This window comes from Zootoca vivipara, chromosome 9 (assembly GCF_965207765.1).
Source record: "Zootoca vivipara chromosome 9, rZooViv2.hap1.1, whole genome shotgun sequence".
Taxonomy (NCBI): Eukaryota; Metazoa; Chordata; class Lepidosauria; order Squamata; family Lacertidae; genus Zootoca; species Zootoca vivipara.
The window spans coordinates 50,855,279-50,997,999 of NC_142592.1; the positions used below are offsets into that span (position 1 = coordinate 50,855,279).

The window sequence follows — 142,721 nt, forward strand, 5'->3', positions numbered from 1 at the left end:
TCTGAGCGGACATGATGCATATGATCAGGTGCACTGCTTTTATTTTAAAACGAGAGACATTCCTTTCTTCCAGAATGCCGCTGCTTTCCCCCCCTCATCGCGTTGCTTCTGCAGGGATTTACACTGTGGCCTTTTCCCAAGCTCTGGCCACCTGTATCTGCTGCACATCTCAGCCTTTTGCCCGCGCTGTATCTTTAAGAGGCGGAGTCTCCACCCCGCAACTCTGCCTTTGCGGAAGTCCCTGGAACTGGAACGTTGTGTATCGTTTTGGTTCTATCCGCTCCCCCGCGAGGCAAAGCCGGTCAAAGAGCACGTGGAAGTTCTACGGAAGGAGTCTTCAGTCCGCCGGCTGTGGGTCCAGCTCAGATTGACAGTTGCGATTTGATGCTGAGTATTTCCACCTCCTCTTTCTGCTCTTTACACCAGCGAGGAGCAGCGGATAAATGAGCGGCTTCCCGCGGAAGAAGACCAAGCGTACAAAAAAGGAAGGCTAACTCGCGATGAGTGAAATCCAGACGAACCCGTTGCAACGCGGGTCTTCGTTGGTCACGCCCCGGTAGTGGATCTAGTGACCTCTGCATCTCCAGATCTCGTTAACTCTGCATGAAAGTCGGGCTGATGGATTCCAGGATCGCTGATGGGAGAAGGGCCGTGGGACGATGATGCCGCCACTCCCGCTCATGCCTGGGATTAAATGATGTAAAAGCAGATTCAGGTGCTGAAATGCTTAGAGAGTAGGCGGGAGTCTCCCTTTGTTTTGCTATGAAGCAACCGCCTCTGTTCCAAGATTGCCGATTGCCTGTTTGTAAACTTCTCGTTCTGCAGTCTATTCTCAAATGCAGTGCCCCCTCCCCGCATCTCCCTCCTGCTCCTTGATGTCTCCAGGACTATGACTACTTGGCACTGCTATTCCGCTGTCCGGATTTTCCTTTCTAATGTCAGAATCCTCACTGTGAGAAGCTGCCTGTGTACAGGAAGGACATGGGGTAGGAGGCCTCCTCTCCAGCTCTTCACTGGCGATGCTCCAAGCTGCTTTCCATGCAAAGCCTTGGTAAAGATCTCTCTGGTGTGCTGGGGAGCTACGGGATTACCTTGGGGTGCAAGGTGCGAAGGGGCACCCAATGGAGGAGCCCAAATAAAAGGAGATGTCTGTCTCAACAAAGGGGGCCTTTCTCCAGCTGGCTTCCTCCAGCGTTTAGGACTAGCCTTTTCCCTCGCTATCCGAGCCTGCGTCCTCCTGCTGAAGTTCGGGCCTTTGATTTGGCTCTACCCCTTGAGCTACATCTCCCCAGGTTTTGCATCACTCTGGCTCCGCCTTCTGCTCAAGGCAACAGAGTCTTCGGGCCCCACCTACATCAAACTGGGGCAGTGGGCGAGCACAAGGAGGGACCTCTTCTCCGAAGAGTTCTGCGCCAAGTTCTCCAAGCTCCACATCAAGGTGGTCCCTCACCCTTGGGGCTACACCCAACGTTCTTTGGAGAAATATCTGGGGGAAGGCTGGGAAAAGGTCTTCACCTTTGACAGCCAGGAACCCGTTGGGTCTGGCTGCATCGCCCAGGTGTACAAAGCTTATGTGGACATCTCCGCTCTTGGCCAGCCGGTGCTGAAGGAACTCTCCAAGGGCACTGGGGTGGAGTCTGCTCTGGAAGCCTGGCAGGTGTCTGGTCTTAAGGGAGTCTTCAGGTGGCTTTGGAAGAGGAAGGATGGAAGCATTTCTGAAGGAGGTAGTGTCCACCAGTTGCTTCCCAATGATGGCTTTGATGGACACGTTAAGCAGAATTCTGTTTCTGGATACCTGGACACAGCTTTATCCTGTCCCAAGAGGGACCACCTTGTTCCAGTAGCCATTAAAGTAAGACCACAATTCTGTGCCTCCTTAGCTCGGAGTTAGTCCTATTGAACTTAGTATGACTGGCTTCTAACTTAGATATTATAGAACAGGCATCCCTAAACTGCGGCCCACCAGATGTTTTGGCCTACAACTCCCATGATCCCTAGGTAACAGGACCAGTGGTCAGAGATGATGGGAATTGAAGTCCAAAACATCTGGAGGGCTGAAGTTTGGGGGTGCCTGTTATAGAATCATAGGGCTGGAAGGGACCCTGAGAATCATCTTAGTTCAACCCCCTGGATTAATCTGTTCCAGACGGGTCCGCGGAGTACTCAACCTGAAGCGTATGTAACCCGAGGTATGAGTGTAATTGGTTCTGGAAGTTCGTACTTAACCTGAAGCGTACTTAACCTGAAGCGAACTTTCCCATTGAAAGTAATGGAAAGTGGATTCCAGGCGGGTCCACGGAGTACTTAAACTGAAAATACTCAAACCGAGGCGTACTTAAACCGAGGTATGACTGTACTAAAATCTTTTAATATTCTTGGAAGAAAAAGGTCAAAAATGGTGGTGGTGGTGATGATTAGGAAGAGGCTGACAAGATGGATATACCTCAAGGACTGCCTCTCCCCATATGTACTGACCCAGACACTGCAATCATAACCCAAGGCCCTTCTTTGTGTGCCCCCCTCCACGAGAGGTCTGGAGGATGGCGACATTAAAACAGGCCTCTTCTGCAGTGGCTCCCCGTTTGTGGACTGCTCTCCCCAGGGAGGCTAGCCTAGTCCCTTTATTATATATCTTTATTCTTGGAAGAAAAAGGTCAAAAATGGTGGTGGTGGTGATGATTAGGAAGAGGCTGACAAGATGGATATACCTCAAGGACTGCCTCTCCCCATATGTACTGACCCAGACACTGCAATCATAACCCAAGGCCCTTCTTTGTGTGCCCCCCTCCACGAGAGGTCTGGAGGATGGCGACATTAAAACAGGCCTCTTCTGCAGTGGCTCCCCGTTTGTGGACTGCTCTCCCCAGGGAGGCTAGCCTAGTCCCTTTATTATATATCTTTAGGCGCCAGGCAAAAACATTCATCTTCTCCTAAGCCTTTGGTTTATTCAATTTATGGCCTTTTAAACTGGGGGTGGGTGGTGGTGGGTGTTATTGTTTTTGTTTGTTAATCTAATCTAATCTAATCTAATATGCTCCCTAAGTCCGACCATTGGTCAGTATTGTCAACATTGACTTGCAGTAACCCTCCAGGATTTAAGGGAGGAATCTCTCAGACCTACCTGGAGATGGCAGAGATCGAACATGGGACCTTCTGTGTTCTACTGAGCTTTGGCCTTTCCCAAGCATCATCTGGTTTCCCCACTGGTGGCAGCCAATGGCAGTTTATAAATGTGAGGTGCATGATCCACTAGCAGGTTGCTCTTGTGAATCTTCTGTTCAGTTCAGTCTGGTCATCTTATCCCTATAAAACAGGGGTGTGGAACTTGGGGTCCTCCAGAGGTCGTTGCACTCCAACTCCCATCAGCCCTAGCCAGCACGGCCAATAGTTAGGGATGATGGGAGCTGTAGTCTAGCAATACCTGGAGGGCCACAGATTACCCATCCCAACTGGTCTGTCGACAGTGCATGTAATAAGGAATTATCTAGCTACCTTTTGTCATTTGCATAGGTGCTGCACCCCGGATTAGCTGACCAGGTCCAAATGGACCTTTTTCTGATGAAGACTGGCAGTCGACTCCTTGAGCTTCTCCCAGGGGTCAAGTGGCTCAGCCTGACGGAGGTTGTGGAGGAGTTTGAGAAACTGATGATTCAACAGGTGGGAGGAACTTTGGTTTGGGGTCTGCTTGATCAGTGGAAGCTGGTTCATGGGGCTCTGCACCTTAATGTCTGCCTACCCTCAGCCATCTCCCACTTGCCTGACTTCCTACTGGCCCTGCCTTGTTAGCTTCCTCCTCCTCCATCCCTGTGTTGTCCTTGTACGGCTCACCAGGGAAGAGGATGGGCACAAAACTTGAAACAGTTGGCTTTGCCTGGGCCCTCACTCCCTGTCTTCAGCCCCAATGGGCACCACTGCTCTTGATTCTCTGCAGTTTGTCTCTTTAGATTGACTTGCGCTATGAAGCAAGGAACCTGGAACGCTTCCGCCTTAACTTCCAAGGTGTGGATTATGTGAAGTTCCCAGTTCCTCTTCGCCCTTTCGTGACGAGAAACATCCTCGTGGAAACATATGAGGTGAGAATGTGGAATGTGCAGGGCAGGGAGTGCTGGCTTACCTTTTGTCCAGACAGATGGCATGAGAGCAGGAGGTTTCTTTGGCCTAGCAAGCAGACCCCTTTGTGAGCAGCTGGGCTGCTTAATAAAGTTGACACCCTCAAAGCAGTTTGGGTGTAAAAAAAGGGGGAAACGTGCACAGAGCAGTGTCACTTCGGCTGATCATCACTCTTGACAAAAGTCAGGGGCTGAGAATTTGCAGCCTCAAAAATTCAAGAATGGCAGTAGGAGGAGAAAGCTTGATCACGTCAGGTGGGCAGCACCAGAGAATACCCATCCCCTTTGATCTCCTCCCCCCTTAAAAAGTACCCCCATTGTCCTCCAAAAGTCTTATTAATGTGTCCCTGACAAGCTCAAAGGGCTTTCCTGATTTAGGTTCTTTCTGCTTCAGGAGAGCACGCCCATAGCCCAGTACCTGCAGACGGAGGCCACAAAGGAGCTGCGCTGGAAAATAGCTCAGATGGGTATGGACATGATTCTAAAGATGGTAAGAGGCCTCCTTTGGTTGTTTGGTTTGCAATTTAGGCTTGGCTTGCCTCTGCAGTCAGCCTGCAAGGCAAAGAATCTGTTGTATGAATTTTCAGGTTTTTGATCAGAAAGCCCCTCAGTTACACGATTGGAATCGACTCTCCAAGGGCCTGATTGTACTTGGTCTGAATGACACCACCCAGTCACAAGAGAGGGGCTTTTTTGTCAACCCTGAAGGTGGTGGAAGTAAAAAGAAAAATAAACAAAATCTTTAGTGGGAAAAGCCTAAGGGGTAAGGGAACCCCAAAACAGTTCAATGAGTGGCCAAGGAATGCTGCTGGCATGTTGTGAGGCGAGTAGACCTAGAAAACTGGGTGGGAGAAATGGAATGGAGGATTGTAGAGGAGTGAATAGCTGAACTGCAAACAGAAGCATTTCACGCAGCAACATTTTAATGCAGCTCCTGCTTGCCCAGTTCAATACACTGTCTCCCCTGTCTGGTAGTGGGTATCTCCCAGCCCTGCTACTTCCTGGCAGCCTTGATATGGTAATCCCAGAGATTAAAGCCAGGAGGTTCCATGTGCAGAGCAAAATATCCTACTACTCACCAAGAGCCCGTCCTCTTAATAAATTAGTTCGTCGATTTGAGAAGCTCTCAGGTTGCCATTTTCTCAACCAAGTTGTGATTTTTCAACCCTTCAGGTGTTTGTTGATAACTTTGTCCATGCTGACCTGCACCCTGGGAATATCCTGGTTCAGGGCGCAGAGGGCTTCCGTGATCACCCCAAGGACCGGACCACCATTGTGGACCTATTGGACACACTCATTCTGGAAGTGCAGCCTTCTCGCCCCCCACTTCGACTGGTGCTTCTGGATGCAGGAATCATAGCAGAGCTGCAGGGTCCAGATCTCAAGAACTTCCTGGCGGTCTTCACTGCTGTGGTATTAGGGCAGGTATTAGCTCTTTTCAACCATTTCTCATAGCAGCTGGTATTGGAGATCCTGTTCAGCTTTGGGCTGGACATGGCAGCTTCTAGGGCTGGATTCAGCTCCTCTGTTTCGCTAGCAGAAGCTGGAGCAGGGGCTCTTGCTGATGCAGTGGGACTTCCTCCACCCCGCAATTCACTCTTGAGGGTTTGGAGATCTCACAAAACAGCATGATTGGGGAGAAGGAAAATGCTTCCATTGGGCAAGCAGAAATGCTTGCGCTGATTGAACGATCTTCTTAGTGCTATGTTGAATTCCACCCAGAGTATGTTTTTCTTATTTATTTATGCCATAAAATTGATAAACCGCTTGATTGTAAAACAAAACAAAACATCTTGTCTAATGGTAGCCTGACAAAATAACTTCCTTTGCAATAACATTCAAGCTCAGCCCTATTTTAACTAGACTAGAAGCTCTGTCTCTGTAAATTTTGCTCAAGGAGGAAGATTACCTGAGTCTTGCAGGCTGAATAGGCTTCCCAATTTATTCCGCAGGGGGAGAGAGTAGCAGAGTTAATCCTTCATCACTCCAGAGCTAACCGGTGCAAGGATGTGGAGAGATTCAAAGCTGACATGGCAGAACTGGTGACAAAGGCCAGGGACAGCACTGTAGCTTTGGGAAAGGTCAGTAGCCGGCATCAAAGCTTGGTCTTCTCCAGGCATCAACAACCTTCAGCCCTCCAGATGTTTTGGACTACAATTCCCATCTTCCCCGACCACTGGTCCTGTTAGCTAGGGATCATGGGAGTTGTAGGCCAAAACATCTGGAGGGCCACAGTTTGGGGGTGCCTGAGCCTTCTCTCTCTCGAGTTGCTGCGCCATAATTCAAAGTAGAAAATGCTTTACTGTATTCTACAGATTGTTCAAGTCTACCGTAAGCGATAATCGCACCTCTAGGTATACAATTTCTGATATGCATTTATATATGTACAGCTTTTATTTTATTATGCATGCAACAAATTCCAAAAATTAAAACAGTGAAAAACAATTACTGTTTCTTCTCTTGTTATACCAACACTATACAGTGGTGCCTCACTTAACGAATGCCCTGCTTAACGAAATTTCCGCTTAACGAAAGGTTTTTTCTAGCGGAGGTTGCCCCGCTAGACAAATTCGTTTTACGAAAAATCCGTCTAGCGAATCGCGGTTTCCCATAGGAATGCATTGAAATTCAATTAATGCGTTCCTATGGGCAAAAAAAAAATTCAAAAAAAATTCAATGCATTCATATGGGATTCGCTAGATGAATTTTTCGTTATAAGAAAAGACCCGTGGAACGAATTAAATTCGACTAGCGAGGCACCACTGTATATAATTCTAAATATTCCAATATGAGTATACAGTGCAAATATATGAATACATAAATTAATAAATGCAATATATCTAGATTTTTATATCTTTGTATCACAGACAACAAGATGTAATAGTGAGAGCCTGCTGGATCAGGCCAATGGACTATCTATTGCAGTTACAGTGTCTGGATGAATGAAATGAATGACATTTTAAACCCCTTTGCATTCTAGTTCCAAGTAGCGAGCCTGCTGTCCAGTGTTTTCAAGTTACTGATGACGCATCAGGTGAGATCATCTCTGTGTTAGGTTTATTCTTTGGGGAACTTACTGGAACAGAAAAAACTTGAAAGATTGCATATTCTAATGCTAGTCCAAAATTCAAAAGCGCCAAAAAGCCTTTAAAATGAGTCAGCGTTGTGCTCAGAAGCTGCTATGTTGTGCATTGAAACCCAGAAGTGTAAGTTAAATTGAATTTCCTTGCTCCTCTTCCCCATCCACACACACACTGGAAATTCTACATAGCCAGCTGGATTGAACAGAATGTATAAGGATACTAGGTTTAAATGTTAGAAGAACTGTACTTAGCAGTGAACATATGAGAATAATCAATGAAAATAACAGGGGGAAAATATTTGCATTGTTAGGGATCTCAATATGTGGTCACATATACTGTAATCTCTTTCTTGCCTGATCCCCTTTCTTGCCTGATCCAATGATCCACTTTTACCTTATTGATGTCTTTTGTGCTTCCAGGTAAAGCTGGAGAGCAACTTTGCCTCTGTGATCTTTGCCATTATGGTTTTGGAAGGCCTTGGACGCTCACTGGACCCTGAACTCGATATCCTCAAGGCAGCTAAACCTTTTCTAATTAAAGCTCCAAGTCCCCTCCTGGCACAGTGATGGGCTAGGGTGGTTTTTTGGGGCCCTTTCATTGAAGAACTGCTCATTTGCCACCCGTTAGGTAGCTTTCAACCTCTATGTTTAAAACCGAAAGACTTGGCTGTTCAGTTTATCCATATTGAGACCAGAAGTGTTCAGGGGCTGAAATAGCTCCACTTGGATTGTGATAATTGATATCTATTCCCATTACGGCAAGCGTGGGAAAACTGTACCCCTCCAGGTATTGGTGGATTACAACTGCCTTTATCTCTGAACATTGGTTGTGCTGGCCTGGGGCTAATGGGAGTTGGGGGTTACAGCAAGGTCTGGAGGGCCACAGATGGTTTTAGGGAATGCGGTTCTCCTGTAGTTCAAAAGAAATTATGGCTCTGCGTGGGTTGGGCTCCCTATCAAGTCACCTCTAGATAGGTGAGTCTACCAGAGACTGTTCCCATCTCCCCAATATTGCAAGCTTTCAGGACATCATGCCTTGCTCCATTGCCAAAAATTGGAAATGTAAAGGCAGCTTATACATCAAACTGTATTTTCAGAATGAAAAGCAAACACTATTCATTTAATATTGGTATGTTGCATGATATGAATCTTGCCTATCTTCTGTTAAATTTGTCTTAAGATGTGTTTGAAACATGACGTGTTTGAAATTCCATCTTGGTTCTCTTTGCTCTTATGCTGCTAAGCAGCCGCTGCTTCTGTCTACATGGGGAATTTAAAAATACTTGTTTTTACAAATGGATTGACTTGGTTCTAACTGTCACCTTTGATGCTGGGGAAATGGGGTTTATGAATAAACAGTTTTGAATGGGAAGCGGCCCTTTGTGTGGTTCAGCATTGCTTAGACGAAGAGGAGGGCAGCCCCTCACACTGCCTTTCCATGACATACTGCTTGTGGCACGGCACACACAATGGACTTACGGTACCAATGAGCCACAGAGAAAGACGCCTGAACATTGCTGTGGAACTTGAGCTTGTTGAACCATGTTGATATGATGGTATGATACCCACTGACAGTTCTGTAGTAGAAACTGTTCTGTGTCTGCTCCAGCTGGTCTGCAGGGCTGGCCTTAGAGGCTGGTGTCCTTGGGCAGCTGCTGAGACCTCAAAGCCCTGGGAGGGCCTGACACTGATCTGTCAAAACAAGGCAGCCATCCTTTCTTTCCTAGATGGTGGTAGCACTGGGCACCCCATGCAGTTAGCACTCCTGGCCCTGTGCCGTTGTCTGGATGAGGAGGAGCTGCTATTGCAACAGGTGGCAGCATGGCTAGTGGGCACTATGGGGCATTTTGCCCAAGATGCTACTCCTCAAATCCTGGAGCCAGCTCTGCTGGTCTCTGCTTACTTTTGACACTGAGAAGCTCCAGACTTCAATTAGAATCACAGAGTCATAGAATTGTAGTGTTGGACCCTGTGGGTCATCTAGTTCAATCTTCAGTGCAGGAATCTGAATGGAAGCACCCTTGACAAATGCTTTAAAAAAAAACCTCCTAGGAAGGAGAGTCCACAGCCTCCTGGGGGAGTCCATTCTATTGTTGAGCAGCTCTTATTGTCAGAAAGTTTTTCTGTATGTTTAGTCGGAATCTCCTGTCTTGTAACTTGAATCCACTGGTTCGAGTCCTACCCTCCAGAGCAAGAGAAAACAAGCTTTTTCCATCCTCCATGTGACAGCCCTTTAGATATTTGAAGATGGCTATCATATCTTCTCTCAGACTCCTTTTTCCCCCAGGCTAAACATACCCAGCTCCCTCAACCATTCGTCATAAGGCTTGGTTTCCTCTGCACACGTTCCAGCTTGTGCAGCATTGGGAATAGTGCTAAGCGTAAGGTGGTCGGGGTGGTTTTATCTAATTTTGCATCACACCATGCCCACATGTCAGTCATTTAGTGACTGGTACCCACAACTCTCCCCAAATTTGACATCTGCCCGCTGGTCCAAAAAGGGTGGCGATCCCTGGTGTGGGGACTAGCTGATCCTCTTTCCAGGAACAGCCTGAAGCACGATGCAGACCCCCTGTGAACCAGTTAGATCACAAGTGGATGGGACACTAAAAAATTGTGTCCTGCAAGCATTTATGGTTCAAAATACTACCCTCCCATTCTCAGATAAGCCATTGTCTGAAGATGGCCTCAGTGGGGCCATTTCTATGGCAGCCCACATCACATGGCCTTGCGCATACGAACATTATTAACAGCAGCTTTGTTCCAGAAGTGGGCTTTTTCAGACGGTGATGTTTTTATGGCAACAGTGAGGCACGCAGCATCAGGAGACTCTGCTCTCTGAGATACTGTTGGAGGTCTTTGTGTTTCTGCTCCTCTTTCTCCACCTGCTGGGACGTCCGGTCCTGATTTCGGAGCTTTTGTGATTTGGCAGCCGCCTTCTCTTTCCTCTGTGTGTCCCGCTCCTGAGCTGCAGCCTCCAAGCTGTTTTGCATGGATTTCATTCTGTTCCTGAGCAGCTCCTGCAGAAAAGGACACAAAAAAGGGACTTGAAGCTCTTTCCCCCACTTACAGCGTATTTGTAGTCGAAATACATACACTGTGCAAATAAAGCAGTTCTGAAGATACTTTTGCTTGACCTAATTTATCTGAGTGCAGAGTCAGGTTTTCCTTGGCTCAGAAGGTGGATTTTCTGGATGCACAGGTAAACCCGCCCTGCTCGTCATCTCGCTCTTATGTGATTAGAATATTTTGAGAAACTGGAGAAGAGCCAAAGAGAACATCCCTCACCAGTCTTTTTTTCTCGTGGTCATCAATTCTTTCCTGGTGTTCTGCCAGCTGCTTTTCCCTCTGCTTGCGCTGTGCCTTTAAGAACTCCAGCCTTTGTTCCTCTTTGTTCTTTAGATCTTCCTGGAAACGGGATTCCCCTCTCCCTGTCTCTGCTCTTGCAGCCTGCAGCTGCTGCTTCCCGAGCCACTTGGTCCAGCTCCCAATGTTCTCCTGCTGCTTTTGAGAGCCTTGCAAGGTTCGCTGGAGTGACCTCTGCCTATTTTGAAGAAGTTCCAGAGAAAGTAAAGTGCCATTTAGTCTGTCATGCTCAGCCTGTTACATAAAACAGAGGATCTGCCTAAAGCAGTAGCGGGCCTACATTTTTGGGGCTCTGAAGCTTGGACTGTTACGGGGTGGGGGGCTTTGTGACCAGCAATGAGGTCTGGGTAACCCACTGTTATCTTCTTCAATAGGGCTGTTCCACAACAGATCACCACATTTTAAAAACAACTTTACTCCTACATCTCAGATTTTGCTTAAAATTGCTGTACTGCGGTACTTCAACACCTTTACATCATCTGTGCTACCGACTCTCAAACTTTGGGATTGCTGAAATATATACAGCAAAAAATGAATCAATTTGAGCTGTGACTCAAATTGGGTCTACTAGGCCCCAAAAGTTTAAGCAACGTGGACTGAAGTAGCTTCTGGAGCTCCTCTAGGATGGAAGAGGTTCCCTTAATCCCTTCCTTTCATTACCTCTTGTTGTCAAGCAGCAGTTCTCTTCTAAGGTGCTCCTCCTCCCGCCTCTGCTCCTCCTTAAGCTGTCTCTGCTCCATCTTCTTCCGTTTGAACTCCATCCTGGCTGTGTTGACGACCATCTCTCTCGGACCATCTTGTGTCACCGCTTTTGTCACTATTCTCTGAAAAGGAATAAGGGATTCCTTCATAATGGGATGGGTTTCTCTGGAGTGGACTAATCTCTTATTGGCTTTTCTTCCAAACTAACACCAAAATGCTTAGAAAGGCCAGGGCACCAAAAGGATCTCCGTCCATCCCCCCTTGGGATCATAAGGGTGAGACAGAGGGATGTCCTCACCTGTATGGGAGGTGCACTGTAGCTTCTTCTGATGGGCAAGACCGATTTGACAACAGAATGGTCTTCCTTCAGTGACTGGTCCACCCAGTTAAAGATTGCCTGGAGCTGGGAAGTATCTGCAGCGTACGTCTTCCGAGAAGGACTCCTTTGGCATGGCTGGGTAAAAAGTGGCATTCTGTTGAGCTGGGAAAGGACTACCGTATGAAAAAAAAAGTCCACGTCAGAGTGAGGACTTAAAGTCATTAAAAATAACGGCACAGATATATGAAGACTTTGATCTGATGAGACACATTCAAGAAAATGCTTGAATCTACAGAAACCTGAAAATGACTAGTCAACCACTGTGGGAAACAAGACACTAGGCAAGACGAGCCTTTGATTGGTCCAGGAGGTCTCTTCTAATTGTCAGCAGGAAGAAGCTGAATGAGCACTTGCTGGTTTGTGTATCAAGGAGCAGCCCAGGGGGTTGGCAGACAGGAAAGGGGAGGGAGCATGTGATGTGCCAACGATACATCTGATTATGCCAATCTGCCGGCTGATACACTTAAATTTCAATACCTATTGGAAAGTCACTGGGAGACCCGGATTGCCTTCATCACAGCTGCCTACCTCTTCGTCTTTGCTGTTCATGCTGAGTTATGCATTTGTCTGTGTTGACAGCTACATCAACCACAGTGCCAGGACCTTCCTGTGAAGCTTCTGGTGCTCCCTCTCTTGAATGGTCCTGTAAAATCAATAAGCAATAAAAAGCTATAGGGCACACAAGAGAGTAATCGAAACACTAACTGACTTTGTGTGGTTGGGCTAGGAAAGCTTACTATACTGAGCTGAGTTTCTACTGCATCACCACATAGGTACATGGCACATAATAAAGGCGACATTGACCTGGAAATTTGCCTGTGATCTGACTATGATAGTGAGTCCTTGGTCTTTTCAACGTTTAGCAATATTGTGTGACCGTACTCTGGAGTGGGGTGGGGGATATCCTTACCCAAGATAAAGGGACCAAAAGATTATAATACTTTTCCAGCCATCACAAACCTTGTTTGGTTTTGTAAACTTGCTTTCCATCTCTTCCTGGGATTCTAAATCTGCAACGTTGTCTGCTTCCTTCAGCTTCTTGCTCTGTTCCTTCTCATTACTTCCTGAAATAGGAAGCCTACCCTTTGAAAGCTGCTCTTCTATCTTCCTGCTCAGTTCTTCCTTTGTCAGTTTGGTCCCGGGGATGAAGGCATCATCTCGTTGCACTGTGCAAATGGGAGATCTAAAGGACTCCCAAGCCTGGAAGCAGCAATGGCAAAGCGGGTGGCGGGCAGAGCTGCAGCCAGCACAAACACAGCGGTCCTTTGGAGTTTCTTGCCAGTGCATCTCACCTAAATAACTCTGCTGGCAAGGCCCTGAAGCTCTGTATCCAGGTGGCACAACATAGGGATAATCTGGATTCTGCTCCACTAACATCTGCCTGGCTGCAAGTGGCATCTGAAGCTCAAGGACGATGCGTTCACTTAAAGAACGAGGGATCTTCAGAGCAACATCTGCAGACACGTTCCTAGTCTGCCCATTCCAGAAATTCACCAGCACTTTGCTGTTTTTAAAGGCTGTAAACAAATATATATGAAACCATATTTTGGAAGCAAGCACAATGTATGCCACTCTGCAGTTGTATTCCCCCAAACCACACCTACCTGCTCCACCCTTGATGTCATATGTGACATCAGGTGTTAGGAGGTAAAGGTATGGCTGCCATCACTTTGAAGTCCGTTTGTAAGTAGAGTCGTACCTTGGTTGTCGAACGGAATCTGTTCTGGAAGTCCGTTCGACTTCTGAAAACATTCAAAAACCAAGGCGTGGCTTCCGATCAGAAGCCGCATAAGCTGCGTCGGATGTTCGGGTTCCAAAGAACGTTTGCAAACCAGAACACTCACTTCTGGGTTTGCGGTGTTCAGGAGCTGAAACGGACGAGTACCAAGGTGTTAGACAACCAAAGTACGGCTGTAGTCGGTACTGAAACTGCTTGTACGTGGACTTGAGCCCCTTTCAAGAGTTGTCACCTGATGTCATAATGATGTCAGGTGATTGACAAGTGGATACTCCCGCCCACCTGTCAAAGCTGGCCCTTGGGGGATTGCAGGTGAAGTGAGCTGGACCACTGGCCGCATCCAGTTCCCTTCCCCTGCTCTAGGACCTGACAACAGTCACCTGCCTTCCATGGAGTCCTGTTTGAGTTGATCAAATTTCCCTTTGCAAGTCTCTTGGAGCAATTCCGGAATCCCCAAATGCAAGTTGATCAGGTCTAAATAAGCTGTTTCTTGTATAAACAAATCACTTGGGGCAGGTGCCACATCCTTTTTCAGCATGGATAAAAGGCACGCAGTGCACACTATGGAAAGGGGTTGCATAACAACATAGGAAGCTGCCTTATATCGATTCAGACCATTGGTTCATCTGGCTCAGTATTGCCTATACTGATTGGCTGTGGCTATACAGGATTTCAGGCAGAGTCTCTCCCAGCCCTACCTGGAGATGCTGGGGAATGAACCTGGGAACTTCTGCATGCACAGGAGATGCTCTGCCACTGAGCTATGGCCCTTCCTCAAATATCCCTTATGGTAGCAGAGAAAGAACACAGCAGAAACTGGCAGCCACAAACACAACACTGTGGAAATATAGTCTGGGTTGAAACCTAAGGTAATGCCATCGTATCTGATGGGATAGCAGTAATGTCTAGCTGAGTACTGACTTTACTGCTGCTGTGTTTTGTCATTCATAAAAGAAAGGAAAGGAAAGGGCACAAAACGAGCAGCACCTGAATGAGAAGACGCAGCCTCCGCAACCTGAAGAATCACACCTGGACCGTATCGTTCACCTTTCTTGTCCCACGGAGCCAGGACTGCATCTCCTGGAGCTAAGGGCTGCCACCTGGCATCCTCATAATGGATGACATCGTAGAGGGGCGTTTCTTGCATCCGACACAGGATCTTGCCTTTCCGGGACTGCCGAGATCTTTGGAACTCAATCAGAACGTGTCCTCTGGAGCCCTGCGAGATTAAGCCAGCAATGTTGCCACATATTCATTCATTTATTAAATTTCTATACTGCCCTTCATCCAAGGATTACTATATATATATACATAAAACACATAATTTAGTAACACACAGTTTAAAAGGCCATAGATTGCTTAATTAGCCAAAGGCCTGGTTGAAGAAGGAACGTTTTTACTTGGCACCTAAAGGTGTATAAGGAAGGTGTCAGCCAGGCCTGCCTGGGGGGAACATTCTACAAATGGGGAGCCATCACAAAAAAGGCCTTTTCTTGTGTTGCCAGCCTCTGGCCCTCTCGTGGAGGAGGCACAGAAATAAGGATCTCATAAGATGGCATAGATAAAGAAATAGTTAAACTTCCCCTCCTCGTGGTCTTGAGGGCAACCAGGCATGGTACTGGTAAGCACCATCACAAAAAACTCGCTGCTTGTAATCTTACTTTATCTTTTGAATCCCATTCAATTCCCCTCCCCTACCCCCAACAGAAAATGCAAGGGTATCACTTCACTTCTATATATAGTAGGCCAGTGGTTCCCAACAGGTGGTCCGTGGACCCCCAGGGGTCCGCAAGCAATGCCAGAGGGGTCCGCAAGATGCTATTAGAATAAAAAATATATTAAATATATTTCGTATGATAACATATTTTTTGTTTTGGCCGCTTCCTGCATGAGCAGAGTCTAGCGCAAAACTAGAATTAGATAGAGGCAGTAGTTCTGCTGTATGCCGTTAGGTGGCGCTTTACAAACACTACTGTTTTGCAAAGAGGCAGCGCGCGCATTCTACTAACGCTCACCTCCCCAAGATGCTTTGCGCGCGTCGACTTCATTTGTCTGCTACTGCGCAGGTACCCTGTCTTCTCCATTCCCCTCCCTCCTCCCTGGCGCGCACTGCCTCTTTGCAAAACAGTAGTGTTTGTAAACAAAGTGTTGTTTTTTGCGGAAGCTACAGTTCGCGTAGTTAAAAATGGACCGTTGGTTAAAAAGTGGTTCATCTCATTAAGAACTGAAAATTAAAACTAACTGTATACTGATGGAGTATTCTGTTGTAACTGTAAAAAACGTATAAATATAAAATAAAAAAATTCCTTCAGTAGCACCTTAAAGACCAACAGTTGGTCTTTAAGGTGCTACTGAAGGAATTTTTTTATTTTATAAAATATAAAAAGACTCTTAATTTGGCTCTCACTTTTTAATTTTAGGATTAGGAATTAATGGGGGTCCTTGTCACAATAGCGGCTCGATGAGGGGTCCTCGAGAAAATTTTGTTGGGAACCCCTGTAGTAGGCAACATTTAAACATGACATCTAGAGCAGGGGTCAGCAAACTTTTCCACCCGTGGGCCAGTCCACTGTCCCTCAGACCATGTGGTGGGCTGGTCTATATTTTTTTGGGGGGAAATGAATGAATTCCTATGCCCCACAAATAACCCAGAGATGCATTTTAAATAAAAGCACACATTCTACTCATGTAAAAACACCAGGTAGGCCCCACAAATAACCTAGAGATGCATTTTTAATTAAAGGACACATTCTACTCATATAAAAACATGCTGATTCCATGGGCCAGATTGAGAAAGTGATTGGGCCGCATCCGGCCCCTGGTCCTTAGGTTGCCTACCCCTGATCTAGAGAATAAGGTTAGAAGGGAGTGAGCAAAGCTATCTGCTAAGACCCAGTTTGAGAAGCACTACTTTAGTTAAATGAGCTCACCTTAACCTCTTGGACAATGTGACCCAGATAGTAAAACCCATCTGTCTCCCTTCTGGCGAGGACTTGGACCCCCCTCTGCAAATTGTAAACCTCTGGAGACCAGTCAACGAAATCCTCCTTTACTAAGCTCCAAGCATCCGAAGGAAATCTGCGGGTATAGAAAACTAACATGTGCCGGGACAAGATTGACGAAGGGTTCTGCAGAACCCAAAAGGTTACTCATTATTTTGTGACATTTTGGTTGCCTTTATAAAAAGGTACGTACTGCCCAACTATGGATTTTGAACTTTTACTTGTGGACCAGCATTGGCACCTTTACTTTTTACATATAACTTTGCTTTTAGACGATTAGGATCACTCAGACTTATGTAAATCAAGGCTGAAGAAACACAGACGCCAATACGGATTCAGTTGCCATTCTAAGGACTTATTAACCTAAAAGATCCACGGTCCTTAAACTTACTGTGCTGTAGCATGATGGCCCATCAGGAGAGAGGAACAGGGCTGCTTGCAGATACAATCAGAGCGGCAAATGCTTTCACTGCAGCCAGGAATAGCCTAGAAAATTGTGGAAATACAGAATCACAAAGTAGTAAGGGATCTGAAAGATCCATTACAATTACTTGCGTCGTTAGGACTTCATGCCATCCTTTCCAACAATTTGATTCTCTCGATTGGCACATGCATGTCCATCATTTGACCGTTAAAATATCAAGCGATGACTTGCATGTCTAAAGGAGTCATCATTGATCTAAAGCCACAAAAAGAATTGTAGTATTACTACTGAGTGCACTTTTTTTCTAATAGAGTCTAGCTCACACATTTGGCTAACTGAAGACTGACACATCAAGCGATGAAAAATCAAGTGGTGTCCAGGCATGTATGAATGAGCCCTTAGAGTCAACGTTGCTTTATCCAATTTTCATTTACCTCATCGGAGCTGAGGCTGACTGCTTGAAAGGAACCACCAGATGCCTTGGCCACTTCCTCCATTATTTCTTGTGCCCCGTGTTCATTTTCCCCTTTGCTTCCTACCAAGTATACTATGTGCACTGGGTGCGCTTGCTCTGCCTCCTTAAGGTGACTACTGATTTCCTCCACAGAATGCTCAGGTAGCCAACTGGTGAACAGGTACACTGCTTGGCAAAAGGGGTCTTCCAGCGCTGCTGCCACAGCCATCACAGCACTGGCCCCACTGCTGCTCTGAAGGCCTCTGATCCAGGCAGCTGCTTCAGTGACACTGCGGAGGGAACATTCTACCAAACTTTTCTGCCATTTTAACACCTGGAGGGGAAAATGAAAGGGTGAAAACAAAGGCTGAAGTACAATTAAGAAGATTGCACATTTCCGGGAGTCCACCCACCCACATTTCCAGGAGTCCATATGTGGTGTACTGATTATTGTTGTTCTGATTCAGAGTGCCAATTGCTCACAAAGCTGCTTGTGGAAAGTACCCCTAGAACAGGTATGCAGAACCTGAGGCCCTCCATAGGTTGTTGGGCTCCCATGGGAATGCTGGCCAGGGTTGATGGCAGTTTGGCGTTCAACATCCTTGGGAAGAGTCACAGATACCTATGCTATATTGGCATGGTTTTTCTATACCACTCAATTGATAATTTCCCCATTACCTGCTGGCTGGTACAGCTGACAATGCCAAACATGGAATCTGTTGGTTTGTGGGCCAGCGAAAAAAGAGTCTTTATGAGGAGTTCTTTCAAGATACATAGGCCGGCGGTCTCAGTTTCTGAGGTGCAAAGCACAAAGGCCACATTCTGCTCATGGATGTCAGCCAACAAGGGTAATCTAGTACAGCAATGGGACATTCTGGACATTTCTGAATGACAAACAACAACAGCATCAGCATCATTATTACTATGTTTACTACTTTACACACTTCAAAATGTGATAAGCCAGCCTAGTTGTGTTTGGGGCACCCCAGCAGACCCTTAATTCTTCTAACTGGGGTATATAACAGTAATAATTATGGTAATAATCACTTCTGGCAGCACTATTGAGGGAGAGGGAGATCTCTGAATCAGTGTGTGAATGCAACTAAGTTTTACTCCGAGTAGAGCCATTGAAATTGATGGGGTGAAGTCAGCCATGGCTAGTGATTTTAGTGAGTTGATTACACTGAGCAGAACTAGCATTGGGTTCGGATTCGGGGGCTCCTAGGGAATGAGAACACAATGCCGAAGTTGGCTATTATTGCTTATGATATTAGACATCGTGTGCCAAAGTTTACTGGCTCAGGGACATATAAACTTTAGTTCGTTTTCAGTGTTTTGAACTTTCATGCAATAAATAACCAGGAACTAGTAAAGCAACCTCAGCGAATTACTGAGGCTGCAATTCTAAGCGTTTCGGGGAATGTCCCTCGTGGAAGCTGCAAGACCTCAATGGGACACTGACTTTTATTTCTCCTCCCGCATAGGATACATCCCCCCCCCGCCCCGCACTTCGTCTTGTTCTCTCCCGCATCTCACCTGATCCCCCCTTCTTCTCCTGTAGGATACTGAAGTCTCAGCGCGTTGCCAGGCAACCAGATGCCACAGACGGAACCATCTTCAACACCTGAACAGGGGGGATGAGAAAGAAGCCCTTCTTTTCATTTACGAAGCCCTCAAATAATATGAAAGGCCTTACATTTCCTAACAGGGGCATGTCTGTTGCGTCTCGGATGTGAGAACCAAGCCCACCGCTGTGGGCCACGAATCACTTACACACCCCTCCCAAAGCGAAAAGCTTTGGTACTTTCCAGGCTGGTCCATTCTACGGAAGGGGGGAAGCGTCGCTTGGAAGGTGTAGGGCGCTCTGGAAGGACAACTCGCGCTTCTCTTCAGCTTTTCAAAATATATATCCACAGAAAAAGAAGCGGGAAATGTATGTTGACCTTCTCTAGCGGGGATATTTTAACGGTGATTCCTTTTGCTTCCCCCCCTCCGTGACTAGAATTGGAACGCGCCAAACAGAGCCGGAGTTACGGCAGCCAATCAGAGCACGGTTTATTGGGAGCCGAGGCCTACCCGGTAGCGGAGAGTGACATTGTGGCGGGTTGAAGGGCTCCGCCTGCGGCAGCCAGGATGGCGGGGTCTCTGTGGCGGATGGGCGGCGGGTTGCGATTGGCCGCCCGGGTCCTTCGTGCCCAAAGCGGTTCTGGCGCGACTACGGGAGTCCGGCGGTAAGCGCGCGGGGGGGGGGCGCACCTCGCGTGCCAGGAGGCGGGGCGAATTATGCAAAGCAATGGAACGGAGGGATGGAATGTTTGAGGACCCTCCCTTCTGGAGCTACATGACACAACAACCCCGCATGGTAGGCTGGCTGCAACATATGGTCTCCCCAGTAATACGTGCAGCCTACAGCCCGGTTCTAAACAAACATTACATAGAGTAGAGGTATTCCTGGGGGCTGCACGCCAGAGGTGGTCTGGGCCCGATCTATAGGTGCGACTCGTACTATAGGTTATGCTACCCTCGTGCAAAAGTCGGAGGTTTCTGCAGAGGCGCGAGAATCACCGCATCTCGCCATCCTGGTCTTGAATGGGGTAACTGTGCCTCTGAAGGACCAGGTGTGCAGCCTGGGAGTCATTTGGACTCACAGCTGTCCATGGAGGCAGCAATTTAATTCTGTGTCCAGGGCGGCTGTCTACCAGCTGCATCTGGTACGCAGGCTGAGACCCTACCTGCCCGTGGACTGTCTCGCCAGAGTGGTGCATGCTCTGCTTATCTCCTGCTTGGATTACTACAAGGGTCCCCAGACTACGGCCCGGGGGCCACATACGGCCCCTGAGGGTCTTTTATGTGGCCCCCAGTGACCCCCACTGCCGCCGCCCGCTGTTACTGGCGCGACTTCCGACCCGGAAAAGCGACTTAAATAGCTTGTGCGCACGCGCAAGCGTCATTTCCAGTGTACTTCCGGGTCGGAGGAGGCTTCTGCACATGCGCACAAGCTATTTCCGGCGCTTTCCAGGTCAGGAGTGTGCCAGAAATAGCGTTTGCACATGGGCGCACACAGCCACGTGCTCCCGCGCCGCAGTGCGCGCTCCCCCACCCTCCGGCCCACCATGCAATCGGTGCGGTGGGCATCCGGCCCCAAGCCGGGTAAGTTTGGGGACCCCTGGATTACTACAATGCGCTCTACGTGGGGCTACCTTTGAAGGTGACCTGGAAACTGCAATTAATCCAGAATGCGGCAGCTAGACTGGTGACTGGGAGTGGCCGCCGGGACCACTTAACATCGGTTCTGAGAGATCTACATTGGCTCCCAGTACGTTTCCGAGCACAATTCAAAATGTTGGTGTTGACCTTTAAAGCCCTAAACGGCCTTGGTCCTGTATATTTGAAGGAGCGTCTCCACCCCCATCATTCAGCCCCAACACTGAGATCCAGCGGCGAGGGCCTTCTGGCGGTTCCCTCATTGCGAGAAGTGAGGTTACAGGGAACCAGACAGAGGGCCTTCTCTGTAGTGGCACCCGCCTTGTGGAACACACTTCCAACAGATGTCAAGGAAATAAGCAGCTATCCTATTTTTAAAAGACATCTGAAGGCAGCCCCGTTTAGGGAAGTTTTTAATATTTAATGCTATATTGTTTTAATATTCGATTGGGAGCTGCCCAGAGTGGCTGGGGAGACTCAGTCAGATGGGCGGGATACAAATATATTATTATTATTATTCTCTTTCCAGGCATGCAAGGGGCATTATGGCAGCTCAAGTGCGCATTCCAACCAGGCAAAAGCACGCAAGCAGCTTGTGCCCTGGAGAGAGTTCTGGGGGACAAATAGAGTGGCTTGAAAGGCCATATTTGGCACCCCAATACCATATTCTGCACAATTTCTGCCCTTCTGTGGCCCTGATTGTTGATGACACTTGCTTACTTCTACGTACCTGTGTTTGTCCTGCAGCGCAAGTGGAGAGGTGCGTGTCTTCAAGTACCGCCACTATGTAGAGCCTTTGCCAGCCCAGCGGATAAAGGGGGAAGTGCTCAGTGCGTTCATGTGGTTCTGGATCCTGTGGCACTTCTGGCATGATCCTGATGTTGTGCTGGTGAGAGCTTGAATGGGCTGGGAAAGACTATAAAGCAGTAGCATCAGGGTTATCATCTCTACTGAGGTGAAGTATTGAATGTGATTGAAAAATAATGTCTCTTGTTACCTAGCTGTGTGCATGAGAGATTTGAAATTACTGTACAGAAAAGGCCTGCTGCTGAGAAGATCATAAAGGAGCTTTCAGTCTTTCTCTGGGGAAGATTTTTCATAGATGGGGTGTCAACTCCAAGAAGACTCATTCCGTAATAGCCACCCTCTTTGCTTCCCTTGGGGACACACAGAGCAGGGTATCTGAAGAGCATCTTGGTATACAGTGGTACCTCTACTTACGAATTTAATGCATTCCGAACACACATTTGTAAGTCAAAAAAAAAATGTAAGTCGAATCCCAGAGGAATGCATTGGGAGAAAAAATTCGTGAGTAGAAGCAACCCTATCTAAAATTCGTAAGTAGAAAAAATCCTATCTAAACCGTATCCAAGATGGCGGACGGAGCTCCATTCGTAAGTAGAGATACCACTGTATATGGGAGGTGATATTTCAGGTGATCTGGCTTCAAACCATTACAGGCCCTAAAGATTAAGATTGGCATTTTAAATTGGGTTTGGAAACTGACTGGAAGCCACTACATTTGATGTAGCATAGGTGTAATATGATTGAAAGACCAAGTCCCAGGTAACGATACTGTGACCCTTTTTTTTGAACATCTGGTTTCAAAACCATTTTTAAAGGCTGCTGCTGAAGAGAAGTTACATAAAAGCCTTTAGGTATATACCTAAAGTACTCCTGGCTTAAAGCTTTACTCATTAGCTTAGACTGTTGTAGTTATATCTGTCTCTGCATAGAAGCTAGAGAGTTTGGCGGACTTTGTCCCAAAACATGTTTCTGTATCCTTGGTGGTGTAGTGTTCAATCTTTTCCTTTCCCCATCCCAAACAGGGTCACTTTCCTTATCCAGATGCTTCTCAGTGGACAGATGAAGAGCTGGGAATCCCTCCTGATGATGAAGAATAACTTGAATACTTTGTTCTAAGCACGTTTAGGTATGATGGCACTTCTACATGACATTCTACATGACTATTACTCCTTAGGCTAAACAAATGAAGTGGCTCTGGAATACTGTCACTTACCCCCTTCATACCCATTCCCAGTTATAAGCATGTTTGAGGTACATGTCACTACACTTTCCCACTTTTATCTCCATTTCCCCCAGGAACTCACAATTTGCTTTTCTCCAGATCCAAAATGTTATGTAAACTGATGGTGCTGTCTTAGATTAACAACTCAATTTTCACTTAAGGTAGAAATTGACTGGCAATTAATGAAGCTACGTATGTGAAGGTCGTAGAGCAGACATCGGGTTATGTACAATACAGCTGTTCTGCTACTGCAGACGTGCATTTGCACAACAGAATATTCCACTCATCTCTCCAGCCCCCTGCACACTCTCAAAGCCCATCTCAGGAGCAGATTTTGAGGTGTGCAGGGAAGTCCTACTGTATGAACAGAACTCTGCATGTGCAGCACTGAATACCACTCCCCTCCCCAACAAATGCAGTTGAAATATTACCTCTCCCATTTTCTATATTGAAAAATCAGCACGAAACTTCAGTGTGGCAAGATGTGCTTGCCTTGTTCATGGCCTATTTTTCTTGTTTCTAGTTATTAAGATTTGTGCACTTGAAAGCAAATCACCCCAACTAACCATCTGTCCTTACCGCTTGCAGGCTCCTGGGAGATCTACAAATGGCTTCATTTTACAGAGACTTTAATTCATGTTGTAAATAAAATTAACTAACCAGATCACAGCTGTTTGAGGAAGTGGTGATGTTTTCAAACTGGGGTGGGGGGTGTTTACAACGTATTGTATCTTAAAACTCATGTGCATTTGGTACTAGAACTTCCAATTGTGTAAAAGTCCTGACTTCCATATATACCTTCTAGCTAATAACAGTCAGAACCATAGCTGTCAATGTTTCCCTTTTCTCGCGAGGAATCCTATTCGAAATAAGGGAATTTTCCTTAAAAAAGGGGGAAAGTTGACAGCTACGGTCAGAACTAAGGGTCTGCTGTGGCTTAGTGTGACTACATGTTCTCTTTCAGAAACTCTTATTTAGGAGATGCCAGGGATTGGTTCTACCACTGGGCCATGGTTCTTCCCATGTAGAGCGAAGCCATTTTGTTACACGTGAGGTGTTTGCATCTTGCTTCTCACCTGCACTCTTCAGCTGCAGCTGAGCTATATACAATTGAGAGCAGTACTGGTTCCTGCATGTTAAGGATACAGACAAGTTCAAACATGTTTAGAGCTGAGCAACAATATGGGGTATGGAAAACAATTCCTGTGAAGAAAGACAGAAGAAACTGGGTTCAGGTAGCTTGGAGAAGAGATTCACTGTGTTCCGGCACCTAGTAAAAACTCATTTGTGCTCAGCTTTTGCTGACCATTGCATACAAATTTGCTGTTAACAGCTATCCCAAATTAATTTTTGTCCTATAGTAAACACTGCTGAATTTACTTGAATGTATTTTCAGTTACTTCTGTAGTAAGACAATTATGCGATGATTTTATGAAAGGTGCTATAGAATACTTAAAATAAGACAGGTCGGTAGAATATAATTGCCCTCTTCAGACTTCAGATTTTAAAGAAGTGCTGAGACATGTTCTCCGCCACCACAAATGGCAGAACTAGGCTGAAGTTACAGGAGGATAAATCTCAGTTGGATATCTGAATTATCCTCTTGATGGTAACAGCAATTTGATAATGGAAGCAGGGACCTAGAGGGGTGATGGACCTGCCCTCAATTGAAGGTCTTCAAAGCAGAGGTTGGACAGCCATCTGTTGGAGATGCTCTAGCTCTGAGTTTCCTGGAGTGTAAACAAAGTGAGGGGAACCTTTGGCTCTCCAGATGTTGAAGTCAAAACTACCATAATCCCTGGCCATTGGCACTGATAGAAGCTGTAGTTCACCAACACCTGGAGGGGAAAAGCTTCTCCACTCCTGGAGTAAGGGGTTGGACTAGGTGGCTTACAAGGACCCATCCAATTCTGATTTCAGCTGTGAATTCGCCCCCTTTATTAACACTCTTACACAGACTCCATGCAGTCAATCTTTATTATAGCAGTATTCACATCAAATACATAGAACTTTTTAACTTTTTATATAATACAGAGTTCTTTAAATAACTTTACACAAATAGTTCTTCAATCTCTGTTTTCAGCTATCAAACTTTAGTTTATGTCTCCATGCTTTCTAAACCAAACTGGACAATATTTCCCACTGTACAAATTTACATGAGAGAAAAAAAGCTCCAAAATACAAATGAAGGGAGTTTAGGCTAAGGGGTTAAACATGGGAGGAAAACAACCAAAATTAATCTGTGTGAGCATTTACAGTGAATAACCGGGGAGAAGGAAAAATAATTGGAGTCAGGGAGGAAAAGCTGCAGTGATCCATGAGACAGAAAGCTGAAAATAAACATTTTCCTATGAGTTTAGAAATACAGGCCGTTAAACATTTAGTTACTCCATTGTCATTTTTAAAAAGTAAGCTATGGATATCAATTGTCTTCTGAAGAAAGAACAGACTTTAAAAATTGCAGACTTGTGGAGGCTCAAAACATCTTGTGGCAAATACAGCTTCAAGGAATGCTGGGTTGGGATATGAATTTCACTGCACTAATTAAAAACACTATACACATTTCTCCTTTCTAGAGTAACTGTTTTAACATTATTTTGTGTGTGTGTCATCTGACTTGCGCAATCACTTCCACTGGGTCTAACTGTACAGTGCTTAGGGTTGGCAAGTTCTACTCGAAAGACTCTGCCCATCGCTATAAAGGTGGGGAGCACACAATGACAGCAAGTTTATACCAGTGGCAACTCCCCCCGCCCCACAATGCATCAACAGTTTCATCTGTCTTTACACCAGGTATGATTGCAGGGGATAACCAGAATCCTGGTTGCTATAGCAGAGAAAGATGGGCATAGGGGCCATTAAAAGCAACAATCTTACGAACTGCCTATTCCCTTGCAACAGCCAAACCCTTGAAGTTGTTTGTGGGTAGGCACCTGTTAGTTCGTAGTGTTACAATGAAACAACAGATTGGAATGCTATTGTTGAAGGAATGGAGAGAATGATAAACTACAGTGCATTTTCCCAGTCTCATTGGAAAGTAGTAGTGTGGTCTAGGAGAAAAAGGACAGCACATGTAACCAAATGTGGTTATAAAATCTTCTAAAGGAAATGGGAGCAATGAAAGAAAAAGCCCATGTGTATTTCAGAGAGAACAGAAAGCAAGGATGTTGACTACTGTTTTCAGCTGCTTGGAAACAACTGTTTTGCCCTTCACTGGTCCCTAGTAGCCAGGAGAGGTGCTGGTTACATAAACTTCCGACTCAGGCTAGAAGGGCTATTGCAGTCCAGTGGATGGGCAAGCAATGCTCAGCTTTCAATTGGCACTCCGTTCTTTGATCACAATATACTCCCATGACCTTCTCCCTACTCAAAATGCAGGGCGCCATGAGCTAGGAGCAAAATAAGTATTGGCCAACATCAGTCACATGGCAAGGGAATTATTTTGTGAGAATGAAATGGGTAAAACTGCTGTCAAGTCAATTCTAACAGAATTCTAACAAACTGGAGGTCTACATTATGAAAAAGAAAGCTGGGGCAAGGGTGAGCTTCTGTCTGGTCATTGTGTAAACTGAACATGGGAACCTGCCCAAGCTTTGGGGGTTGGGGCTAAATCTACGGGATACATGCAAGCTGGTCACTGCCCAATTTTAGTCACAGGAAGGAGTGAGAAAGGAGGAGAATCTGGAAGGAACGAGGTGTGTTTCTTTGAACCTTTCACAGCTTTGAATTTCAAAGTACATTTATTGCACTTAGGTTTTTTATTTTTAAAAATCATTTTAATCAAAAGTTATTCAAACTCGGCCGTATACTCTCAACCTAAACAACAATTCCCACATTTCCCCTCCCCGCATTGGTCCATTTTATCATCCTATTTCAATATGTGCCTAAATGAATGCTTGCCCCCACCAACCTCCAACCCTCCCCACTCCCCACTCCCCTGCCCACAAGCCTGTAGGTCCTAACATGCCTGTTGGAATCTCCCAAACAGCATAAAACCAGTGGAAGGGTATTAACTAGGCAGAGCGCAAATGAAGCACAATACCTTAGATGTCAAAAACAAACACCCCCCCCCCGACAATCCATAATGGCACAGTCTTCTGCTCTGCATTTCCCTAGCTCAGAAAGGGGAAGGTAGAGTAATTCTATTTAATTACGGCTCCAAGGTAATTGCAGAAAGAGTACATACCAGAGGCTGAATGGAACAGATGGATATTGCTCTGGCAATTGCAAAATAAATGCCTAGAAAATTTCAGAATGCTCTCAAACCCACTACAGCTGCCAAAAACGGGGTCTGAAATAAAACAACTAAAGCAGCAACCATGTACACGCCTACCTGTGAGTAAACAGAGTGGGACTCACTTCCATGTAATTATGCATATGATAGTGTTGCATGAGACTTATATTTTTTTGGAGGGGTGGAATGGGCCACAGCTCAGTGGTGCAGTACATGCTAGGCAGGCAGGAAGCCCAGGGTTCAATTGCAGAATCCCTTGCTGCAGGTTTTGGAGAAATCTTGGCTGCCAGTCAGACTTGACTATTCTTGCTAAAACAGACAAAACGTTCTGACTCACTGTAAAGCAGCTTTGTGTGTTATCATTATTATCTATGTGCTCTTTTAAGAAAGGGACCTATCTCAGGGCTATGTGGGCTTTTGCGTTTCTATCCTAATTCATACACTTAATGCCGCTTCTACATAAATCCTAATAGCGGGCCAAGAACCTAAAGGGTAGGAAAGAAACTGGAGAGGCCAGTTCAAAATCCAACCCATAATTTTTTCCTAGGCAGGTGGATGGAGAACAGCATCACTACGGAAGATACAACTTCAGTACTTTTAGTCTATTGACTGCTTCTCTGTTATTTATCCATGATCTTTCAACTTAAATCCCACAAAAAACTGGTTGGGGTTTATAGACAGGTTACCTATAACAATAGGAAGCCTGAAGAAGATCGGACACCTCTCAATCAGAGAAAAGGGTCTTGGCAATCCTGGGTTGTAATCCTGTTTATGGTTACAAGCATAACCACCCCCTCCTTTTCCAGTAATATTAGCAATCAAACAGGTCCCCCCCCCCCTAGTTACAGTGAAGTCTCAAAAAAGGTACTCTTCTCCACCTTCATGCTACAATTCCTTTTATAAAATGGCTGGCTCTCAGAAGAGGCAATGATGTCTCCATTTCCCCCCTCCTTTACAAATGCCATTGGTTCTTTTTCTATAATTAGTTTAAGGTGTGTTTTTCCAATTCATCAACATATGAGGGTTTTGGGGAGAGAAAAACTTGCTCTTGGAAACACAAGATACGTGTTCTATCTACGGGCACAATCGACTTGGAACATCTCCAGAAAAAGCTCAGCTAAGATAAATTGACATTTATGCTGCAGGTCTACTAGCGCCATTTGTTTCAGTGGTCAGGAGATCCTGTTCCATAGATGGGTTTCCTCCAGTTCCACCCACATTTGAAAATGGAAGAAATGCAAAGCTGCTGACCTAGTTAGATAAAGCACCTACGCAGGTATCTCTAGAATTTCTCAAAAGTCACAAAAGGCACAGATCATTTGGCAAATTGCAAAGGAAATATTTTAGAGAGTATACATTTCCAGTTTAAGTGTGAGGGATCCATTATAAAGCAAAACCTCACTTACGTGTGCTTACTACCTTCCCTCTCAGGTGCGAGCACAGACAGGCTTATACTCCGGGGTCAAAGCAAATCTTAAAAGGTTAAGCAATATATTTTTTTGCAAGTTGCCTCTCTTCCAGATTAAGATTGCAGATGAAGCCAAACGTAGAGACACCAAGCGACCTGCTTTATTGGACGAGTATGTACGGTACCAAACATGCTTATGTAAAACCACATTGGCAAAGGTCCGACCAACCCTAAAAACAAAACAAAACACAAAAACACAAACCCCATAAGCATTCCCATCTGCCCTCCCTTTTGGAAGTGTAGGTCCTGGGGGTTTTCAGCTAGCTTACGTTGCCTTGAGTAAAGGGCTGGCCCGTGACATTTTGCTGCCTAAGGTAGAGGGCAGGATGGCACCTTCTCCCCATTCTACATACAGAGGCTGGCTGGACTGGGAAGTGAATCTTATCTTCTGACACAGGTGGCAGGGTAATATCCTCCACCAAATTGGAGGCAGGCTAGTTTGGAGTGAGGGACACAACTTTGCAGCATATGCAGCTCTGCCCTCCGACAAAGGGGAATGGCTAGGGGGTTCAGGAATGACGTGGCCTGCCCCTGCTGCCTCGCGCATTAGGAGTGGCCTGCCTAATGGCAGAGCTGACCTTGCGTAGTGGGTGGGACAATGAAATCTCTGAGCATTACAGAACAAGCTACAGTTGGGGTGGCTCCGTGTACCTTGACTGAAGACACTCTGGTGCACTCCCTCTCCACTGCTAGCAGTGAATTACACCCGAGATTATTGTAACTGAATACAGTTCTAGACTACCCACGTAGTTAGGCCTACCAAAGAAAGAAGAATGGAAGCCATGGAATAAGTGACTCTGGTGCAATTTCGTATCTCAAAGCTAACCTAGCCAAAGTTGGTTCAGAGTGAATCCAGAACATAGTCCCGCAAGGCTCAACGGGGTCATTCCCTTCGGGCAACATCCAATGGACGGTAAGTTAATTAGCTACAGTACTATGAACTGTCTGTGCTACACATGCTGCACTCGCGGTCCAAAAAGTGATTCAGTATAACACACCTGCAAACACATACCCCCTACCAGAACTCTTTCACTAAGCCTTCTGCTACAACCCCCCCCAAAAAAACCAAACCAGAAGCACCTGCTCCCACACAGAAGATCAAAATGTAACGCTCTTTCACAGTGGAAATTGCCGTGTAAGAATGCCCTTCACAAAGAGTAGCAGAAACTTACAGCAGGTATGATCAGGGTGTAGGTTACGGTGGATCTCAAACTAGGTTTGGGTCAACTGCTGCCCATTACTGTCTCCCAGCATCGAAAAAAACCCCCAAACCTGGCGGCGAAGCAACAAACAGCACTGCAAACAACTTTTGCATAAATATCCCCAGTGCCAATGCAAGGATGGTGCCAATGCACGTGCCATGCCAGTACAAAGATGGCATCAAGTCTCGTGTGCATTGTCGCCTTCGTCGCTGAGGAATTTAGCAGTTAGACCATGGGACAACAGTGTCTTAGAAAAAACAAATCCGCTGTTGGAGCCCACCTGCCTATCTTTTCAGGAGAGCTCAAGGCGGATTCTTCATTTTCAAATTTAAGGGCAATTTCAAGCAAGTGAGAGCACAGAATTAAAGTGACCTGTACTATGTTTTATCAGGTTATGGCGACTCAGGGACGACAGCAGGAAGGAGAAAAAGGAAGCTTCAGCATAAATGTCCTACTGAAGCAGCAGCCAAATGACCTGCAGTATGTTCAGATGCAAGTGGAGAAAAGTCAAAGCGTATGTAGCTCATTCTAAAGTGCTTTGTGGGAACAAGACCCTTTTCCTACCGCTTTATCTATATATTTTTATTATTAAAAAAACATCCTTACTGCACATGAATGAATAACAAAGTTGTAATACAATCAAGCCGGGATACACACACATTCAACATTCTATAAGCCCAAAGAGAAGTGTGCATTTTCAACTAGTATTTCCAATGAGCTAAGCAGGTAAGAATAGAACTCAGCAGAATTTGGTCTCCCGTACATGATTCAAAATTTGGCAGAGAAGCAGGGCTGGCCTTAGTACTAGCAGACCTTAGAAGGGCAGCATATTTGGAGAGCAGCAAAGGGGCTGTTGCTTCCCCATGTTGCTTCAGGGCACTTCTTATTGCTGTTCAGGAACAATTAAATATGGGATAGGCCTTGTTTGCACGTCACCTTAAAGCATAGTTTAAACAAAACAATGATTTTAAGTTAAAGAGCAATATCCTGGAATACAGCAGCTCACAAGATCCCCACAGGCTCTTGCTGTTCCTTCCTTCAGTGCCCTTGGCTTACCATCATGGTCTGTTAGACATGATGTCAAGGAGATAAAGATGTCGAGGAGATTAAAAAAACAGCACAACTTTTAGAAGACATCTGAAGGCAGCCCTCTAACAGGAAGTTTTTAATGTTTGATATTTTATTGTATTTTTATAATTTGCTGGAATACGCCCATATGGCTGGGCAGGGTATAAATAATGAAATTGTTGTTGTTGTTAGGAGAAAGACTATGAGCACTGGTTCACAAGTAATGACAAGACACCCTCTGGTATGTTTCTTCCCCAGGGTGCTGAAAAAGGCAGGGGAGGAGAGGAGCATGGTCTTTTGAGCATAAGGGAAGGGCCATACCTCAGTGGCAGAGCGCCTACTTTGCAGTCAAGTCTTGGTTAGGAACATTCCACATCTGAAATCCTGGAGAGCCCTTGCCAGTCAGTGCATCAAAAATACTGAGCAGAGGGACCAACAGTCTGGCTCGATTTGAGGCAGACTTGGTATACAAGTATGGTTTAATGTGATGTGCAAAATGGGCCAATGGCTGCAAACCTCAGGAGGAAGAGGAAAGGGTGGGCCGCCTGTGAAGTGCAATGGATTGGCCAGCAGTCAACATTCGAGCTGTAATTTTTTTTGGGGGGGGGCAAAGGGAAGAGGCACCAGAGTGACTGTCTGCTCTGAAGAGAAATAGGGACATGAAAGATGTCACATGCTCAACAAGTATCAGGCTAGGCAGGAGGGGCAACAGAACTACAAGACTGTGGAGAACAAGTGGAAATGCCAGAGGATTCTAAGGTTTCACCTAGCTAGCGCGGGAATATCCCCACATCCTAAACAGCAGCAACAGACCTCTAAAAGCCCAAACAACCGGATGCTTAGGCATTTTCTAAATCTGGTCTAGGACGCTTGCACATCAGAAAGTTAAGCACTACAACCTGCATGTGGAAAACCCACATTCTCTCTCTTGCAACTACCAAACATCTCTAAATGGCCTGTTCTTCCATGGTGATGCTTGCCAGCACTCAAGCCCCGAGAAACAAAAATGAGGTTTACTAATGTAGGAAAATTCTACAGCCAAAAAGTATGGGAAGCAGATGGTGCCTTCACTCCCCACCAATTAGGATGTGGGTGGACTAAATGGTCCCTGGCAGAAATTTGCACCGATTCGTGTTGGATTTATGGGTGTGATTCCTTATTCACTGCCCCATTACCCCAATGCGATTTGGAATGTACAGGTCTCAAAGAGCTACTGCTTGGTTTTTATTTGTCTTGCATGGTTTTAAGATGATGATAGGAGACGTCTTGCTATTTTCTTCTTTTAATGCCAGTAGTAGCATACTCCAAAAGTCTCTGTGCATTGTAGTGTGCACACACATGAGCAATTGCAAGGGTCTCCAAATGTTCATCTCTGTAACAGACCTCTTGCCACTCCAGGTTCAGCGGTTGGGTGGTGGCAGTAGTGATAAGAAGAGGCAAGGTAAGTATGGAAGAATGGTCCATATTCAGAAAGTTTGAGAAACACTGCTCTCAAACCAAATCTGCACACCGACACACACAAAAACAGCTAAGAAAAGCACAGCAAACCAGAATTGTGTTTTTCTGGTTCAGAGTTATTGTGGGTCGGGCACACTCTTTGTACATCCACACAAACTGCATTATTCTCATTATCCTGCCCACATCCACTGGAATTCTCTCTAGCACAACCAGCCGCAGAAGTAAAAAGGAACTGCCCAAGAACTTCCATAACTTCAGTAGCACTTGTGCAGAGAAGGCATGAAATATGACCCAGTGACTTCTAACCACTTGCTATTGCTACCTTGATTATGTCCCATATTTCAATTGTTCCTTGGTCTAATTTCTGTTAAGCGCCCTGGTGCTCAACAATAACAATCCAATGAAATGACACTTGTGGTTTAGAAGAACAAGGACCACAACAGGGTATGCTTGCTTTCCATGAACATACCTTATTTCCTAGAAAGACAGTTCCCTTTCTCTTAGCTTTCCTAAAAACAGAGCTATTTATCAATCACTACTTAAACTCTCTCATCAGATGACCAGCTTCCGCTAGAAATGTTTAGTAAAGGAGAGGTTGTCTCCAGCCTCCTATTTTCTGGAACTGGGCAAAAATGCACTAAATGTCAAGGCTTCGGTGGACATTGAGCTTCTTTCTAGTGGCATCTAAGTTGGCTCTTTAACAAAAAGAAAAGAAATGAAATGAAATGAAAATAAATCTACTGTATGTTATATTAATCAACACAACAAAGAATTCTGCTGACAGCATTCTGATTCCAACTAGGGGTAACTTTCATCCCCTCCCCCCCTTTTCTGGATAAAAATAAGAATTAGGACCCATTTTGCAAATGAGGATTAAGAGTAAGACAAAGAGAGAAAGCAAAATACAATCGCCACCATTTTTAAGCCACAAGACATAGAGCAAGAAAAGAAGTGACATAGAAAAAGTTGGGGATAGGCAAATAGTGAGCGAAGATGTCAATGTTGATCCAGCAAGTACCATTTCTTAACAAAACCTTCCCAGCAGACTGCCATTTAAGACAACTTACTGCATATTAAAACACACACACTTGCTGAGTTTGCAGATTCAACATGTTTTAAAGTTCTTTTTCAAAAAGTACCAAAGCACAATTTTTGGAATGTGTAATTCTTTCAGGGAGGGGTTGCAGATGGGTTTTCCTTTTTAAAACATAATCAGTTCAACCTGAGAGCTCCCGTTTATGAAACATTAGGTACCTGACGTTATCTTGCACCTTTTAAAATAGGTACATTTGTTTTTCATAGTCTGCATTAGACTTTTTGGACACCCCCCCCAAAAAGGCAACACACAAACATACAGAGTGAAATGATATCAGCAAAAAATGAAAAGAAGCTACATGTTTCAACACTTCGATGCAATTTTGTAAAAACGTTTGTTGCTGGACAGATGAGCGAGAGAAAGAAAGCCCCCCAACCCTTTCTGAAAGTGTACAAAAAGGAAAGATAGGGGAAAGGGTGGCTCTGAACAGGAGATAAAAGCAATTCTGGAAAGAGAAGGTGCAGCATCCCCTTTTCCTTCAAATTAATCCTTTCTCAGACTCCCCCTTCCACGTATCTGCCAATCTGGCCATGTTCCTGTTGTTGCGGTTTTTTTACCTGAAAGAGCAGGTGCTCCTTCAGCTGAAAAGGATATACTGCATTTATCCCATTGATTGGTAAGCACACCAGGAAAAAAAAGACCACACATAACCCTAGGAAAAAAATAAATCAGACCCGAGGATGATTGTTTTGATTAGCTGTGTCTCGTCAGATGTTCAGCCTTTGATAACTCGTTGTTAGAGGGAGAAAGCCGACCAGCAGACCATCCCAAGCCAATGATGCAGTAGGAGTTCCAATCTCATCATGCCAGAGCACCAGAAAGTCAAAGCACGAGCCCTCCTCTCTCCTGGGAATGATGCCAATGGAACAGGCAGCCACAGCCAAATGCACATGGCGTTTAGACTGGAGGTGAACATACAGGCAGCATAGATTCTGGTTCCTAACAAGGGATTTTCCCTTCCCACCCAAAGTTGGATTGGTAATTCCATTCTGCTCTCCTCTAAGTGTACAGATCTCTTTCCTCTAAATTTCTTTTCTTTTCCTGTTTTTTTTTTTTTTTTGAGGGGCAGAAGAGAGTCTGGATGTTATAAAAAGAAACTGTAGGAACACAAGACTATTTTTTTTATAAAAAAAATGAGAGAGTGGATTTGCTGCCAATGTTGCCGTGGCTACTTGAACGCTGCAAATTCGCCTGTAGAGGGAGGACAAGAGCTGAGTTTAAAAAGTTGGGTTTCATTCATCAGCAAGACAGAAATGTTATCCAGCATAAATTTGACACTATATACAGGATGCAGCAGGTGTTAGGAGAAATGTAATTGTTAATAATTAAATGTACAGAAGGATATCATTGGCAGAGACAGAAGACAAAGTTACTTTCCCCAAATCTCTTAACTATGGGTTTCCAAAAAGCAAACTTGGCCCATATGGCAGGGTAGTAAGAGCCTGCATACTCTCATGAAGAATGTGCAAATGCAAAGTTTTATCATCGTTCAAATTTCTAAGATTATTCTCAACATGTTTTAGCTTACACTGATGTGGTAGCCACACAATGGCAGCTGCTCTCTTGGGGTCAAAAAAGCAAGGGTTTATTGGCATGTCTCTCTGCTCTCCAAACCCCCATACTCATTTTGGAATATATAAAAAAAAATAAAAATTGTCCAGTAGCATCTTAGAGACCAACTAAGTTTGTTCTTGGTATAAGCTTTAGTGTGCATGCACACTTCTTCGTGTGCACACAGACGAAAGCTTATACCAAGAACAAACTTAGCTGGTCTCTATGATGCTAATGGACAATTATATATATATATATATATATATATATATATATATATATATATATATATAGACTGTGTCAGACCAACACGGCTACCTAACTGATTTAGGAGACAGGGAATGGATGGAGCTTCCATTTCCTGTCACATGGTGGAGTTAAAAGAGTTTATCTGAAGAAGCTACACTCTGGAAAACTTTAAAAGGTAGACTTTCTAGTAGCTCTACTTCAGAGCAGCAGGCTAACCAAATACCATACTATTAGCATGTATGTGCACCCTATTAACCCTACCCAAATGAGAAATTTTGAGCTCTGGTTTCAAAAGCAGGTATGCCTGGGTTCTACTTTCTCCAGCTTATTACCGGTACATAGGTCTCTGGTCTCTTATCTTAGCAAGGCCCTGGGTGAACTAACAGCTTCACCATTTGTTGCAGTAGAAAAAGCAAAACCTTGTGCTTTGGGGCTAATTTTAAGAACATTCATGTTCTTTCACCCATTCCAAACTACAGCCTTTGGTTACCACCTTCGGTCCATTTAACACTGACTGCTGGCTAGTCTGTAAATAAGAAATTGCACCCCCACCGATCCTCTAGTCTTCCTGATTCAGCTTATCATTCAGAGTGTTAATTGGTGCCACGGGATTGTGAAGATAAAAATGTGTTAATTTGGAAATGCAGGGCTCCAGTAGACATTCCATCTAGCCATAGACTAAGAAAAGCATTTGCTCAGTCTTCCTCACCCCCAAGCTATGCAAAGCATAAAGAGGGGAAAAAATCCTAAGGCCATTTTAAGACTTGTTAGAATTCAGAGTCATCTTGGTCTCAGGTTCAAAACTTTTGAAAGTTTAAATTTAAGGTAGTGGTGGTGGTAGATAATCAGGACAGTAGTATCCTGAAATTCTGTGAGCTAGCTGAAAAACAAATGCTTAGAATTATTTAGTTCTCTGATTCTCTCAAGAGAGAACCTCCACGGAGCCACTATGCAGAAGCAACATAACCTAGTAAGGTGCCCGTCAAAACTTTCTGCCCTGTCCTGGATGCAAAACCAGCAAGTGCTCACAAGGCAGCTTGCTGGAGTATAAAGGCAGCCACTGCTGGGCAATGATCAAGGGCAAGGGAACCTGATACCCACAAACCAGGAAATGTCACAAAGAGGAGACCTGCAAGCTGCCGCCTTCATGTCGTGCAGGCGTGTGACCGATGATGGACTATCAGACACAAGCCTTGGCTTCAACAGTTCACACTGGACACTGCAGGTCGCTTCAGATAAGTCATGGGCAATCATAGTGCTGAGGCAGCAGCCCCCACACCTCTGCTGCCAAGTCACATACTTCTGCTACCTACAGCCATTTCAGGAAATTTAAATGGTGACCACTCAACTCCGTCAGCTGCGTACTGGCTTGTAGGGGAATTTCCCTACTTCCATAGGTCTGACAACAAAGTATAGCAAGAACACTCATGAAAACTTCTTCTAATCACCCGCAACTTGTCTGAGACACCAACCATGCTGAGCAGTTTACAATTGATCAGGAATCACAAAGCAAGCAAGATCATTGTCGCCTAAACAGAAAAAAAGCTTGACACATAGATACTGATGAAGGTTATTACTGAAATACTTGTCACCCGAGGTGAATGTAGCACGAAGCAGGTTTATCTGTTTAAGGTAGGTACTCCCAATGTGGAAAAAAGGAAGGTTGGGAATGTAAAAAGTCCTTGACTTCAGGGTCCTTGACTTCCACATTACCTTACTGGAGATCTAATCGGACAAATTCTATACACAAGCATAAAACGTTTTCTCCACATAAAGGAGAACTGAGTAGAAACATCGACTCGTGTAAAGCTGAGCATTAGCAGCAAGCCACTGACTTTGTAAGAGAGCTGGTGGCGAAATTTTCTTTTCCCACCTTTAAACAACTTTTAAAGTTTACTACTCTGCTTTTACGAGGCCATTTCCTCCTATTATGAGCACCACTGCTTTAAAGCATGGCCACACAGACAAAAAGCAATATTCACTTTTTTAAAAAATGTCCCTTCTAACCTGTTAAAAGTTGAGCAATGCTTATTAACATGCCTGAAGCAGACCGGCGCAAAGGCATGGGTCCAGCAATGATTTTAAACAGCTGCAAAGGGGTGTTAAGCAAGAGCTGTGCCAGAACAGAGGCAGTAAGAAAGGACAAAAACAAACAAAGCCAAGAATAAAATGAAACAAAAACACAAAGAGACTTTCAATTCCAAGTAAGCAACAATTTTCAACAAGCAGTAAGTCCTACCAAAGCCTTTTATGTTCTGTTCACCTTTGCTCACTGAAACGAGGGTGGGTGCAGTTGGCCTTTTAAATCCAAGTTCATACTTGCCTTACTTTTGCCCACTGTCAGCAACGCTGCTGACTTGAGAAGCTAACATGGTTGCTACCACATGACACTGACTGAAGGGACAAAACAGGCAGCTTAAAACGCAAACATAAACCTCTACCAGCTACCTGTGCAGCAGAGATGGCAAAAGAAAATAAGGAAATTTGACCTACAATCCAAACATAAATGGAGATGCGTGTGTGTGTGTGTGTGTGTGTGTGTGAGAGAGAGAGAGAGAGAGAGAGAGAGAGAGAGAGAGAGAGAGAGAGCGCTAGCTAGCTAGCTTTCAACGACCTTTTCCCTTTTCTACTGAGCAGCTTTTCATGGTTGGCAATTGCCAGGCCATCCATCGCCAGCAACAGATGCCCTGCTGGGAATATATACATGATTGAGTTTAAAAGGTAAGTTCTTTTTCAGTCAGTATACCTTCCCCCAAAACAAAGCAAACCAGCTCACTGGAAGGTGAAACATATACACACATGAAGGGAGGCGGGGGGCACACTAAACACGCAGGCACATGCTTTCAACTTTTCAGATTACAGAAAACCCACCGTATCCCCCTGCCTGGATGGGTGTTTTTGGAGAAGCGCAAGCATACAGACTAAAATCCTCTGTCTGGAAACCAGCCCGGTTCAAGGAGGGCTCAGATGCACTGCGGTGAATTTTTGGCAACGACCGGGCCAGGAGCTCAATAGAGGCGAGGATCTGAAAACAAAGAGAGAAAAGAGAGAGTAGGTGTTGCAGAGTGAAGACAACAGAGCAGTTCCAAACTGGAACAAATTAATTCTCAACGAATTATGATTCTGTCAATTCTGAGAAGGGCTGTCGCTGTGTAGTAGAATGCCTGTTTTGCATGCAGGTTCCATCCCTTGTGTCTCCAGGTGGGGCTGAGAAATAATTCTGTCTGGAACCACAGAGAGCTGCTGCCAGGGTTGGCAAGAGTGGGTTAGATGAAACAATGGTCTGACTTAGTATGAGATTGCTTCCTACGTACCTATGCAAGGTTCACTGAGAAACCTAGTAAAACAGAGAAGAAACTGCCCTTCAGGACTTAAAGCTGCCCCTCCTACGAAGATGGCAGTGCCACTGCTTGCTTTGGCACTCTCTGTTTAAGAGGCAATGCTGGAATTAAAGGCTTTAGAAATGTCTTGCTGCTTTAAGCACTACTAGAAAGCAAAACAGGAACACTGCCATTTAAGCACTGAAATGATGGTGCTGAAGTAAATTCTTAAGAGCACTGATGCTGCAATTGCTCATCATGTTTTGTACCAGCCCCTGTCCAATCTTCTCAGAAAGGTTGACAGCATGGTAGATGGGCAGTGCTCTCTATTGGGATTATACAATCTCCCTGTTTACTGGTCTTCGGCCAGCAGGTTGTGATCCACCTGAGTCATGTCCAGATTTCATGCGAGTTGTACCAGTTTAACACCATTAGCCCCACCATTTTGTTTTCCTTTGGAAAGGGATCGGGGAGAGGGGGGGGGGAGAAGTGCAGACACAATAGGTTAAAAAGGTAAAAGTTGGTCCCACAATGTAGATTAGGGTTAATGGTGAGTCTCAGATTGAAAAGGGGCTTTAGACTCTCGTCCTAGCGAACTGCTGGACTAAACGGACCCAGTGGGCCTTTATGCTGAAGCTCTACTGATTTCTTGTCATCGGAAGAGTTGGGCATCATTCAGTATTGATGATATGCACAATAGGGACTTCCCCAAACTGTTGTGTGTATTGATAAAATCATCTGAAGCTGCCTTGTGGAATGAAAAATCAAAACCAACAAAGGCGGTGGTGGTGAAGTGTTTTGCAGCAGGAAAACGGAACTTGCAGCTATTTCACAGACTATGTTGAAAAGACCCATGGTGCTAATACTTCCATGGAGACAGTCACATAGACAAAGAGAGGCAGAAACCAGTGCGTCTCTAGCAACAATTCTATTATTCCACATGCAGAGCAGGCTATTATTATGCGATTCCCAAGCCAGGTACATGCCAAAGGGCAAGTCATTCATTTTTTGCTCTAAAAGAAGATGCATTTCTGATAAAAAAAACTCATTTAGACTCCCTTAGAGCCAGTCTAAATGCAATATGAATTCTCTCCTCCCCATTTTATAGGAAAGGTAAAGGTAAAGCTATCACGATGAGGGCTGAGCACGATTTGAGCGTGGATGAAGAAGGACCTTTAATAAAGCAATGTAGTGCTGCCTTTTAAAAATTACTCTTTGCAGCTGGAAAACATGTCACTTGCTGCAGCAGTACCGGTGGGTTTTCCATTTATTTTGGCAGCGGGAGCTCTCTGCTTCGCCTGCCACTACAATGACCCTGAATGATGCTTGCAACCTTAGCATCACCCAGTGCCATTGCACTGCTAACATCTTCCAAGCTGTTCAGGACAGAGATGGGGCGACCAGAGCAAAGAAGGCCTCCTTCCACTGTCACCCCTAAGAATTTTTGGAAGCAATTACCCTGTGAGGAAGAACGACAGGACTGTCTGCTATGGGGGTTTTGGCACTGGGACCCATGCCTGCTGCAGAAGGAATGACAAGAAGCCAGCAGACTCCAGTTATGCCTACAAGGCCTCACACTGTGAGGTCAACAACTTCTGGCTGCATTGCAGACACTTCTGGGAAGGCCAGGTCACCAGACCTCAGGGCCCTGCCAAGGCCTGTCTTTGAATGGTGAACAACCTACTTCCATGCAGCTGGTTATTATAGCTATTGTAACACTAAGTTTGCTTGTTTTCCTCTTTCCTTCCCATCCCCTTTTTCCTTTTGTGTTGTGCCTTGTAAGCCCAAGGGCAGGGACTCTGCTGTCTTTATTGATGTGAAAGCTGGTCCCAGAGTGAGGAATAAATATTTTAAATAAATAAGGCTTCTGTAGAACAGCCAGCTCTTCATTTTTACAGTGAGAAGAGAAAAGCAGCAGCACTGTAGCCACAGGAAACATCCCATCCTGGGCCATGAAACTACCCAAACAATTTCATCCTCCACCCCCCAAAAGCATAAGAATTGGCCTTGTGCCCTCGGATGCCGTGAATTGCACTGGGGAGGTCATTTTGGCATAGTCCTTTCAGCTGGTGCTTGCTGACCCTAGCAAGGCAATTTGTCCAATTTGAATGTAGTCAAATATTAGGAATATTTCTTACCTGTGGGAAGAGGGGTCGTTCATCCCTTTTCTTTTTCAAGCATTCTGCCATTAGCCTCTTCATTGCTTTGGGACAGTTACTTCGCACTTTGCTGAGATCTGGAGAGAGGTATCCTCGCCCCACCATAAAAATGATCTTTGTTTGCAGCAGGGAGGAAAAGAAGAGTGGGAATGAGAAGGTTCCAGCAAACAGCTACTTTCTACATTAAACTGGGCAAGGGGGAAGCGTTAATGTATAATAATAATAATAATAATAATAATAATAATAACCCTGAACTCCAGGCTTGCACAGAACTTGTGATCTTTCAGTCCATGCTATATTTCAAAGGTTTTCTAAACCCAAATTTAAAATTCCTTTCACGCTGGAGGGTAACAGTAATTTCACAATAAGATGTGCAACATACTCATCAATGGTAGCTTGGTACCCAGTTATAGTCTGACTGGAATGAATTAATATGAATACATACACTCAGATATGCATACATATCTGTAATGTGGCATCAATATTGAATAAATTATGCTGCCTGCTAGACAACCCAAAAGTAGACACTAAATTGACCTATCTCCTGCCCCCTTTCAGGTAAAGTGAAGGTTAAGTACTAGACTTGTCACTAAATATCTAAGATAGTGCAACTCAATTTTAATATTCATTCTGTACAAGCTGTCTGCCAGCCCACTGGATATTGTCAAAATGCAAGAAATAGCCAGTCACCCTGTTCTGCAGGGATAACCAGGACCCAAAGATCTACTTTAGGTATGTCCATGTGGTTGAGCACAGCCAGTGGGATTTCTTAATCTTACTTAAAGAGAAGACTATGTGCCACAACACAAGATGAGTCTCAAAGCCCTCTGTTCCAAAAACCATGGAGGTTGTTAGTTAAAAAAAAACCAAGCCCAAAGACCCTCAGCCCTAAGTTATTTGTGTTATTCTTTGAATCTTGACCATAACGTTGCTCACTTGCCGGAAGTTCAGTGTAAAGTGATACACAATTGTGCAGAACAAGATCTCATAGAATCATAGAGACCACAAGGGACATCCAGTCCAACCCCCTGCCAAGCAGGAAACACCATCAAAGCATTCCTCTCATCAGAGAGGGCAAAAATATCCCAAATATTGAAGTACTTAAGGATGTGGTATGGATCAAAGAAAAACAAATCAGGTACTTGGCATTTCATCCTCTGGGTTTCTTACCAGAACACTTCACTCATTTTACCTGATGCCAAAGTTGTATTTTTTCTTGCAGTCATCTCGCACCTTATCTCTGAGGAATTCAGGTCAATATACATTGTGTGTGTGTGTGTGTGTGTGTGTGTGTGTGTGTGTGTGTGTGATCCCATTGAATCCCCAAAAACCTGGGAGGTTGGCTATGCTGACAATGTATGACTTGTCCAAGCTGACATGGCCCATGTCTCTCTGGTCAAAGCCCAATACTATCAAATGCAAAACACTGACTCTTAAGTGAGGGCCTAGTGGAAGACAGCACAAGTCTATGTCCTCAACACTTCCTGCATTTTTCTACTTCCTGATATATGACCTTTTAAAATTATCTACTTAAAGCAGGAAAAAAGACGCTTATGACAAAAGCCATTTTAACCGCTCATCAATTATTTCAGACAATGACACATGATGGGAATGTGAAAGCACCAACAAAATTCAAGCTTCCCCAAAGCCGTGAATGCCTTACCTGGTCCCTGTTGTTGATGTTAGAATATGGTAACTGCCCAGTCATCAGCTCATAAAGAACAATCCCAAATGCATACACATCTGACTGAAAGCTATATGGGTTTTTATCTTGCATCCTAATTACCTCTGGAGCCTGTGATGTAGAAGAGAAGAAAACTGCTTTATTCTGTTGCATTGAAAAGCTATTTTCTTATGTCTTACGTCACCAACCCGGGAGACTCCATTTCTTGAAAGGGAGACATAAAAGCCTTTAATGGATGTGAGACGTCTATAATTCTCACATATTTAGCCTACTCATTTGGCACTCATTAATACAAATTAATCCATCATTTCCCCAGGTACGCAGGTAATAAACTGCTTTAAGGAGAGTTATTATCACTTTTCAGTGATTGTAACAGGGAAATCTACCGGGCTAACATTTTGTATGAACACAGAGTTGATTGTAAAATAGAGCCTCCTATTGGATAAAGTACGGCAAGGCATCTGTGTGCTGGGATTTAACCTCCAGAAAGAGGAGAAAGGAGAACTCCCTTGCAATACCATACAAAAAACAGAAGGTTCCATGTGCAGCGGAGAGCAGTCCTCTATTACGGTGCCTTATAAATGTTGCTATCCCTATCCTAGAGACACAATGAAATCTACAACAGGAGATGGCGTCAACTATTGGGTGGATCAAAAAATAGTTCACAGAATACCCCCCTTTATTTACCATCCATAGAATTGATCCAGACAACTGTTCAAACTGATGGGACCCGCTCCATCGTGATTTCACTGTTGCTAGACCAAAGTCACCTATTTTTACCGTGAGGTCTTCATGAAGAAATATATCTGAACAGAGGATGTAAAGGAAAAAGGGGAGAAAGAGGCAATCCTAATTTCCCATCAGAGCACATATTGTGGCCATTCAACTACTACAAAAGCCCAGATCATCAGCCTGCATTATTATCTAATCGCTACCAATAGATTCTAAGCTGAAATTTGAACAGTGCTCCTGTTATCTAATACTGTAGTAAGCACAATAAACAAACTAAGGAAGAGGGTTGACTATATGGGGGTCCTGAAAATCTGAAAAGGCTAGTGGGAGTTTCCGGCATGTCAAATGTTGGTTTGAGAGGAAGCCAGCACAGTGCTTCCATGGTGTCACATAATAAAATACATCACTTGTGTGCATGATACATCTTCAATCAAGACTTGATTTGTTTTTGGCTTGATGTCATCATGCAACAAAGAAAATATCACCCTGATTTAGCAAAGGAGAACCATGTGCACATTGCCTGCTGGACTAGTAATTAAAAGGATAAACTAAAATATGAATCAGAATGCAGATATGGATTTATTCACACTTCACATTTTCAGTAAGATACGAATTTGGATGTACGTCCTCACTTCTGCTCTACTGCTACTAGTTAGGCATGAACCCTTCAAAAAGCCTTGAGTGGGACAACTACCTTGCCCACAGATCATCTGCTGATCTCACCTAACCATGCTTCTTCCTCTCATGTTTTCAGAACAGATACTCACTTTAGGGATGTGGGAAGGGGAGGAAGAACAATAAAGGCCAGGTCTCTTAGGAAAAGGATACTATTACTCTTGAGGTCTCTGTGGATGATTGACTTGGCATGCAAGTAACTGGAAAGCAAGAAAATATTAGATAGAAAGTTGACCTTATATTTCTGCTTATCAAGAGCCTGCTGAATGATCTCAAAGATGACACAAACATATGGCAAAAGTTGTATAGTGTCTAAGCCATTTGTTTATTTACTGCATCTGTCTCCCATTCTTCCTTCAAGGAGCCAGCTTGCTATGTCAGCTTGCACCTATCAGCACCTGCAACACCCCAGCTTTTTAAGACAACTGAGTAGCAAACCTACATACACTTGCCATCCACAAATCTGCAGCTATTTCTGCCCACTCCCCTTTGGGAAGAAAAGTCTGGAGCTTACTTTGCCAGGGCCCAAACACCTCCAAATCTCTCTAACACACTGGTTCCCCAGGGGGTCCGTGGCCCCATCCCTTGTGTGTCCCCCCAACTAAATATTTGTTATTTTTGCATGATATTAATCTGTTTTCAGTAGACCTAAAATCCTTTGCTTATTAGGGAGTACCCCACAATTTGTTCAAAAAATTGCTTTGCCGAGGTAACTATCATAGAGTTATCAAAATTTTCAGAAGTAGGGGGCCTGCGGCTTGGCTTTTGAAAAAAGAATTAATTAGCTAATTGGGAACCACTGCTCTAATATATTGTAAATTTCATTTTAATAGTGGATTTTCAGTCCAATCTGTTTTTGGGTGCCAATCCTGGCTGAAAAGCAGGTAAAAATACAAAAACAAATTACTTGGCAGTAACAGGTAGGTAGCCGTGTTGGTCTTAGTCAAAACAAAATAAAAAAATTCCTTCAGTAGCACCTTAAAGACCAACTAAGTTTTTATTTTGGTATGAGCTTTCGTGTGCATGCACACTTCATCAGATACCAGTTGCATGGAAATTAATGCAATTCAAAGCAAGTAGACAAGCTTAGGATTGGGCGGCCAGAACATACCAGCTATAAGACAGCTTCATATTTATTAGCCTAAGTGACATTTATGGTTCCATCATATTCCACCCCTCTAGTATCATGAGGCACTGCTGCCAATTTCTCCACACCCACTTGAAATGTTTTAGGAGAAAAGGGAAGATGAGAAATCATTCTCCTTTATATCAGAACATTGTAGAGCAACACAAATCACACACTCATTGTTCCTGTTACTGGGAAGACTGTTAAAACATGCTGGTATTACATGAATGCCAATCTGCAGTAAGGCTTGACTTGGGGAAGAGGGCATATCACAGCAGGCCATATGCATGCTGGAGGAAGCCTGAAGGCAATGCAGCTCAGTTACTTGTTTCTATGCAGATATGCCAGGAAGCAGCAATAGAAAAAAATGTGAGCTTCCATCTAAGCCCTTCCAGCTTAGCCCTTCTGTGTTATCAGGGATGGGAATTAAAATGTTAAACCTATTCATTTCCCCCCTCTTGCAGAAAAGCAGTGCTTTGGGTATAAACTCCCTTAGCACCATACGTTAAGAACAAATACAGTTATATTTAAAATGTCTTGGTAAAGAGCTTCTCTCCTGTGATAGCCACCCAAATATAGCTACTGATCGGTCTTTACAGCTGTTAGTGTTTTATGACAAGAAGCCAGATGGCTTGGTTGGTGTCAGCCACTGTAAAACATCACGCTCTAATGTTAGGTGGAGGAAAAATGTAGGAGATTTTATTCTAGCTGTCTTCAGTAAAAAGTAAAAATGATCAAAATCTTTAAATAATGTGCTAAGTTTGAACAAAAGACTAGTAAGGAAAAAATTGCTTGCCAGAGGGGAAAAAAGCCCACTTAGAAATAGTATTGGAGTTGTATAAAACACTTCAAAGTGAGACCTCAATTTTAAGCAAACACTCGACATAATATTGGAGAGATTTTAAACACTACCAAACAATAATCACTGTCAAGTCATATTAAAAAGAAGGGACTTCATGTCAATTTCCAAGTGTCTATGCCACCAGACAAAGTATCTGGAAGAATTTACGAGAATGCCTCCCCACTGATTCTATGATGCTGCCAAATTAACCTCATGTGTTAGGGATGGGGAACCTGCAACTCTCCAGATGCTGATAGTTACAACTCCCATCATCACTGACCACTGGCCATTCTGGCTGAGGCTGATGGGAGCTGTAGTCCAACAATGTCTGGAGGGCCACAGGTTGTCTATCCCTGCCACACGCACTGGCAAGCTCAGTGTGTGGAGAACTCTCTTTTCCCTCCCTCCCTCCTAATGAGTATACTTACTCCATTCCTTGTGCTGTCTGCCGTGCAATATCTATCAGCTTGATCATCTCAAATTTGGTCTCAATGATGTGTAGATGGTGGTAAAGACTGGAGCCTTCACACCACTGCGTAACTATAGCCAACTGCGGCTTTGTTGAATAACCCATGAAAAGCAATATATTCACGTGTCTTGTTTTCCTGTGGAAAGAAAGGAGTGCTTAAAATCACCGAAAACACTTTTGATGGGTTGGAAGGCTCTAACAATGAATGCCCTGATATATGATGAATCCTGTTGGATTGACCAAAGTCCATCTAGTGAAGATTCCATATGGACATCGTGGCTGAAATTGTCGAATCCCCTTTAAAGCCATCTAAAGCTAGTGACCACTGCCACATTCTGTAGCAACTATTTCATTAAATGCATTATATATTCTGTAAGCCACCCAGAGTGGCTGGGGAAACCCAACCAGATGGGCAGGGTATAAATGATAAAATTGTTGTAGCTGCTGTTTCGCATCATGGGTTGCATTCAACGGTGGTTAAGCCTTAGTGCCCTGCAGATGTTGTTACACTCCAACTCCCATCTGCCCTCAGCTGTACAGCCAAATGACCAAGGATGATGGCCATCCTCTTTAGAGGACCTCAGCTTACCTATCCCTGCCACTACGCACTCAGGTTGGGGTACGCAACTATCACCTACCCACCTACCGCAGCCCTCTGCCCAATATCCTGTTCTGATATGGAAGGTATTCTAAACCTTGAGAACAGGTTTTCAGGGAGCAAGGGAGATGCTCCCCCTCCCCCGACTTGGGCAAGCAGAAGTGCTTTCCGCAAAGGCAAAGGCAAAACTGGATACAACCCCGTATGAAATAATTGCTGTCTGTACAGATTCTCCTGCCAATCAATTTAATTGAATGGCCTGAAGTCTGAAAGATGGAGTAAAACTTCTATCTACTGTGACAGACACTTTGAAGAATTAGCACAGATTGTGCCTAGAAGACACTGGGAACCTGCAATGTTACAGGGCATTCTTGCCACATGACAGGAATGCTTCAGCTCGGAGTTTCAGTTAGCCACAACCTCTTCTGGGACCCACCGTGTCACCTTTTCTCTCCCTGCCCTGGGATTTGCTGCTGTTCTTTTCTACTGACACCTAGCATTCTTTGGGCTCCCAAGCAGACTCAGTGCTCATCCGGCTATTCTTTATTTATTTTTTTGGGGGGGAGTGCCCCTATAGATTTTTTTAAAAAATGATTTTTGTACTCGGGCTTCTCCCAAGCATGTCAATACCTCCCTCTTGTTTCATTTTGGGTATGTAGTTCTTGGCATTCAGCACATGAATTTACTATGATAGGGAGCAATGGGGGCAAGGTCAGCAAGCAGAGCAGAGCCAGGAAAACAAGGATCCATGAAGACTGAGAAGGAAGTGCAGGAAATATTTGCTTTCTCTCTCATGGTAACATGGATCGACAATACAGAAGCATCCAATATTCCCTCACTGTATGGGCATGAAGACATGTTTATAATGGATAACACAGGACCAGAAAATATCAGGAAAACACAAACTGCCTTTCAGCAGAAGGACTGGGAGGAGCACAGTGTTCTGAACAAATGGCTCAAGCTCACTGGCTTCTCAAGGGAAGTCAAGCCATCAAACTGCAACTAACACAACCTTACCTGAGCACTCCTACTTCATTTTTAAAGGCTTGTAACTGCTGAGGGGTGGGGGCTGTAACATTCAACATTTTCACTGCAACATCACCTGAAAAAGCAATTTTAAAGAATATCAGCTGTATAATATGCACTGCTCAATTTTTCTTTTTAAAAAGCAAAACTCTGATATTGATATGTGGTGTTCTAGGTGCAAAATGTGGCTTTTCTTCCTTTTGATTACTATTGTCACGCCGTTTCACAAACTGCTTTTGGATGCCTGAGCCCTCCTTTTCGAAAGGGATCTGCTATGCAGCGTAGAACACTGCTGTTCAAAAAAACCCCACAGGACTAAAGCTCCCCTGGGTGCATAGAATCGGCTGCACAGGATTTGGACCCCAACTACTGCATTTTCTTTCAAAAGACATTCTTCTCACTCTAGCACACAAACTTGGGAGAGCTTTTACAGAGACGACGAAGAGTAGGAGACCTCAAAGTCTTTAACAAAACTGAGATTGGCTTAATCTGCTAAGGTTTTGGTGTCACACGCTTTAAAATAGAAAACAAATCAACTCAAAAAATGATTTGGTGCAGGAATTACATACCATGCCACTTTCCCTTATAGACTGTTCCAAATGACCCAGACCCTATCCTTTGTCCAACTGTGATCTGGCCATCTGGTATTTCCCAATCATCACTTGAGTCTCGCCGACCAAGAGTTTTCTGCAAGAAAAGCAACCTTAGTAATACATCCATATGTTTTCCTAACGCAGAAAGCCTTACAACTACTGTCAGGGGGACTCCCTACAGGGAGCCTCCCCCCATCATCCTGACCAGCACTTTGCCCAGCGACAGCGCTAGCAGCGGGATGGAGGAGGGAAGGCTCAACGAGGCATCAGAGCCCTGGCAATGCTCTGGGGAACAGACGGTGGAGGAAGGGCTCAGCGAGGCATCAGAGCCCCTGCACCACTCTGGCCAACAAGTGGAGGAGGGACGGCTCAGGGAGGCGTCGGAGCCCAGGCATGGCTCCAGCCGGCAAAGGGAAGAAGGGGCACCGCTCCTTCTGGCGCCCAAATTGAAGCGTGCACCCAAACGTAAGGCTAAGGGGCGGCGTTTCGGGGGTGCCCAGGTTATTATGCTGGCCCTGAAGCAGACGGGGGCCATTGCTGGATTCTGAGAGTGACTAGGAGGTCATGCTTTCTGCTATCTGTGCACTGTAAATAGTATGCACAATAAAACCCATAAAGACACAATGGACTGGAGCGTCTTTACTCGGGAGTAGCTGCAACAACTCCCTGACAACAACACTGGTGTTTCGTATTTTGTTTTTGCTAACCATAAGTAGTTATAACCCATAGTTTGCAGCCATAATGCATAATGCTACACTAAGTTTACCTCTGCAAATGAAGGGGGTGGGTGGAATTGGCATATAGGAGGAGGGGGAGGAATAAGTGCCCAAGGGTTTGGGGCACTCCTGATTTTCTAACCACAGCTAGAAGTTTGGGCAGCACAACATCTACACTGAATCTCTAACGTGGTAAAGCCTGGTTGCCAATTCAATAAACCAACTTTGGACTTACCATTCTGCTCCGGTCTTCTGAAGAGGAGGAAGACTTCCTCTCTCGCTGAGGCCCCGGGGATTTCTGCAACGCTTTCACGCTGGTGAGGGACCCAGGTAAGGAGGCAGGTGGCGTGGCAGACAAACCCGTGGTTGAGCCTGTATTTGAGATTAAAAGTCAAAAGTACTTCTGGATTTCTAAAGACATAAACATTCCTTGCTAGACTTGTTTCACACAACAGTTAAGTGCAGAAATTGCAGTTAAGATGCAATATTTCCAAACATAAAAGGCATTTAAAAGTAAGAGGTAAGACTTACAAAACAAGTGCACTTAACACACATTTTCAGGTTGCAGTCCTAGCACACTGAATTCAGTTTTAAAAAATCTGCTGATTTCTGTGGGATTGTGCCTTTAATTCACAAAAGAGGAAAGATCAAGCTTGTTCAACAGCAATCACTGCAAACTGCCCAATTGCAATTAGTTGCTTAATTATTGGACCAGCTCACAAATTACATTAAGCCATAGTTTAAAACAGACTTTGGTGCACTATGAGTGAGCAACATGCTGCTCTATGCTCACAAGTTCCCCCAGAGCACCTCCCTGCTCCTGCCACTCCAAAGATGAAACAATCCAGAGTCCGACCAGCTATATTGTCTGAACGCTGATTTGTGACTGGTTTTCTGCAAACAAACAAACCACAAGTCGTAAGTGAAGAACAAGCCTCAATTACAGCTTGTGGTTTGTCTGGAGGAGACAAAGCATGAACCTGGGTTTTGACACTTGGACAAGCCAGACTCTAGCTTATTTGGTCCATGGAGCAGAATCAGGAGTGGGAAAGGAGCGCCAGGGGAACTTTTGAGCAATGTGGACCTGCGTGTTGCTCATTCACATTACACTATGAATTTAAACTAATGTGACAGGGCATCTAAAATGAGTGCAAAAGGAGTTAAAGGGTGTAAAGATTTCAGGCCCACGTTAATCAAAGAACCTGAAGCACATTTTAGATTTTTCTGGGCTGCACCCATCCTTTCTTTAAGCAGGCAAGATGTGAAGTGAAACCGTTTTTGTGAACTCAGTTTGCCTCTTTTTAAGAGAAACTTCAGACTATTTTATATTTTGTTTAATTCTGCTGGCTTTCCTGACTTGCTACCACTAACCCTGTAACAGCCTTCCCCAAACTGGTGCCCTCCAGGTGTTTTCGGCTGTGCTGATGAAAGTTGTGATCCCAAGCACTTGGAGGACACTAGATTAGCAAAGGCTGCCCTAGGAGAATCTGAATACAGTTGGGCATGAAACCAACTTCCCCCACCCCACATGCTACATAGCAAACAGCTCTTGAAGCTGAAGGGATATTCATGTAAAGAGAAGAACACAAGAGCCACAAACAGGCCCAAATCTACGCAGCTTTACGATGCCACCTAAAAGGGAACTAATTCAAGCGGCTGAAGCATATCTTATAACTGGGGAAAAGATGTTACTGGCCTGGGCACAAAAGCAAAGAAGCCACACACAGCTGGATTTTGTGCTGAAGGCTCTATGAGGCTTCAGGGATTCTGAGTCCTACAATAACAGTGTGTGTGGGGGGGGGTGTGTGTCATGGTTTGTTCTGCTGCTGGGCTTGTGAAGGAGCTATCACAAAAGTAGTATCCAAGCAGAATATGCATTCTGCTCTACTATCTCATTTACCTTAAGCAGCACCTCACCCTAAAAGCATTAAATAGGAGTATTATTTACAGAGCACTACTTGTTGGCACTACAAAAAGAAAAATGCAGTTTGGATATTGGAATATCAGAAGCTCAGATTTGGAGGAGTAAAATCCACGACAGTAATATTTAAGTTTACAACTGTTTTCTTTTCCCAAAAGAACAATTCTGAATGCAATCTTATGCCTATTTGCTTTAGAAGTAGGTCTCACTGTGTTCAAAGGGGCTTTACTCCTCACAAGTGCATTTACGACTGCTGCCTTAGCAGACTAAAGGCTTCTCATATTTCCTGCATCCTGTAATGGGTTGGGGGACCTTACAGCTTTGCCCCTAGACACACAATTTTTCTCAGTGAGGGCTCTCATTGTGCTGATGGTTTCAGCTATAACAATGGTTTCAGCTATATGGTCTTCTATCCAATTTACTCTCTCCCGCCTTCTGTGACGCTTCCTTACAGATGTTCCACTGCTGGCTCAGAGTGAATAATGAAGCCCAGATTTCTGCATTGAGGCCCTTAATTCCTCTCCTCTGCAGCATCTTTTGGTTTGTCCTCCCAGTCTACATGTAACAGTGGTTACTTCTGCCTTTTCTGCATTTGTAGTATCCACCCTTTCCACTCATATGATGCCATTCACATGCCACAGTAATGTGACTCACAATTCGCTCCTCCCCTGGTGTGATCGGGATGAAAAAGCCATGAAGCCCGGGTTGTCATTTCTCCCAAACCCAGGATCATGGCGAACAAACCAGTGTCGCAAACCCAAGGTTTGTTTTTGGCTTCATGCTCATAGTTTGTGAGGGGTAGGTAAAGCATAGTAATCCTGATTTGGACATCATGCTAAACCAAGTTTTATGCCTTGCTGGTCCTGCTTGTGTCAGGGTAAGAGTGATTGGGCAGGATGCACTAGATTGCTGTTCTTCCACAGGGGATTAACCGGGATTTACCTAGCAGGGCCATATCTATTGGGATTTGAAAATTTGAAGAAAAATTTCAGTGTGGGGAAATGAACGTGTAAAATTACAATTGGAAATTTTTTTTTTTAATAAGCTGCTAACTTGGTCTGAAGTGTCATCTTGACACTTTCCAGGAGTGTTGGACTAAATTTCGAAAGACACAGGGCCATCAATACAATGCTAATCCTACAGCAGGAGGGGACTGCTCTTAGTCACTTTTTAGAAGTTATATTATCTCTACGGTCATAATTAAAACCTGAAACTTTTGAAAAAGCTGCACTCATTATCACAAAACATAAAACCATATTTAGAAAGTGTTCATTCTGATTTATCTGGTTAAACTACTTTATTATAAAAGCTACGAGGAAGATCCAATGTGGGTCATACTCACAAGTAAACTAAATGAAATCAATTGACTCCAATAGCAAGTTCATCAATTTCAACAGGCTTACTCCGAGTGTGACTTAGTTGGAGATCAATCTATACATTTTGGAAATTGTTTAACAAATGGGGGTGAACTGCCTGTTGCTTCAAAATGGAAGCATTCAAATTTGTGTATCGCTATTTTTGTATGCGTTTTACGGCTGTGCACTGCCACATCAGCATCATGCTTCAGTTTAACATCTGGGCCACAATCTAGTAGAGAGAGAAAAATATCACTAAGCATGCCCAGTTCTGTGCTAGATTGCAGCCCTGATGCTTTTGCTTAGCAGAATTTGTTTAGAGGCAGCCAAAGATCTGCAGACTTAAGTCGAAATGGAACTTGCTTGTGCTTTAGTGCACAAACCGAACCTGATTTCAACTGATGTCTGCAGAGTTCTGTAATATATTCCATTAGTATCCAGATTAGTCACAGCCCCAACATATCATCAGTGAGATAAATCATATACTAGAAGGTAATTAATTATATACTGAAGTGAGTTGTCAGCAGAATTGTTAGTACTTTGCAACAGTTCTCTGGAAGACAATATTAATTGAGGAGCTCTATCTCGAGCATTAAGTTGAAACTGACAAGTCAAGGAAATTAGGAATATCAGTCTCCTCCAAAATCCTGCAAAGCCTTAACATCAGACAGACAACAGAATAGTTCTGCTGGAACCCCAGGTCAACTTTTCTAGCAACCTTCGCTCTTGTGAATTTAAAAGCAGGCTGATCTGTAGCCAAGAAAAGGCTTAACCTGTTAATTTTGGCAGATGCACCTATTGTTAAAGGAGTACAGGAGTAGGCTAGGCTGTTTTCTTTGGGGTGGGTGAGGTCAGTTGGCAGCCTTTAATAGGGGAATCTCTTGGAGTGCAAAATAGTTTGTACAGATGTTAAGCGTTTGCAGGACCTCTCCTATCCTCATTTCCATTGCAACTCGGGACCCTTGCAACAAGCAACACTTTTTGAAAGGCAGCATGGAAAAAAAAAACATCGTCTCTACAATGTTCTATATCCAACGCAGAGTAATTTGTGAGTTTAATAAGGGTGAGTGAAAATGGGTGAAAAAGCACATTCAAAGCATTCCAGCCAGGCCAAGCCAAAACAAAAACAAATACAAACCCAAAAAACAAAAACAAAAAAGACAGTGTTTTGATAAACTCACACACTTACATACACACGCTGTGAGGGTGAGGCACAAACAGCATCTGTGGTTTTTATTTAGTTTGATTTGGGTGAAAACGAGAAAGAAGAGCCCAACTACCTCTGAACACTGGGCCAGGCTCAAAATCAAACACTATCTCACTGGGGACAGAATGGAGGAGGGGACTGGGAGTCCGGGATTGGTATTTCCGAAGGCAGCGCATCAGCTGGTTCATAGGGGCTGTTAGAGAGAAAGAGACGGGCAGGCAGAGACAGGAAGACAGACACACAGAAGAAATGAAAGTCATGGGACATAACTAAGGTGCTTTGACTCCTAGGCATAGATCGTTTATGACTTTGCAGGGGAGAACCCCATATTTCTACTTTTTTTGTTTTTTGTTTTAAAAAACACACCAAAAAACCAAAAACAAAACCCTGAACAGCATACTTTCAAATGGCAGGGAATTGCTACATATTCTCAGATGCCCAGCAGAGAGCTTATTGACCAGAGTTTTTAAAATGACACCATAGTACACAACATTTAAATGTTGGGACAAAATGGGCAAAACTGTTCAAAAGCCACAGCTACCTGGACATATACAATAGTCAAAACGGGCAGCAATGTAATTAACTGGTGGGGTTTGCAGTTTTAATTCACACCTCTGAACTCAAAATTGCAAAGTAGTAGCCAGCTTGTCAGATGGAACCAACAGAAGAAAGAAAGAAATCCTGGCTGAAACAAGGTTTGTCTTGAACACTGAAGTCGTAAATTGCACATGGGATAAAAAGAAAGGAAGGTGGCGGGGGTGGGAGCGTGGGACATAAAAGAAGCTATGGAAAGCGAGAAGGCCGGCTGATTAGGGACACATGCTCTCCTGCATTATATGGCAAAGCCCATACTGCGCACTCAGATGATGAAGAGCCAAGTCAAAGCCTTAACGAAGCCTGGCAGCCAGTTAGCAAATGGAGCTCTAACGGGTTTTGCAGCAGCACTGCCATAAGCATGTTTGTTACAAGGTGAGGAAAGGATATAAACGCACAGCGCTGGCTTTTACTCTCAAGAGTTGGACCCATTCATGAGAAGTCAATTCAAGGCTGCTTTACTTTTTTTACTGCATGGGAGCATCTTAGCCACCATACCTGTTGTCCTGGATGCATCCAGACTAATGAGGACGAGCGGCTAGATGTTTAGTTCTTTATTGGCACATCAGCTCCACTCCCTTTTAACTAGCTGCCTAGGCAAGCTCCCTCCACGGCCCAGTTGCAAGTGGCAGTGTGGCCCTGCCACCCCTGCTTTCTTCCACCCTTGTCTGATGGGGTGCACTTGCGCAAGCACCCAATAGCCCCTCCTCAAGGGCAGCTTTGTCACTTCAATCCCCTCCTTGAGCACGGAGACAGCAGAGGGGATTCCGAAGGCACAACTCTCTCTGGGGCCGTTGCTGGCTCTTCAGACTCCCAAGACCTCCTGCAGAACTTCCTCCGCCCTCCTATTCCCCTGTCTCTCTGTCTGCCCCATCTCTTCCCCCTCCCCTGGTTGCTGCCACACACGTGGCCCAGAACCCCAGAAATCACGGGCCGCTTACCCTGCATCTTCCTCCTCTGCCCAGTCCCTCAGACTCCTGCCCATCCCTGACATCCATCTTAAATTGGTACAAATATGAAATCGAGAACAAAATCAATCAATCTATAGGCAAAAGCATACCTTGTTCTCAGACAAGGCACATGTGTCATGGCAGAAGGCTTCCTCAACCCTGTCTCTCGCAACATAGGAGGGAATGCTTCCTTTAGGCTGTATTTGTAAGTATTGGTTTCAAAAAAATCTCTCTCTCTCTCTCTTATATATATATATATGAAACATTAAAGCCAGGTGCCCTGTTTATTGGGAGCTTGTTTTAAAAATATATCAAAATATGTGTACATCTGATGTATTCTACTACAGTCATACCTCGGTTTAAGTACGCTTTGGTTTGAGTACTTTCAGTTTGCTTTGGTTTGAGTACTTTCAGTTTAAGTACTCCGCGGACCTGCCTGGAACGGATCAATCCACTTTCCATTACTTTCAATGGGAAAGTTCGCTTCAGGTTAAGTACGCTTCAGGTTAAGTACGGACTTCCAGAACCAATTACACTCATACTTTGGGTTAAGTACGCTTCAGGTTGAGTACGCCGTCTGGAACGGATTAATCCACTTTCCATTACTTTCAATGGGAAAGTTTGCTTCAGGTTAAGTACGCTTCAGGTTGAATACAGACTTCCAGAACCTATTGTGTACTTAAACCGAGGTACCACTGTACCAAGAAAGTTATGCTAAGGATCTGTGGGTATTCTAGAAGTACCCTTTGCTTTCTCAACAGTCACACAGATCAAGCCTTCATGTTTCTGAATACCATGGGGATTTTTCTAGGATGCTCCCATGTTGTAAAATCAGAGAGGAACAGTGCTCGGTATTCTGCCCACAAATTGTGCTGGCTGACAGGCCCCTAGAGAGTCCTTGTTGTGTAGGTGTTCTGGTTGTATATCAAGATAGGTGGGTGGCACGCTTGGCCCTTTTAAGATAAAAGGAAGGTAAAGAAGGATAAATTTACTAAAGGTCAGTTACCTCCTACTATTACCACCCGATAACCCACTTTAGAAAACAAACAAACAAAAAACACTGGCTACCACTTTGCATGTTGTTCTCCCCTCCTCTTCGCCCACAATGGGAGTGAACCACTAAAACTTTTCATCAAACAAACTCAAAGGTCATGGGACAAGCAAGTGTAGCTAAATTTCACTGTTCTGTTTACATTTCTCTCTGTGTCTGTATTTTGCAAAAGAAGGTGGAACAAAGGGGAGGGGGCAAAGTAATGTATTTTTTATGCAAGAGAACAAAATCACTTACCTCCCTCTCCTCGCAACCCTTGATCTCTAATCAACTCCTACAAATTAAAAAAAAAGCTGTATGCATCTTATTAATGCATTACTTCAGTTGCTTGTCATAATTACGGTGATATAACACAAATATAAGAAATGTCAACTGACAACAGTTGCATAGATAAAGAATATGTTTCCTCCTGTCCAGAAAATGGTCACTTGCCTGCCAATACCTGCCCACGCATAGGGCCGTTTGAACTTTGCTGGGTATGGCAAGCTAAATGTATTAGCAAATAGGATCAAGAAGCAGCTGGGAGAATGATGCCAGAGTCATGTTCTGCTCTAACAGATAGTCTTAAAATGTTCTAAAAGAGCAAGGGAAAATGAAGAACGATGATCATCAATTAGCAGTGTTAAATAGGCAAGGCGTTAAGTTTATGGACCCACTTCCACTACGAACAAATAGCAAGCTTCTGAGTTAATACAGATTCATCAAGCAAAATAGAAGTGGCAACTAATTCTGTTTTGGGATGTCCTATAAGAATAGCATGAGGTAATATCAATGGATTGCAGGTGCCTGTACGCTCAGGGCTATATTCAACATCATGCCAGAGGATGTGATGGCCCTTCCTCTCCTCCCACTACCCCCCAAAGCAGATTTTGAGGATGTGTAAGGGGCTGCAGGTGGAAGGAGTGGAAAGGGAAGTCCATTGTGAAAGTGGATCACCATGGTTGGCTGTCATCCACTGTAATTTTTAGCTGCTGTGGACTGCACACACAAGATCTCACTACCTGCCTTGGACTTTGCATTAGACAAATTTAAATAATTAGGGACAAAACGTTCCAGTCAAAAATTTGTTCAGGCCATGTACATGCACACAGCATGTATTAGAACACATTAGAACACATTCACCTGTTCCATTTAGTAACAACCACCAAGCTGTAATCAAAGGGTGTGAAATAGTTGGAAATCACATAGTGTGAAATCACAGCGTAATTGTTTATTTTTACCCAATCACGGCAGCCAAGCTGGGAAAGGATTATTTTTTCTGTATTTATCCCTCCCCATTCTGAAGGCTCTGGGTGGGTAACAAACAATAGCGTCTCACCCATTTATGTAGTCATGGACACAGTCTGCCAGACTATCACAGGGTTGGCTGTCACTTAAATAGAATATGTGAACTTGTCCGTAACACCAATTGCTGATATTATACATGGGGACTGAAAACTCAGGCAGCATGATGTATTAAGATCCATCATTGTGTATGTGAGTTTGATCATCAGAGATAACACAATGCATGGCTCAGAATCTGCAGCCGCTTAACAAATATCCCTTTCCTTCTCCTCCAGACTTCAAGAATGGACACACACACACACACACACACACACACACACACACACACACGTCTTAATTCTCTTTCCAACCCTATACACCCACTTATTCCTCCACCCTTGGAAGAATAGATGGTGGCAAGAAGGCTCTGCTACATAAGCTGGGAGAAAGGACTTATCCAGGTTATCAAGTCCTGTGGCCCATTGTTTGCCGACCCCTTCCTCAAGTAGCATAGCAAAGGAAAAGAAACGTTCTGCTTCTAAAGACCAAGCTTAGGTGGCAACTTACATCAATGTTGACAGGCTCTATAGTATTGATGTGCACGTTGGGGGCAGATGAGGAACGGTCTCGTTGACCAAACTGATTCCGATGGTCTTCGTCTGCTGGTCGGAAAGGCTGGGGTATTGGAATGGATTTTGAAGGAGATGGACCAGGGAGAAGTGGTGGGCTGAGAAAGTCAAGGCATAAAAAAAGGTTAAGGTCTGCCAGGGTCCCTAGTTATTGCAGAGGAGATGCAACTGGGACCATCTCCACCCACTTGAATCTATTTGTCCATTGAGATTTATTTATTTAATTAATTTATATACCACCCTATACCCGGAGGTCTCAGGGCGGTTCACAGAAAAGATCGCAATATATAAAATCAAAATAAAAACAATAACCCAATAACACCCCCCCCCAAAAGAGCCACATTTTAAGAGTATAGGGTGTCAATTAGGTGAACCAAAGACCTGGTTAAAAAGGAACGTTTTTGCCTGGCGCCTAAAGGTGTATAACGAAGGCGCCGGGCGAACTTCCCTGGGGAGAGCATTCCACAGATGGGGAGCCACTGCAGAGAAGGCCTGTTCTTGTGTTGCCACCCTCTGGACCTCTCGAGGAGGCAGCACACGAAGGAGGGTCTCAGAAGATGATCTCAGGGTCTGCGTAGGTTCATATGGAAAGAGGCGGTCCTTGAGGTATTGCAGTCCTGAGCTGTTTAAGGCTTTATAGGTCAAAACCAGCACTTTGAATTGGACCCGGAAACTACGGTAATTGGTAGCCAGTGCATTCGGACCAGGATTGGTGTAATATACCCAAACCGTATTGCACCAATGAGCAACCTGGCTGCTTAATTCTGCAGCAGCTGAAGTTTCCAAGCAGTCTTCAGAGGCAGCCCTACGTATAATACATTGCAGTAATCAGAATGTGTGGCTCTTCCATGCCCCCTGCCACCTTCGGAGGTAAGCCTGGCCTCAGCACCTGACACTTTGGGCAGCTGCCAAGATCTGGTGCGTGCTGCTCCTGGCATAAGATGATCCCTACTCACTTTTCTGCCCCCCCACCCAACATCCACCATTGCTTGCTGCAAGGCTAAGACATCCACAGTCTTCCAGAGTGATTCTGTACCCAGAGCACTGCAAATCTAAAATGGTGGGCACGCCATGGCTGTCTGCGCTTCCGACAACTGCTACAAATCCTGCCCCAACCCTGGCTGATATCAGAGAATACGGAACTGGTTTCCTTGGTTGGCTTCTCTTCCCCTGTATTTTGCATTCACCTGTATGTTGAAGACCAAATCTGTGGCTCGCTACTATTTTAATGCTTTGTAAGAACTTTGCTTTGTTATTCTTTTTTTCCACAGGCTTCAGCTAGTAATACAACTGTGACTGTTCCGCATGACCACAGCGGTTCAGGCATTGGTAGCTTAAAGACGGGACTACTACAATGCCACTCTACTGGGGCTTCCCTTGTGCTCAGTCTGGAAACAGCACGTTAGTGCAACATGCTGCAGTACAATCACTTATAGGAGTGAGAGAGTGAGGAGATTACACCTGGGCTCAAAGATCTGCACTAGTTGCCAGTTGACCACTGGTCCAAGTTCAAGGTGTTACAATTGGTATATAAAGCCCTTAACAGGTTGGGAGCAGTTTACCTCAGGTATAACTCTGACGCACAGAACTTGCACTTCTAAAAGTGCATCACAATCTTCGTTCTACATTTGTCACGAGTCAGGCCTTTAGGGCTGTGATACACCTTTCCAACTGCTATTAGGCAAGCCCAATCACTGTATTCTTTCACACATCTGCTTAAAACGTTTCTGTTTTTATTCAAGTGCATGCTTGGTTACAGGTGCTATTGTGTTTCGTTGTTTTTAGCAGCTTTTAAATGTTTCAATTATTTTGTTGTTGTTTCTTAAGCCACATTTTTATTCCAGAGATGTTTGCTGCCCTGGGCTCCAATGGGAGGAAGGGTGGAACATAAATTTGATAAAGACAATAAGCAAAAGAATTATTTTTTACTCTTGAGTGTGCTTTTTTAAAATAAATTGTTTTACTGATTATTTAGGTGAGTCAACTTGAGCACTTCTTTGGAAATGGAAAGGTAGGATAGAAATTTACCTCAAAATAAGTCTACAAACACACACACACTACTACACCATTCATGGTGTCCAAAATGACGAACCAGAAAGATGAATGATGGCATCAGCCCTCAAATATGGACCCTATTAGGGTACATGCAAAATGCTAAGTAAAGACACAGCTGCAAAAAGGTTTGTATGAGAGGGCAGGCCTATCACATACAGAAGTACATACCTAAGCTAAACCCTGTGAAGTGCTAACCAGTTTTCTGTAGTGTCCGGGTCAGGAATTGAGGTTAACTAAAAGCAGAAATAAATGCTTCCAAAATTGTCCTTCTGGCTAAGGAGGAGGAGGAGACGGCAGAGGTGGAGCATTCCTGAACTTCCCAGTGGTTCATGCATGAACACAGCCATTGTGTTAGGGGAGCAATCTACTCCCAAATAAAACTTGGGAAGGAAAAGCACTCAAGCTCCACTTTGGGCCAATGAGGAATGCTACAATAGCAACCTCCCAACAACTTCTGCTTATACAAATCAGATCCCATTGAAAGAAAGGGAGGTTTCTCATGCCAAAGCTGACCTTCATTGAGCAAACTGTTTAAGTCGAAGCATCTAGAGCAAGTAGTAAACAGTAGTACTGTAACTGAGGCCAGAACAAACAGATGAGTAAGGATGGATAAATGCTTCACAAAGTTCTCCTCATTATTATCGTTAATTTCTTAAGCCCTTGTATAAAAATCACTTGATTTCTATTCAATATATTGATATAAATGGGTGTAGACACCCAGTTCCCCTCCCCATGAATCCCAAGCCTCCCTTTCAGAAAGTACAAACCCACATTATCATCAGAACAGCAGGATTTAAGAGCATACCCAGGTGAATCTGAGGGGGCCACTGAAGTGTATGATCCGGATACTGGGGTCGTCTCTAAGGAGGCCTCCTCTTGCGGTATTGGGTGATGTTCAAAGAACTTGGAGACAAACAGCAAACTGTGAGGCAAAAACAAAGAAAAACCTAACTTGGGCAAGACCCAGAAGTTTCACAACGTAAAACGTACGAGGAAGAAAACATCATAGGTTAAATTACATGTTTCCAAGAGAAAAGATGTTGAAAGGTGACACTACAGTTTTGTAACAGTTAAGCAGGAAAGTCGAATGTCAGTGATTTGAAACACTTTATTTAGATCAGTTCTTTGCATTGTAATATAACGGCAAGACCCTTGCTTCTGTGAGGTCTAAGCTGTGTCCTGCTTTTCCATGCATCGGGTTCAATGCTACATTTCCAACAGGGATTTAGTTATTTTAAAAGGGGGGGGCAGCTCCCTGTCAAGTTATTCCAGTACTCCCCAAAACATTCTGGCACATTTGCAACTATAATAAATTTAAAATTGCATTTCCCCACCTCCTCTCCCTATCGTTGGCTACCACTGGTATAGGAGCACACACTGTGACATCACCACAACCTAGCTAAGTATGCCGTATTATTTGGACGGGGGGGGGAGGGGCTGGTTTCACACAGGGCTGCCATTTTGGGCCTCTGGCCCAAAGCATAACATCTATGTTCTACACTAAAATACAGTCAATTCTTTGAAATGTGATTCAAGCAATATTAAGAAGCGGCTTCTCAATGCAGACAAGCAATTCAGAAGTCGTTTCTCAAAAATATGGAGATAAGGAAGAAGTAAATCTGTTCGGAAACAATACATCTCAAAGATCTCTTCTGCCACATGAGCGTTTTTAAAATGGTTTCGCCAATCTCTGATCATTAAATCAGAGAAAAGCCTCGTGTAGTAGTTTATTAATGCTTGGGCCATAGGCTGCTCACATATAAGGTGGATGGGCACACTACACAAACCAGCAGTATAAAATACTGCATAAAATCTCATTACTACCTAGGATCATGTATAAAACCTACATCTTAAAAATTCTGCATAAATATATGTGTGTAGTATATATATATGTAGTATATATAACACTCACATGTTGAAAGGGTGAAATTTTATACAGATTAAAAAAAACATTAGCTATTAAGAACAATTATGGCTAAATAAGAACATCCTCAAAGCGGTCAAATGCAATATCTTTAATAACTCGTCTGGATTATTCACTGCTGCTAGGCCAAAAAGAGAGACTTTGTGGGTTACCCTACAGTCAGTATCCAAAAAAAGGTAGAAAATCTTTTGTGAAATGGTATTATAGATGGGACAGAAAAACTGCTACTGAAAGTTTTGTTTTCCAGCTTGGCAGCAACAAAACAAGTACAGTAGAGAGTTGCTTTATGAGGATAATTTGATTTCATTCTCTATAGTCAAGAACAAGAGTCTGCATATGAATATGATGCACAATCCTTCCCCCTTGTGACCGAAGTATAGTAGTTGAACTTGTTTTTAAAGCTTGTACTTTATTTTATTCTTTAAGAAACCAAAACCCTGTAAGGTCTCCCACCACTTTTACTGCCTTAGACTCCTTTCTTGAACTTTTGAATTACTTTTGCCAAAGACAATCCTTGTGCACACAGTAAGCTTCAAGGGACAACCAACAGCTTGGTCCTAGTTGTGCCAGCAAAGAAAAACAGTGGCTACGATGTAAAGACTCGTGGGCAGGCACCCCACCGCATAACTTGGCTACACTGCATTTAAAGCACAGGCACATTATGCTGTGATAACTGTGACTGTCAGAAGCAGCTGTGTAGGTCATGCTTAAAGCTTTCATTTATGGGCGCTCTGGAGCACAGGGCACACTAGTCACATTTGTCCAATTCTGTAGGAGAGGCAGCCTTGGAGGAGAGATGTCCCCTTTGCATACAAAGGATGCCACCGCGGCAATATCAGTACAATACACTCGTGTGCTGTTGTGACCACTTTTACGTGTGCAGCTTCAGAGAAAGAGCATTTAAACTGCAGAGGAGCTTTGATTACTTACTCAAGCTGATCGTAATTCACGCACATCAACGGCACCTCTGTACTACAACGCTGGTGAAATTTGTATCCACAGGTCTGACAACGGAACCCCTGGAAAAGCAGCTTTCGACAGAAGTCGCAGAATGCTAAAGTGAAGAACGTCTTTCGTACCTATGCCATCAAGAAAGCAGGCATGAGAAACGAGACTGCGATGTTATCTCGTCGGAAAAGGGCCGACTCAAGCTCCTTTTAAGTTACATTGAAGGTATTACTCTAAAAGCACTATGACTGAAAAGAGAGCTGTATTCCTGACAAACGGTTTGCTAATTTAACTAACAGAAGAACCCCCACAGTTCTATTGTGTGCGATAATAATTTAGGGCATATTAAGTGCAATACAAATCCTTTAATACACATATGTGTTTACAAAGCACTAACTCAATTTTCATTGATGCCAGGAGACCTGCCCCCCTTCTTGTTTTGCGCCTGCCTTCATGCAACTTTACATTTCACGTTTCTATGGCAATTTTACCAAGAAACAGTTTATGAAAGAAAATGGCTCCTGAGTTTTCAAACAGAGAACCATCACACGTGCAAAGTAACCTAGTGAAATCTGTCTTCTTTCTGGAGCAGTTTGTGAAGAGTAAGGTCCATATAAATGATATAATACCATACCAGGCAAACCCTCCCCATTTCTAGCTACACAAGGGGAGTGGGGAAGCTCCATGCTCTTGCAGAGTTCCACCTACCATAGCTAGCAACTAAAACTTGCACATTTGCCAAGTTCTATCTAAGCTCTGGGCCAGGGTTTGGCAAGGTTTACCTCGCCTGGGCCAGTTCACTCCAGCGGAGATCCCTCTGTGGGCTGGATTGTGGCACGCCCGTGATTTCCAGTGCTGCGGAAGCGAGTCCCCGTGCCGCGCTACACTGGTTTAGCGCAGCGCGTGGGGACTCGCCGAGCAGGCGGCTGGTTCAGGGGCAGCTTGTGGGCCGGTTAAACGACCCCCATGGGCCAAGCGGCCCATAGGCCTTAGGTTGCATACCCCTGCTCTGGGCACGGTTTTAGTTTTTTATCAAACAATAAAATGAGGATGCGTTTCTTTTAAAAATCATTATAGCTCAATAACTCAAGTAGAAAAGTTATATCAAAGGTTTAGAGATTTGCACATTTTATTTAGCAGAATCTGAAAAGATTATAAACTGGTAGAATGTGAAAGGCGGGTTAGGAAGCAATGTCTACTTAAAGCAAATAAAATAGACAAAATACTTTAAGAGGATGCTATCCAGAGATTTAATGTTCATTTTTATGCAACTATCCTCCTTGGGTTCCAGTGAATGAAACAAAAATGAAGTACCAAAGCTGTATTTTTAAGAAGGCCTCTCCATATAATAAACCTAAGACACAGAAGTCCTTTGGTGAAAAGCCATCCAGATAATTTGTTTCCACCAGATTCCACTTAAATTGTCATTCCTTAGGTCAGGTTGTTTCTCAGCGCTGGCATCACTGATGCAACCAGCACAACTTTGTAACAGGTTTATTAGTTGCCTGCTGGTGTGCAGCAAGCAGGAGATCACCAAACACATTCTTTTCATAACACAATAATATATAACAAGTGGATTTTTGCTGCTTTTTCATGCTCCAGTGTATTTAAAAATCTGGTTCACACAGGCATTTTATTAAATTCCCCATGAGAATGCTGCTATTTCTAAAGAGCCACACTTTATTTAATGACAAGTAAATTGCTCTCAATCATGGACAATTTACATAATTCTTCCTGCAATTATGGCTTCAGCCTTGAGATTACAATGATATGGAAGCAGACTGCATGGTTAAAATAAGCATGCAAAATGAACTGAAGGTCATCTCGTCCAGATCCTACTTTAAAACAAGATTCTAAATACATTTGGGCCATTGATTTACCCTCATCCTACAGATAACGCTTATAGTCTCACCATTATTCACCTAGAGGTATTGTAGATTCATCTGGAGGTAGAACCTCCACTCAGCAATAAGTGCAACGTTGCATACAATTCACCCCAGCCTGCCTTTCACGATGTGGCTTAAACAGGCCTGTAAGAAGATACTTGCCTGCTTGCCTGTGGTGAGTGAGAATTGCCTCTAGGAGACTAGGAAGACAAACTTCTATATGGGGGGGAAGTTGTTTGTTTGTTTTTACTGAGTTTGTTGAAATGTACAAATGTACACATATAAGAAGGTGGCTGTAGCGAAGGGAAAATGTGTCGTATAAAACACAAATATTGTGCTCAAAAGCAGAAGCTGTCTATGCCCATGGCACAGCTGCCATTTATTTTGTGAAAACATCAATTTTTATTTCTTTATTTAATTTATATACTGCCCTCCAATAGAGAATCGCAGGGCAGTTTACAGTATAAAAAACACGAAAATACATAACTGTTTAAAAGGCCATAGACTGCTTAATTAGCCAAAGTCCTGGGAGAAGAGGAATGCTTTCCCCTGGTGCCTAAAGATACATAATGAAGGCACTAGGCGAGCTCCCCTGGGGAGAGCATTCCAGAAACGGGGAGCCACTGCAGAAAAGGCCCATCCTCGTGCTTCTTTTCAGAACCTAATAAAACCAGATGCAACACCAGCAGGCATTATAGGAAAATACTTACAAAGTTGTGTGTCGTAAGAGGTACATTCTCCAAGACTTCCACATGCAGTTCTTCGCCTGTGAGCCAGGAAATGTCTGTATCCCAGCCAATGGGCTTTTTCTCCCTGCAGAGCAAATGAACTCCATGAGCAGATATTGGGGGGGGGGGCAGGTGGAGGACAGTAGTTTGGATTTGTTTTTAAGCCTTCCATCATTAGAAGCTTCAAATGGGAAGAGGTTACCATGGATTTATCACAATTAACTGTGCTGCAAATTACAAGATAGAGACTTAACTCTCTCCTGCAATTCAGATCACAAGATCTAATGCAGGACAGGAACGAAGAACTTTTTGCCCTGCAGATGTTGATATGGCTACAGCTCCCATCCCACTTGCCTGCTGGTCATGTGGGATAGGGCTGCTAGAAGCTGGAGACCAACAGCATCTGAAGGGCCACAGGTCCCCCATCCCTGATACACAGCATTAAAGAATGAATGGCTTTTGAGCTCTGGAACCTAAAGTAATCCTCATTGCTTTGCTAGGTAAAGAATATTTCTTGGGCATTAGCCTCCACTATTTAAAAAGTCTGCAAAAAGTTTAGTTAATGAGAAGGGCACAGTTTATACAGAAAAATCAAAGGGAAGCAACTGGGAAGCTGCTAACTATCTACTATATATTTTCTGAAGTTGTTCGCTATGCATTTGGCCACCTCTTAAGCTGTGATAACCAAATATTACATGATAATTTCTGAGATCAAGAAGCAGGTTTTCTCCTATGTTTGGATACAAATGGGCACTGTTTTGAAGCAAGATGGTGGACTGAATCTTTCAAAACAGCACATATGTTTTTGGTTTCTTAGAAACCCTGAGAAGCACCAGGTACAAGGCTGCTAGTATACAATAGAGAGCACTGTGAGCAAATCTACTAGCAGGAACAAAGAAAAGGATTCTCTCCCACCCTCAACCCACAACCTCTGCTAAGGGGCAGAGTGAGATTTTGCCTATGCTTTGGAAAACAATTTGTTTAAAATATGAAGTGAATTGTTTTTATCTTGATTATTCATGCACTTAAAACATCTAGAAAGAATCACTTTAGCAAACGTTCCCTCTTCCACCCCTACCCCAAACCGTACTACATACAAACCATACCCATCCTGTATTCGGTAAACTGCACAGCACTCTGGGATGAGACCTCTCATCATCAAAGCTTTCTTTAAACTGTCACGGACTGTAACTCCACATCTTGCTGGAACCTGCGAAATCAAAACCAAATCATTAGCACTACTTCAGCTTAATGTATTTCTGAAGCCTTAAAAGCATGCTGCAGTTTACAAGTGGATCCATGCGAGCATCTACTTCAGAGGTCCGGCTCTGGGTGCCCCCAACATCAAATAAAGAGAAATGGCTACCAGAGAGAGAGAGAGAGAGAGAGAGAGAGAGAGAGAGAGAGAGAGAGAGAGAGAGAGAGAGCACCACAGGTGTAAAATATCCTCCCTAGCAAGACTCACCTGGTTGTTTTGGGCACCAGATAAGTTATTTTAAAAAATTCTCCTAGCAGTCTGTGATTTTAAAGTTTTGAATTGTAACCCGCTGTTTACATGCTGATGATTTTTGGCCATGCCGTGAATCTGTCTTGTCTTGAGAGGTTTTGTAAATCACGCAGAGACAGTTATTGGGCAGCCTCAATCAATGCTGTAAATAAATAAAAGCTCTACTGAACCTGACTGGCTGGTGTTCAATGGTATACTGCCTCTAAACATGGACCGTCCACCTAGCTATCATAGCTGTTGAAAGACCCTTCATGAATTAGTCTAAACCAGGGATGGGAACCTGCGGTCCTTCGTATGTTTTTGGTCAACAGCAATGCCTGTCACTCCTGAACATTGCCTCTGCTGGCTGGGGCTGACGAGAGTTGGAGGTGAGCAACATCTGGAGGGTCACAGTTTGCCCTTCCTGCTCTGCTCTAAACCCTGTCCAAGTGATCTAAGGTTGTAGTTATCAGCACGTTTTAGGGCAGGGGATTCATGTTTCCATTGGGTAATACATGAAGGAATGCTTTTCTAACTCCTGCCCCACCCTTTGGTGTGGACTGAGTTTAGCTGCTGCCTCAAAACTGCCAGGAAAAGATTATGAGTCCCCCCCCACCTGCACCCCATTATATTAATAAAATTATTTATTTATTTATTTATTTATTTATTTATTTATTTATTAATACATACCCTGCTTTTCCCCCTGATGGGACTCAAGGTGGCTTACAGATAAAAACAAGAACTGCTAAAAACAAAGAAAAGCTGATCATTATGGGTTGAGTGAGTTCTAGTTGCTGTGCCCCACCCGTCCTCGTTTCCAACAAGGGAGGACTAAGCTACTTCCAGCTACTTAATGCCTCAGAAGTTCTTAGTGGTGCCGCCGCCTCATACAGCACCAGGGGAAACCGAGTACAACGGCAGTATATGAATTCTGAACAATCCTGGCTTCATCTGGTCTCCATATGGTCACCATTTCTGTTCCTCTACCAGATCCGAGTACAGTGGTACCTTGGTTCCCGAACGGCTTAGTTGTCGAACAAATCGGCTCCCGAATGCTGCAAACCCAGAAGTGTTACTTCCAGTTTGCAAATGTTTTTTGGAAGTGGAACGTCCAATGCGGCTTCTGCTTGAGTACAGGAAGCTCCTGCAGCCAACCGGAAGCCGCACCTTGGTTTTCGAATAGTTTCGGGAGTAGAACAGACTACCGGAAAGGATTAAGTTTGAGAACCAAGGTACCACTGTATTCTATTTTCAGAATCTTTTTTTAAAATGCTTAGAGCACCTTTGGGGTTATAAAGTGGGGTATAAGTACCTGCAATAAATGAATGTTATTGGTCATAAATACAATTTTTCCAAAGTTCTTTGCCTCTTCCTTAATGTGCACCCATGGAGAAAAGTTGTACGGTTGACATTTAATGTGACTATTTTCAAATTCCTTTCAGGTAAGCTCACACTGCCCTCCCTTCTTCTTAAGTCATGAAGGGACCGCAGAACAGTTTATACCCAAGTACTGACAACTGTTGTTAAGAAGGAGCCTGGTCACCACTGGCAACTGGAAGCTGTCCTCAGGTAAGCATGTGATGACTCAGAGCCCCTTATTTATAGCACATTCCCAAGAAGTACAACACTTAAAAAAAGAGAGTCATCTAAACATGGTCATTTCTGCATTGATTGGCCTCTGCAATTAACCATCTTAGTCAGCACCCAGTCTGACTTGCAAGCCTTTTGCAAGAGAGCACTGCTGCTTGTAACCTTTCCGTGCCTAATAAATACTCAATAAATTAAGCTAAGTTAGCAGATTGTTAGGCTTGACACATGTTTCTTCGGAAGGAGATTTTATCTCTTCCTGTTTATATTTTCCTTGCTCCGAGCTTGAGTCATAGAGTTAAGTGTTCATGTGTTTATTGGCTAGTTGCATCTTCTTAAGCAGGAGCATGTCTGAACTATCTTATTAGGAGAAAACAGTCTCAAAATTGCCTTTGTATGAAGTCTGAGAACTATGCAAAATTAACCATTGTCATCGTTACATTTATGTCCTGTTGGTGCACATGAGGCTCCCAGGCAATAACTGGCCCAGACCCAGGTCTACGTTGCTTTAAGAAAAGTGGTAGCCTCACATGCCCTGAGACTATATACTGGACTATTCCATTAGAGAATGAGGAGCTTGAGTAATGCTTAGAGGCCATCTTGTCCTTCTTGGGCTTAGCGCTGGCAGTTAAAAATAAAGGCTTGGGCCTAAGTTCTAGCAAACACTAGCTCAACATAAAGAAGGGAGGAGGCATGTATCCTTGCAAAGTGCTGCACAGCCTTCTTGTAAATAGGTGACTGCCAGTTTAGGCAAAAAGAAAATTTGTTTGGTCTTTGGTCAATTAGAATCTGAAGGAAAGTGAGGAAAGGAAAGCTCCTCTGATCCCCCACCCCATATTTTTCTTTGTGCTGCTTCAAAGAAACATCATGGGTGGTTTTTTTTTAATCTTTTAGGTTTTTTTCTAAACACTATTTTGCAATCCCAGAAGAGGTATTTTTAAACATACACAGCAACAACAGATTTTTCTGAAGCCTAAGGCCAGAATTCCCCTCATTAAAGCCATTTTAAAATTTAAATATGGCAGGATAGTAACTTGCAAGGCTACATTTACTTCATCATTCCATCAATATGTCCTTTTGGACTGAAAAACAGAGATATGCTCTGATGAACTTGGACTAAGTCTTACCCAGTATCTGGTGCAATCTCCTGCTGACTGCAACCATCTCTAGAGGAGGAAAACTAGGGGTGGAAATATGTGGTTGAGATAATATGCCCTCCTCAATTTCCCCATTCTCTGTTGCCTAAGCCGCACTGTAGCACACGCAAACTGCCAACCTCATGGGGAGAAGTTCCTGGCCTGCGAATTCACCAATCTGAGAGGATCTTAAAATTAAGGCTTCGATTCTATGTACGTATATTTACAAGGAAGTAAGCGCTCCTGAAATTTGTAGGACTTTCTTCCATGTAAAACACGCATAGGATCCAGCTGTAAGAAGTTTATTTACGATGCACAGGTCCAACGTAAGAGAAATTTCTCCAGTCAGGTGGGGTTTCAGAGATCTGCCTCTGGGAGAGGATTGCATACATATACAGTGGTACCTCTACTTACAAATAACTCTACTTACGAATGTTTCTACTTACGAATGGAGCTCCGTCCGCCATCTTGGATGCGGTTTAGATAGGATTTTTTCTACTTACGAATTTTTTCTCCCAGTGCATTCCTATGGGATTCGACTTACAATTTTTTTCTACTTACAAATGTGCATTTGGAACGCATTAAATTTGTAAGTAGAGGTACCACTGTACTGGGCAAGGCAAGTAAAGTGTGGAGCACATGCTGCAGATATCACTTCCACCTGACCTGCATCCCATCCTGCACACAGGACAGTTAACAAATACAAAGGATGGGATACGTTTTGGCTACTTGAGACAGCTTCTGTGGGACTGTCTTGAATATGTACACTCCACACCCTCTGTTTACATTTATCCAAACCAAGTTGCTTATGCACCAGAAAAGGCACACTACAGTGGTAACTCTCTTAACCTGAGGTACCACTTTACCTAAGTGTTTGTAACCTGAGGTGTTTGTAACCCAAGGTACCACTGTACCTTAGAAAGCTAGGAAATCAAAACTGGGTCCTGGAAAATAGATTCCTATAGCAAAACAGGACTCTTCTCCACAGACTCCCCTCAGAGATAGGCATCCACCCCATGTTCCATTTGCTCTGTTCTTACCACCCGCCCCTTGCAAATTCATGATTCAGCTGCTACAACAACGGCCAGCTGGTCGCCCCTTGGAGGAGGGAATCCTGGCTTGGGACCAGCAGCAAGAGTAGGGATATATGCAGTATTAAAGAGGCAGCGCTACAGGGGTTGTTGCATGTGCTTTCCCCCTTATGAACTGTATTCCCCAAAGCCTTTTCTATGCTGAAGTGTTAGGTGTATTACATAGTGCAATTACAGAGCGACCTCAACTCACCCTGTGTAGCCAGCTGTAATTTCTTTGGGCACATGTGTTTTAATTAACGTAACGTAGGAGACCAACTTTCCTCATTGCCTTAATTTTTTTGGGGGGGGATACCCTCTTTATGTTATGACAGTGTGCTGCTCAGAACCTTTTGAAGCACGTCCGCAATTAGATAGAAGTTCAGGAGATGTATAGAAGCTGTAGTGTGTGATAGTTGCCTAGTCAAATCCCAGAAGTCAGAGGCAGATCTGAGCAAGATTCCCAGTGACTGGAAAACAAGGTTTCGATTCCCTAGATAACACTCTGCCACTTCCCACAACCAGCAAAATATTTCCCGCATGAGTAGCTAAGAGCTCTTGGATGCATAAAGTGACGTCTGCCAACAAATCTTCACTCAACTTCACTAAGAGCAGAAGACTGCAGCCTTAGACATACACAATATTGCAGTTAAGCACATGCTTAAGTCTCTCTCATTGAAAGCAACCAGAAACTAAAAGTCCTTTGGCTTCACTAAGTTTTACCCTATAACTGAAATTAAACTCTAAATGGCCCTAAACTCAATTTCCTTTCCCCCCAGCCGCGCCCCTTCTATTTTGCTCCTTCATTTTTGTCTTGTCTCCACTCTTAAAATACCACTGTTTTCCTTGTCTGAACCATTGGTAATTACAGTTTCAGCTTCTGTCACCTCACATCTTTTATGTAGCCTCCCCCCCCAAAGGAAGCACGTCTTCACTCTTCTCTCATTCCTAGACTTCATGGTCTCCTTGGCAACAATAAGCCTTAAATGTGCACTAGAAAATTTCTAGAAAGGGGGATGGATTAGCAATGTGCATTCTCTGTGTACCAAAAGCAGGTCCAGTGTCAAAGTCCAGGATCTTTTTTTAAAAAGCCTACAGTATTTTATTTTGTGCAAAAGACTCTCCCCTGCCACCCATGACCCTAGAAGGATAACCCTGTTCAATTCACCTTACTACAGTGGTACCTCGGAAGTCGAACGGAATCTGTTCCGGAAGTTTGTTTGACTTCCAAAGCGTTCAGAAACCAAGGCTTGGTTTCCGATTGGCTGCAGGAAGATCCTGAAGCCAATCAGAAGCCGCTGAAGCTGCGTCAGGTGTTCAAGTTCCAAAGAATGTTCGGCAACCGAAACACTCACTTCCAGGTTTGCAGCGTTTGGGAGCCAAAACGTTCAAATCGCAAGGCATTTGTCAACCAAGGTACGACTGTATACCCTTCTTACTTGCTCTGCTAAAGTTCACCTGTGTCCAGGAGCCTTTCTCCCTTCTTCCGACTCCCTCGCACTATACTGCATCCTATTGTCTAAAACAATTTCCTGTGCACTATGCAAAAGCTCACCTCCCCACCAAACTTCAAGAATTCTCTACACTGGTGAGCCCTTCCCTGCCCAATTCTTACTGCCCGGCTGCACACTTGCTTTCCATGTTCCTCCTCCATTTGACTTTCTTGGACTCCTTGAGAAGAAGCATGGGGTGCAAAGCTGCTCTGTTTGCAGAAAGGCCCCATGTGCTGGGAGGAGGAGGAGGAGGAGTTTGCCGGGCCAGCATTCTCCTCTCGTTTGCCACTCAGCGATGACAGCTTCAGCCACAAGGCCCCCAATTCCTCATTTCTGCTCTTGGCAGGCACGACGCACATAAGTGGAACCTCGGGCACTTCATGCGCTAAAGGGAGGAGCAGATGGCTTCAGGTTCTTCTGTGCCATCGTGTACTGCTGTGCACACAACATGGCTGCAGCCCAACTACCCAGCCCACTGTGCATGGAGAGCGTGAACACATTCCAAGTCATTTCTACATTCTGTACAGCATGTGGCACATACTTGGCATTAAAAACCACTGAACAGAAGTAATCCCTCCCCCGCTCTCACAAAAGATGTCGCGTCTCACAAGAACAACAGCAGCAAAATAATCCCGTGTTGCGACTCTTTAATTGCATTTGTAGTCAAGCTCTGCATTCAGGATCCCTCAAATAAATCACTTTGCTTACTCCACTACTTAGTGTATCATGCTGTGGCAATGTATAAGGCAGGGGTTGTCAACCTGGTCCCTACCGCCCACTAGTGGGCATTTCAGGATTCTAGGTGGGCAGTAGGGGGTTCTATGGTACAAGCTGAATCCTCCTTCCATTGAGCACTGGTGGGCAGTAAGGAAATTTCACCATCAAGAAAGATGCATTAGTGGGCAGTAGGCATAAAAAGGTTGCCTACCCCCGGTATAAGGATTATACTATACCTTTCTTTGTTTTCCCCTTGTCTTAAATAACATGCTTTCCTTTGACAAGGGGACAGAAAGTAAATTTCTGACAGATGTGCTTACCACTGTCCTCTGTTTGTTGGGTAGGAAGACTCTAACAGTAGGCTTCTGTGGAGATTTAGGGTTATTCCGTGACAAATCTGTAGGGTTCTGATAAACTGAGAGGGAAGAAGGTGCTACAGAGAGACTAGAAGATGACGATGATGTGACGGTATCTGTTGAAGCTGAACTGGAGACAGAGAAATCAGTTCCATTGCCCATGGATTCCAGTAACTGCTGCTCCCTCTGTTGCAGTGCATCTAGCTTGCTGGTGTACTCTTCGTAGGCCTTTAGAAGGAAAAGGTTAATTTAAAAACAGTGATAACCTGGATGTACACTTTTGAGATATTTATAGCCTCTTAAGGACTGTGAATACCATCACTGGGACAGTACCCAACCCAACCTTCCAAAGAATGCATTCGGGGATGATTTATAACCAGTGCTTTTTTTAGGGGTGCTCAAGGGTATGCAATACCAGCACCTCATTTTTGTAGCCGTTAAAAAGTGTGGCACTTACAGTAACAACTTCACCAGCACTTATTTTTCTAGGAAAAAAGCACTGTTTATAACAAAGAAGGAAACGGTGGAAACAATATTATTCATTCAACAAGCATTCTAGTACTAAGCCTCTGCCCCCACACTGTCCATACATGTGTCACGATAACCTTCAAGGGAAATTCCATGAAGGATCATGAATAAACAGATCTACTTCTTCTTTGCAGCAGAACTACTGGTACATGCTTACAAGGCATCATAATATAACTCAAGGCTGGGGAGAGATTTGCAATGAGGAATTAATGGGAGGTGGAGGGAAGAGTCCAGAAATCTAGAGACTGAGAGAAATGACAGGAATATGAATATCTAAAAGAGAGTTATATCCAAATAAATTTAAGGCAGAATTTGACTTTGTACATATATTTTAAACGTGGTATTTTAATTCTAATACAGGATTCTCTCCCCATTCTTCTTTTTATGAAAATTTTGTCATCCTGCACCTAAGTATGTATGCATGCTCAGGTTTCTCTGAAATAACAAGCATGCAGGAATGCATAAGTGGGCACAGAACTGATGCAGTAATTAAGAAAGACAGTTACATCAGAAGCAGAGTAGCAAGCTATTATGGCCGTTTTGTCAATATTCCTTTCCCTTTTTTCCATCTGTTCTTCCTTTCTTTTTGACTTGCAAAATGTTTGTGCAACGTCTTAACCCAGTTTCAAGACCAAGTTTAGATATTTTCCACAACACTCCAAATCTAAAATCAGAGGGGCCATTTCTATGGATTGGTATGTTTACCAGCAACCAGCCAGAGTCTGTCTGTAGGGCTCATTGTAGCTCATCCCTCTGGAGTGAAGGGCCTTAAACCTAGAGCAGGCATCCCCAAACTTCGGCCCTCCAGATGTTTTGGATTACAATTCCCATCTTCCCCGACCACTGATCCTGTTAGCTAGGGATCATGGGAGTTGTAGGCCAAAACATCTGGAGGGCCACAGTTTGGGGATGCCTGACCTAGACTGTTACACCAATCGCCAGAGACCAGAAGAAACTGTCAGAAACACTAAAGGGATATTCAGAATTGTAGATGTAGTATCTTCTGGTTCCTGGCTGTTGACCACTATCACAAACCCAGTGGCTTATGCAAAATACAGGGAGACAGGCATAGGGAATTATTGTAATCTTATTCTGATTTGTTGAAGAAGAAGAAATTGCTTTATGCAAAAGCAGGACATCAGACAACTTGAGAAAATAAAAACAGCATCTCAGATGTAATTGCAAAAAAAGACTTGTGCATGCCTAAAATGGGTAACCTAAGGGTTGTTTCTGGTTTTCTAATAGGTGGAAAGAAATGTTTTTGAATATTGCTTGTGCAGACAGGACAACACTTAGGGTTGTACTGCATATAACAAAGTTCTGCCGAATAACCTCCGCTCACAAAACAGAGGGTAGGATCCAATTAAGTACTTCTCTTAGCACAAGAACTTCCACTTGCATAATGGAACTGCCTCTCCTCTCCACACCCCTGCCCCACACTGCCTCTGGGTGGCTGCAGGTAAAACCCAGAACAGATGATGGGCGGTGGGGCGGAACTGAAATTCCATTGTGCAGCCAAAATTCCTTGCACTAGTGGGACTACTTCCTTGGGTAACACTCAGAACCACCCCTCCCTAAGTCCACTTTAGAGGGTTGGGCAAACCCCCAGAGCAGATTTGCCTCTTTGGGCAGCCTGTGTGACAGTCCAGGAAAGATCTCATTGGTGCGTATTATTGAATAACAATCCCACCCACCCACCCTGCAAACAAACATTGAAATGGTTCAAGTCAGATGCTCCTCTCAACCATTGTTTGAAATACCATAAATAAGCCACCTACTCACACGTGCCATGCTTCCCTCTCACAGCTTCTCTCTCCTTAAGCCAGGCATCCCCAAACTTCGGCCCTCCAGATGTTTTGGACTACAATTCCCATCATCCCTGACCACTGGTCTTGTTAGCTAGGGATCATGGGAGTTGTAGGCCAAAACATCTGGAGGGCCGCAGTTTGGGAGTGCCTGCCTTAAGCTGTTCAACGCTAACCAGAGTTTGCAGGAATGTTTAACTCAACAAACTTGTCCTCAAAACCAGAAACAGAAACCATGGTCTGCTGATTCAAAATGTCAGAACAAACTATGGCTGACCGCTAAAGAAGACATGCAGAAGAGAAAAACCTCATGTGAAAGGGGAGGGCAGAACATGCGGCATATTTCCAGTCCTTTGAGCCATTGCTTTAGTGGACTCTCTCTCTCTCTCTCTCTCTCTCTCTCTCTCTCTCTCTCTCTGTGTGTGTGTGTGTGTGTGTGTGTGTGTGAGAGAGAGAGAGAGAGAGAGAGAGAGAGAGAGAGAGAGAGAGAGATTCCATTTCTTCTTTGCTGGAAACATGTTGGAGATTTTTCTTTCTTTAAAGACTGAAGAAAATCAAACACTATTTGAGATTATGTTAACAATCCTAACCTACACAACCATCCAGAAAGTGCTGCAGAGTTGTCCGCTTCTGAGACATAATATAAAATAGCCTTTTGAATGTTTAAATAGATTATGTATACTACTTCACCCTTGTCAGCTTTCATTGTCACTTGCTTAAAGGAGATAATCAGATTTGTTAAGCATGACCTCTCCTTTACAGAGCTAGGCAAAGTCCCTTTAAGCAGGCAGTACCTGTACAATGGCTACAATGAGGACTGTGTGACAATGGATTTAAATCCCACCGCCCAAGGTGATCTTATAACAAGGTGTTTCAATTTTTCACAGAGCAGGTGAATATTCGTGTGTGTGTGTGTGTGTGTGTGTGTGTATAAATGTTAAGCAAAACTACATTAAGAAATACTTTAAACAACTAAAACCATTTCCTGGTCTCCTAACCAATAGATACTTTATTTCATAACCAGATATGGAACACCTGCAACTCAGCACTTACCTCTAGGTATATAGAAGGTGGATTATGCTCTCCTCCAAACTTGTCCAGCAGGGCTTCTATGTGTTCTTGTGTTAATTTAATCATTTGTTTTATATTCCACACCTAAAAATAAACAGGCATATGTTTCAAAAAAAGCCTGACCAAGCACGTTGGAAAGTTTTAAGCCCATAGTTGATGCACCTCAGAGAAATGCTGAAGGTCAGTTCACCTTTGATACAGTTAGCACTCCTCTCTGCAGGCAAAGGTGCAGGTCTATCTGTTCCTACTGGTACATGACACATGCAACACTCAATTCACAGCATCGACCCTGCCTTCCTCTGGCTCACAGAAATGAATCCAGCAAAGAACTACAGGCTGTGGAGTGCGGGTCTGTGCACACCCACCACAGAGCGTGCAAAATGAATGTGTGATACAGGTGGCCCATGTGCAAACCTGTCAAAATAACACATCCCAGCATCCCAGAGATTCCCAGTAAGGTATCATTAAAAGTTTACACTACTCTACACTAAGCATGAAACTATTTATAGAAGACACACAAGGGTAACAGTAACAGTTAGCCAGAAGCCAACACCTAAGAATTTAAATACTTCCTCCTGTAAAAAAAGAAAGAAAGAAAGAAAAGCTACAGTACATTTATCACCTCACAGACTTAGCCATCTGTCTGTGGAAAACAGTGCTAGTCAGCTTCACCCAGGAACCAACGTGACTGCTTGAAAAGATTTCCCCCTCTTCAACCGTAACCAAAACCTAAGCGTTATTACACTGCAAAATTCTACATCGAGTTTATATTGCAGAACTAAATTATGAAGGCTTGGGTTCTTTAGACAAGAGCATTGGGGAGACCCCTAAGTACCCTTCCCTCACAAATAATGCAGTATGAATTCAATTCTATACAGCTGCTTTCTCCATGCAAGTTACAAGGATCTGGATATTTATACTGCAAACCCCATGAATTCATTGTTGAACTTCATAGTGAAATGTTGGCAAGACCTAAGGAAGGCTGTTATGTAACATTGTGAATGAGCCCATTTTTAAGGCAAGGCTCAATGGGCACAAATCATACTTAGAGAAGCAAGAATGCTATGAAACCAGTGGGTGATCATTTAAATCTTCATGAACACGTTAAGAGTTGCAGACCTAAGTTGCAGACCTTAGAGTTACCGTTCTTAGGATGCATGGAATGTGAAACAGTGGAACAGGAGTTTACAAAGAAATTGGACCGTATTAACAAATGGCTTAACAAAGAATATGATTTATTTTTCCACTATAAAAATTCCGCGTAACTTAACTCGATTACCTATCACTCTAAGAACTTTGTAATGTTTTACTCTTAGGTCAGGCTTCCAACTGACTTTTCCATGTTACTTTCAGTTCCAACTTATTATCTGTCACCATCAAAGGTTTAAGCCATTTTATAATAAAAAGCTTCTAGAAAAGTTAGTCTCAAATGCACCCTTCTATGTATTATAACATGTGAGAAGACTACACCTACAGGCCTACACGCAAGGTGCTAACCTCAAGTGTTACCTTTGGTGAGGGAACATCTGTTCCCGCTTCATAAAAATACAACTACTAACGAGGTAAGCGTGTGAAAAGGTATCAATACTAATATAGAACAAAGCTTCGATTAATAAAGCTACTTCCTGTGATTCTAAAATCAGGTGGTGAGAAATGGGAGCCAAAGCAGGACCACTGAGAAACAAGAGGAAGGCATCAGCACACCCTGGTTTGGAAGGTGTGCTGAGCACCCTGGGGTTTGGAGAAGTAGAAAAGCTCTTAAAACCAAAACCAAAACCAAGAGGGTGAGCTCAATGAGGACTGAGCATGCTCAGCAGGCATGAAATGGCGAGTATCAGCTGCAAAATGAAGTGGAAAACTAAGAGAGGGAAGGTGGATATTGGAGGATATGAGTAGATATGACACAACATACACAGCAGCACGTCTGTTAAAAGACAATGATATGTTTAAAAGTTTTGTTGCAAATCCAACTTGTACCATTTAAAAAGCTTGTGTCTTTTAACTCCCCATTCTAAAAAACAAAAACAAGAAAACTGGTATTCCAAAGGTTGATGAAGATGCTCAAACTTACAATCGACAAAAGGAGAGGACAGCCAGTAAGACTGAGCATCTGCACATTCTTATTCTTTACACCTGGCCTGAAGAGGGTTTTCTGGACTGCCCACAGCAATCATGACAGGACACCATGCCTTAGCTCTCTATGACTTTGTGGGTAGAATATGCAAGTGCTGACATAACATATGCACACCCCACAACAGAATGCAGAACACCACAATGCGTATAAACTCAGAAGTCCCATTGAAACTCATGTATTTTGCATCAGCTGAAGTTTTCGCATTCCAAAAGCAGTCCCCTGTAGAGTGTGTTACAGTAACTCAACATGACATAAATGTGTGAGAATCTCACAAGCCTGCTGCCTTTTCTGGGAAGGGGCAAAGTTGGCACATCAGCATACACTCCAGAGCATACATCCATGCCCCTAGGTATCCAGGAGCACCAGATTTTTCAAGTGAGCACAACTCCTTCTCAATATAAGCTAGAACCTTTCCACTGGATCAGCACTTTTGCAGCACTAGAACACTTTTGTCATGTCTGGATAAAGTCCCAATTCCATTACAAACCTGAATTGTTTCACAGACAACATTTTTTTTCCTGTGACCCAACTATGCTTCCTTCAAATAAAGGGCTCAGAAAATCTGAATGCAAGTATTTCAATTACAGCAACTAAAAAAGCACAATATAAACATCTACAATAAAAACATAGTCACTGCTTACAGCATTTTCTTATAGAATTAGAAGAAAGTATTCACTTTTAAGAGATCAATTAAAATCAGTGGCCACCATTCTTAGGAAGCATTCATGGAGCAGATTCACAAGTGAATACTGTCAGTTGCGTAACTCTAATCCTTCCAAAATAGGGTCAATTTAAAAGTGAACAAAAGTGTTAATATTCATATATGTTCTGTTCTCTGTATTAAAATGCAGAGTCAGTGAGTGATACAGCTCATCTAATTTTTTATTACGGTGAACTACCGGGTAGGTTATATTTTTTTAACTGACAAGATTGATTTTAAACCTGAACAAAATTGAATTGTTCGGAGTCTGCGAACTGACTTTTTTTTTATTAAGCACTATCCAACTCTTTCACTAGTAAAGAAGACTTTCCCTGTCTGATATCACTGCATAAAATAAATGTATGATGTACATTATGATGTACATCATAACAGTACATATTATTATTATTATTATTTACTAAAGCTCTGCAATTAATTGGGAAAATATGCAGGGACCTTCCTAGCCCCCCAGCAAGGTTGATTATAGTCACCTTGCATTTCTTTCCAAAAAATCCTACATTAGCTTTTCAAGCTGAGTTGGCAAACTATGTCATTTTCAATTTACAACTTTGCTAGAGTGCCCGGACATTCTTCAGGTTGCTTGCAGGCAGTTTATCAATCTTCAACACTTGCCTGTTTGCACCCATTGATCCATTTCCAGTTGCACTCTCTTTTAGGCATCAAAAGTAACCACAACACCCAGGCTGCCTGCACAATTTATAACCCACTAAATCGAATGAAGTCTACCAGCTCTGTCTAGCAGCTTAGTGAGGGCAGGGGACTTAATAAGCAAAGCCTGGCTTTGCTGACAATTTGGGGGTACAGAAAAAGGGGAATATGGCAACCACTCGACAGGCCGGATTACATGACTGGAGACTGCAGTCTGGTGGATCATTAGCCATATGAGTCTGTCATAGATTTTTTTAACCTTTATAGACCACAACCAAAGTGCCAGATTAAAACTACATTTCATGCTATCCAGCGAAGACGCCCTATTGATTAAGCACGCCAAATTCCAGACACATAACATAAGCCTAAGGTTTCATAGAGAGAACAAAATCGGCTGGAATCATATGCATGATCAAAATCAACAACTGCATCCTTACCCGCTGTCCAAACAATCCATCTCCAGCATCAAAACAAAAGCTTAGCTGAACTTTCTTGAAAGGCAAAATAAGGAGACAGAAAATTCACAGCATTTCCATTTACCGTAATTATCCTTAACTCAAGAGTTTCAAAAGAACTGCAACTAGACTACAATAAGCATATTTTCCTAATGATCTGCTGAACAGCTAAGTGTGCAAGACTAAGGAAGATAGCCACAAAAGATAGGTGCATTGATTGCTATCAATCTACCACTGTATATTCTCACTTTTTTCTTTCTAAATATATTTATCTGCCGACATAATATCCTGGATTACAACAGTGATTATTGTTACTTAATGCTTACTTATAATCTTATAAAAACCTCTAAAGAAGGGGAGTCCACAACATCCCAAGGCAATCTGTTCCACTGTCGAACAGCTCTTACTGTCAGAAGGTTGCCATCCCTGCCAAAAAATGCTCATAGTTTATCCTTCAGACAAAAAAAATGTGCTCTGTCCACTGTGGCTCCCCTTGCCGGTCTCATGACAAAACACAAAAGGGAAATTATAAAGTGTGAAGACACGATTATTATCTCAAAAGACTAAAACTGAGTCATCCAGTAAATATTATTAGTGGCAGGATCAGGTCAATGAGGAGTATAAATTCACACAACACATAATTAAAGAATTCATGCAAGATGTGGTATTGATAACTAGTTTAGACAACTTTAAAAAAGATTATTCTCAAGCCATTGGTCATTGTCAGAGACAGAATAGCACTGGGCTGTAAGGCCCTTTGATCTGACCTAGCCATATATATTCATATGCAAAGGCCCTATTTCTTAAACAGCAACAGAGCACCTATTCATCAGTATGCAAACTGCTACGGCCAAGTATTTACTTGCATTCATGCATACAGTATATTAATGCATGGATTAGAGCGCTTACTTCAGAGGAGCTGTTTTCCGTGTGCAATATAAGGCATTTCCGTATACCAAGTCAGACCATTGGTCCATGTAGTGTAGTACTCTTAACAATGAATGACAGACACTCATCAGTGTTCTAGAAAGAAGTCTTTCTCTGCCCTACCTGGAGATGCCAGCGATTGAAGCTGTGATTGTTTGAAGTCAAAGCATGTGCTTTACCACTGGGCTACAGCCCTTCCTTTTGAAAGCTTCAGATTTCTTTCCAAAGCCTAGTAAGCTAATAGTAATGCTTAGCATTTAGATAGTATTTTAGAGTGGTTTAAAGGATTTCACATACATTATCTTGTTGGAATCCTTAAAACAATGATGTCGTAAGTTAGGTCAGTATTACTATTACCATTACCATGTTACAGTTTGGGGATTTGCATGTGAAGGGAGGCCAGGATATAAGGTAGCTATGGCAGAGGAGAGATACAGAATGGGTCATCCTGATTTACAGCTCAGCCTCTTACAGCATAATCCTAACCATAGATATTCAGAGGTAAGTCCTATTGTATTCAATGGGGCTTACTCTCAGGTTAGCAAGGGCAGGAGTACAATCTTGGTCACTACACTACACTACATCAGCTCTTTCTATTTACTACATTTGCAAGCAGATCTAGTGAAGAGAAATTTATATCTTCCTTCAAAATTCATTGCAGTTACAGAAAGAAAAAGAGAATAAAACATGGTGTGTGTTGCCCATCTGTACTAGCTACAATTTATTGATATGGTGACCAACAGGAGACACCTATGGCTGCAATCATAAACCAACTTACCAGAGGTTGGCCCACTGAATACTACAAGTCCGACAGGAGATGTCTTCTCTAAATGCCAGGTGTACAACAAATAATTATGTAAAGTATAATAAAAAAATTCCTTCATTAGCACCTTAAAGACCAACTAAGTTTTTATTTTGGTATGAGCTTTCGTGTGCATGCACACTTCATCAGATACCACTTCTGACGAAGTGTGCATGCACACAAAAGCTCATACCAAAATAAAAACTTAGTTGGTCTTTAAGGTGCTAATGAAGGAATTTTTTTATTTTGCTTCGACCCAGACCAACATGGCTACCTACCTGTATGTAAAGTATGTAAGAGAAAAGTGTAAATTGTTGCAATACCTAACAAACTGTGCCAAGTTTAAGAATATATCATCTTGCCCTACAGAACCATAGCATCAGCCTGGTGTTTGTTTGATGTGTTGAGAGGACATGAGCTTGAAACTCTATTAACTGGGGAGAAATCACACATACAGACTTGAACTTAATCCTTATGTCTTGCCAACCATAGTTGACAATGCGACACAGAATCTACACTGGCTTCCAATCTGTAAGACAACAGAAAAGAGACTGATAAGCATTGAACGTGGGAATCACGCTAAACAGATATGCAGAAAGCAAGCACTACCTAGCAAACTGAATAAGCCATGTATGCATGTATCTTCTAATCATGTGTACTCCTAATACACCCCTTCCACCCCCCAAAAAAATCCTGCAAGCTATTTTAGGAGTAATTACTTATAGAAGACAGGAACCATGTCTTACTTACACTTGGGTTTTTTGGGTTTTTTTGTTTTAAAAAAAAGCAGCCTCACTGATTTGTGCATATTTCTGCACTGGAGTCTGAGTACTGAAAATTATCTGTCACTGCCACTACCTCCCCCCAAAAGTATGCAAATGCCAAGAGCCTAGCAAAGCCCACAGCCCTACCCCATCCGTGCCAAGGTGCTGTTCACAGAGCACATGTGACCGTGTTTGTTTTTAATAATATTGATGCAATCTGCTGGGAGCTTTTAATACTGCTTGGCTTAAAGGGTGGCAACCCAACCCTCATAACTCAGCTCCACAAAATTGTCCCTCTCGAAGCACAGGCGCCCAACTCTCTCCCCCCCACCCCAATACAGACAGCGAGATAAAAACAAACAAAAGGTGCCCCGTTTTCTCCCAGCACTCGCGGAATTAACTCCCTTGGCCTTCCGCGGCCACGCAACTGGGGCCCGAGGGAGTCCCTACTACACTTGTGGGGAGAAGGGGGAATTGGGGGGGGGGTGTGGAGAGCTGACGAAGTGTTGCTCCAGTTCCATTAACCCTTGGCAGGCAACTGCTGTTGACGACCGTGCAGTTCGGGAGAACCAGAGACAAGGAGGGAAAGAAGCGGAGGAAGAAGGGAAGCAGAAATCCCAGGCACTGCCTCCCCTGTGCAAACCGAGGGAGCGACCAGACAAGGCCTCAGAGCCAAGCCAAGGGAATTTGGGACGGGATGGGGACCCGAGGGGGACGGGAAGAGCCGCCCTGCTGGGGGACCTGCCGTCGACCTCAAACCGCCCCCCCCATCCCTCCTGGGCTTGCCAACCTCACCGCCGGCACTGCAGCTGGAGAGGCGAAGGGGGCCGGGTTCTCCTCCGCGACGGGGATAAACTTCACCTGCTGCCAGAGAAAGAGGAGGAGGAGGCGGCTTTGGCTGGCCACCCCCGAACCTCAACCCGCCGCCCGGCTTCACGGTTTCCCTTTGGCCCCGTCGCCTTGGCACGGGGAGAGGCGGCCCGCGGGGCCTGATCCACCTGTCTCCCAGCCACCCGATCTGCCTCCCCCTGCCCGGTGCCGGGCCTAAGCCTCCAGCGGGAGCCCCTCGCCGGACCCTCCGCAGGGAAACGGGAGGAGGGCGAGGAGGGAAAGGGGGCGCCGTAGGATGCCAGGCAGGCCTCCCAACCCCCTCCTCCCCCCTCCCCACACGGCCGGGCCTCACCTCCTCCGGGATGGCGGGGTCTCCCCCTGCGCTGCCGCTGCCCCCCGGGTAGCAGGCCCCGGGCGGCTGCGGCGGCGACTCGGGCTCCATGTCCCCGTTGAAGAGCGAGGCCCCCTCGGCGCTGTTGCTGTTGCTCAGCGCCGCCATCTTGGATCGAAGCGCTGAGGAGGGGGAGGGGGGCAGGAGGGGGGAGGAGGATAAGGAGGGGGGCGGAGGGCAGGGGGAGCCGTGTCGCCCCTGACGACCCGGCCGCCCCCAACCGCGACCCGTAGCGGAAGAAGGGGGGTGGGACTGGAGGGGGGAGAAAAAGGAGCGAGGGGTGGGTCGGTGGGCAGCAGTAGCAGCAAAATTCCCCGAGAGAGTTTTCCAGGCGGCCAGCGGCGGCCGTACGTCACACCTCGGGCGTGACGTCACCCAGAATCGCCGCGTCGCCACTGCGCATGCCTGGGAGGACGTCACCGGGAAATACCCTGACGTCACGGCGCGACACCCCCTCCTCCTCGAGCGTCACCTAGGGAACCCGGAGGGCGCGGAACTGCATCGCCACGCCTCCTCTTAGACCTCCCTCTTGCTGCCTCGCCGCCTCGATTGTTGTTACTATTACAGTATTATAATAAAATGCACTCTTGTTTTCATGGCTCCTTGGTTTCTTTTTTGGGTTTTTTTTTCCTATCGCCAGGTACGCATTTGTGCATTTAAAGGCAAGCTATGTTAGTATCGCTTTGCAATGCTGCTGCCCAATATGAATACTGTACTGTAGTATTAATCTCAATAAATATTAGCGTTAGTATCAATATCAGTTGTTAATAATAATAAACAAAACAATACTACCCAAAGAATATAAATGGTTTGGGAACCATATACTGTACTCAAAGCTGGTCTTTCCTGTTGTGCCCTGAAATCATAATTATTTCCCCATGTAGAATGTCTCCAATGCACCTCTGTGAGAGAGATCGAATTCACCGATTTTTCAGAACATCTTCCACGCTAGCAGACAGATCTCTAGTGCACACATACACATGTGTAAGAGATATATGAAGAAAACAGTAAACTACACATATCTGAAACTAAATATTTTGCTTTCCTGAGTAAGTTGGTTGCGATTTCAAATTGTGAGCCAATTTTAAGAATTCTCAGGATGGACTCATTTGGATTGTGGTGGGATATCAGAGTGTGTCAGATATAGGCTATTCTAATATCCTTGATTTTGATGGGTGCTTCAAGTGAAATATCTCCAAATAAGAGAGATTGTAGCGTTCAGGATTAAAATATTTTGAAAGAATTTGAAGGGGAGGGGCCTACTAGAAACTTATTAAACCTGATAGGAATGATAATGGTTATCTACAATCTGACTCCACAGAGCTTCAAAATGATTAGCCTATGTTTACAGAGCGATCAAATACCGGTAGCTGCACATCATATCATTCCAGTGCTCAACAGCGCATTTATTTATTAAGTGAGCTCCTGGTTATGTTAAAAATGGAGATAAAGACATGTGTAATCATATGTGGAGGTCAAAGTAGTGTTTTAGAATATTAGTAACAGAAATATTGAAATGGACACTTGGATCCAGGGCTGGCACAATACATTGTGGCACTGGAAGCGAACTGCCCTACCCCAATTCAGTGAGATAAGGCTAATGGTGTGAAAGAAATTTTGTTTTATCTGGGGAAAATACAAAACCAGACTTCTAAAAACAACTGCAATAGTACACACCACTCTGTAGTCCTCCCGCCCCCCCAATAAAGCCCCCAGAATAATGTAATCTAACCTGACTAAACTAGGACATTAAACAGAAGTGCTAAATCGTCCCCACCAAGCCTGTCCAAAGCACATAGTTACTCAGTAGCTCTGGCTGTGGAATACATTAAACCAGACAAGTATCTATGGTCATTTCAACAGAACTGCGCAACACACACACAACCCGAGGGTACGCACTGCAGCCATAACCACCAGAGGCAACACATGCATCCCTCCTCCTCCTCCTCCCAGGGGCGTAGCCAGGATGAAAATCAGGGGGCAAGGGGCGGGGCCAAGGGGCGGGGCCAAGGGGCGGGGGCGGGGCCACATCGGAGCAGCCCAAAATCGGGCTGCTCCGACTCCCTCCTCCCCCTCCGCGATAGGAAGGGACGAGGGGGAGCCAGGATCAGCCCGAAATCGGGCTGCTCCGACTCCCTCCTCCCCCTCCGTGATAGGAAGGGACGAGGGGGAGCCAGGATCAGCCCGAAATCGGGCTGCTCCGACTCCCTCCTCCCCCTCCGCGATAGGAAGGGACGAGGGGGAGCCAGGATCAGCCCGAAATCGGGCTGCTCCGACTCCCTCCTCCCCCTCCACGATCGGAAGGGACAAGGGGGAGCCAGGATCAGCCCGAAATCGGGCTGCTCCGATCCCCTCCTCCCCCTCTGCAATCGCTGGGGCAGGTGGAGGGAAAGCCCCAGAGCCGCGCAAAGCGGTTGCCTGGCTTTCCCTCCGCCCGCCCCACAGCCAGCCGGCTAGAAGGGACGTCTCCCTTCTCCCTTGCTGGCTGTGGGGCGGAGGGAGGGAAAGCCAGCCAAACGCTTTGCGCGGCTCTGGTGCTTTCCCGGCCCCCGCCCCACAGCCAGCCAGGGAGAAGGGAGACGGCACTGGGCGGGCAGTGGGGCAGGCTGGCCAGTGGCCCTGCTTCTAGGGGGGGCAATTGCCCCCTCCTGCCCCCCCTGCCTACGCCCATGCCTCCTCCTCCGGCAATCACTCATAGCCAAGTAAGATTGTCTTCCATAAACATGGTTTTAACAATGAGTCCGTAAGTGACCGTGGAGGCCAATTCTGGATCCACACGTCCTTCCACAGTGGGGACATTGGTTTCTGGGTGGGAGTTGATCACTGTGGATTTGCCAAGCGTGCCTTCCTCTTAGCATGTTGCTCCCTTGCGTCCTGAGTTTGAGTTTCTTCAAAGCCCATGACATCTTTGGTAAAGGCTGTTCTCCAACTGGAGTGCTCACAGGCCAGCATTTCCCAGTTGCAAGTGTTTATACTATATTTTTTAAGATTTGCCTTGAGACAGTCTTTGAACCTCTTTTGTTAACCATCAGCATTACACTTTCCATTTTTAAGTTTGGAATAGAGTAGTTGCTTTGGAAGACGATCATCAGGCACCCACACAATATGACCAGTCAAACGCAGTTGATGTTGAAGAATCATGGCTTCAACATTGGTGATCTTTGCTTCTTCCAGTATACTGAAATTAGTTTGCCTGTCTTCCCAAGTGATGTGTAAAATTTTTCGGAGACACCGTTGATGGAATGTCTATGCATGCCCTAGGGCACATTGCTTCCCCCAAGGAATCCTGGGAACTGTGGTTTTATAACGGTGTTGAGAAGATCATCACAAAGCCACAATTCCTGGTACCCTTATCAGACTACAATTCCCAGGATTCTTTGGGGGAGGTCAGCTGCTTTAAATGTATGGTGTGGGGTGATAGGGCCCACAAAAGTGTGGGTGTGGGTGATGGGAAGCCCACAAAAGCACTCCACCCACTTGAGATTCCCAGCAACTGGCATGCAGAGGCATACTGTCTCAAAGCTGCTAAAAGATCGCGGATTAATACAATCCAATCTTGTGTTTAGAAGAAGACAGAGCCAATACCAGGGGTAGAAGAAGGGATGGCTCATTTCATTCCACCACCTGAGGCAAAACAGAAAAGTGTTACCCTGTGTGTGTGCCAAACACCATGCAACGCACACACACGCACACACAACGTTGCTGCCTGCACCAAAGTCTCACTTACTGGGGTTGTGTGGCTTTGGCATCCAGGTTCTGGCGAAATCATGCAAAAGCCATCTGAGATAGCACAGAAGGCTCCAGAGGCATCACACGACGTTTCCGAGACCCCACTAAGTGAGATGCTCTCATTTTTATGTTGCTGCACCTGACTACCCGATTGCTTTCCCTGTGCCTGCAACCCCACAAACTCCTCTTCATTGAAGTCGTCATCTGACATGTTCTGTCATCTGCACATGCACAACAGATGTCTGAAATGTTTGCACCTTGGCTTAATCACAGATTATGTTTTCAGAGCAGTTGATTTGAGGGAAAGCACATCAAACGCCGGTTATTTTTCAAGAAACTGCAGGATACCTATGGATTGTGGCCAATACCATGTGTCCTCATCTTCAAGCAGCAGTGCTGGGAGTGTACTGGAGCCAGATTAAATGGCAATGTGTAGACAGCTGTAGTTTAGTACCTCATATTTCTGATTTCTCCGTCTCTCTTGTAGTGTTTGAAGTGGAAATCACTCAGCCACAGATGACTTCTGGAGTTCATGCATTAACTGCTTGGGAGAGATCTATAGATCTCTTTCCGAGTTACAGTACAGTAGAGAATGGTGTGTGGACCACTCAAGTGTGTGAAAGCGTAACCAATCTTTTCAGTGACCCTCAAAGTAGTCCAGCATATGTTCCAATTCAGGTACTTGTGTGACAGCAGTTACAAATGATTGACTGACTGATGGTTGAACACAAAGGTGAAATTGGGCTTCTTGAACCAGCCATTTCTTTCCGCTATTCGGATTCCCCCCCCCTCCATGAAGAGGCATAACCTGAAAACATCCAATGATAAAATAAAATAAAATTAATGTTTCCTGCCAAGATACAATTTCATGCTGGGTCCAGACTCTTTGCCAATAATTTTAGTAGGTCATAGGAGAATTTTTTATTTTGTTTGTACCACAGTGCACCTAACAAAACCACGGTCATATTGAAATACAACAGACTCACTCGATCCTTATAGCAAGTCAACTGCTTCACTGCAAATTGTTCAGTGTAGCATTTCTTATATTATGTGATACATCTGGACACATGACAGTTTCCATTCCCTATCATGTTGTTGTTGTTGTTGTTTAGTCGTTTAGTCGTGTCCGACTCTTTGTGACCCCATGGGCTATAGCACGCCAGGCACTCCTGTCTTGCACTGCCTCCCACAGTTTGGTCAAACTCATGTTCGTAGCTTCGAGAACACTGTCCAACCATCTCGTCCTCTGTCATCCCCTTCTCCTTGTGCCCTCAATCTTTCCCAACATCAGGGTCTTTTCCAGGGAGTCTTCTCTTCTCATGAGGTGGCCAAAGTATTGGAGTCTCAGCTTCACAATCTGTCCTTCCAGTGAGCACTCGGGGCTGATTTCCTTCAGAATTCCCTATCATATCCCTATACAAAGTAGCATGGCAAATTGGGGGGCTGAAGTGACTGCCCTTGTCTGTTGACATAAGACAAAAAGGGCATCCAGACCTCCAAATGGTCACAACCTTATTACCCTGTGCTACCACTCCAGAGTGCCAGTTCCCAGAGGCTTTTCAGCCAATCCTTTTACCGAAAACCTGCACTTCCCCAATGGATTGGCGGGAGAACTTTTTTTTGAGGGAAATCTTGTCCTACTCCTTGGAAGCAAATTCATACCCTCTCGATAGTGTCCCAAGGCAAACCAACAAAGTCTGATAAATCAATTTTTGTTGATATTTTTCTGCCCTGAAATAAAGTTGGCCTTGCTCTTAATTTGTGGGAAATTGCACAATCATATACGATGGAATGGTTTCATCAAAGATTACATACCTTTAGCATTGGGTGAATACACACACACACACACACACACACACACACACACACACACACTTATATGAACAGGGCTTACAGCAAAGTAGTAATGAACCCATTTGGTCTTTGACACAGATCAGTTTCTTGTGAGCAGCATCAAAATCTGTAATGGTGCCACCAAGCAGCTGGTGGTTCCTGAGATATTTAAAATATATGGTGAGAAGCAAAGAACCACATCTCAGCCAGGGTGCTGCTTCATTCTGATGATAAGAATAAGGAGTTGGCAGTTATTACCCATTAAACCCTAAACAGATTGGGAGCAAACTGCTTGAATGATGTTTTTGGATGTTCTGTTGCCTTCTGAGGCAAGGTTGATGGTAACTCCCAATAGAACTTTTTCTGTGGCGACACCTTATATGTGGCACACCTGATGGCCCAAGATGGTCCCCTTTATTTGTGCTCCACCAGCAGTTGAAAACTTTCCTTTTAAAAGCTTTTGGTTCTACTGCTGTTTTGTATATTGATTGTTAATGCTGCTCCTTGTGTTTTTACTTTTTGCTACTGCTTTAAGTTTCGTTAATTTGCATTTTAACGACTGCATTACTTTTTCTTTTATGTTTGCTTCTTATTGTAAGTGTTCTTGAGAGACACTTTAGTGGAAAGCGAAAGCAGAATAGCGATGCATTTTTGAAATAAATTATATCAGCAACGGATGGCAGTTAACACCTGATTAAGGCTGTTTATATATCAGTCATGAATAATGCTGGTTGCCTTACATCATAGAATCATAGAGTTGGAACAGACCACAAGGGCCATCCAGTCCAATCCCCTGCCAAGCAGGAAACACCATCAAAGCATTCCTGACAGATGACAGACAGCGAATTTTGTTTCGGCTACATTGCAATGTAAAACTACTTTATACAAAGTGTGCAGAACACTATCATCTTCATTTCCTGACAAGATCGTGTCACTAAACCACAACGTTCTACAGAAATTGGGGCAGGGGGGAGCCTGTGGCTTTCTAGGTTTTCTTGGACCACGGCTCTTATCATCTCTGGCTCTTAGCTATGCTGTAGGGCAAAACATCAGGAGGGCAACAGGGTCCTCACCATTGCTCTGTACCAGCATTACAGAAGAGCACATCCATCAGGTAGAATAGAATAGAATAGAATAGAATAGAATAGAATAGAATAATAATTTATTGGCCAAGTACTAATATACAGTACTTGGAATTTTGTATCGGCTACATTGCAATGTAAAAATACTTTATACAAAGTGTGCAGAACACTATTTCAAGATCACCAGCGGAGTGACTTCAGAACAGGTTGAGGTGATTGTTGGTGCCTCTGGCGCCAACTGAATGGCACTAGTTGATAATGCTTGACGAACCTGCTATAAAACTGATTCAGGTCGTTTGCCAATTTTTTGACTCTTTGGAGCAGAAGAAGATGTTCTCTTATATTCAGTAATGTTCTGTAAATTCTTCCAAAGAGTAACCGAGTCCCTGTTGAGAATTGACTCTGAATCATAGGTTCGTTTTGCCACTTTAATCTCGTTCGTCAGTGCATTCCTAGCTTGGCTGTACAAAAATCTGTCTCCTTTCCTGTAAGCCTCCTTTTTTTTTAGCACATTGGAGTTTCTTGAGTTTTCTTGATTAATAAGGTGCAGTTCATCCATTTTATTGGCAAGTGAGCGAAGATTTGAGAGGTGAATAGATGGTAAAGCCGATCTCATTCCTCGCCTTCATAGCTTAATCAAAGCGCCAGCCCGCCTCCCTCTTTGACGCCATCTCCAGATCCTGCAAGGAGCAGTGCTCTCTGGTTAGAAGATGAGTGCTCTTTTCCCTGTTGACCATGGATGGTGTTTGGGAGAAAACCGACAATACAAGGATGACAACCGCCTGGTAGTATCCTGGAACAGGGGCACTATAGAAGGAAAAAAAGCAAACTCTCAAGCACTGAGGTGGTCCTGTCAGACTGTTGGGCTATCCTGCAAAGACACCACTCATGTAAATGTGAGGAATGTGAGAACAATGCTATAAGTAGCAATAAACATCGTAATTCAGAATTAAATGTGTCTGATGATGGTTTGAAAACTACTGCAATCCTTGTTGGACGTTTGCTTATTACGCGACTGTTGGAAAACTATGGCAGCCTTCTTGAAAAGGGCTGTGGTTTGCAACCCCCGCCTGTGAATCTATTGCCTATGCGTGCTGCTATTTTGTCTGTGGCTTATTACAAAGTCTCTTGCTTGAAAAGCCAAATAAAAACAACAATAACCAGCTGTGGTAACATTAAAATGAACCCCATCAAATATTTACAGCTAGTTTTAAGAGCAGTGAGACGGACAAAAGCACAGTCAAAGGAAACAGCCTAATGGATATAAACCCCCAGTTCTTAGTCAACTGAGAAGTTTGTTCTAATATCTTTCCTCCTGCCTCAAAGCTTGCTATGGAAAAGCTGCTATTAGTTCACCCAAGCTTACCCTCCCCAATCCCATATAGCCATCTTGATACTATATGTACTAGTGCTTTCTCTAGTATAGCTCTGAGTGCTTCAAGCAATAAGAGAACGACCTTTGGGTCTCAGGAGATCGTTCCATACAGCCTGTTAGATCAGTCCACACTTTAAATGCAGTTTCTGTCCAATTCAGCCAAATCCATCCATCTCCTTTTTACGACTCGCTAGTCAGTCGGTAGTAACGTGACCTTTTTAAAAGCCAGAAAAGCAGAGTTTTGCCAACAAACATTTCACCGTGGCTTTGCTTGCTTACAGTGCTAAGTGGCACATTGCATTTGATGTGACAAGCTTGTTTCCCACAGCTGCACTATAGGAAGATGGTAAGGTGGGATTCGGAAGCTGTGACTCGTAATGTTCATGGGCATGTGCCAGAGAGACCCAGATTGGCTATGAATAGGAATTGGCAAACCTGCCATTTTCAGTTTCTCATTTTCCAGTACAGTTCTCCACACTTCCACACCCAGTGCTTTTCTTCTAGGAAAAAAAGGTGCCTTTAGTCACCAGGAAGTTGTTACAGTAAGTGCCATACTTTAAACCAGTGCTTTTTTAATTCTAGAAAAAAAAGGTGCTGGTACTCCGTACCCTTGAGTACTCCAGCTAAATTGTAAAGTGAAAAATCAAACAAACAGGTGATTGGAAACAGTGAGACCCTGAGTGCCTAACTTATGCTCTCTGCGTTGTTTTAAAAATCTGGAACCCTTTTGAAAATACAAACAATGCAGTATAAGCCCAAGCACCCTTATACGGATGCTAAAACCCTTTCTGATAAAGAACTGCATTTAGACCTATTTACCTATAAACAAGGGACGCGAGCAGTGCTATGAGTTCAACCACAGAGCCCAGGGCTTGCCGATCAGAAGGTCGGTGGTTCGAATCCCTGCGATGGGGTGAGCTCCCATTGCTCCGTCCCAGCTCCTGCCAACCTAGCAGTTCGGAAGCACCTCAAAGTGCAAGTAGATAAATAGGTACCGCTACAGCAGGAAGGTAAACGGCGTTTCCCTGTGCTGCTCTGGTTCGCCAGAAGCGGCTTAGTCATGCTGGCCACATGACCTGGAAGCTATACGCCGGCTCCCTCGGCCAATAATGTGAGATGAGCGCGCAACCCCAGAGTTGGTCATGACTGGACCTAATGGTCAGGGGTCCCTTTACCTATAAACAAGTATGCCTTATTTGTGCCGTCCTGAACAAATGAAGTTTGTGAGGACATACCTTAAGGCAGGCATTGGCAAACTCTGGCCCACCAGATGTTTGGGACTACAATTCCCATCATCCCTGACCACTGGTCCTGTTAGCTAGGGATGATGGGAACTGTAGTCCCAAACATCTGGAGGGCCGGAGTTTACCTATGCCTGCCTTAAGGCCATGGGCTTTGCAAACAGCACACTTAAAAATTGCAATACCAGCTGGCTCAAACAAAACAAAAATTCCTAGTGACCACTGAATGACCCTTTCCCTGATAATCTTGGGTCATTCACAAGTCATGGTTTCTCCATGGAACAATGAACTCTTGCACTCAGACGTAACTCTGATGATGTTATATAATATGACCACCTTCCCCAGGAATAGAAGAGAATTGCCTGCTCTTGCTTTTATTATTCATAAAGCACAAAATATTCTCTAGGTGCTGCACAAAAATGTAAAAACAACATAGTCCCTGCCCACGGCTTACATGATAATATATTAGCTCTGCTGACTTGGCGTAATTGGGTTCTGCTGGGTGATTTTAGCAAATCTGCAAGTGTTTCTGACTCCCAATAGTTGAAACTTCCAAGTAAACTTCTAGGTTTATTTTTTTAAAAAACCATAAAATGCTGTCATGGTTTGCCTTGTACTATTTAGCTCAGTTAGGGACCCAGGTGGCGCTGTGGGCTAAACCACTGAGCCTAGGGCTTGCTGATCAGAAGGTCGGCGGTTTGAATCCCTGTGACGGGGTGAGCTCCCGTTGCTTGGTCCCAGCTCCTGCCAACCTAGCAGTTCGAAAGCACATCAAAATGCAAGTAGATAAATAGGAACCGCTATAGCGGGAAGGTAAACGGTGTTTCCATGTGCTGCTCTGGTTTGCCAGAAGCGGCTTTGTCATGCTGGCCACATGACCTGGAAGCTATACGCCGGCTCCCTCGGCCAATAATGCGAGATGAGCGCGCAACCCCAGAGTCGGTCACGACTGGACCTAATGGTCAGGGGTCCCTTTACCTTTACCTATTTATCTCAGTTACTGCATACACACCAAAGCACACATCCCTCCCTGCAAAGAATCATGGGGCTTGAAGTTTACCCCTCACAGAGCTACAATTCTCAGCACCCTTAACAAACTACATTTCCCAGGATCCTTTGGGGGGAGGTGTGCTTTAAAGGAATGGTGTGTAGGTCTTGCACCTAAGAAATAAGAGTAATTGTCTTGGAGAACATCTTCCCGCAGTTGTGTGAGCCAGTGTTAAGAGTTTTCTGTTGAAATCCCTACATCTGTAGTTTCTCAGATATGGATCTGTATTTGCATATGCAGATCACCGCAGTGTATTGCTCATGGCTTGTAGTGGGTAACTGGTTATAACCTCCTCCCTACAGCCATCAGTTTGTATCTGGTTCAACCCCGCAAACCATTATTCTGCACTGGCTCTGGCTGGAGGATAGTAAACAACAGCACAGTAGATCCATCAAGCCTGAAGTCTGAACACCCCAAATCTAATAAGTGTGATGAAAATAGGAGAGTGGGATTAAGGAAGGAACAGGATAACTTTCACCATCAATACAGTAGTTCATACAAAATATGACAACTCTTTCAACTTATGATTGACTTTGTCCAGAATGCAAACCAACCAAAAACTGGATTGACTTGAGATATTTCTGTTTTTTTAAATCCCTGAACCACTTATTGGCAAAATCACCCCAAGAAACTGAACACCACCATTTGCTGTAAGGCTGAAAGCTGACAGCCTTTCTCCATCTTCCATCAAAACGGTATTTCTGGGCTGTGATGCTTCAATCCCTTCTAAACCTTAATAAGTCTCTTGTGGTACCATGGCCCATTGATAGGAGTGCATTACTCGCATGCAGAAAGTCTCTGATCCAATCGTTTGGGATCTCGAGCTAAAAGGGTCAGGTAACAGGCAATATGAAAGATTGCTAGCCACAGATTCTGGAGAGATGCTGTCAGCCAGACTTGACAATTGTGGGCTAGATGGATTAGTCTGAGCTACTCTGACCTCATATAAGGCAGATTCTTATGTTCCTAATAAATTTAAATCCTTATTAAATTCAGTTATCATTCTTCTAATTATATTATCATTTTATCAGAGTCTGTTCTCGGCATGGTAGTGTTAATGATTTAGAACATGAAGTTTTCAGAAAGGGTCTTTTATTGATTTCTGACCAGTTTTCTCCAGCATCTAGCTTATTTTAAGAGCTTCGGAAACAAAACTATCCAGTGACTGTGAACGCTTCCATACAATGGGAAAAAGCAGCCCTCTGATCTAACCTTCTAAGGAAATTCAAAACTGATATCTTGGCATAGCACTCCGAGCTTGTGTAATGTAAATTAGCACAGGCTTGCCTTCAACGGAAGTCACAAGAGACCTATTGAAATATACATGACTATTTAACACCATTGATTTCAGTCGGTCTGCTCTGAGTAGGACGTAAGGTTGACTATGTAGTTCAACAACATCTGGCAGGCCAAAGGTTCCACACATCCTGGCATTGGATTAAAAAACGAGACAAACACCCATGAAATTAAACACTGAAAGAGAGAAGCAAATGATCTGGGAGGTGAGGAATGAAGGAAGGAGCACAAGAGAAAGGACCCATTTTTCCTGTTGCTGCCTCCCTCATATAAAAAAGGGGAAGAATCAGGCTGGCAGAGAGATAGGGGAAGGGACCTTAAATTTAGAGACCGGAAGTTCCAAGTATGTACTCCTGACAATGGGGAATGGAAGCTAAAAGAAAGGTGCTCATTATACCAAGACCTCGCTGTAATTTATTGCACACTTTTAGGAGAAATGCATATTTCGGTTAACCATGTAGTTCTTAGGCAAAGAACATGTCTGATTTCTCACAGCATATATCACTTTTCGGTATGCAACAAATTCTATACATTTCAATAAAGGATGTAGGGTGACAGCCAACCGAGATGTAATTAAGCCTGTGCTTTTAAAGAATGGCCACCGTCATCTCAAGGGCAGGTTGGAGGAAACGGTGAGAGAAAGCAGGTGTTCTGCCACTAAGCCACAGGTCACTCTAAAAGATGACCCTACTCCAGGGGTAGGCAACCTCAGGCCCGTGGGTCAGATGCGGCCCAATCGCCTTCTCAATCCGGCCCACGGACGGTCCGGGAATCAGCGTGTTTTTACATGAGTAGAATGTGTTCTTTTATTTAAAACACAACTGGGTTATTTGTGGGGCCTCCCTGGTGTTTTTACATGAGTAGAATGTGTGCTTTTATTTAAAATGCATCTCTGGGTTATTTGTTGGGCATAGGAATTCATTCATATTTTCCCCCCAAAATATAGTCCGGCCCACCACAAGGTATGAAAAAGGTTGCTGACCCCTGCCCTGCCCTATTCCTTACCCTAGCTTTTAATACTTGAGATTTGTTCCCCCCCCATGCCCGCCTTATTTCCGTAATCTTAAAATTGTTTTAATCTGTTTGCAATATCGTCGTGTTGTGTTTTAATTGTTGCAATTTGCCCTGGGAACTTGGCATAACAAATTATAATACTACTTCCGCTACCACTACTGATAATAATACTAAACAGGACCGGCTAGCTAAACTATTTTTGCTCAGGGGCAACATCAGGGTGGCAACTTGAATAAAATATTGGGAGGGCCCAGGTAAGCCCCACCCTGCATAACTGATCACAAGACGCCGGGCATGCACACCATTTGAATGGCAATGTTTGTCAACTATGGCCTGGCCTGGCCCCTTCAAATATTTTTTTTTGGGGGGTGGGGAAGGGACCTTTGTCCCTGGGAGTTGGCTCCTGTGGGCAACATTCATCCTTGGCCCACCCTCTGGAGGCCGCAAGTCCTCAGGAGACCCCCTCTGCTGACCCCAGCAGAGTGAATCCACCCTTTTTGCTATCACCACCACCAAAATTGACGGGGTCATGCAGATAAATCTGCTACAGCCTTTCCCTTCCTTATGTTATAGGGGCAAGACGTTTGCAAAGGATGCCTCATCTTGAGATAAATTCCCCGGCCTACTTAGTAAACAGTCACCATCTGTCCAAGATGTGTTTATTAAATACAAGGTTTACTGCAACAACGGTGTTATTTCTTTTTCAGCGCTCTCTTTCCTTCTCCTTTCACAGGGCGTCCTTTCCCGCGCAGCTTTTTCAGCCGTTTCATCTCATCTTTGAAGTCTTCATGTTCATCTCTGAAATGAAAGAAACAAAGCTGGTTAAAAGCACCGAAGCGTTGGTATCTGCAGGGATTTTTTTTCTTTAAAGGGGGAGGAACATAATTGAAAAGTGGGAGCAGGCAAGTTTCAAACTAAACAGATGAGAACAGTGCCTGCACATTTTGCCTCGTATTTAGTGTTCAAACAGTTGCACTATTTTCTTACATGAAACGGGATAGCCATCATAAGATTGGATGGGTTTGAATAAGAAACAGGAGACAAGCCTCATGTTTAGTTCTTTAGCGAGTGTTTTCTCAAACAGCTCATAGGCCGGCTTTGCACATAACAGTATACCATGGTTTCTTCAACAAGGCATGATTTGACTTTACTTATTAAATTTGTATCTTGTTCTTTCTCCAAAAGGAGGCCTGGGGGGCAAACATGTCAGCACTAAAATAACACTAATAAAACTTCCAGAATCCGTTAAAACCAACCTTTTAAAACTAGTTTAAAACTCTCAAATCAATGATTTCAGGGTCACTAGGGGCAGAACTTTCAGCCATCAAAGGTCTGGGTAACCTGTAGCACAGATAAGAAACCATGCATGGCTTGTTTTGTGAAAAGCTTGGGTTTGTTTTCTGGATGTTTTGCATTTGAAGCTTGATGAACATCTCCGGCGGGATGGCCCAATCAAGCCATTGCTAAAGAAGGGTGTTGCATTTGCATGCAACACCAAGTCACTGTTAAAAAATAAACCAAGGTTCTTATACCAGCAACAAACCCTGGCTTCAAATCATGGTTTGTAGCAGCAAACAAGCCATAGTTAAGCTGCTGGAGAGGGTGTGGATAATCAATCAAACCATGGTTTAACATCGTGTGTGAACCAGACCATAACCTCAAGGGTGACCTGAAGAGGTAAGTAAGTATGTATAAGATTTCACCCATCTTCTAATAAAACCAACTTCTTAGACTTATAGAGCATAAATATTTAAGTTTAACCCTTAATGGTAGCAATGCTACTGACCATAGTCCACAATTTTCAAGTAACAACCATGAGGGCTAGGAATATACTTTCATAAAATGGAAATTGAGATCAATGCCTTTCAGGAATCCAGGTTCGAGGTACAATAACGGGATGGCCTATGTAAAGACTCACAGAAATGCCTCAGCTAAGAGCAATACAAATTCCCCTTACAGCCAAGAAAAAAGATTTCCTGTGAAGTACTCTTTATCCTTCACTAGTTATCCTTTTAGTTTTCCCGCTTAACACATTATTGAAACTTGTACCCTTCTGTCAATGCGGTATTCTTAAAACTGCCAGGGATCATGCAAAAGTTTTGAGGGGGGAGGGGGGAGCTTTAATGAGACCCAAGAGAGAAATCGCTTCATGTGTCTTGTTTGGCTGCAGGAAGCATTCTGCTTATACTTCATAGGATCAGAGTATGCCTTTTAATAAAGCCAACTTTGATTAAAGAGCCTTGAACTGAATTAGAGCTTTAATTTTGATTTACCTTTCCGAGTTGCTCTACTTGTCCATTAGCGAGATAATGTCGTTTGCCTAAGGCTGTCAAGCTGCTAATATTGTTAGATGTTCATGAAGTACCTTTCAGGCCATGATTTTGTTCCACCCCCATAAAATGCCTACTGACTATCTGCCTGCAGCCAAATGCATTTCTGAAAAGCGAGATCGTTAACCCATGTAGGCATCTCGGAGTAAGAGACCTGCTAAAGAAAGGTGCTTGCAAGAGCCAAGTGTGTAATTTACATCTTTCCTGTGCCAAAGGGATGCCCTCCTGTGAAATGGGCAGCTGTGACATTTTCTCCCCAGCAACAGAGAGCACCTGGATGGCTGTTATACCGGATTTAAAAATAGCAGCATGCACTGTCTATTACGCAAAAAGCATTTTGAAGCCAGTATGATGTCAAAAAGGGCTAGATTTCATGGCCTAAAATGCTGTTTGGAAGAAGCTGGCCTGATAACAGAGAAAACAGGAAACCATGGCTCATATCCAGCAATAAAGGTACCTTCAGCGCTGTGGGTCCAGTTTTATGAAACTCCCTTCCAGTTGAAGTCAGACAAGTCCCCTCCCTGTTGGGCTGAAGACTTTAATCCAGTAGGCATTTTAATTGATGTTTGATTTTATAGTTTTAACTGATTTAATTTTTTTGTATTTTATCTTTGTAAAACACTTTGATTATTGTAGTTCAGTGGTATATAAATGAGTCAATAAATAAAAACTGGAGGGCACAAGGTTCCCCTCTCTTGATTCCACTAAAAAGACCTGACTTTGGAATCTTGTGCACACAAAACACATGGTTCCTTCCTCTCTGCCTGAAGCAAAGAAGCAGGCTCAAACCACCTTCACCAGCTGTAGATTTTAAGGAGCCACCTTCTCCTCTCAGTCCCCTATCCTCCCTTCATCATCACCCCCTTCGCCTGGATCACCTGTAGAGGCCATAGAAGCGAAGTTTCGTCATGAGGTTGTGGTAGGTATGGTGCGGAGGATACCAGTCATAAACTTCCTTCCGTTTCGCATAGGGCTGCTCGCTTAACAGCTTCACGACTTTCATGGACGATGAATCAGTTGGGCGAGCCACTTCTCCAAATATCCGAGCGCTCAAGTGGGCCATCCGTAAAGCGTAGTAGGAAAGATTGGATGACATCTCCAAGCACAAACTGGGCGGCACATGGAATTGTGGGCACCTCCTCACTAGAAATGGGGGAAGGTTGCAGTAGTGAGACAGTCTAGTACGCCAAGAGTACGTTTCAATCAAACGTCTACCGTACTGTACTTCCATTTTCAACATTCTTAAAACATTTTGTACCTTCAAAACTTACCTTTTCCATTAAGCTATCGGCATAGCCTAACCTTCCCCAAGCTGGTGTCCTCCAGATGCTTTGAACAAAAGCTGCCATCATATTTGATCATTGGCTATGCCATCCAGAATATCTAGAGGACACCAGGTTGGAGTAGCCCCCTGGTTCATAGTCCCAGCAACTAAAAAGAAGTCTAAGGATTTCCATATATTTGTCCCATTACTAAGGGCCCTTCTTTACATCCTCCTTGAACTTTTATAGGCCCATCTGCACTATATACTGTATTTAAAGCAGTACCAGATCATTTTAAAAGAGTCATGGTGGGCACTAGAGAATCTTGGGAAGTGTAGTTTGTTAAAGCTGCTGATAACTGTTAGGAGACCTCTATTCCTCTCATGGAGCTACAATTCCCAGAATTCCCTGGGTAGAATTGATTGTTAAACCAACCCGAGAACTATAGCTGTAGTTAGGTTGTCTCCTACAACTCCCAGCACCCTTTAACTACATATCCCAGGATTCTTTGGAGGGAGCCATATACCGGTAGCTGTTTAAAGTGCCTTGATACAGCTTTAAACGTATCGTGCAGATATGGCCATAATGCTTCCTGCTTTTCTGGATGGAGGACCGAGAGGGGTGTGCGAGACAGTGAGACTGTGTGAAGAAACTGGCACGCTGTTGAAAGGCAAAATTTGTATTTGTTGCTCCAACTGCTTTCACCTAGGGCGCTTGCCCCCATTGCTAGCATGCAGCCCTGGAAAGTTGCTGAGAAGACAAAGTGGCCCCTGGACTGAAAAGGGGTGAGAATTCTGCTGCCTTCCAGATGTTGCACTCTATCTCTCACCAGCCCCAGTACAAGGATTCGATATAGCAGGGACTTCTTTAAAGAAAGATACCTTAGGGAAAGAAAGGTGAACCTTTCGGGAAGAAATGCAGTTGGAGGGGACGGTCAGGGAGGAAGAAGCTGCAGGAGGAGCCTGGTCGCGTTTGCTCACAAGTACTGCTATCTCTCGCTGTGTTAAGCCGGGTTTAATCTCACGGGAAGGGCACGTCGGGTTGCAAACCTATACAGTACTGTATCTGTTCCCGGCAAACGGATCCTAACTATTCTGACGCAAGGCTGGACTCTGGAGCGCGCTTCCTGGAGAGCAAGCCCCAGCCAGTTCAGAGATCCCATCGCGATCTGTACGGATTTCAGCCTAGCGTAACGTAAGGAAGCGCGCACGGATGTGACTCGCTCCGAGGAAATGAAATGAAACGCACCCAGTTCCAAAGTTAAACGCACCCGCAAGGCGGAGGCAGGGGGGATATAGGTAGATCCAGCAGGGGCGACAAGCGCGCTTTCCGTGCCCAGGACTCTCTCCCGGGAGTTTGCAAACGGCTTTGCTCACAACCCTCCCGGGAAAATGAAAGCAGCTCCCGTCCACACGAAGCGACCCTTTGCAAAGCGCTCCCTCCCGCATCTCACCTGCCCCAAGCGCTCCTCCGCCTGCAGGAAGCGTGCTTTCTCCTAACCGTTCCGGCCGATCAACGCGCAAAATCTCGAAAGCGGAAGGCGCTGCCATGGGGAACCTTGGAAGGTGAGCACGCGCATGCGCCGTATCCCCAAAGGATGCCGCCATTCGGCCGGGCCCGGGGGTGACGTCAGCGTACGGAACCCAGAGGCTCGCGCGGCTCCTCTTTCAGCAGCGAGGAGCTGCGGCGCGTTTGCTCCTTAAGTGATAGCTAGGCGGCTGGCAGGATTTGTGCCGCGTAGTAGCCAAGATCCTATGGCGCACACCTAAGCCTATTAAAGCCAACGGGCTCAAGCCGGCTGGCGCTCCTGTACAGTATGCACTTTACAGAGGATTAAAAACCCAACGGGGCTTTCTGTTTACACGTGCCTGCCTCTGCACAGGATCGGGCTGCTGTTCATACAAACAGTCCAAAGCCTGTAGGTTTAGATGGGAATCTGGGTGCGCACTTGTTACGCTCCAATCCTATGCACTTGGGAGCAAACACTGCTGAACTCGGTGGGAATTGCTTCCGATAGACACAGGATCCAGCTGCACTTTCCGTTAATTGCAGTGGGGTTCAACCGCTTCTATTTGATTTTATTTTTTTATTAAGAGTGTTACAACCACAACAATGCCCTCTGCACATTTTACCTGGAAGTATGACCCGCGATTGAACACATTTGGCCTCAGTCCAATATACCTGAAGGAGCGTCTCCACCCCCATCGTTCTGCCCGGACACTGAGGTCCAGCACCAAGGGCCTTCTGGCGGTTCCCTCATTGCGAGAAGCCAAGTTACAGGGAACCAGGCTGAGGGCCTTCTCGGTAGTGGCGCCCGCCCTGTGGAATACCCTCCCACCAGATGTCAAAGAGAAAAACAACTAGATTTTTAGAAGACATCTGAAGGCAGCCCTGTTTGGGGAAGCTTTTAATGTTTAATAGATTCTTGTATTTTAATATTCTATTGGAAGCCGCCCAGAGTGGCTGGATAATAATAATAATAATTCTGACAAAACATGCCTAGGCTTGCAAATGAAGACTGCCCATTCTGCACACGCTTATGCCGGGATGCCCACAAGATCAGGTTGTTAGGATGCAATTCTATCCGCAGCACTTATAGAATAGAAGGACCTGTGAGTAAGAATGTAAGGGGTTCAGAATGGATAGTAGGAATCATACGCATGGGGGGAGTGATCCATATTGGCTTCAGTGGGCCATATGCCTCTCTATACACCAAAATCTTCACAACAGGCTATTTTCTGGTTCTGTTGCTTCCTTAGGGTGGATGGAAAGGGAAAGGACCCTATCAGTAGTGCCCCCACTATTGTGGAATACTTTCCCTGAAGAGGCTCACTGGGTGTCTGCCTTGATCGTTTTGATGCCAGAGAAGAACCTTTTCATTTCCCCATACCTTTTAATCTAAACAGTTTTACTGCTATTCAGATCCTTACTCTGCTCCTTTACATTAATTTGAGGGTCAGTGCAAGATACCGCACAGCCTTAGGTGGGCAGCCTTAGATTTTTACAGGGCCCTTCCTCAGAGAGGGAGAAACATTGCTGCTGCTAAGAGTTATGTCTGTATCCCTTTCCTAGAGCACCCCATGTTTATTGCCACAGCCTGCCTGCCTTTCCAGGAAAAGCCATAGAACTTCCTGTAACTGAAAACTGATTCAAAATACTGTATAATATTTCAGGAAGAGAGGCACTGAAAAGTGTGGAATAAGTGCTCCTGTTTTTTATTTTCAAAACAGTTGCAAACAAATCCGAAAGTTTGTTTCAATAGAAGCATGGGATAAAATAAAATAAAAGAGCCTTCTCACTGAAGCGCATTATGTGTTGATAGTGTTATTTGCTGCTTTTTATTAGGTGGCACAGTGGCTCACAAAGGCGGCAGGCGGGTGGGCGCTGTGCAGGCAAAGTGTGGCCCATAAAGCCACACCAGTAAACAAAAGAGCTAACGTCATTTGCGCAAGGTGCCTTGTTTACTTCTCGGCAGAATGGAGGAGGCTTTGTATAATTCATAAAGCCATAAATGGTTTGGGAGCCCCCATTTGCTCTCACTTCTGTTTTCCCACTTCCACCAGGGAACTGAAGACTGACTGCTTCCCAGAACAATAGTTTAAGGTTACTTTGGTATGGCGATCTGCATTTATGACCTTCTGCCATATATTCATAGCGTGGGGACCTTGAATGCCTGTGCTCATTGTGGAGTGTTATTGCCTGTGGAATCTGTCTCTCTCTCGCATAGTGTATAGTGTATGCATTTTAAGCAGCATTATACCACATTAAACTGTTCTGGTTTCCCCCTCAAAACCCTGGGAACTGTAGTTTGTAAAAGGTGCTGGACATTGTCAGGAGACTTCTAGTCCTCACAGAACTACAATGCCCAGAGTGGTTTAACAGTTAATCCCCCTTCCCAGGGATTAGATAGGATCCTTCCCACCTTGATCTGAAAAGCTGGGAATTTAAACTGGGACCTTTTGCTTGAAAAGCATGGCCTCAACTTCTGAGCTACAGGCATTCCCCATTGAGGATAATAATAATAATAATAATAATAATAATAATAATAATAATACTCCCCACACATCTGGTTGGGTTTCCCCAGCCACTCTGGACAGCTTCCAGAAAGAAAAAAAAGGATTCTTGGCATCATCACAAGGCTTTCTAGCCCATGAGCTGCTTGCTCTACTGTTAATTTATTGTATGCCACTATGGACAAACAGATTAATTACCGCTCTGACCACTATAATTGCTGATAAAGGCTGGGGGTTTTTTTGGGAGAGGAGGTGTATTTGTGGGCAGCACACACACTGATCTTTCTGCTATCTGTATGGCAATCTTTGGGATTGATGAGCAGCAAAGTTTACACAAGGAAAGAACTAATGTTTGCATTAGTGTTGCCATCTCCTATAATTTCATACAGTTCATGAACATGGCTCTGCAGATTACATGATAGAATGCCTGCTTGATCAGCTTCTTCTTCTTCTTCTTCTTCTTCTTCTTCTTCTTCTTCTTCTTCTTCTTCTTCTTCTTCTTCTTCTTCTTCTTCTATCACTCGTAGCCGAGTAAGATTGTCTTCCATAAACACGGTTTTAACAATGAGTACGTAAGTGATTGTGGAGGCCAATTCTGGATCCATACGTCCTTCCACAGTGGGGACATTGGTTTCTGGGTGGGAGTTGATCACGGTATGGATTTGCTAAGCGTGCCTTCCTCTTAGCATGTTTCTCCCTTGTGCCCTGAGTTTGAGTGTCTTCAGAGCCCATGACACCTTTGGTAAAGGCTGTTCTCCAACTGGAGCGCTCACAGGCCAGTGTTTCCCAATTGGCCGTGTTCATACTACATTTTTAAAGATTTGCCTTGAGATAGTCTTTAAACCTCTTTAAATGCTGGTCACACCAGCATTACGCTTTCCATTTTTGAGTTCTGAATAGAGTAGTTGCTTTGGAAGATGATCATCAGGTCAGGCATCCACACAACATGACCAGTCCAACCAAGTTGATGTTGAAGAACCGTTGTTTCAACACTGGTGATCTTTGCTTCTTCCAGTACACTGATACTAGTTCACCTGTCTTCCCAAGTGATGTGTAAAATTTTTCGGAGACACTGTTGATGGAATCTTTTGAGGAGTTGGAGATGGCGTTTATAAGTGGTCCATGTTTCACAAGCATATAGTAAGGTTGATAGTACAATAGCTTTCTAAACAAGCATTTTGGTTTTCCTGAGAATGTCCCGGTCCTTAAACACTCTGTGCTTCAATCGGGAGAAAGCCACACTTGCAGAATTCAGGCAATGCTGGAGTTTGGCATCAATGTTGACCCTTGTGGAAAGATAACTGCCTAGGTAGGGGAAGTGATAGACATTTTCCAACGTTACACCACTGAGTTGAATTTGTGGTGCTGCAGAGGGGTTATTTTGTACTTGTTGGTGCAGCACTTTGGTTTTTTGGATGTTGAGTAATAGGCCAAGCTTTTTGTAAGCTTCTGCAAAGATATTTAGGATGGTTTGGAGGTCATCCTCTGAGCGTGTGCACCAGGGCCGTCCTTTCCATTTGGCTTAGTGGCGCGGTGCGCCAGGGCGCCTCCCCATCAGGGGCGCTGGGCTGGGGCGCCCAGAAGCCCCGCACGCTGCTCATGTTTGAGGCGGCGAGCAAGGTGCTGCTGCTGAAGCAGCCTAGCTCTGCCGCTGCCCCTCCTCCGTCGCACTTGCAGGGGGCAGTTGACTGTATCCTCCGCTGGGCGCTGTCCCCGCCACGCCCCCTTGCAACAGCAGGCTTGCAAGGGGGGCTTGGTGGGAACAGCGCACCGAAAGGAGACCTTTCGGTGCGCTGTTCCCGCCACATCCCCTCGCAACAGCAGGCTTGCTAGCCGCCGTTCCAATGGCGCCTAGCAAGCCCGCCCAGAGGAGGGGCGGCGGGAGCAGCACTCGAAAGGGCTCCTTTCGGTGCACTGTTCCCGCCACGTCCCCTCACAACAGCAGGCTTGCTAGCTGCCGTTCCAATGGCACCTAGCAAGTGGGGGGGGCACCAGAGGGATTTTGTACCACGGCGCTGGATACCCTTAAGACGGCCCTGGTGTGCACACTACGTTATCATCAGCATACTGAAGCTCTATGACAGAAGTTACAGTAACTTTTCTCTTTGCTTTCAGCCTTCTCAGATTGAAGAGCTCACAAGGGTCACAGGAACATGCAAGCCCACTCACCACGACAAGGTGATGATCCAGTGAGTGGGGCTTGATCAGCATACACACAACAACAACAACAACGTTGCAGTATTCTTATGTGCTGTGTGATCTTCAGATGCACAATATCATAGGCACACACAACAAGATACTCGAATCGCCAGTCTTCACAAACCATTTTAGGGAAGATCTGCATCTTAATTCTAGAAAGGGAACTTGGAACTCACAGAACACATTTCTCCAGGGGTTTCAAAACAGCATTAGATGGCCCACAAAACCCCATTATGCATTGTAGTGTACATAATGGAGAAGCTAAAGTGCTGAGAATGGGAAACTGAGTTGAAAGTGCTGCAATCTATGGGTGGGTGTCTGGGACTTAAGGGATCCCCAAACAACAGAGATTCATTGCAGTTGACTTGCTCAGCTGCAATCCTAATGCCAGTTACCTGGGAGTAAGCCCCATTGAAATCATTGGGACTTACTTCTGAGTAAGCAGTCATAGGCTCATGCAGTACAACTTAGTACCCAACACACATCCCTCCACCTCTCCCTTTATAAGCTGTTTTCTTTTTAAGGAGTGAGAGAAATCAGTGGCAAAAACATATTGATTCAGTCATCATGCACTATTGCAAAACGGAATTAAATGACAGAGCATGCGGAAAAGAAAAGGCGTAATGGAAACATCTGGCACTGTGCTGATAAAACTCTTGCAGCAACTACCCTTTTAAGAGCTCCCCTGGAAACTCACCCATTCATCATGGGCTTCCAGACCGAAGAAATGCAGCTATCTATGCCTAACTGTGTTTGTCCAAGTGTAAAAAACAAAAACAGAAATCCATGGGTAACACCCTGGGAAGATAATAGTCTCTCAAAATTAGTAGCAGCCCCTGAATCATCAGAGGTGTTAAGTGGTATGTTGTGTTCAGCTTTTAGCACTTGTTGGGGGGGGGAATCTGCAAGTAGTATGGTCAAGGCACCTCTCTCTCATGCCAGCAGGCTACACCATTTTTTCAGGAGGCTTCTCTGTGGCCCGGTTTGCAAATATTGCTAAGCTAAACCATATCAAATGAGCAGGTTCCTTCTTTGAGTGAAGACCAAGCCAGTGCTCCTCACCTGGTCCTGTGGCTTAGCATAATGCTACATCCAAATTTAGACTTGTGTCTGCCTCCCCCAGAAAAACCACAATCAGCAAAGCCAAGAACAAATCTTACCGGTAGATGCAGCTCATGGCTAGTATGGGGCGAGACGTAACACTGAGCCAAACCCTAGCTTAGTCCTGGTAGCATGGCAGTGGCAGGACTGCGAGAGGAGTGTTATGGCTGTGATATTCGTTGTGGGAAGCTGCATACCTGCTCTTTCATGCTAAGCCATGGTTTGGCTTAGCTTCATGTGTTAACCGAGTCATTGTGTGAGACGGGGATCAAAAGGGTCACTGAGGGAAATTGGAAACAAGCAACGCTTATGTAGACCTGCTATTGCACTACTGGAGGGGAGCTATCACTCAGCAATAGACGTTCTATGTTTGAGAAAATGGCTCTGTGGAAATCCTGATGTGAATTAACCTGATCTGTGTCTCCTGGACTAATGTATGAATTAGCTGTCCACTAGATCGTGCACTTCCTGGATCGTTGCAATGCAGTTCTCAACTAAAAAAATGAATTGAAAATATGTATTTAACTACTTATCTATGTACTTTCATGTGTGTGTTGTTGTTTTTAATCCCAGATTAATGAATGCAGAAATCAGACAGAATAGAAATAGTCCGCCTTAATCTGGGATTTTAAATGAAAATTTGGACTTATTCAGTTATGCATAATAAAGTATGCATTTCTTCCTATATACATAAAAATGTAAGGCTGCAGTTTGCGTGGCCAATAGGCAGGCTGCTCAGGTCAGGTGTTTAACAAAGACAGGGGAGGTCCTTCACAGAGTGCTTTGCCAGTTTGTGAAGCACACCCCTCCCCCATTAAACATGGCTGCATCGAGGTTCAACAAAGTGGGGGAGGTGCTTCAGAAAACCACTCCTCCCCCTCTTTTAAAAGTGGGTGGTGCTTGGAGCGAGCTGCAATGGATGAGTAAGGTGTAAGGAGGCTAGCCAGGAAAAATAGAGCGAGCAGGGGTGGCAGCTCCTAGTAAAACATGTCTCTCCAAATACACATTTTTAAATTTATTTTCTCTTGAAATATACATTTTGAAATCATCTATCCCTAGGTAGAGTATGTACCTTCTGTGCAGAAGGTCCCAAATTCAGTCCACAGAATCTCCAGCTAGGACTGGAAAAAAATTATGTCTGGAATAGTGGAGAACTCCTGCTGGTCACTGTAAACAAGGGTGCCACAACTATGACTTGGAATGGAGTGTGAGAGGTGGGGCAGGGGTGCCAAATTTGGGCAATCCACAGGACGCCACTGAAATATAAGACCCCAAGGTCCATCCCATGCCTGTACACAATGCTGAGCTTCATAGACCAGCAGCCCTTTTCCTCCTCACCTTCAGGGTCTTGGCCACAGAGAGCCAAAACAAACAGTCTCTCAAAATCACAGACAGCCTCTGAGAGTGACTCATTGGCAGTGTTAAGTGGTATGTTGTGTTCAGTGTAGTTCTTGTAGGGAGATCTGCAAGTCTGGCCCAGGCGCCTTCTGGCTGTGCTATGTTGTGATCATCTCCTCCTGTTTGTGGAAGGTGCCCAACTCTGACCCTATGGGCTTTGTTGTTGTTGTTGTAGGATCTGATTCAGAGGGCTCCTGGCCGCCAGATTCCAATTGTCCTCATTGGACATCTGTCCATGTGTGTAACAGAGGAGCTGAAGCATTTCCTGAAGCCTCAAAACCTATGTTTTTGGGAAGATTGCTGAGAACTCGAGATTGTGTCTCTCTCTGAGATTCTGAGTTGTCAGCAATCTTTTAGCCCTAAGAGCTGTCCCCCTGCACAACAGCATCAGGTTCAGAGTCAGATACTTAGTTTCACTCCTTAGCTGGTGACTCTACAGCGTTTGTGTCTTGAACATGGCTGACCTTTAGTGTTACTCAGGGCATCATGGGAAATCAAAACAGTAGTGGCCTGTGCCAGAGTAGTGACACCACTGCCAGGAAAGCCTGCTGAGGGGAAGCATTGGGTCCCTTTTTGTAGGAAAAATATGCTAGGGGACCCTTCAAGCTTGGGCCACCTGTGGTCACTCTGTACTTATAAAATTTATCTTGAATAAGCCTTACACGACTTACGTTCTAGCATGCTTCTAAGATGAGAATAAATTACCCCACACTTGTGCACCTATCCTTTTGGTCAAATTACTGGTGTAGGCTTGCAAAAGATTGGGAAGCCAGGAGAGATGGAGAGGGGGCTTGGACCCCAGGGCTAAGTCAAGGTGTATCATTTGGAGTAATTGCTCCCATTTGTCATCCAGACTCATAATGGCTTTGAAGTAAAAGAAATCATTAGTCGGAGGCAGGTCCATAGTATGCTTATATAAGGAAGCTATAATGTATGTGAAACACTTTGGACTGCTTGAAATGTGCTGTATGGAGTCTAAGCATTATTTTGGGACTGCTGGTGTAGGTGAAATAACTTCAACGTCCATTTTAAGTTGAATTATCAACCACACCTTCAGATGCCAGGATAAGGAACTACAGACATACTCACTAAGCCAGGGGTCCCCAGACTACGGCCCGGGGGCCACATATGGCCTCCAAGGCTCTTTTATGCGGCCCCCGGGGACTCCCGCCACCTGCTGCCGCCGCCCGCTTTTACCGACGCAGTGTGGCGCGGCGCCAACTTCTGACCCAGAAAAGCGCCGAAAATAGCTCGTGTGCATGCGCAAGCGTCATTTCCGGTGTACTTCCGGGTCAGAGGACGCTTCTGCGCATGCACACAAGCTATTTCCGGTGCTTTCCAGGCCGGGAGTTTGCCAGAAATAGTGTTGCGCATGGGTGTTCCCGTGCCCGCGCTCCCCCACCCTCCGGCCCACCACGCAATCGGCGCGGCGGGCATCCGGCCCAAAGCCGGGTAAGTTTGGGGACCCCTGCACTAAGCCCTCTGCCTCTACCCATAAAATCACTGTGGTTTGCACCAAGAAGGTTGAGTCAAGTGTAGTTCAAGGAGCATATATTGTAAACATCTGCCTATACCAGGCACCCCCAAACTGTGGCCCTCCAGATGTTTTGGCCTACAATTCCCATGATCCCTAGCTAAGAGGACCAGTGGTCAGGGATGATGGGAATTGTAGTCCAAAACGTCTGGAGGGCCGAAGTTTGGGGATGCCTGGCCTATACTTACTTCAGATTTAGGGAAAGGGCTTTGCTCAGTACCTGTGACCCCCCCACCCCCACCCCTACCCCCTGTTTTGGATGCTAAATTGACAGGGAATGCATTGCAATGACTTTTCTGTGGGCGGCCCTATGTTGCCATGCTAACCTCATCCCTAATGTTCATTGTGGTTCAGCCTTGGTACCAAAGTATAGTCTAAAGGCATATGGAGGCTCCTTGCTGAAGCATCTGCCTTGCATGCATGGAGAAGGTCCCAGGTTCAACCCCCAGCAGTCTTTAGGTAGGGCTGGGGAAAGCTTCTGCCAGAAACCCTGGAAAACGTTGTCAACCTGGTCCTTGCTGCCCATTTCAGGATTCTAGGTGGGCGGTAGGGGGTTCTACGGCACAAGATGATTCCTCCTTCCATCGAGCACTGATGGGCAGTAAGGAAATTTCACCATCAAGAAAGATGCATTAGTGGGCAGTTGGTATAAAAAGGTTGACTACCCCTGGTGTAGACAAACCTGAGCTAGATGGATCGATGGTCTGGCTCAGCATAAGGCTGGTTCCTTATTTTCCCATTCCTTAAACAATAGAATGGGAAAACCAGAGATCTGTTCAAGAAAATTGGAGATATGAAAGGAACATTTCGTACAAAGATTACCATAATCAAGGACAAAAGTGGTAAGGACCTAACAGAAGCAGAAGACATCAAGAAGAGGTGGCAAGAATACACAGAGGAATTATACCAGAAAGATATGGAGGTCTCGTACACCCCAGGTAGTGTGGTTGCTGACCTTGAGCCAGACATCTTGGAGAGTGAAGTCAAATGGGCCTTAGAAAGCACTGCTAATAACAAGGCCAGTGGAAGTGATGATATTCCAGCTGAACTATTTAAAATTTTAAAAGATGATGCTGTTAAGGTGCTACACCCAATATGCCAGCAAGTTTGGAAAACTCAGCAATGGCCAGAGGATTGGAGAAGATCAGTCTACATCCCAATTCCAAAGAAGGGCAGTGCCAAAGAATGCTCCAACTACCGCACAATTGCACTCATTTCACACGCTAGCAAGGTTATGCTTAAAATTCTACAAGGCAGGCTTAGGCAGTATGTGGACCGAGAACTCCCAGAAGTGCAAGCTGGATTTCGAAAAGGCAGAGGAACCAGAGACCAAATAGCAAACATGCGCTGGATTATGGAGAAAGCTAGAGAGTTCCAGAAAAACGTCTACTTCTGCTTCATTGACTATGCAAAAGCCTTTGACTGTGTCGACCACAGCAAACTATGGCAAGTTCTTAAAGAAATGGGAGTGCCTGATCACCTCATCTGTCTCCTGAGAAATCTCTATGTGGGACAAGAAGCTACAGTTAGAACTGGATATGGAACAACTGATTGGTTCAAAATTGGGAAAGGAGTACGACAAGGTTGTATATTGTCTCCCTGCTTATTTAACTTATATGCAGAATTCATCATGCGAAAGGCTGGACTAGATGAATCCCAAGCAGGAATTAAGATTGCCGGAAGAAATATCAACAACCTCAGATATGCAGATGACACAACCTTGATGGCAGAAAGCGAGGAGGAATTAAAGAACCTTTTAATGAGGGTGAAAGAGGAGAGCGCAAAATATGGTCTGAAGCTCAACATCAAAAAAACCAAGATCATGGCCACTGGTCCCATCACCTCCTGGCAAATAGAAGGGGAAGAAATGGAGGCAGTGAGAGATTTTACTTTCTTGGGCTCCTTGATCACTGCAGATGGTGACAGCAGTCACAAAATTAAAAGACGCCTGCTTCTTGGGAGAAAAGCAATGACAAACCTAGACAGCATCTTAAAAAGCAGAGACATCACCTTGCCGACAAAGGTCCGTATAGTTAAAGCTATGGTTTTCCCAGTAGTGATGTATGGAAGTGAGAGCTGGACCATAAAGAAGGCTGATCGCCGAAGAATTGATGCTTTTGAATTATGGTGCTGGAGGAGACTCTTGAGAGTCCCATGGACTGCTAGAAGATCAAACCTATCCATTCTTAAGGAAATCAGCCCTGAGTGCTCCCTGGAAGGACAGATCGTGAAGCTGAGGCTCCAATACTTTGGCCACCTCATGAGAAGAGAAGAATCCTTGGAAAAGACCCTGATGTTGGGAAAGATTGAGGGCACTAGGAGAAGGGGACGACAGAGGACAAGATGGTTGGACAGTGTTCTCGAAGCTACGAACATGAGTTTGACCAAACTACGGGAGGCAGTGCAAGACAGGAGTGCCTGGCGTGCTATGGTCCATGGGGTCACGAAGAGTCGGACACGACTAAACGACTAAACAACAACAACAAGGCTGGTTCCTATGACTAGGATTGATGGAGTAGTCCTCACAATGGCAGTGACCCACCTTCAAGGACCACACAGCCTCTGGGTGTAAGGCCTTAATTCCATCATTAAGTAATTACAACAAGAAATCATTCAACGCTGCTGAAAATATTCAAGTATTTTTCTTCCTATATACCTTTTCTTCCATTCTTCATTGTGGCTTAAGAGATTTGGTGGGGAAAACAGGTCTTCTTCACTTTGAGAATTCCTCTCTCCTTTCTGTGCATTTGCCACCGCCTCAATTTATAATCTGTGCTTTGCCATCTAATCATTTTTACAGCAACCCATTACAATATTCACAAACACGATTAGGTTTTGAGGTGCGAAAGCAGAAGCTGCAGGCACAGATGAACTCTGAAGAACCATTTTCATGCAAATGATCCAGTCCTAAGGAACGTGGGGAGGAGAAAAATACAAAACTTGTAGATGGATTTTTATAAATAGATTTTTTTTTCATCCTAGGCATCAGCTGTTCTTGTAGATATTTTCGTGCTATTGAGTAAAGCTACTCAGCTGGGACTAGCTGCCAACAAAGATAGAAAAGAATGAGGTTTTCCTTCTCTGTCCTCCTGCAAATATAAAGAACTTTGGAGAAACACTCCTCATTGGGTCTGTGGGATTTTTCTTTTCTTTCTTGTTTTCCTTCTCTCAACTCCAGACCTCCTACAGCAATTTCCTAACATTCACAAATGTCGACTAAAAATAACAGCTGCCTTGTATTTCATTGGATGCCAGCCGTTCACAGCAAAGCAAGTCACTAGCTGAAGCTGGCATTGTGGAGATGAGGCATTCATTCTCGAGAGAGGCAGGATTAAGCACCAGGTCCATTTCTCAATGAGTCTGTAGGTGCAATTCACATTGATCAATGGGAACACTCCCGCTGAAATGTCTCTGGAGTGTTCCGAGGGGGCGGAGCACTACTGAGATGACCCAGCCAGGGGTCGTTCTAGAATCCAGGATCGTCCAATGGAGCTAAGTGATTGGAGATGCCAGATAAGGAAGTAGTTCTTCACACAGTGCATACAGAATTTGCTGCCGCAGAATGTTTGAGGGTCACCAACTTTAATAGCTTAAAAAGGCAGTTAGGGAAATTCACTGGCTGCTAGTAGGAATGCTAGAGAATTCAGTCAGAAATGGAAACAGGAGCAGAAATTGCTGCACTTTCATTGGAGGCAGGAATGGAAAACCATGCAAGTGTATAAGAGTGGGATTAGCTACCATGTCTCCTTTAGTCCATAAATGCTATGTAAATCGTTGTGTTATTTTCTGCATTGCTTTTAGGTTTCCCCATTCATTGAAATTGATTCTACATCATTAGGCTCAGCCACAGCAGATGGTATTAGTGGAATATGAACTGCAGTGGAATGGAAGCAGCAAACACAGGACGGGATGGAAATCACAGCCTCCTTCCATCCCATGCTACTGGTCACAATGGCTCTATGCTACTCCCAAGATCAGAGGCAGGGGGAGAAGGCTATTATTCTCACACCCTGCTTGTGGGCTTCCTAGAGGCATCTGGTTGGCCAAGGCGAGAAACAGGATGCTGGACTGGATAGGCAGGGGTGCTTGAACCAGCAGGACATTTAGAGAAGGGTCCTGCAAAACATAGTTCTGCTAGGAAATAAGATAGAGAGGAAAAGAAGGAAGGCAAGAGAGCCCATTCATGCACACAGCCTCAGAGACTGCATAGAGCTAGCAAATATTCATACACCATGAATTATGACTGGAGTTATGCATTATTCAGGGGGAGTTTCCGACTGGCTTTAATGTATCTTATAGCTTTCAGCTGGCCAAAACTTTTAAGAGGGTTCCTTTATTAACAGTACCTACCGATCCCTGAGTTTTCCCTTTGGGCCAGATCCCATCTTTTACTCCACTGTGCTGCCTCTTTCCTTCCAAACTTGCCATAGCTTTTGTCTGTGATACCTCCCCCTGTGACTACCACAACCTACTCCATTCAAATACGTGAAACAAATTGGTAGTTACAACACACCAAGGAGAGGGTGTTCTGCCTCTCCTTTTAAGTTTCCTTTTCTAGGAGTTTAGGACTATATGCTTGGCACTATGATCATTTTCCTGTTTTATTTCTATTTATAACCCACTCTTCATTGAATATTTCAGTCCTAGAGTAGGGCACAAAGAAATACAATTACATACACACACAGACAGAGAGACAGAGACACACAGAGAGAAAAATGCAGAATCCATAATGGCAAATCCAATACACAACGTAAAAAAATTACCACCCTCTTCATAAACTGTAGTAAGGACAACTGTTAAGATTTCCAGTTTAACCTGGGCAGAGAAAATTGTATCCAACTGAATGAAAGAAACAAATGGTCTTTAGCACTGGTTCCCATCTCACTCACTCTCCCTTTGTTTCTCATACAATGGGCCCCTCACTTTGTGCCAATGGACTCCCACCTTTCATCCCCACCTTGGCTTTCGCCCTGCATGGCATGAATCATTGCCCATCCACAGCAAAAATATCCCACACTAGCAACACAGCAAATAAATAAACGTATGAGAGTGGCACTTGCACATTTGTGGCAACACCAAAGTAGTGAATGCAAAGGCGTAGCATCCTCTTTGGGGCAGACCACTGGCAGCTGCTTGCTAACCCACAGCAGGGCTCCTTAAATAGCGATCTCCAGGCTGAAAGCCAGTCAATAAATCACAGCTAGTGTTTCTCTCCTCTTTCCCCCAGTGATGCCAAGACTCACAGGGCTCGAGGTAAATAGGGCTCCTAGAGAGGGATGTGTGGGTGGATGTGCTCTTTGCCAGTCAAGACAAACAGCAGTCAACATCCTCAAAAACATAAAGGACAGCCCTGAACCAAATAAAAGCGAATTCACTTTGTGCTACAGCCACAATGGTCCTTGGTGGCCAGGAATGGAGAACCGGTGGCCCTCCAGATGTTCTTGGACTTCAACTCCCATCAGGCTTTAGCCAGTATGGTCAATTGTCAGACTGTAGTCCAGCAACATGTCCTGAATAGCTGAGTCAGTTAGAACATGGTGCTGATATTGCCAAGATTGCAGGTTCAATCCTTCTATGGGACAGCTGCACATTCCTGCATTGCAGGGTCCCTTCCAACTCTACACTTCTATGAGTCTAACATTTGAAGAGCACTGGGTTGGAGAAGGCAGACATTTCTGAGCTAGAGGGTCATCTAACTCAAAGGCAGATTCCTAGGTTTGAGATCCATCTGTCTTGTGTGAATTAGCTCTTACTTCCTAGAAGCCACAAAAAGGGGAAGGCAAAGCCATTGTTCCACATTGCTTACCTACCACTGATCCCAGAAAAAAGGCAGCTGCTTTTGGATTCCCAACCCCCTCCCCCACTAGATGGCACTGAACTCTTTTTATTTCAAAGGGGAAAAAATGGTGGAGGGGGAAGGAGGGAAAATACAATGAAGGTCATTTTGGCGCAAAAGGCGGAAAAAAATAAATAAACGAAGGAGGTGAAAAGCATCTCTTAAAACTAATGCTACAATCGCAACCAGGTTCCCTTAGGAGGACACAATCATTTTGATAGAAGTTGCTTTCAAGGCTGAAATCATGAATGCACTGACACATTCTGATATATAAGCATATTTACTCAGGAGCAAGTTAAGTGGGTCTTACTTCCAGGATATGTTTGCTTAGGATGTTAGCATTATCTAACAAGAAACTCAGTGAAAGTCCATGAGACATGCAGTTTAATTCAACATTATTTACTCAGAAGCAAGTTCCATTGATTTCAGTTGGGACTTTCTCCCAAGTAATTGCAGCTGTCAGGCTGCAATCCTTTACCACTGATTGGGAAGCCAGATCCATTGAGCTCAACTGGACTTACTTCCAATTAGACATTTGTAGAATTGTGCAATGAGACATGCATTTACTGTACTCAAATGGCTGTATGTACTTATTGGGCACTACCCATTCCATGCATACAGGTGTACAGTCCACATATGTGTTTCTGGCCATTAGGCTTTAGATCAGGCATCCCCAAACTGCGGCCCTCCAGATGTTTTGGCCTACAACTCCCATGATCCCTCGCTAACAGGACCAGGGGTCGGGGAAGATGGGAATAGTAGTCCAAAACATCTGGAGGGCCGAAGTTTGGGGATGCCTGCTTTAGATGCATACAAAATAATGATGAAAGAAGGACATAGGCTGAAGGGATTTTGGTGTGGTAGATGAATATCTAAAGCAGGGCTGATTAACCTGGAGCCCTCTAGATGTTATTGGGCTCTGGCTTGCATCAACCCATCCAGCATGGTCAATAACCAGGGATGATGGTAGTTATAATTCAGCAACATCTGAAGGCCACATAGACTCTGTTAGATGCTAGTACTTTTTCTTCATCACTGCACATCCTCCACAACAGTGTTTCCAGGTAGTGGTCACTGGAGGCGAGACCACCCTTTCATTACCATATAAAGCCATGAGACCCATGGTTAGCAGCTCATGTCCCCTCCCTAAGAGGGCATGCTGTGATAGAGCATTGGACTTGGCTTGGCAAAGCCATGATGGCCCATCACCAGCCATTCACACTCTTTCAGCTTAACTAGCCTTACAGAGTCCTTGTGAAAATAATATTGGGATAACCCTACAATGGCCTACAGCAGGCATAGGCAAACTCAGCCCTCCAAATGTTTTGGGACTACAACTCCCATCATCCCTGACCACTGGTCCTGTTAGCTAGGGATCATGGGAGTTGTAGTCCCAAAACATCTGGAGGGCCGAGTTTGCCTATGCCTGGCCTACAGGTACCGCTCAGAGCTCCTTGGGAGAAGGGTGCAAAAGTGCTCATCAAAATCACAAGGAAATCTTCCAGTAAGTCTCATTGTTGCAGCTGCTCTTCCAGCCACATCTCTCTTTCGCTGTTAAACTGGCAAGGAAAGGAAGCAGGCATCACCATGGGGAGGGACCATTGCTCAGTATGCAGCAAGGGTGGGGAACTTGTGGCTCTCCAGATTTTGCTGGACTACAACTCCCATCATCTATAGGCCATGCTGGCTGAGGCCAATGGGAATTGGGAGTCCTAAAACTTCTGAAACACCATGGATTCCTCACCCTGGCATGCAACATGTGTTTTGTCTACAGAAGGTCCTAATCGCAACCCCCTGCATCTCTAGTTGAAAGTTCTAGGAAACAGGGGATGGGAAATATCTCTGCTGGAGACGCCTTAGGGGCACTGCTGATGAGAGCAGACCAGGAATACATTGGGCTAGAGACTTTGGATATAACCTCCAACTTTCATCCTGGGAAAAGTTACGGAAAGAGGAAATAAAATTTACTGCATGCTGTTTGTTGAAAGAAAATCATATGAAAATGATGTCTTGTTGGTATCCAACACTGAGTAAAATTGCTAAAATGTACAAAACAAGTTCTAAACTGTGTTGGAAATGTAAAGAGAAAGAGGTGGTGGACATGGTGGTAAAGGCTTTCTGGGAAATGATATATAACAAACTTAAGAAAATGTTTAAAAATACATTTCCAGAAGCCTTTTTACTAGGTATTACAGGTGAAGAGTTTCCAAGAGAAGATAAAAGACTTTTTACGTATGCAGTGAAGGCAGCGAGAATGCTACTAGCCCAGAGATGAAAGGAAGGAGAAATACCAACAAAAGAAGAATGGCAGATGAAACTGATGGAGTATGTGGAAATGGCGGAACTGACGGGAAGATCCGAAACCAGGAAGATCAAGTATTTTCTAAAGACAGGAGTAAATTTGTAATTTACTTAAAAGACCACTGTAAACAGTTCAAATCTTCGGCAGGGATGTAAAGACACTTGCAATGTGGAATTGTTTTAATGGAAATTATGGTTATATGATAGCTAGATAAGGGTAAAAGATGCAGTAAATTTAATCTTAAAGATGGAACCCATGGAGGAAGGAGATCTAAGGGTTTGAAAGAACTCCGTATTTTAATGTTTGAAATAGCTATGTTTTATATGTATAATTTTTTTCTTAATAAATAAAGAACTTAATACAAAATTATTTTAAACAGGAAGGGGGAATTGGTGGTCCTCTTAGTCCCCTAAGCCCCAAACAGCGCAACCAATGGTCAGGGAAGATGGGAATTGCAGACCAACAATAAATACCTGGAGCACCACAATACCCCCAAAGCAGACAATACTGGGCTGGATGGAATAGCCGTCCTTTGGATTCTCCAGGAATCACAGAATGATAGAGTCTCAACTTAGCTGATGGTCTTCCAGTTGCTGATTCTAAATGGAGGCAAACATCCACCAAGAAACTCCAAGTGCAGCTTGCCAGACTCCATTAAGACAGGGGCAGCCAGTGTAGAACCCTCCAGTGGCGGACTCTCATCAGTCCTAGCCAGTGTGGTCTGTACACTGTAGTCCCAAACATGTGGATAATAATAATAATAATAATAATAATAATTTATTATTTATACCCCGCCCATCTGGCCGGGTTCCCCCAGCCACTCTGGGCGGCTTCCAACAAAACAGAAATTCTAAAATACAGAAATCCATCAAACATTAAAATACAGAGATCCATCAAACATTAAAAGCTTCCCTAAACAGGGCTGCCTTGAGATGCCTTCTAAAGGTCTGGTAATTGTTGTTCTCTTTGACCTCTAGTGGGAGGGCATTCCACAGGGTGGGAGCCACTACCGAAAAGGCCCTCTGCCTGGTTCCCTGTAACTTGGCTTCTCGTAGTGAGGGAACCGCCAGAAGGCCCTAGGAGCTGGACCTCAGTGTCCGGGCAGAACGATGGGGGTGGAGACGCTCCTTCAGGTATACCGGACCGAGGCCGTTTGTGGATAGCACCACATTGACTACCCCCTGCATTAAGAAAAGGAACAGTACCCATAAGTTCAGTGGTGCTTCTCCTTTTGGGGTAGCCTTCTCCAACCTGGTTTCCTCCAGATGTTTTGGACCACCACGCCCAGCCACCTCAGCCAGCGTGATGGGGGTGGTAGCCCAAGACATCTGGAAGGCAGCAGTCGGAGGAAGACTGCTAGCAAATTGCTGCTTTTCCTGTATTTCTCTACCCACCTCTATCTCATAGTCCAGATGCTGAGAGCCCAACCTCAGGCACCCCCAAACTGCGGCCCTCCAGATGTTTTGGCTACAACTCCCATGATCCCTAGCTAAGAGGACCAGTGGTCAGGGATGATGGGAATTGTAGTCCAAAACATCTGGAGGGCCGAAGTTTTTTTTGGGGGGGTGCCTGGCCCAACCTAATGATTTACATCAGGTTTGCTCCCGCTAACGAAATGGGCTTCAATCCAGGATTATTATTTGGGGGCGGGGGCGGGGTAGAGAACAGATCAATGGGCTACCGGTAGCTTTGTTCTTTCTCAGTTGATCTTCTTTTCCCTACTTTACAATCATTTCTTCTCCGATCCACCGAGACTGCGCTCGCCTACCCGCCGCGCCGGTGGCAGCGCGGAGGTGGGGTGGGTGGCAGGGAATTTAATAATGATCTGTTTGTGCGGAGACGCGCCTCCCTTTAATAAGCCTGAGAAGAAACCCAAGAAACCTTAGTAACAAGATGGGCTGAGTCTCTCCTTCAGGCAGTGAGACACACAAGCAGAAAAAAACACCAGAAAATAAAAGAAAGGAGAGGTTGCAAGGCGGCTGGAATCGAAGCGGAAGGGCACCCCTTTACTCGGGAGTAAGGCCGATTACGTTCAATGGGCACTACTCTCCAAGCCGACAACCTGATCCCCGCGCCCTTTCACAGCCCCAGCCTGTGCGTGCTTACTCAGGAGTAAATCCCGCTGAGTGCAATGGAGCTGACTCCCAGGGTTAAAGCGCGCCCACGACTGCAGCCTGTAAAGCGCAGTCCCGTGTTGTGCTGTTTACGCACTCAGTTCAACGGGCCTTGCTGCTCCTAAGGAAACGTGCACAGGATCGCAGCCTTAAAGCCTTTGGGAAGAAGCCATCGGTTGTCGTTCGATGGAGGAGCAGGCGCAAGCGATGAAATAATATGCACGGGTATGGGGGGGGGGGGGAGAGAGAGAGAGACTGAAGACTCCCTTTCAGCGGGCCAAAGGGAAAACCTGGACCAACCTGCATCCTGCAGAATTGTTTGGCCACAAGCCCCAGCATTGCATCATCAGAAATGAAGAAGTCTAGCCTCTCCCACCTGGGAGGTGGGAGGGAGCAGGAGACATCGGCTCCACTTGGAGAAAGAGCAGAGCAAAAACCTGGTTCGGGCACCTGGCTGGATTTGGCATGGCAGTATTCAGACGCATTTTAAGACTTATTGGGGACAGATGAGGCTGCTCCCCTTGCAAAGGCAATTAGCCTTTCAGCGGCCCAGATTCTGAACCACAACCAAGTAGGAGTGTTGCATATTGTTCATGGGCGTAGCCAGGATTTTTGCTGGGGGCCAGGCCTTTTGTTTTTGGTGGGCAGAACTTCAGTTACCTATGTATTTTTATTGATGTTTGTTGATAGGGGGGCAGCTGCCCTTTTCTGCCCCCCTGGCTACGCCGATGATATTGTCTAAGCAAATAAAGCTTTATTTAAGTCATAGGGATCTTCCAGTTAACCCCCCCTCCATTTGCAGTATATGGAAACAAAGCAGAAAAGAGTGATTATTCTCACAACACAGAAAATATGTTTATGGAAAGCTCAGAGGTGCGTGCAGGGATTTACACATTTTCCCCATTAGGGGCTTGTGTCCCTTTAATAAATGTGCGACCAGCAGAAATCTGACAGGTACTGCTTTCCCCCAACAGGGAGATGTAGGAGATTTTTACCTGTTGAATGCCTGCACTTCACATAAATCTCACCACATCTGCCTGGTACATAGAGGTCCTTATGCACAAAGTTTTAAATTGCTCTCCCCTCTTTTGTTTAATGTTCTGGAGTAGTATACAAAAAAACCAATCTGAGAAAGCAAGGGACCCCTGACCGTTAGGTCCAGTTGTAACCGACTCTGGGGTTGCGGCACTCATCTCACGTTATTGGCTGAGGGAGCCGGCGTACAGCTTCCGGGTCACGTGGCCAGCATGACAAAGCCACTTCTTGCAAACCAGAGCAGCGCACGGAAACACCGTTTACCTTCCCGCTGTAGCGGTACATATTTATCTACTTGCACTTTGATGTGCTTTCGAACTGCTAGGTTGGCAGGAGCTGAAACCGAGCAACGGGAGCTCACCCCATCCTGAGGATTAGAACCCCGACCTTCTGATCGGCAAGCCCCCAAGGCTCAGTGGTTTAACCCACAGCGCCACCCGCGTCGTCAGGACCAAAGGACAAGGTTGGAGTCAGGAGCAAGCCCAAACTAAAGGACAACCAAAGGTTAAACCGGAGATGTAGAAAATGTGAGCCAGTTGGTAGAGTGTTGGACTAGGACCTGGGAGAAAAGGGTTTCTATCCCCACTCGACCATTAAGCTTATTGGGTTACCTTGGGCCAGTCATTGCCTCTCAGCCTAACCTACCTCACAGGGTTGTTGGGATTTAATGAAGTTGGGGAGAACCATGTATGTTTCCTTGGAGAAAAAAGGTGCCATATAAACACAATAAATAAAAAATATAACTGCCTCCTGAGACTGAGGGCACTTGGAGTCTGACAACATCTGCATGGCTTGGGGTTCTCCACCCCTGGGCTACATGCCATGGCAAAGCTCAGGAAGACCTTGTTTCTCAAGCAAGGCTTAACTAGGGCAGGAAGCCATCTTGCAGTCCCTTCCTGCCCAGGATAATCTGGCTGGGCAGGGTCAATTCAGGATATGGTGCTGCTTACACATATGCTATAACACAGGGATAGGCAATGTGCCGTCCTCTAGATGTTCTTGCACTACGGCACCCCATCACCTCTAACCATTGGCCATGCTGGCAGCATATGATGTGAACTGCAGTCCAAAAACATCTGGAGGGTGCCTTTTGGGCTACCCCTGCTATAATATGTAATTCAGTGGCTCATCGTAGTGGTCAGGGCAGCCACACACAGTCCCAAAGGTTCCCCAATCAAGGCCTAACATCTCCTGACTATTCCTTGATTAGGCAAGTGGTTCATGTTGATTTTTGACATTTCATCAATGAGAGCTGCTGACAGGAGATGGTCTCCTGAGGCAGCTGGAAAATTTCTCTGAGCCTTTTTGAAGAAGATAAAGCATTGAAGCCTGGAGAAGGTGACGACCTTCCATATGAGACAGGTGTGTGTGTAAAACACTTGTTGGCAATTTTTTTTCTGAGAAAGGGAGAAGGGAGGGCCTCAGAAAAAGAAAGAGCTATGAACTGGCTGAGGACTCAAGGCCTCTTGACCTTTCAGGGCCTCCTTCTAGGGATCAGATGTGGGGTAGTGGATCTGAAGTCTTGTAAGAACATCTCTTTGCCTCCATGGAAGGGCCATAGCCTAGTGCAGGCATGGCCAAACTAGGCCCTCCGGCTGTTTTGGGACTACAGCTCCCATCATCCCTAGCTAACAGAACCAGTGGTCAGGGATGATGGAAATTGTAGTCCCAAAACCAGCTGGAGGGCCAAGTTTGTCCATGCCTGGGCTAGTGTTATACACATGCCTTGCATGCAGAAGGTCCCAGGTTCCATCCCCATAACCTCCAGGAAGGACTGAAGGGAAGACAATTTTCAGAAACTCTGGAGAGTCACTGCCATTCAGTGTAGACCAGGCATCCCCAAACTGCGGCCCTCCAGATGTTTTGGGACTACAACTCCCATGATCCCTAGCTAACAGGACCAGTGGTCAGGGATGATGGGAATTGTAGTCCAAAACATCTGGAGGGCCAAAGTTTGGGGATGTCTGGTGTAGACGATGCTGAGCCAGCTGGCCCAATGCTCTGAGTAAGTACAACAAAGCTTCTTTTGTTTAATGTTTGTAGCCACACTTATGCTCCACTGGTATATTCTTCTACATATTTTGTCCTTTCCTATGCCTCTGGATGTCTTTCATGAGATCACAGCAAAATTTTGGTTCTGAAGATGTATGTGTTTTTGTCATTGGATGCCATTTTGAATCAAGATGGTCAATTGATCTGCCCTGATATTAACTACTGATTTCAGTAAGGTTATTAGGGGAGAAAGAAGGGTTTATGTGTTTGGCCAAAGATTCCCATGCCCTGCCACAACTAAGTGGCAGTACTAAAGGGATAATGGAATAAGTCATGATTTTTAATGTAGCTAGATAAAGACTCATAGATGAACTACTGTCATATTCCAAGCATCGTAGCCCATTGATGTTCCAGATGTTTTAAGTCTCTAATTACTGTAAACCCCAGCCAGTATGTCTAATGTTCTAGGATGGTGGGACTTGCAGTTCAGCAATGTCTTGGAGGACCAAAGACTAGACATTCTCCTCTGATAGAAGTGGCTTATCAGCTTCCAAGCTAGCTATTTTGTTGGATGTTTGAAGAAAATGGAGAAAACATTCCTGCAGTTGCTAAGCATCCACGAACCTTGAGGTGGCTGCAAAGTGCATCTAGTGACTTAGCAACCAGGAGGGGAAGTTGTCCTCCATCCTGATTCTAGCCACACATCTAGAACTTGGAGCCTGCAGGACTGCGGCAACAAATGGATGAATTCATGTCGCATGGCTGTTCGTACTTGGATGCGATCGGTTCCAACAAATGCTGATATATTAAAAAAGGGGAATATTTGCCCTCTATCTTTCCTTTCCAAGCATCAGATGAGAGAATGATTATGAACGCCAGATAACTTTGTTTCTGAGACCTTGAAAACATCCTTTCTAACATCCTGGTTGGTCTTAAAAGTCTTGCCATAATGTAAAGTTTGGATTTTATAATGGAGCCACACAGCTGTCTACAACTTTTCTGAATTTTGCGGCATAATTACACTTCGATGACAAATCTGTCAATTTTGTCCTCAGGCAAGAAATCTGCAAACTGACATGACTTGTGCTTGTAAATTCAGATTCTCTCTCCCCTGCCTCCAATTTGATTCAGCTTTTGTTTCACCACATTGGAGTGAAAGCCACATTTAATTTGTTGCCGAGGTTGACAAATATTGAAAGTGTTTATAGTTTTGGATTAAGAATTCTACAATTTATGTTTTTAGGTTAAAACATATCTGTTCTTTTGGAGCAAAACTCTATCTCAATGCATTTGAAACATATCCCAGAGAACCAGAAAGATACATTTTGTTTTTATAATAAATTGTTGGAAATGTTGATTTTTTTTGGGGGGGGGGAACCTCAGTTTTCTGTTGTGTCATGGCTGAGTTGTAAGCAGGTCTTGGAGAGGAGCTAGGACGCAGCGATGTGTACACTCCATACACATAAAGCACGGGTCTCCTTTCTAGAATCCTGGGAACTATAGTTTACCCATAGCTGAGCTACAATTTCCAGCCCCCTTCAAAACTTCAGTGCCCAGGATACTTTGAGGAATGTGCTTTAAATGTATGGTATGTCCACAGCCAAGGACTTGTACCAGAGAGTCAGAGCTGAGGGGTGAAGCCCCAGGAGTCAGTTAAAAAACAAGACAGCTGCATGAAGTGTTATAGTTGGCAAGTACACACACACACGTTTGTGCAATGGTGGAGAATTGTAAGAAGTGAGTTGAAGGGACTAAAAAGCCTACTGTACAGATTGTGACAACTGCATTAAAACTGTGCAGAATGATGCAAACCGCTGACCCACCATGCTAGACAGGGTTTAGATGGGGCAGAGATGCCATTCCCAAGAAGAGCCCTGCGGTCGAACTGCTGCCAATCAGAGTAAACAACTCTGGGTTAGTTGGACAAATGGCCTTTCCTGATAGGTCAGCTTCATACTTCCAGCATTATATGGAAATACTATGTGCTGCTATTCAACAGCCAGGCTTCAAGAGACTTGGCACTCCGTTTACTTTTAATGTAATGTAGTAGAAAAAAAAACACACAGCTTGTCTTGTCTAAATACAGATGCAGGTGTCTGGGCGATAGCAGAAATCCACCCCCCTCATCACCGCAACACTCTCATAAGTCTTGTGAAGGCACCATGGAATTCCTACATCCAAACCTTCCTTTCCTTGTATGGTTTTGTTTGCCCAATTTTCTCTATGCACTTCTGTGAGGTCCTTCTTAATACAAGGGACTTCTCTGAAAATGCAGAGTAGCTGACAAACCTATTTGTCTAAAGACATGTCTGTAATATGTTTATGTATTGGTCTCATTAATAATACATACAGCTCTTTGGCTATACATAATAATTTACAGTGCTCCTTAATCTGCACACCAGCAGTATGAATGGTAGGTGATTATGGCTGCAATGTACTTACCCAGGAGTAAGTCCCCATCCAACTCAACTGTACTTACTTGTGAGTAGACTAGGCATGTATACGACCGTAATCTCCATTTTCCGTTTTCTTTTTCCAGCTGGGTGTCTGAGGTTGAGAGATGACAACTCAAGCTACCATGATCGTTTGGACCACTCTACTGTGTGTGTGTGCTCCCCCCCCCAAAAAAATGTACAGGAAAGTACTCCTTTGTGCAAAACGTCTCACAATGATTGTGGTGTAGATTTGCAGATTTCCAAGCATGCTGAAATATTTAGGTGCCGGCATGTGCATGTAACAGTGTGCAACGGGACCATTTAGGGGATTTTAGGCTGGTTTTAGGCAGTTTAAAGGGCATGGTGACCCCAAATCAGGCAGCCCAGCATACAGAGCCATGTTTTTTATTCTGCCTGCTTTAAGGAAAGGACGAATCTCCAGGCATTTTTTCTCTCGGAGAAGGAGTGCAGTTTATCTTTAAGGAGGCTAGAGAAATAAGGAATGAGGCTCGCGTTGCATGGGTGACATCACTAGCTTTTGGCTCGGCGCTCTGTATTCTCTGGCTGTAGGCTTCAGCCAAGGCTGCAGGGTGGCGTGTTTGAAGAAGGCGAGATTCCCAGGTGGGCAAGAAGACTTGGAGTCGCTCTTATATTCGAGCTATTAGCGCGGGGGCATTAAAAGGGCAACACAGCAGCCAGCAAGCCAGCCAGCCAGCCCTGCAAGCGGGGGGAGGGCAATGCCATTGCGAAGGCTCCCCGGCTCTCTCGCCTGCCCGGCAGCCTCCTGGCGAGAACGAGCGAGTTCTTCCCGTTAGAGGAGAACAGCGGGATGGAACGAGGTCCGGCCCAGCCAAACGCCTGAAGAAGACAATCTTTCCAGCTGTTGACGGCAGGATCGCGCCGGGTAGGAAGCTGCTACGAAAAGGGGGAGGGAAAGCCTACAAAGGAAGATAGCGCTTCTTGGAACGGAGATCAGGCCGTGTGGCAGGGAAATGGTGCAGACCGTGAGCTATTGACAAGGCAGAGGCTTATTGCCCACCCCTCCTCCTCCTTTTGAGTGGAATCGGCTGGCGTTATTTATCTATTAACCCCCCCTTCCTGCTTGGCGCCCCCCTCCCTCCATTTACCACCTTGTTTTAATTCGTCGGGGTGGGGTTTTTCTTTTTTGCAACGGTAAGCGGGGAGTGAACGAAGACTCCCCATTGTTTATATATATATATAGTATCCATAGGATCTGCATGTTGGAAAGCCTTGCTCAACAGAAAACGGAAGCCCCGGTGTAAAAAAAAAAAAGGGGGGGGGGAAATAGGGAAAAAAGGAGGGGGTGAATGAGGACGGCTTTGCAATAGCAGCAGCAGGAGGAAACACACTCATATTCCGGGGGCTGGGTCTCTCGGAAGGAAGCTGGCGCTGTCCGTGGTTCTGAAACGCGCGGCGCCTGCAAGCTCCCCGGCGCTTCTGTGCGTGCCTGTCCTCCAGCCGCCTGCCACACGCTCCCCGGGGAGGAACCGATAGAGAGGACGGCAGGGTGCCCGGGTGGGTGCGCTTCCTTGCCGCTGACGATGGCCACGACGAGAGCCCAGCCGCTCTTCTTCCGCCCGTGATCCGGCGTTCTCGATAGCCGATCGCCGATTCTCCCTTTACGTTGCCGTGATCACGGGCGCAAGGCAGCACAACAAACGCGCTGAATCAGTTGGCGAAGAGGAGGAGGAGGAGGAGGTAGGCAGAGCGGCGGTGGCGGCGGCTCGGCGAGGGAACCAAGATGTCAGTGCATTGCTGCAAAGCTGCAGGACTTCTGGGGCGACGGAGCAGGGCGACCGGACTCCCGCGTTAGGAAGGCAAAGGACTGGCTTGGATGTGCGTTGTGTGTGTTTCAAGAAAAAAGCCCAGGATTGAAATCGACCAAAGGGCAGCTTTCTTCCTTCGCTGCCTGTCCTCTGAAACAAGCAAGCATATCGACCGTGACCAGGATTCTTGCAAAATCACCATCATCATCATAAAAACACACTCTACTTCACATCGCAGGCTTCCCGGTGTTTAGAAGCAAGATTACTGGAGGCTGGGAAGCTGGAAATTGGGGCTTTTTTTGGACTTTGATTTTCAAGCGTTTCTACTCCTTGAATGTGGCCCCCTTAAAGGGCTGAGAGAGGTAGAATATCTATCTAAAGCCCCCCTCTGGTATTTCTGAGTGGGTTCAATCTGGAAGGGCTCAGTAGACTGATCCAGATGGCCAGACACAAGAAAGGGATGGCTGTTTACCACTGACTGCCGTTTCCTGGCCAGTGACAAGACCCCTCCGCCTTAGCAGACTGATTGAAGCTGAAGCTTCAGAATTTCCTGGCCATTTTGCCACCCCCACCTACTCTTGCCCGTAGGAAAAAGCGAATGAGTGCCCAGGATTCTTTCCTTCTGGAGCATAAGTTTTTCCTCTCCTCACTTCCCCCAGAGTTTGATGAATCTCCATCTGATCACTGAAGGAAGCCGCTGTCCAGTGACACCTGCCCAAGAGCTGGGCTCATACCTGGTATCCAGTTCAAAGGGCTTTCTGCCCCCTAGTGAAGATGTCCATGGTCTTTCTGTGAAGCTAAGGTATGGCTGCCGGAAGGTTATTGCTCTATGCTGGTCTCTCTTTAGCGTTGTGTGCTCTAGGCATGCTGGCTGTGGCGATCTGCTCTGACCATTGGTACGAAACTGATGCCAGGAAGCACAGGGAACGGTGCAAAAGCATCACCACCCGGAGGAATGACCCCGGCTTCATTTATAACTCTAACAACAACCTGCCCCTCAGAGCCAGCAGGTCTAGATTGGACCGTTGGGAAGGGAAACTTCTCTTGGCAAGAAACAGGAGGCAGCTCTTTGCCATGAGTGCCGTTGATGAGTGCAACAGACAGTACAACTCTACTAACATGGGGCTGTGGAGGAAATGCCACCGGCTGGGATTTGACCTGGACTTGGAGGAGCTCATTGCTAAAGGTAGGGTTTCTTTTTCAGAAGCAGTTGTCCAAAATAAGTAGATTGAATAAGCTGAAACCAGGTGCAAAGATACTGTGCAATGCCTACAAGTGCATCCACCAGATTATCCCATTAGCCCAACAAACACACCTGAGATAGTTTTCTTTTCCGTGGGAAGGATGTTTGTTTGCTATGCTCTGAATGACTTGACTTGGAACATATATGAAGGTCGAGACATTTTGCTGGGCTTATAGACTTTATAGGAAGAGGTCTGCATGGTCCTCAAATCTTCTGCTTTGCATAAATTTTTTTTATAAGGCCACAAATCACTGTGGCATTTACAACTCTTTGCTTAATGCATAAACAGTGCAGAAAATAACCAGATGAGCATTTTGAATTAAACCCCGGTTAGCTGAATCCTGCTAATTTTTGGTTGTCGCTAATCTTACGCCAGAAAGCTAGCTTACATCTGAATAAACTAATAGACTTCTTTAAACATCAGATAGGGAGCAAAGAAGGAGAAGTGCAAGCAAGGGGTGGGGAAGAGAATGTGTGCATGTTCAAGCTCAGTGGTTACAGGTTATTTAAAAAGAGATCATTGAATTTCATTTGGCAAAAGTACTGTGTTAAAGCTCTAAAATGAAATAATGTTATACATTCTCCCCAAGGAGAGTCATCTGTTGACAAAGAGTGCACATATATCATTTCCTCCTTTTTCATGCAGCATTTGGCCAACAAGGTTAGTCAATCTACTTGGATTATTTCTTCTGCTCATAGCACAGTACGCAAAAAGGTATATAATAAAGCAGCTTCAGTTAAATGTTTATTTAGAAAAAAGGTATGTGAAGGAACAAGTGGATTGTTTTTGCTTGGTTTCTGCCCACATTATTATATCTTTTTTGCTGCAAAACAGAATATCCTCCAGTAGTTCTTGAATGAATGTAAAAGATCACCTGCAAGGTTTTCTTTGCATATAGGGAGTAGGCTGGTTTTTCCTTTATTTTATAGAGCTTCCGTTTAGCTAGCTTTATCCTCAAGCTCTGTTAAAAATATGTTTGTCTTCAGCATAGATTCCAAGTGCATTTGTATAAATATATAACTTTGGTTCATTTGCTATACACAAAGGATTACAAAGGTCAACACTCTGACATAAAACACTCTTTATGAATGAGCAATTGGAAGCCTGTTGGCTATTTGTTATGAGTTCGAGTTCAAATGCAACTTTGGGGTTTAATGGCTAGAAGGCGTTATGAGCTAGCGGCTGTTTAGTGACTTCATGAATTGCATTCTTGGCCCTGTTGCAATTTGTAATGGGCAACTGTCCATGCTCAGAAGCTGTCATCACAACAAGCACCCTGATTGGCAGGCTCAACAGGGAAACCAAGGATTCTTCTAGGTCAGGCTTTCGGTTTCTTGGCGTAGGACCAAAAGGAAGGATGGGACTAGGTCTTGGACAGACCTCTTCTTTTGATAAGTAACTTAGGTCTCTGTTGCTCATAGGTGCAAATAACCCCCAGATTTTAGCTTGGCAATATACTGCCAATATTGCAATGCCTTTGTACAAATCTTTGGTGCAGCCACACTTGAAATAATGTGTACGGTTTTGGTCACTGCATCTCAAATGTAGAGCTGGGAAATGCAGAAAGGAGCAACCGAAATGTTCAGGGGCTGAATTGGAGCACTCCTGTTACTCCTTTATCACAGTATTTGGGGCTTTTTAGTTGTTGTTTTTTTTGGGGGGGAGGTGATTAAAGTTGGACATGGTTCTGGCAAACAAAAGTGTGTGTGTGTGTTGTAGAGAAAGAGAACAGGGATATGTTTTCCCCTCTAGAATCCAGGGACTCCCAATGAAAGTGAATGTTGGAAGATTCAGGAAAGGCAAGAGGAAATATTTATTTACACAGCACATAGTACAACTATAGAATTTGCTAGTCCATGGTGTAGTGATGGCTGCCAATGTAAACTGTTTTGAAATGGGATTAGACAAATGCTGTCAATGGCTCCCAGGCAATGATGGCTTTATATTGCCACCTGTATGGGAAGCAACATGCCTCTGAGCACCAGTCACTGGGGAATAACAGTGCAGATGGGGCATTTTCCACATGTCCTGCTTCTGGATTTTGCAGAGTTGTTTGGTTGGCCATTGTGAAATAGGATACTGGGCTAGACAGGCCTTTGGTCTAATTCAGCTGGGTTACTGTTAAGTAGGGCAGATATTGACACGGGTGTAAATCTGGAAAATCTACATTACAAATTACCTCAGGCATTAGCTAACTGAGTAAAAAAGGTAAAGGGACCCCTGACCATTAGGTCCAGTCGTGACCGACTCTGGGGTTGCACGCTCATCTCGCATTATTGGTCGAGGGAGCCGGCGTATAGCTTCCAGGTCATGTGGCCAGCATGACAAAGCTGCTTCTGGCAAACCAGAGCAGCACATGGAAACGCAGTTTACCTTCCCGCTGTAGTGCTTCCTATTTATCTACTTGCATTTTGAGGTGCTTTCGAACTGCTAGGTTGGCAGGAGCTGGGACCAAGCAACGGGAGCTCACCCCGTCACAGGGATTCGAACCGCCAACCTTCTGATCTGGGCAAACAACCATGCATGGTCTCAACTACCCATTAGCAAAATGGAAATACGTAGTAAGCATATGGTTGTTTTGAAACTGAGACTGATGGGAATGTGATAGGATAGGAATAGGAATCAAATAGGAAATGTATGGTATTTGTCTACTCTCCCCTGCCACGCCTCCATTTTAGTTATTTGAAACATTTTATAAGACCTATAATATAGGTTATCTCTTAGAGCAAAGCCTTCACAAACCATTGCATACAATGAAATGAGATGCGTTAAGAGAGATTATTGAGTATCAAACACCATAAGAATTTAGCACTACTATAAGTAATCAAGAAACAGTGGCTTTCTAGATGTTATCAAATTGCCACCAACCCCAGCTAGTATAACTCATGGTTAGGGTTAATGGGAGTTGGTTTAGGACAAGGATCTCTAAATAATTTTTTTTGGTCCCATTTAGCAAGGGAGGTCTGTCTCGTGGTTTATGAGATCTAAGTTGTGTTTTACTACAACTCTGAGATCCACCAAGAGAAGACGGGGTGCAGAAGATGTAGACTTAGAATGAAAGAACATGGGGTCTCAGAGTAGCCACCGAGCACAGGGATTTGTTTTGAGGATGATAACCAAGCTTCCATACTAAAATCCATTAATGGTTACTTCAAGATTTATTCATCTCAGCAGTCTAATGTGTGTGTGTGTGTGTGTGTGTGTGTGTGTGTGTGTGTGTGTGTGTGTTAACCAATAAGATGTAACTTCACTGAGCAGAAGATGTGGGCTATTTTGAGACAGTCCAGTCTATGTGTGGGTTATTTGGTTGTTGCTATTGTTAAGCAAACTGGGAAATCATGATGAAGATTGGGCGGCTATGTGGGGGGAAAAATCCTTACAAAATAACCTCAGCTAGTTTAAAATAAAATTCTTTGAAACAAATGCAAAAATGTCATTTAACGCCTACGAAATGGCTAAAATGGATAAGTCATATTCACCTGCTTGCTGGAGGGAACGTATAGCTCACAGTTCCTTCACGCATATGTGGTGGGACTGTGCCAAAGTTGTCTAGTTCTGGGATGAGATTTTTGTAGAAATATCAAAAATACTGGGGAAACCGGGGGGGGGGAACTCCACTTGAAATAGTATTGTTGGGTATATTCAGTGGAGATAACCAAGGATTATTATATAAACATTTAATTGGTTACCTATTAATGGCCTCAAGAATATTGATAGCTAGAAACTGGAAAGAAGCAGAAGGTTTATACGAACTAAAATGGGATAATTTTTTTTGGGGGGGGGATAGAAAATCCTTAAAAAGCTGACACAAAAACTTCAAGTGGCTGGAGGGCAAAAAAACCAAACAAACCCTGAGAGACTTTTATGCTGGACTGGTGGCCATTCATCCAGTGCAGAAACAAGGACTCTAGAGGACAGACTGTACCTGCCATGTTCTGCAATATATAGCTGTGTTAACATTTTCTTTCATATTGATAACAGCAACTTTCATTCTCTTGCCACTTCAGTTCTTGCATGAACTTTGCTATTATTGTTTACACCTGAGCTATGCCTTAGGGTTGGGCAAACACAGGGAAGGGGAGATGTTCAGTTTGCAATGTTTTAATCAAAACAAATCATTGATGATCTGCTGCATATCACCCAGACAACGGCCAGCAGATCTTGAGCTACCTTCTGCCGCCTCCCCCTCCCTATGTGCTGCTCATCACAGACAGCCCAAGATATTTTGCTGCCTTGGTGGAGGACTAGATGCTTGCTTCCAATTACACATCCAGAAGTTGGCTGAAGCAGCAGATGAATCTTACTTCAACACTGGTGGTGCAGTAGCATCCTCCACTGAGGCAGCGGGTCGGATCAGGGAGTCCAGTAAAGGCCATGTGGCAACAGTGGGGGAATGGTTGGGAACTTGGGAGGAATAGGCAGGGGCTCCTATTGCTGTCCCTGAGCACCCTACTGGCCATTAAGATCAACTGGGCAAGCGCGTTCTAAGGCTTGCAATATTTCCTCCACGTTGCGTAGGAGTGGAGGAGTAATTTACCCCCCCGAGTAATTCATTTTTTTTTTAGAATAAAAGAAGCAGTTTAACAAAAAAAAAAAAAAAACAGCAGCAACAACAACAACACCACTGTCTTGCAATTTTGTTTTGTTTTAATGATACTGTTTTAGGTTGTACACTGCTTAGAGATTCTTAAAATACGAAGCAGTTTATAAATGCTTTAAAATAAAATAATAATGAAATAAAACAACATTAAAACCCATGCTAAATTTACGTTACATGGCAAATCTACCTGTTTTAGCAGCTGCTGAAAACAGCACAGCAAAGGTGCCCTGCTTAATATCAGTGGGCACAGAGTTTCAGAAGGTAGCTGCTGCCACACTTGAAGAATCAGTTCCTTGGAAATGCAGAATACACCCCCCCTACACTTTTTAAGGATTCATATCCTGCTTTTAAACACTAGTTTCACAGAGGGATAACAATCAAAGCAATAAAGCATTATAGTAAACAGTTATACAACAGCAACAAGCAGGATAACATGAAGCGGCGGTGGAGTCCAGTAGCAATAAAAGAAGGTACGGACAGGAGGAGCATGTTTCTCAAGGGCCAAACCACACATCATGATACCTCCCTGTTGTGGGGTGTGGGGTGTGTTTGCATGCCGTTTTGGCTACATAAGTAACAGCACTCACAACTTGAACCTTGGAGATGGAGGGAATGGTCCTAATGATATTATGGAGTCCTCTAGCATTCCCCCCCCCACTTCTTTAAAATACTCCTGGAGTCCTAGCTGAATTTCCAGATACACAGTGTTCCAAGGAGCTGTTCTTTTGACCTACTGCTTTCACAATACAATAAATTGCTTTAGGAGACCTGTTAGATCTCTTTCTAGAGAGTAAGGAAACGAAGCCCATAGTGAAGGAGGAAATGGTACAAAGCAAGAATCCCAGTTCTTGACGCTGACTTCAACTGGAGATTACACAATACACTTCAGATAATTTATTTGGTCTTGCTGATTTCAAAGCAGTCTCTTAATGCTTGTATCTGGATTACTCTGAGCTATTGCTTTGATACACACCTACTTCTTACGAGGGACAAAACTGAGTACCCCAATGGGTCCGCATTGGAACTAGGCAAAGAGAAGATGGAATGAGTACCACAAGGGAATCCCAAGGACAAGTGCAGTGCAACCTTGTGGATGCTAACTCAGATGTAAGCTCCAATGAATTTAGTAGGATTTACTCTCAAATAAATGTGAGAGTGTTTTTGATATTTTTTAAACTCACACCTGCAGCAACACATATAGGCTTCTTATAAAAGTATGCATGAGAGAAGGGGGCAAGACAAGGTCTAATCAGGCTTCAACCTGCAGATATCGCTGTACATATGACAAACTGTAAAGCCAGCTTCTATCTGTGGTTGAAAAACTTGCTCTGACCCCTCTTTAAGAATCCCACATCTGTTCGTCTTGAGTTATTCTCTGCCTATCCTATTTTGGCAGTTTTTGGGGCTCTGAGCTTGATTTTTGTTTCTTTCCTTAGCTTTTCAGCTGAATGACTTTGTATTGCTGCAGTTCATCCTTTTATTATATTGGTTCATATGCATCTGACTGCACATTGCCTTGGAAGATCTGGTTGGTATCCAACTAACTCATACTGTCAGCAGGACGATATTCATTTGTGCAGGGGAACTCCCCTCCATCCAGTCCCTGCACACACCCTGTGCCCTCTCCAAAACTGCTCTTGAGAAATCGAAACACCCCTGGAACAGATTTGGGTTTGCCATGCAGGGAGGAGAGGGAGGGAGTTTCCATTGCATAAGTGGGAATTCCCACACAGATGAAATGGGTTAGTTGGCAACTGCCTTTCATCTGGGAAGACTGTTTGTATACTTCTTGAAACATTCCCATTCCTAGTTGTGGTGAAGCAGCACCCCCACCAGCAACTCCCGAGAAGGGCAACTGGCCCTGGTCTTCATGGCATAGGTGGGTGTCTTGAACCTCTGGCCTACCCGGTGGCAAGTCAGTATGTCACCCAAAGTTCAAAGTCTGTGGGTCAATCCACACAAGCAAAGTCCAAAGTCTGAAGGTCAGGAAACACAATCCAGGGTCCATCCAAGTAAGTCAAGTATGAAGTCCAGCAGACAGCAGACAGTCCAGAGTCAAACCCAAAGCACAGTCCCATAGAGGTCCAGGAGCACCCAAGCCAAGTTCCATCAACATGGGCGATTGAGCAAACACTTATGCAGCTCAGCTCTGCTTCCCTTTTGTACTTTGCATGCTGATTGCAGCATCTGGGCTTGATGGCACACGTGGTTACCCTTACCTGTTCCAAGCCTACTCCAGCTGATGAATCACACACTTCCTCCTAGAGCTAGCAAGCCACACTTGGCCAGCTATGGAGCTGGGTTGTGGGCCCTTGTCTGCCTGTGCCTCCGCTGCCCCTTCTGGAGATAGGGACCCCCTCACTCTGATGAAGGGTCCTGCTGCTCTGGTTCCTATGCACTGACCTCCATTCCCTTGGCATCCTCCGTCACCCTGTGAGTACTCCCTTCCCCCATCCCTTGCTTGCCCCGGTGTGTCCTAGTCCTGGCTGTACCCCTCGCCAGGATCGCCTTCCTCCTCTTCCTCCTCCCTATTGTCTTGCCAGTTCATGAGAGTGGGTGGAATTTGCCTCCATAACTTTTGCATTGTTCTCAGCCGCATGATTCCCTCCCTGTTGCTCCTCTGCTCCCATATGTAAGGACATAACATCATAAGAGCCCTACTGAATCAGACCAAAAGCCCATCTAGTCCAGTATCCGGTTCTCAACCAGCCATCTCTCTTTGATCCTTCCCTATAATACCTCAACCATCTATAGTCACAATCTATTTATTTTGTTAACAACTAAGCTTTCAGTTTGCCTTTGAGGCATTTTTATTTATTTATTTAAGGGCTTCAGTGACCATTTGTTTACCTCCTTAAATATGAACCCTCTGCTAAGACAAGGACCCGCTAGTGGGAATTCTTTGCTTCTTCCTATACAAGTTGTTACACGACTCTCATTGCTGTGGTATTTTCCTATCATGCGTTAAGTGATGGGTCTAACATCTGTCACATATTGTTCCTTGACTCTTTCCTCTTTTCCCCAAGGTAAGACTGAGTGCAATGCAATGTTCTGTTGGTTTGGGGAAAGATTCATGTGTTTTTCTTCTTTTCTGAGTATGACATACTTCCAGCATCCCAAGGCAAGGCCAGCAAACTGTGCCTTGTACTTTGGGGGGTGGGGAGAAATGCATGGTGTTAATACAGAAGAGATGCAATCATGGCTTACTTGCGCAATGTGTACACAGAGTGTACTTCATTATGCCAAGTCAGAGGCCATTGCCTGCTTGTTCAGGATTGTGCGGCCACAGTTCTCTGGGGTTTCAGAAAATGGTGCTTCTTCATGGAAGACACATGCTACAGACTTTCTTGCAGTATGATTGTTCTCACTATGTCTGGCATGGGTAGCTAACGTGAGACTACTGAGATGTTACTGGATTACAACCTCTGACAATGACAGACCCTCCTAGTATCCCTATTTTCCAGGGACAGTCCTGGATTTATAGAAACCTTCCCAGTTTCTGATTTTTTTTTTAAATTAGAAACTTTATTTATTCACTTTTTAAAAACAATACAAACCAATACAAAAGCAAATTTATCATCAAAAGCAAAATTATCATCCAATCAACATAAGCCACCCAAATAATAATATACAAATAAAATTCACTTCCAAACAATAACATATCGCTTTCCTTAGAATTGTTTTATATTACTTGCGTTGCTTTCCATAAATAAAGATACTATATATATATTCCCCTTATATCAATTTTTCCTCCTGTATTCCCCTATGTTCTTCTAGTCTAAGCAGATCGCTAACTCCGTTTTTATATCTTTTTTCTTAAAATATTCCACATAGTCCCATTCAATTTTGGATCTTTGTTTTGATATATTTCTAATTGCCGCAGTCATTCTTGCCAGATTCATAAATTCTGATTTGATCCTGGAATGTCCCACTTTTCCTTAGGACGTCCCTATTTTCGTCAGAGAAATGTTGGAGGGTATGCAATGAAGAGGCATTGCAGCTATCAGCTTAGGAGAGATCAGGTGATACTGGAAGGTACTAGGTTTTCACCTGGTTCTCTAAGGTTTCTGACTATGGTCTAGCTCCAGAGTCTGAGCAACTGTTGTTCAGGTACAGACGGAGCTGCTCTCAGGCTGACTGTTGCTCCCACTTAGCTACCGAAGTTTGATGCTTGCTTGATTCCAGACCGCCTGCCCCGACAGCTATGAAGTAGATGGTAAATAACTTTAGTAGGTCAGTCCAGATAGGCATAATTCTAGAGCAGGGGTGTGCAACTTGTGGCCCTCCAAACGTTGTAGAACTCCAACTCCCATCAGCCCCAGCCAGGATGGCAAAGTGGTCAAGGTTGATGGGAGTTGTAGTCCAATAATATCTGGAGGGTCATATCTTCCCCACCCCTGGTCTAGAAATAATGGTCTTTCCCCTCCCTGTGCTTCCAGTGGCGGAGCATATGACCACGCTGCCCAGGCTGGGCACGCTCCTGAGGGGGGTGGAGCGTGCTCCTGAGGGGGGGGGGCGGTGTGCGGAGGGTGCCCTCCCAGGCGCAGGATAGCCGCTTGGGTGCACGGAGCGGCATGCACACCCTGCAGCCAATGGCAGATATTTAGTGCATCGCCCGCCCACAATTCCCTAGCCTCCCCCAGCTGTCAAAACGAAGGGGGAAGGGGGGGAATGCTGCTGTCAAAGCGGCGCAGCTTCCCCCTTCCCTCGATGGCTCGGGGTAGGTTTGGGAGTCGCAGGCGGGTGGCGGGCCAAATGTCTGCCCCCACGCACCACCTTCCTCCGCCCCTGTCACTTGCCTGCCTGCCTGCCCCGACCCGAGGAAGAATGTGATTCCCGCCCCCACCGGCAAGATCAACCTTCTGCTTTTCTCACAGTAGCTGCACCGGGACTGACCCTTCCCTTGCAGCATTTAAAACGTTATGTGACATCTTCACAGAGATGAGGCAATTGCAAAAGTCAATGCTTGTTGAGGGGAAAAGAATGGCTGTCAGACGACGTCAATGCTGTCATGTCGGGCAATGAATGCTGACGGTTGGTGTTGCCAGGTGGAGGGATTCAAGCAGAACTGGGTTGTCACAAAGTGGATCCTCATAACTCTTTACTTAGTAATGGCTCCTCCTGACATGGAAGCCCCCAGATATGTGGCGGATCAGGAGTCTTGTGATGATCCAGGGGAGCTTTCGGAGTGGGCCCTGAATCTATTGCCCATCACTCTTTTAAAAGCTATTTCTTTTAAAAAACTCCACTAATAAGCAAGGATGGGGAATCATGTGACTGGTAGGTGGGCAGTCCTGCCTACTGTCAAAGTTGACCCACATGGTGGGGTGGGGTGTCCTGTTTTGCCAGCACACTCCCTGTAGGAAAACCAGTGGTGAAGCATTGGTGAACACCCATCGCTCAGCTGATGTCATCCTGTCTTGGCAGCTGATTGGCAGAAATTTTTGTTTGTGGGAAATGGCCTTGAGGGCTATATTGGACCCTCTAGCAGGTCTGGACAGGCCTGTGGCCCAGAGGTTCCCAGCTTCTGACTCATAGCATGACTGGGCATACTGCAAAGTGCTGTGTGTGAGAGACGCCTGCCATCCTTGGGTCATGGGGTCTGTAACCTGAATCCTTTAAATACCCAGCAATGCCCCTGTGGGGATCCAAGTATTACCATGGCTCCTGATGTCTGTAAACTAGTGAGTGATGGACTGTGCAGTCACCACGTTGAGAGACTAGATTTCCGCAGGTTTTTGAGATTTCCGCTGCTGAGTCCACTGAGGATTGGACCCTATCAGGTGAATTAATTCCCCTTGATTCTCTGCCTGGAGGCTGCTGGACTTATTGCTTGGGTAGAAATCAGATTGTCTGAATCCTCCCTGAGTTTCTATGGTCAATCAGATGGTGGATGGCTTCTTAGGTACAACAGGGTCTCTTGCAGGCCAGGTAGTAATTCTCTGCTGCTCGGGGCCAAATGGATTTAAATGCAAGACGGGCATTTAATAGATCTTGCTGTTAATTTAAAAAAATATCCCCTGCATGGGTTGGCCTGATCACGATCAAGGGGATAGAGTGTCTCCTTTTTGAGGAAAGGCTGCAGCACTTGGGACATTTTAGCGGCTAGGGCAACCCAGATAGATGGGCAGGGTATAATAATAACAATAATATTATTCATCTTTTTTAAATAAAAAAATATTATTAAGTGGTGACTTGATAGAAGTTTATAAAATGGTGCATGGCATGGAGGGAGTAAATAATAGAATTATTGAGTTGAAGGAGACCCTGTGGATCTTCTCGTTCTCCCTGCTGCAAAGCAAGAATATGCAGCTGTCCCTTATAGGGATCAAATTTGCAGCCTTGGCATTATTAGTACAGTACCATGCTGTAACCAGGTGAGCTATCCAGGCTGGCAGTTTTTCTCCCTCTCTCATAACACTAGAACTTGTGGCCAGCCAATGAAGCCAGCCGTTGGGAGATTTAGGACAGATAAAAGGGGACTTGCTCCTCCAGAAGGAGATGATGGACACCACCTTAGGTGGCTTTAAATGAGGACTGGACTAATTCCCGGAGGAGAGGGCTATTGGTGGGGCTACTAGCCACGATGGCTATGCTCTGCCTCCAGATTTGGAGCCACATTGCTTCTGAATACCAGCCACTGGAGACCACAGGAAGAGTGAGGGCCCTTGGGCATGGGGTTCTGCTTGTGACTTTCCAACATGCTTCTGGTTGGCTGCTGTGAGAGCAGGATGCCGGTCCAGATGGGCCATTGGCCCCATCCAACAAACACTTCTTATGTTCTTTCAGGAGAAGGGTGTGTGTTAACCCTTCTCCTTTGTGCTTCACTCCCATCGAAAATCACCCCAAACCATTGCTACAGTCCCTTAGGGGGGATGACACCTCCCAGTGAAAATGCCATGGCTAGTGGTATTTCTTTCCTGGGGTGTGGCATAGGAAGAAAGGGTTTAGCCCCGCTTCTCCATGTGTCATGGTTCTGCTCCTGCACACTGTTTTTGAAAGCATTACATTGGGTTATGTATATCGGTTTTTCTTGGTCATGGAAGTGAAGCAATTGCTGCCGCATTTCAATGTGGCAGGGGCATGTGAGTTAGATGTCAATATAGCCTCCGCCTTACCCACTGCAGATGGGCAGCGATTAACAGACCACTTTCTTCTTGGGAAAGTGTTGGTTTTCAAGGCTTTTCAAGTGGCTTCCTCCTGTTTCTGATGGCCTTTGTTGCTAAGAGGGTGACTCCTTTGACATTTCAGGGTAATGATGTAAGGAACATGGATACATTTTCCTGTGGTTTCCATAGGAGACATGCAGGAGCCGGCTTGTACCTGTCACATTTTTTTTTGCCAGCCAGGTTTCAAAGGGCCTTAGGAGATAATTTCCTCGAGCAAGTGTCTCCCTGATTCTCTTGATTGCTGGTGTTCAGCTTGTGTGACCTTTGCGGATGTTTGTGTAGCTTTATATGCTCATTGTTTTCATCTGGTATTGCCATTTCACAGCAGTTAACGAAGGGAGTGATTTCTTGAGTGCTCTGGAGGTCTGCATTGCTCTGCTCTGGAATCGAAAGGAAGATTTGGAAGGGGGCCACTGGAACCTGTACTTTGAATTCTTCAGTTTTATTATTGGGTATACACACATATATATGGATAGATATTTGGAAGAGAACCAGAAGGCAACCCATTCTTAGATCTCTACAGGAAGGTATGCTCTCCTCACAAACCATATCAATGTACCTGCCAAGCAGATAGCTCAAGCAAGTGAGCCAAGTCACAATTTACACGTGAAGGAAAAGCTGAGCTGTGACTCTTTGTATCTGTACCCCTGCTTTTGAAACAGCAGCACTGCCATATTGTGTGCCTCTGATTCAACAGAGCGATTTTGAAAGGGCAGCATATTATATGATGGTGATGATAGCATCTTTATAGCCAAGGAGTGGGAGAGGAGCATGTTCGATTTTCTGCATCTGTTGCCAAGAAATAAGTTGGTTGGTCTTGGGTACCACTGTGTACCTTGACTTGGTTGGAGGTATTTGCTGCTCTGCCTCCATCAGAGAAATGTATTGTGCCAGCCTGTATGTGAGAGATGCCTAGGTTTGCTCCAACATGGCAGTGAAACCACAAATTTGGAGGAGTTTGGTTCCTGGCCAGGTGGAGCCAACCACAGAATTAGGGGAAACATCTGTTCCTGGCACCCAGTTCTCTATGTACCCCAAAGGTGTAGAAACATTCAGGGAGTCTGTGCCTGTTGTGGCTTATACAGTGCAAAATTTGGCACGTCGCGCTATGGGAAGGCAATGATTGTGGTTGCATGTACATTGCACCCTTTGCTCCAAAGAGCTTAAGGCAGTGTTCATGATTCTAACCCCCTGCCCCAATTTATCCTCACCTCTGTCACTGAGGCAGGTTAGATTGAGAGAGAGACAGAGAGTTAACTGGCTTAAGGTCACTCAATGACCTTAGTGGCTGAGTGAGAAGTTAAACCTGGGTTAGTAAAGGTAAAGGGGCCCCTGACCATTAGGTCCAGTCATGACCAACTCCGGGGTTGCGGCGCTCAACTCACATTATTGGCCGAGGGAGCCGGCATACAGCTTCCAGGTCATGTGGCCAACACGACAAAGCCGCTTTTGGTGAACCAGAGCAGCACACAGAAATGCCATTTACCTTCCCACTATAGTGGTACCTATTTATCTACTTGCACTTTGACGTGCTTTTGAACTGCTAGGTTGGCAGGAGCTGGGAC

General features: G+C 44.7%; 5 protein-coding genes across 10 annotated transcripts; 2 read left to right on the forward strand and 3 right to left on the reverse strand.

Moving 5' to 3' along the window:
* Positions 1 to 213: 213 nt before the first annotated feature.
* On the forward strand, positions 214 to 8,563 carry ADCK2 (aarF domain containing kinase 2). Its single transcript, XM_035128405.3, has 8 exons — positions 214 to 1,852; positions 3,511 to 3,657; positions 3,945 to 4,073; positions 4,504 to 4,599; positions 5,283 to 5,534; positions 6,062 to 6,190; positions 7,090 to 7,143; positions 7,612 to 8,563. The coding sequence occupies exons 1-8, from the start codon at positions 890 to 892 to the stop codon at positions 7,756 to 7,758; spliced, it is 1,917 nt and encodes a 638-aa protein (XP_034984296.3). The 5' UTR covers positions 214 to 889; the 3' UTR covers positions 7,759 to 8,563.
* Positions 8,544 to 19,029, reverse strand: LOC118091114 (uncharacterized). 2 transcript variants are annotated; one of them, XM_088652239.1, is made up of 12 exons: positions 18,793 to 19,029; positions 17,935 to 18,140; positions 17,237 to 17,590; positions 16,770 to 16,864; positions 16,307 to 16,454; positions 14,406 to 14,595; positions 12,599 to 13,155; positions 12,167 to 12,281; positions 11,558 to 11,751; positions 11,218 to 11,381; positions 10,480 to 10,735; positions 8,544 to 10,211 (listed from the first exon to the last, which is right to left on the reverse strand). In XM_088652239.1, exons 2-12 carry the CDS (start codon positions 18,136 to 18,138, stop codon positions 9,987 to 9,989), a joined length of 2,502 nt encoding a protein of 833 aa, XP_088508365.1. In that variant the 5' UTR covers positions 18,139 to 18,140; positions 18,793 to 19,029; the 3' UTR covers positions 8,544 to 9,986. The 2 variants fall into 2 exon arrangements, with proteins under 2 accessions (XP_088508365.1, XP_034983649.3); XM_035127758.3 differs by having other exon boundaries at positions 14,364 to 14,595.
* A 300-nt stretch (positions 19,030 to 19,329) lies between these two features.
* On the forward strand, positions 19,330 to 23,153 carry NDUFB2 (NADH:ubiquinone oxidoreductase subunit B2). Its single transcript, XM_035126516.3, has 4 exons — positions 19,330 to 19,487; positions 21,208 to 21,349; positions 22,290 to 22,393; positions 23,078 to 23,153. The coding sequence occupies exons 1-3, from the start codon at positions 19,390 to 19,392 to the stop codon at positions 22,362 to 22,364; spliced, it is 315 nt and encodes a 104-aa protein (XP_034982407.1). The 5' UTR covers positions 19,330 to 19,389; the 3' UTR covers positions 22,365 to 22,393; positions 23,078 to 23,153.
* Positions 23,154 to 34,142: 10,989 nt separating this feature from the next.
* On the reverse strand, positions 34,143 to 84,303 carry BRAF (B-Raf proto-oncogene, serine/threonine kinase). 2 transcript variants are annotated; one of them, XM_035126517.3, is made up of 20 exons: positions 84,149 to 84,303; positions 76,497 to 76,598; positions 73,075 to 73,338; positions 66,372 to 66,475; positions 65,248 to 65,350; positions 62,634 to 62,782; positions 60,585 to 60,701; positions 57,663 to 57,822; positions 56,070 to 56,106; positions 53,311 to 53,430; positions 48,990 to 49,126; positions 48,015 to 48,132; positions 47,437 to 47,521; positions 45,781 to 45,957; positions 43,539 to 43,585; positions 42,666 to 42,784; positions 41,958 to 42,089; positions 40,274 to 40,408; positions 37,687 to 37,840; positions 34,143 to 34,206 (listed from the first exon to the last, which is right to left on the reverse strand). In XM_035126517.3, exons 1-20 carry the CDS (start codon positions 84,293 to 84,295, stop codon positions 34,184 to 34,186), a joined length of 2,430 nt encoding a protein of 809 aa, XP_034982408.3. In that variant the 5' UTR covers positions 84,296 to 84,303; the 3' UTR covers positions 34,143 to 34,183. The 2 variants fall into 2 exon arrangements, with proteins under 2 accessions (XP_034982408.3, XP_034982409.3); XM_035126518.3 differs by lacking the exon at positions 53,311 to 53,430.
* A 13,147-nt stretch (positions 84,304 to 97,450) lies between these two features.
* Positions 97,451 to 101,894, reverse strand: MRPS33 (mitochondrial ribosomal protein S33). Of its 4 annotated transcripts, none has more exons than XM_035127676.3 (3): positions 101,851 to 101,894; positions 100,014 to 100,278; positions 97,451 to 97,603 (listed from the first exon to the last, which is right to left on the reverse strand). In XM_035127676.3, exons 2-3 carry the CDS (start codon positions 100,229 to 100,231, stop codon positions 97,498 to 97,500), a joined length of 324 nt encoding a protein of 107 aa, XP_034983567.1. In that variant the 5' UTR covers positions 100,232 to 100,278; positions 101,851 to 101,894; the 3' UTR covers positions 97,451 to 97,497. The 4 variants fall into 4 exon arrangements, with proteins under 4 accessions (XP_034983567.1, XP_060135919.2, XP_060135918.1 ...); XM_060279936.2 differs by having other exon boundaries at positions 101,668 to 101,894; XM_060279935.2 differs by having other exon boundaries at positions 101,646 to 101,894.
* Between the last annotated feature and the right edge of the window lie 40,827 nt (positions 101,895 to 142,721).

What these genes read in the sequence shown, in the direction of transcription:
- ADCK2 (XM_035128405.3), top strand. Translation starts at nt 890, where the DNA reads ATGACTACTTGGCACTGCTATTCCGCTGTCCGGATTTTCCTTTCTAAT. An exon ending in TTGTTCCAGTAGCCATTAAA is followed by an intron (nt 1,853 to 3,510) that starts GTAAGACCACAA and finishes TCATTTGCATAG; the next exon opens with GTGCTGCACCCCGGATTAGC. An exon ending in TGGACATGATTCTAAAGATG is followed by an intron (nt 4,600 to 5,282) that starts GTAAGAGGCCTC and finishes TCAACCCTTCAG; the next exon opens with GTGTTTGTTGATAACTTTGT.
- LOC118091114 (XM_035127758.3), bottom strand. Translation starts at nt 18,138, where the DNA reads ATGTCCAGAATGTCCCATTGCTGTACTAGATTACCCTTGTTGGCTGAC. An exon ending in CTGCTGCTTGACAACAAGAG is followed by an intron (nt 10,736 to 11,217) that starts GTAATGAAAGGA and finishes TCTTCAAAATAG; the next exon opens with GCAGAGGTCACTCCAGCGAA. An exon ending in ACCACGAGAAAAAAAGACTG is followed by an intron (nt 10,212 to 10,479) that starts GTGAGGGATGTT and finishes CCTTTTCTGCAG; the next exon opens with GAGCTGCTCAGGAACAGAAT.
- NDUFB2 (XM_035126516.3), top strand. Translation starts at nt 19,390, where the DNA reads ATGGCGGGGTCTCTGTGGCGGATGGGCGGCGGGTTGCGATTGGCCGCC. An exon ending in GCGACTACGGGAGTCCGGCG is followed by an intron (nt 19,488 to 21,207) that starts GTAAGCGCGCGG and finishes TTTGTCCTGCAG; the next exon opens with CGCAAGTGGAGAGGTGCGTG. An exon ending in ATGATCCTGATGTTGTGCTG is followed by an intron (nt 21,350 to 22,289) that starts GTGAGAGCTTGA and finishes CATCCCAAACAG; the next exon opens with GGTCACTTTCCTTATCCAGA.
- BRAF (XM_035126517.3), bottom strand. Translation starts at nt 84,295, where the DNA reads ATGGCGGCGCTGAGCAACAGCAACAGCGCCGAGGGGGCCTCGCTCTTC. An exon ending in CACCTTCTATATACCTAGAG is followed by an intron (nt 73,339 to 76,496) that starts GTAAGTGCTGAG and finishes TTCCTTCTAAAG; the next exon opens with GCCTACGAAGAGTACACCAG. An exon ending in CAGACAGCACAAGGAATGGA is followed by an intron (nt 43,586 to 45,780) that starts GTAAGTATACTC and finishes CTTGCTTTCCAG; the next exon opens with TTACTTGCATGCCAAGTCAA.
- MRPS33 (XM_060279936.2), bottom strand. Translation starts at nt 101,845, where the DNA reads ATGCGGGAGGGAGCGCTTTGCAAAGGGTCGCTTCGTGTGGACGGGAGC. An exon ending in CCCCTGCCTCCGCCTTGCGG is followed by an intron (nt 100,279 to 101,667) that starts GTGCGTTTAACT and finishes CCCCATTTCTAG; the next exon opens with TGAGGAGGTGCCCACAATTC. An exon ending in CGCTTCTATGGCCTCTACAG is followed by an intron (nt 97,604 to 100,013) that starts GTGATCCAGGCG and finishes CTTTCATTTCAG; the next exon opens with AGATGAACATGAAGACTTCA.